General features: G+C 38.6%; 2 protein-coding genes across 2 annotated transcripts in view; both read left to right on the forward strand.

Moving 5' to 3' along the window:
- The first annotated feature begins 380 nt into the window (after nt 1-380).
- On the forward strand, nt 381-107,148 carry PLCH1 (phospholipase C eta 1). The gene is made up of 22 exons (XM_063306531.1): nt 381-493; nt 44,079-44,225; nt 45,051-45,294; nt 48,682-48,811; nt 51,558-51,728; nt 56,843-56,936; nt 61,121-61,324; nt 65,667-65,787; nt 67,249-67,420; nt 73,495-73,602; nt 76,911-77,072; nt 80,786-80,854; nt 83,529-83,623; nt 84,272-84,372; nt 88,584-88,763; nt 90,604-90,711; nt 91,226-91,350; nt 92,939-93,023; nt 96,321-96,467; nt 97,941-98,020; nt 101,162-101,528; nt 103,587-107,148. Exons 1-22 carry the CDS (start codon nt 412-414, stop codon nt 105,686-105,688), a joined length of 5,094 nt encoding a protein of 1,697 aa, XP_063162601.1. The 5' UTR covers nt 381-411; the 3' UTR covers nt 105,689-107,148.
- Nucleotides 107,149-136,251: 29,103 nt separating this feature from the next.
- The window catches only part of LOC134500441 (membrane primary amine oxidase-like), a 14,705-nt gene continuing 6,777 nt past the window's right edge, over nt 136,252-144,179 (forward strand). The window contains exon 1 of the mRNA XM_063307775.1: nt 136,252-137,827. Within this exon, the coding sequence (XP_063163845.1) occupies nt 136,252-137,827 (1,576 nt within the window). The remainder of the gene's footprint in view (nt 137,828-144,179) is intronic.

Here is a 144,179-nt window from a genome sequence, read left to right on the forward strand (position 1 = left end):
GCTATTGTTGCATTTTGCAGTGCATTGCAGATCCTCTATTTAGCAGTAGGTTAGACTAGGTGACCTCCAAGCTACTTTCCAACATAATGATTCTATGAAGTTATTCATCTACCTGATTAGAAATCAGTGTCTTACATATCATTCATTCAGAAGCTTTTCTCTCCCTGCTTTCCCTGGGGAGATGTAATAATATGTAAATTGCTTAGTAATTACTGATATGGCTGAGCCTGAAACAGTAATTGTGAAAATATTTAGAATGATATTAGACTTTATTTTGTACTGACCAAATTCCATTTCTTTATTTGAATTAATGTCACTAGAATGTCCTTCTTAATGATTGTCTTTATATTCCCAACACTTTTTCCTTCCTTTGCAGAAGAATTGCCTTTGATATTGAGAAGAAAGTTTCTGATGATGAATTATTGGAACTTGGACAAAAGAAGTTGTCTTCAGTACTGCAGACATTTTTTAGTGGACAATAGTGTTTTTCATGGTAAGATGTATGTTATCGCTTCTTTTTTTATGTTGTCTCCATTTACTTCTATTTAAGTACATCTGAAATTACATTGTGATGCCTCCTGAATCAATGGCTCTTATTTATTCTGTGGAGAGTCAAATAAAAGCTGGATTTAGTTTTGAAAGTGGATTACTTGCTCACTCGGCTGCATTTGTGTACTATAATGGCAACCAAGGAAACATAGTGAGGTAAAAAAGTGCAGACATATGTATGCATCTTGCTGAAATTGTCAAGCTATTTATTCAGGTCACAGTGCTTGTGTGTTTGTGTGTTAGTTGCACGTGTGTTTGCTGAAATCTATCTTTGTCAATTCCAAAATGAATTGGCTTGATCTGCATTTCTCAATTAGAGTGCAGGTCAGATTGTGCTGATTCCTATGACTTCACACTACTATCCTTTTATATTTTTTACTATCCTTCTTGGAAAAAATAAAACAAAACAAAATGGGATCAAAATGCATTTAAGAATATTTTTTGAGATCAAATAGGTTTACAAATGTGTCATTCTACCTATTTTAGGTGCTGTTTATATTTCTATTTTACTATTGTTCAGTCTGCTATTTCTGAATGCTTCTACTCTTTGGGTTTATTTAACCTTTGGGTTTTAAATAGACATTTAACAATATAACATGCTTCTTTAGAAACTTGCTGGACATATACTTGTGAAGTCAATAAAATGTGCAGTTAACCTGTCTGAGTACTCTGATGAAAACCTATGGTTTGATTCATATTTCAGAGCTGCCAATCCAAATTACAGATGTTCCTCAATTTTTATTTTTTTATACCATTAATTGCAACATAATAATAGACTGATCTTGACAGCAAACATGGGATGGGGGGAGATTCTTCCCACACTTTTTTTTTAATCATACGCACCCCCTTGGCCAGCTGAGTAGAAAAACAAACAACAATCCTTTAAGCTGCAGGATTTCTTTTTAAAGAACTGGGGACAAGAATTTGAATCTTTTCACCTTGCTCAGGGTTGTCCTGAACAGGAGCAGGTCAACATTCTATTGTAATTAAACATATACATCCAAAGTGGGGCACTATGATATCCGATTTATGGGAATGTGCTTCTCAAAGCCCATTTATTATACTTCTCCTTTAAAAACTATAACAATCTTTTAACTTTTTTTTAAAAAAAGGCAACATGGGAACCAGCCCTAAAATGGGCAGCTTGTATAAGTGTGATGGTCCTATAGGACATACTTGAGTAAATTCCTGTACCATAAAGCAAGATACATTAATGGATCCTGCTGAATGTTTGGATAAGTGTGGTCAAATTTTAAACTGTTTCCGGCAAGAATCAAGGACTTGCAAGCGCAAGCAATGACTGAATTTATTGCTTGAACTTAATCTACTGGAATAACTCACTAGAGGGCAGCATATGATTTAGAATGAACAATCTCATTTCCGAATATTGTCAGTTTACCATCTAGTAAAAAAACACATACAAATAGAATTCTCTGGTCTTGGGGCCTTATTATAAATTAATAATTTCTTTATTTAAAACAAAGATTTATTTATTTATTTATTTTTCAAATTTTGTTACCGCCCATCTCCCCCAAAAGAGGGATTCTGGGCAGTTAAATAATTTCAAAAAGGTGTAATGCTGATAAGTAGACAAAGAGAACGACTAAAGTTATACAATTAATGCTCAGTATAACATTAATAAAAGATTGACCATACCTGACAAAGTACATTGAATTATTTTTATCATATGAAAAAGAATATACAGTATATGTACTGTTAATTTCACCATTGCTGCACATTCTCCAAATGTAAGTTCCCAATCAGATATTGTCAGTACTCTATCTCTTTTCCAATGTTGTACAAAGTTTGTCCTCCCAGCTGTGAGCATATATCTTAAATTATGGTGTATTTTATTTTATTTATATTCATTAAACAAATTTATAAAGCTGCCCAACTCACACACAGTGACTCCAGGAAGCTTACAGAGTTAAAAACCATAATTGATGGTTTAATTAACATTATTGATATGTTCTGGGATTATATCTAGTAAGAAGAATTGTGGTTTCATTTTAAATTTGATTTTTAAGATTCTCTGAATGATGCTGTGTGTGTCTTGAGGCATTATTAAACATAACTAAAATTGGTGAGCAGCAGTTAAAAAGGTAAAGCATTGTACTTGGGCCTTGGATTGAAATGCAAATTATTTTTTTTACAATTCCTGTTTCAACTGGAGTTTTATTTTCCTGTATCAGTTGAATTTACCATGAGATACAGTGCTGGCTACCAGTTTGGCTGGCTTCCAGAAAGGGTTGGGCCAATTCATGGAGGCCATGGGAATCAATGGCTATTAGCCTTGATAGCTTTGTGACTGCCTCTGAAGGCCATCCACTTACCAGTGGAAGATCAGGTGGCTTCCTTGTGCAGTTGGTTGGCTGCTGTGAGAACAGACTACTGGACTAGATGGGGCAGGGATCTAATTCAGCAGGGCACTGCTAATGTTCTTATGGAGTAGCTCCAGCTTCTTTCAGGCCTTAAGTTTGACTCTAAGTGCAGACCTGGGACTGGAAGTTACTGTGATGCTGGAAATGGCTGCCTCTGTTGCAGTTTATTCTCAGTGGTTTTGTGCTAGCTATATAGTAAAACTGGTAATCAAAGTTCTGGCCAAAGACTGTTGATTCATTCAGAAATACTTACAAAAATGGCAAGCCTGAACTGCTAAGACTCAAAGTAACAAGAGAGAAGCTTCATCCCCTCTGCCATCTTACTAGAAATAGGGGTGCTGGTGTTGTTAGTGGAGAATAGATGCAATATACCCTCATTCACTTGTATCCTGCCATTATTAAAGTTGTAGTTCAAAGAAAGCTGGTGTAGAGAAGTCAGAAGAATTAAAGACAACAGCACTGTCAGCCCTTTGAGATAGTCGAGACAAGAAGCACAAACTGAGTGCTAACACTACCATTTATTGTTAGGTTACAGTGTTAGAATCTTGCAAGTCTGAAAGCATTTCTCCCCTCCTCTATGTTTACTTTCCAGAAAACTAGGAAGGGTCCCTTCTGAGAGGCTTCCCATGCTTCTTTTTCCTTCTGTGGGCTAAGATACCTTTCTCATGAAGGTTGTCTAGGTTGCAGCTCTTTCTCCTGTCTCCCAAGGTCATTCCCACAGACCATTACAAGCACTTTGATGCTGTTCTTCCTTTCCATCTCATGCTTGCTGCAAAACTTGGCTTCATTCTGTTTTCCTGTGCAGGAGGTATGCCGATGGCTTTTGGCAGTGATAGTTGAAACTTATGCTAATTGGCACTGTAGATCATGGTTTCTGAATAAAGCATAATTGAATGAGTTCATACAATGTACAGAAATTTAACTTGCGGACTCACACAACTTGGTGTGTTGTGTGAATCCAGCCAATTGTGATTTATTCAGTTAAGCAAACTATGGCTTAGCATTGTATGTGAACCACAAAGCATTTGTGCAAATTGGCTTCAGTTTGAAGTTGTTTGTGTCTCATTTTGATGTACAGAAATGTCCTTGGCAAATAGTGTATGTCCTTATTATAGAACTTTATTCAAGTCAGTTGAATGTTACATCTGTATATCTTCTATGCTGACTTGGCCCCATGATGTGACCCAGATAAATTTGGATCAGTATTCCCCAAGCTTATGCTCTTCAGATGTTGGGAATGAAATTGCCAGGTAGAACTGTATCCCCAACACAGGTGGGAGATACCAGATTGAAAAAAAATCTGCTTCAAACGTTTTTGTACATGGATGTAAGAACTTGTTTGCTTCCTGTTAACAATAATTGTGCCTTAATTCAATTGTAGTGTTTCCTTTGGGGCAAAAGGGACAGGTTATTTAAATTTTTTATTTCTGCCTGTCTGTTTTCTCTTTCATTTTTTTCAGCAGAAACCTGATTTAATGTTAATTTGGATGTGAATATGAAAAGGACTGAAAAACCAATATCCATGGCTGAAGCTAGAATTACAATTAGCAAGTATTAATTCAAATTCTTATCATCCTGGAAACATAATATTCACCAGGTTGATGGAAGAAGTTGAGAAGAATGCAGATATTAATGATTAGCATCTCATTTTTGTTTGATTGCATGAGAGTAAAATATGGAAAGTTTCTGAAGCAGCTAGGGTGGATTAAGGGAATTTTTAATTTTGAGTGGCCTGCCGGCTAGCTGAAACATTTTTGCGTATTTTCAGAATATAGTTGCTGCTCTCCAATGAGAGGTTGGTGTGTGTAGTGGTGGGGGAATTCAGGGGAGAAAAGTTAGAAGTTTTATTTTTTCTTAGAGTGAATCCTGGCTGAGGGCCCTTGCTAGAAGCAAGTATCTTAATAATACAGATTTCATGCATCTGGTCCAAGAAATCTAGGAGAATTGGAACCTATAAGGTAAAGCTGGCAGGGATTGTTGCTTTAGTTATGTGAGGAATTATTTATTTCTGGTCAGTGCTGCTTGTTCAATTCTGGGCAAATTATATTTGCTCCCATTCTGTGTCTCTCTACTTTTTGTCTGTGTGCTCACACATTAGTGAATGTTAGTTTTGGTTTGCAGATCTCAGCCTCATGTAACTTGCAGCAGTTAAACTATAGAATGATGTTTGGGGCTTTCATTAAAATAAAATCTTTCTGTTCTCGATTACTCTTGTGCTGAGTTTGAAATCTAGCAATACGCCCTCCAAAATAGCTTTGTCTTGGGAAATAGGAGAAAAATACAGCCATTGATTTTAAAACTTATTTCTGGGGAAGGGAGATTTTGTATTCTGCCCCATCCAGATTCCGTGAAAATGTCAACTCTTTAAAGAAGGCCAGGTCAGGAAACAGACTCCACAAAGAGTATTGGAACTCTACAGTATTGAGTTGAATCTTGAATCCCTGACAGAGTTTTAATCTCCTCACTCTTCTACCAAAGAGGATCAAGGGGCAGCAGTGTTGAGTTTCTCTCTCACCACCTACACTCTTTCAGGGCTAAGCTGATGTTTATATAACTGCCTTTGCATTTCTTCTTTAAGGTTATCTCTGTACTCCTCTACCATAAGGGAAGGAATCTTTCTATTCAATAACAGGTAGCCGCAGTATAACTACCTGCCTGGGTAGAACCCTTTCACCTGGGGAGGAGTAGCTACTTAATTATTATGCCATGCAGCCCACACTTAATTAGCTTGCTAATTAACATGTCATGCGTTACTTGTCAAATGCTTTTCTGAACTCAAGATATATTATGTCAACAGCATTCATACAACCCCGGTAGAGGGTGTATGAGGGTGGAGATCCCAGGGAGGGGTCTGTTAGGCTGGTGTGCATATAGAAGGCAGTCATCCATCTCACATCCTCCCTATTCCAGAATATATTTTATTCTGCCTTTTATTTTGCACCCCAAAGTGTGTATTTTTGTGTAAAAAAATGAAAGAATACTTTAGCAGTTGTATACTCAGATAGAAAGGGCAATACTCCTTCTGTGTAAAATTCATCTTGTTTTGTAAGTGCTTTCCAAATAGTGACAGGTGGCCTGAAATTGTAGAGCTGATATCAGGAAAGTAAAAGCTAAGAAAGAGCTGAGGTTAGTGAAGGATGCTAAGAATAATGAAGGGAGTTTTTTTGGATATATTCAGAATAAAAAAGAGAAAATAAATCAGTATATCAGCTACTCATTGAAGATGGCAAAATAGTAACAAGTCATGAGGCAGAGTTACTTCTATTTTGGTTCACACTTATCCAACAAAAACTATGTCCTGCCAGGAAATTCAGAAGAGCAAAATGAAGGGGTAGGATTGAAGCTTGAGATTAAGAGAAAATATCTTCAGGGAATACTTTTTATTTTGAATGTGTTAAAATCTCTAGAACCAGACAAATTGCATTCTAAGGTACTGAAGGAACTTGAAGAACTTGTGAGGTATCAAATGAGTGGAAGACAGCAAATACTGACAGCAATGTCTGGGAATATTTTAGAGCAGACCATAAAGATGAGTGAGGTGTAAGAATCTTGAAAATAATGTAATAATTACAAGATCAGCATGGATTTATCATTTTTGGATAATTTCCTTAATAAATTGTGGGAATGCTGTTGACATAATATATCTTGAGTTCAGAAAAGCATTTGACAAGTAACCCATGACATGTTAATTAGCAAGCTAGTTAAGTGTGGGTTGCATGGTATAGTAATTAAGTAGATTCATAGCTGGCTTGAAAATTGTACTCAGAGAATGCTCATCAGTAATTCCTCATAAACTGGAAAGACATATCAAATGGAGTACCTCAAGGATAAGTCCTAGGACCTCTACTCAATGGTTGATACTTCCCTCTGGAGAGAAGTATCAAAGTACCATAGGAATGATTCCTGGAATCCCTGCTCTTCAATATTCTCATTAATGATTTGGATGAAGAGGCAAAGGGCATGCTTATCAAAGTTGCAAATGATACAAAGGATGTAGAACAGATAATATTCTAGAATATAGAAATACCAAATGGGCTTGACTGAGTAGAAAATAGGCTGCTGGTAATAGAATGACATTTAATAAGACAGGTGCACAGTTCCTTCCTTAGGAATCAGAAATCTAAAGGATGAGGGATACCTGACTTAGTAATGATACTTGTGAGAATGTTCTTGTAGTAGTAAATTGCAAATGGGATATAAGCCTACAGGGTAGTGTGCCTTAAAAATAGGCAAATACAGTGTTAGGCTTCATCAACTGAAGTATAATTTTCAACTAGTGCCACATAGAAGATAAGCCCTGTTGTCTCCTTATAGATTACAGGTGGATTTAGGTAATAGGAAGGCAGATTCCAATTGAAGGTTTGAAAAAAAAAATCCTAAGTAAGAGCAGTTTGAGAGTGGAAGCTATTACTACCCAGAGAAGTAATGGGTTCCCCTTCATTGAATACACTCACGTAGAGGCTAGACACCCATCTGTCTGAGATGCTTTAATTTGGATTCCTTAGCAGAAAGATGGAGGCAATGGCCTGAATGCCTCAGCTCTGTGATTCTTTAATTCTACTAAGAATGACTTCTGAATCATACAATTAGAAACTCTTGAAAACTTATCATTGGGAGGGACCACTAATAATGCCTTTCTCCAGAATTAAATTTTGTAGTCCATAATCTTTTAAAGAGATGGTCTGTCATAGAGTTAGTTCTATAGGGACTTAGAATACATATGAACAACTTAGAATATGTATGGACTCACACTTCCCTTTTTGGTTCTCTGCTGATGGGAAGCTAGTGGCAAATCCCCTCCATACCAGAGTATGTTAATTATTTTAAAATCTGCTAACTGGTCATAGAGAACTGGTCCACTCTGGTAATACTATTCTTAATCATATAACAGGAATATTCAGCTCCCTGCTGTGAACAAAATTCTGGGCAATAATCTTACAGGCCCAGAATGTCTGGAGGATGCTAAGTTGCAGATGGCTGATATATTTGTTTGAGTATTAATTTATTTGGAATAATACATTTTAGAACCTAATGAATTTATAACATATTGAGTTGCAACTTGTTTTTATATGAGGCTAATGACACATGGTTCATTTATTTGTTCAGTCTTAGGAATGTGAGATCTATCTTAATGGAAAGAGGACACAATCAGGTTTTCTAAACAGCTTATTTTGTTTTATTGGTTCTGGGATTTTGGGGTGGTGGGTTGGAAAGATAATTCTTTACCATTTCTTTGATGCCTTCCCCAGTGGTGAACTTTTTTGTTGAAAAATAGATTTTACAGAATAGTCCTGAATTCACTTTGCTGAAGATGATTTTCCTCTTTTGATCCCTTCCTTGGATGTATCAGTATTGAGTGAACTGAGCAGTATTAGGATTCTGTCATATTAAATCAATCATGCTTAGACCTGTGGTTTTCTGGGTACTAGAATTAACTATATCACTGTAGTTGATTTAAAGTATCATTAGAATCTGTTGTAGATCCTGTTGTTTTATATGGTGGCTATCTTATGACACATGATCCAAATGATGAGTCACAACCCCTTGCCACCTCTAGGTAGCCTGAGCTTTGTGCTGCTTCTACTTCTTACAGGAAGATGATGCCTCCTGACAAGAGGCCAGCACAATTGGGCTGCCTGGAGTGGGCGTGAGGGCTGAGTGCAAGGACCCATCATGATGTGGCACAGGAAGAGTCACTGGTTTGAGATGAGTGGCTATATACATTGAATAAATAAATAATAATAAAAGCTGCCCTTGGAAGAGGAGGGGCAAGATGAGACTAGGAAAGAAAACCTCAGTCATGGCTGGATCACCTTGAGCAGCATCAAGAAGTGGGTTGGAGCTGTTGAAGGAGCCATTGCTATAAGCACAAAGGCTGCTGAAGGAGAATCCTGGCTCTAGGAGAGTAATGGTATGTGGGAATGACCTTGGGAGGCAGGAGGAAGAGCCGCAGATTAGACAAGTGACAGCTGAGTCCGCAGAAAGAATATGGGCATGGCAAATGTCTCAGAAGGGACCCTGCCTAGTTTCTTAGACTGTGAAGGTGAGGGAGAGGAGGAGATGTATTTTCAGACTTGCAAGGTTCTGTTAATGTAACTTTACAATAAAGTTAGAGCTAGTACTTCTGGGTGCGCTTCTTGTCTGGACTACCTTGCAGGGCTGACATCAACAACAAACAACAACTAAATCCAGGAAGAGGTGACTATGAGCTTAATGACCAGGAAGTTGTAAGAATACCTTCAGGAAACAGAAAGCATGTCTTAATGAGAAGAACAGAAATAAGTACAAACTCTGGCAGAAAAAGTGTAAAGTGATAATAAGGAGCATGAAGAAGGAGCAAGGGGAGGAGGGAATTTGAGGAGTGTATGGCAAAAATATATATGGGAACAATTAGAGCTTCTTTAAATATAGTCACAACAGAAAATGAGCCCGGTAGGTGAATCAACATTGTGATGTGCCTGCAAAAAGAAAAAAAGAAAGAAATAAAGGAAAATGTGATTTTGGGTTGCAGCAACAGAAATATATTTTCCAAGCCATGATAAGAAATTTGGTCTATTTTATTCGGTTTTTGTCAGACCTTGCCTCAAGTAGCATCCAGTTCTTGGCCTCTCCCTAAGAAAAATTCAGATGAACCAAAACAAGTTCAAAAAAGGGCAAAAGGGATAATCAGGAACTAGATACTAAGTCCAGTGAAGATTGATTGAAGGAAAAGGCATGCTTTGCTTTGGGAAGAGAAGGCTGGGGGTGAGGGGGATGTATGACAGCAAGTTTGAAATGCCACAAAGAATGTCACACAAAAGAAAGTCAAACCTTCTGTCTCAGGGGTATAATGGCATTAATTCACATGAAGGCAGATCCTTATTGAAAGTTGGAAGAATCTTCCTAATAGTAACAATACTTCAGTAGTGAAACCAGCTACCCCAAGATGAGGTGGGGCTCCCTTGATCAGTTGTGTTCAAGTAGGGGCTGGACAGCCTTTAGTTTTGGACAATTTAATTTGGATTCCTGCATGAAGCAGCCTGATGTCCAAATCTCCCTTTCCAAAGCTATGATTCCAGAAAAGTAGTTGAAAATTAATGTCTCCTACAAAGGAAAATAAACAAATCAGCAATAGTGCAAACTATTCTTATTTTGCTTACAATGCAACAATTACAAGTGGGAAACATCGGGAGGTTACTACAAGAACCCTATTTGTTACCCCTATTTTTTCACACGGCCCTGAATTATCCTCAGCTTCTCAAGAAAAGGTCTTCCCTGTTACTTGGTACTCAACCTTTTTAACTGGAAACGGCCAAGACAGAGCTCAAGACTGTAATTGTCTGCAATTCAGAGTGGCCCTTCTTTCCTGTATCTGCAGGTTGCAGGTAAAAATAAGTACAATTGGATATGTGCCTGCCAGAGCAGATTTACTGACTGGATGACACATTCTTTTCTGGAATGAGAGAATGCTTCTGAATATTACCAGCAGGGGCCAGCAAATATCTCAGGAAGAAGATAGTGTTACGGTACTCAAAAACCTGTTTGAGCACTAAATAAATACACAGTCTGTACTTGTTAAGCTCAAACCTTTCATCACTGAAAACTGCCTGAAGGTCCATTGTTATTCTCTAAAATTATTAGGAAAAAATGTTAATATCATTTGCATGATAGGAATATTCCAATCTGCTTAGGTTAACAAATTTCTAGTCATGGACATTATGACAGGCTGCCATAGTAGTTATCTGCTCCTCCAGGGAGATTCTGTCTGCCCCGATGGAAAAATAGATATCAACCAGAGAGAGAGCATGCAGAGTTCTGATCCAATAATTTTGTCACTATTTTCCTATCGGGGTTCTTCAGGATGGAAGTTTAAATACTGTGTACTCCATATGCTCCACACGTTGCGGTGCATGCAATAGATAAATTTAGGTGTGCCTCACTCCTTTTTAAAATTAATGCAAAATCAACTTTTGTGTGGAAATTGCCCTATGAAAGGTCCTTCTTGGCTGAAGCATGTAGTACTTGTTTTTAACAACTAGAATTTTTCATAGTTCATCTAAACTTTGGTTTTTATGTCTCTTCGTTTGCACCCTAAGCCTTCTGTGAGGTTTTCTTTTGTGTACGTTTAGTTTTTATTATTTCCAGTCCTCCAGTTTGAGAACATTCTTGTATTGATTCATCTATAGTAAATGTTTAGATTAACAGAATAGGGAAAATAAGAAGATCAAGGCTTCTGGAATTCTTTCCAACCCTTTAATGGCTGTGCTCTGAGTCACATGACTGGGAAGAAAGAGAAAGGCACATTCCCTATGTTCTCCCTACTTCCAACACAGACGTCATGGACATCAGTGCAGTTATTTCTCCTTCCTCCCTCCCTCCCTCCCTCCCTCCCTCTCTTTCTTTCTTTCTTTCTTTCTTTCTTTCTTTCTTTCTTTCTTTCTTTCTTTCTAAATTTTATTAAAGATTTTTACAAAAGAAGATAAAAAGCTAATACAAACTAATATAGAGTGAGAAAAAGAAAAGAAGAAAAAAATCAAAGAGAAAGCTAAAAGGGCAAGAAAGGGAAAAAAGAAAAAGAAAAATGGAAAAGAAAGAAAAAAGATTTGAAGAAGTAGCTTCCAATCTTCTTCACAGCAGTTATAAGTATAGTCATAAATTTACCTCTTACTCTATGGTTACAACATAGCTCTATGTTCTATGATCTATTCTGTCTAATCATCGAAACCATAAATCACAAGTTCATTTTTTTCTGTTTCATGGAAAAAGTCTATAAGGGGTTTCCAGTCAGCAATAAATGTAGATACTGTCTTTTCTCTGATCAAAGAAACCAATTTGTCCGTCTCTTTCAAGTTCCATCATCTTCACCAACTGTTCCTCCATTGTGGGTAGTGCCAAATCCTTCCATCTTTGTGGTTACAATAATCTTGCTGCAGTTATCATGTACAAAAACAAAGTTCCATGACTTTTTTCCAGCTGTTTGTCCATCAATCCCAAAAGAAAAACGGCTGGTTTCAATTGTGTATTAATCTTTAAAATCCTCTGAATCAGTTCATGAATTTCTATCCAAAACTTTCTAGCTTTTTTACTTGTCCACCAAACATGGTAAAATGTCCCTTCTTGTAGTTCACATTTCCAACATAAAGTTGAAGTGCCTTTATACATTCTAGACAATTTCTCTGGTGACATATATCAACGGTACATCATTTTATATAAAGTCTCTTTAAGATTATAACAATGTAAATTTCAATCCTTTCAGCCACATATTTTCCCATTTTCCATCTTTATATCATAACCAAAACTTTTAGCTCATTTTATCATACATTCTTTAGCCTGTACTTCTGTTTCAAATTTCAATAAAAGTTTATACATTTTAGCAATAACATGTTCATCATTTGTGTACAATTCTATTTCAGTTCAATCCCATAGATTCTTTTGTCTACTTTAAATCTTTCTAATAATTGTAAATAAGAGAACCATTGACAACTGTATTCCTTTATAGTTCCTCTCTTGATGTTATTTTGCATTCCCCTTGACAAAATTCTAGTATCTCACAGTATGTCAGCCATTTGTGTTTGCCTATTAATTCTGTCTGCAAAATGCTTCTTGTGCTGAGAGCCACAAAGGTATTTTCAGACAGAACCTGGGTTTGCATCTATTCCATATTCTTGGTATGGCACATCTAACATAATGATTTTCAAAAGCCACATTAACCTTGACTTTATCATACCACAAATATCCATGCCACCAAAATCTCAGGTCATGTCCTCCAAACTCCAAAAGCCTTCTATTTCTCAGCAACACCCACTCTTTCATCCAATCCAAATGAAACCAAACAGCAAGCTGCAAAATACAAGTTCAAGTCAGGTAAACCCAATCCTCTTCTTTCCTTTTCATCTTGTAACACCTTATATTTGACTTGTGGTTTTTTTCCCCTGCCATGCAAATTAGATACATCCTTCTGCCACTGTTTAAATAGTACATCAGGTACATCTGAAACAAAAATATCATACTAGGCAAGGCATTCATTTTTATCACAGAAATTCTCCCCAGCAATGACAGTTGTAGTTTCTCCAATCTTAACATATCTTTTTTAATTTCATTCCATGTCTTAACAAAATTATTTTGAAATAACATACAATTCATATTTGTCATAGTGATACCCAGATATTTTACCTTCTTCTCATTCTTAAAACCCGTTTTATTTATTCTGTTTAATCTTCTGTTTTCATGTTTTTTGTTAACATCTTCATCTTCTGTTTATTGATCTTAAAACCTGCCCATGCACCAAATTCTTTTATTTTGCCCATTAATATTTCAATTCCCATTCAAGGGTCTTCCAGAACCAACACCAAGTCATCTGCAAAAGCCCTTAACTTGTAAGTCTCTTTTTAAATCTTTGATCCCACAATCCTCTCATCTTGTCTTTTATCTCTATTCAATATTTCAAGAACCAAAATAAGAGCATCACTGTGTCGTCCCTTTTTGTACCTCATGAGTTTTGTTAGATCTCCATTAACAATTTGTGCTTTCTGTGATATACTGTATAAATTGATCTTAGCCATTTTATAAAATTCTCTCCATTTTCATATCTTCAAAAACCTTGAACAAGAAAGCCCAGTTCAAATTGTCAAAGGCCTTCTCTGCATCTAAGGAAATCAATGTGGCTTGTTTTTCATTATGTTGCTCCAAATATTCCAAAACGTCCAACACATTTCTAGCATTGTCCTTTAACTGTCTTTTAGGTAAAAACCCACATTGGTCCTCATAACTAAATCCTTAAAAATTATTTTCAGTCTATTACCTAAAATGGTTGAGAACAACTTGTAGTCATTATTCAGTAATGATATTGGCCTATAGTTTCTTGTCCCTCTTTAGGCATAGAGCTATATTGGGCTCTTTCCAAGTCTCTGGCATTTTTCCTCCCAGTAGGATAGAATCCATCATGTTTCGTAAAGGTTGTAAAAGTTCATCCTCAAAACATTTGTAATAAGAACCTGATAATCCATCTGGTCCAGGCACCTTTTCTAGTTTAATCTTTTTTATAGCTTTAGAAACTTCCCTTATTGTTATAGGTCCATTCCTAATCTGTCTTGGTTCCTCTGTGATCCTCAGTAAATTTTGTTTCTTTAGATATTCATCTGTTTTCTCTAGCCAGATAATGCTTCCTTTATATAAAGTGGAATAATATTGATGGAATACTTTTTGTATGGCTGCATTGTCCATAAATACGGTATCTCCCTCTTGTAATTTCAATATCATTTCCTTTTTCTTTTCATATTTTATGTGCTAGCCACTTCCCTGGCTTATTTGTAAACTCAAAATTTTTTTGCTTTACATAATTCATTTCTATTTCCATTTCACTTACTGTTAACATAGATAATGTTCATTGTAAAAGCTTAATTTGTTGAGAAATACTTATCTTCTCTGGAAATCTCTTTAATTCTTCTTCTTTATTTCATCCAAAGTAGCTTGTGTTTTCTCTTGACTCTTCTTTTTAAGTTCACTATTATGTTGCATGAAATAACCTCTAATAAAAGCTTTACTTGTATCCTAAACCATTCTTAAATCAGTGCCTTTACCTACATTATTTTAAAAGAATTCTGTCCTCTTGCATGCTATAATAGGGCTTCCTGTACATCCAGGTGCAATGATTAATCTTCACCGAGTTGCAGAAAATGCGTCCCACTCAAACAATTGCCTTTAGAAAATCCAGGCTAAAAACAGAAATGATAACTACATTTCCTAAGAAATTCTCCACATCTAAATTCACGATGATAAGACAAATGTGATCATTTTTAGAGGAGGAGATTATTAATGCATTGTAATGGCAGAATATTGAACAGCTAATCTTTATTCAAACTTAGCTGTACTAAGGTGAAAGTCCTCTGAGTGATCTTGCACTAAGCAGTAAATCATGATTTATAAGCCACAATACTTAATTCAACCATTGCTATGCCCAAGACAAACCAGGCTCTAACTACTAAGTAAATGGCCATCAAATCCAATTGTGGAGGGGATGGAATAGAGATTTCCTGTCCATCCATATATGAAGAAATTGACAGGTGCATCTGTGGTGCTATTGTAGGAGGATCTAGACTTGACCTTTACAGGATGCTAGTATCTGGAACAAGTCAATTGTGTTGCACTCACTTAACTATATCCAATAATACAGATTCCCCCGCTTCCATGAACTGAAGTGAGAACTACAAAGAACTAAGCTGGACTCTATTTCCTCTGGGTTTTGTTAAAATACTCTGCATATATTAATCTGCCAATTTATGGTGCTCATAGTTGTCTGTCTCTATTCTATTGTAAATATGTCTCTGCATGTTGTTAATTCTTGGGCTTAGTTTTGTCAGGAACACCATGCATATCATGGACAGATGCACATTTCAAACCTATACATCATATTTATTTTTAGTAATATATCTCTTGATATGCATTAGTGAAAAGGAACCCAACTTTGTGGCTTATTATTCCTCTTAACAACTACCATTCCCTCTTTATGCATCTTTCTTTTTTAAGGCTGATTATGGATATAGCCATATCTTCTGGATTGGATAAAACAGCAGCTGTCCTGCCCTGGTTTTTCTTTCCTATCCCTGAGTTTTCCTAAAATATTTGTAATGCTCCAAAATGTATATCTTAATTTAGTATTTATTTTATATTTTATATTTAATATATTATAGAATCTAGTGTAGCATATTGCATGCTCCACTTTTCCTACTTCTTTCCAATTGTTATTTGTAGATGGGAAAGAGCTTCTGGTGCTATGCTTGTAGTTACATCACCTTTTGTTTTAAATTGTATTATTCAGTTATCCAGTTTAGATATTAAGTGCTCAAACAGTATTGTTCCTCATTTATTGAAGAAGAACTAAGTTCTGCTCTCCATTGCTTACCCTCTTTGTCAAAAATTAACTGTTGATTGAAGCATTGGGGGAAGGGTATGATTTTTATTACATTAAATAAGCAGAAATTAAAATTATTTAACTAGGACCAGCCTCATTCTCATTCTCTCTCTTTCTCTCTCTCAGATAAATGAGGTATTTGTAAAGGAAAGGGTATAGTTTGATATTTTGTATATTCAGATAACCGAATTGAGTTCAAGACATTCTTGTGACTCCTTGGGTGGCTATTTGGGCAATGGGTTCACCAGCCATTTCGGTATGGGCAGAGCAATAAATCCTCTGCCCAGTGCTGGACAGAGAAAAAGGCAGTGGTGCCATCAATTCTGACTCTTTTGTGGAAGAAGGTTTTTTATGAGGAAGGAGGAGTCCACACTAAGGTAAGGGGCTCAGAAATTTAAATGGAGCAGCTTCAAGAAAAATCATGTATCTTTGGTCCATATGCTAACTGGCATACGGCCTTTGCTCTGAATATTTTTATTGCTAGTGAGGCATAATTCAAGCCATTACAATTGGTAAAGTGCAGAATAGCATTTGTGGATTTGCAGGCCCATGTGATGATAACCATTTATTGTTCTTTCCAGTTCTCCAAGGCTTGAATATTCTGGCAACAGATAACAAGAGAAAACATTTAATTTTATTATAGTTGTAGACTAGTTTTTTCCTCCCTAAGTCAAGGCTCAGAGGCTCCATCTTAGGCCCACTCACATTGTAGAGAAGATAACTGCATCATCAGCATATAGCATACTAAAATAGGTTTATGGGGAATGAAACTCAGATTTTGCCAGGGCTTGCACCAGATAATATAATGAGAACCAGTTTGGTCTAGTGGTTAAGGCAATGGGCTAGAAACCAGGAGACTGAGAGTTCTAGTCCCACCTTAGGCATGAAAACCGGCTGGGTGACCTTGGGCCAGTCACTCCCTCAGCCCAACTCATCTCAGAGGGTTGCTGTTGTGGGGAAAATAGGAGGAGGAAGGAGTATTAGATATGTTGGCCGCCTTGAGTTATTTATAAAAATAATAAAGGCAGGATAGAAAATAAATAAATAAATAAATAAAATAATGCAGAAGTTAAAAGATGATAGGAACCAAGATGCCTCCTTGCTTGACCCGGTTGTGAACAGAACTGAGGCCCTGTGGAATTACTTTCATGGCATCATCAATGAATAGAAGCAGCTGTTAATTTTTCCCCATAGACCAGTTTCAGTGGGGAGGGGGGATGTTGAACCAAAAGCTGCTTTTAAGTCAACAAAGGCAGCCTAAAAATAGTCCTACAATCTTCAATATGTTTTTCTACTTGGTGATGTTGGACAAGATATTGGCTGAGCATTGGTGCCCCATTCCTCAATCTGGCTTGCTTTTCTGCCATGCTGCTGTCCTGCACCAATATTCAGCTACTTTTCCATGAGGTTTCTTGACATAAAATCTCCTGGACATGCTTAACAGGTCATTTAATATGAAGATTTGCTGAGCTCCTCTTACTTCCTTTTTTATGTATTGGAATTATAATGGTGTTGCCTTGATTCTCTGAAATTTGGAAAAAGTTGCCTATCTGATTAAAATGAAGGTGCCAGAACTGGGTCCACCAGTCCACAGCTGCCTTTAGTAATTTGGCCAAGATCATGTCTTCCTGGATGATTTGCTGTTTTTTAGGTGTAAAATGAGTTTAGGACTGTTAGGAGGGAAGTGGTTTTGGGGAAATGCTATGTAAGAGTTAGGGCACTTGGAGCTTCACCAAAAAGTCATGAAAATACTAGCCCCACACTTAAGGAGATTAGAGTAGTTTGGCTCAGTCGATGCTTTGGGGAATGCAGGAGTTAAAAAGCACCAACTTTCACCAAGCTATCTTGGTGAACTTGTACACCATATGACCTCTATCTTTGTCCTCAACAGTGCTTGATCCACCAATGAAAAAGAAATTATATAATTTCTTTACAGATGATGTACATTAGCATATCTAGCTTGATGGTTTTATGACCATCTGTCTGGGTAGCACCTAGTCTTAAGGAGGGCATGTCCATGGATGTCTCAGTGTAACAATATCAGAGAAATTGGATTTAATCTCCACTGGCTGCAGATGTAAAAGTAGATGGCCACAAATTGTTAGGTTCCATCACAGGAAAGTGTCAAGCTAAGGACATCTTGGATAATATAGAGGAATTTATTTCAGAGTTAACTTGACTGTACTCATAATGGCTGGGGGACCTCAGTGTAACGTTTGGTGTGAATTATGAAAAACTATTTAGCACTTTTATAGTGTTTCTCCTCCATGTAATGGTCTACTTCCCCATCCAACCACATTGTATCAAACATACGAGAATCAATCACTGGAGATGGAGGTTGTCCCAAAAGACAACCAATTTGATTTGGCCATTTTAAATGGAAATTATGAAGGAGGGATGCTAACATGATCATTATCTACAAATTTAGCTTATAACATCATCTTTTATGAACTGATAGCTATTGGGGAATTAGCTATTAAAGGACAAGTTCATCAGCAAGATTCAAAATACTCAGCTAACACATACATTGAAAAGAATTCAAATATCAGGTGATTAAAGGATGGGGCAGGCCATCTTCGGAGAAGATGCCCCCGGTGTTTGATACCTGTGGCATGTTCCGGCCCTCTGCGCTCAGACCCAGGTCCTGGACAGCAGACCTGTGGGGGCCCTGGCCTCCGGCTGTTGCTTCTTAACATCAGGTCGGTTAACAACAAGGCCCCCCTCAAATGTGATCTGATCACTGAGGAGGAGGCAGACCTGGCATGTATTACCGAGACCTGGCTGGGTCCTGAAGCTGGGGGTGCCCCTTTCGGAGATGTGCCCAGCTGGGTTTATGGTATGGCACCAGCCGAGACCCCAGGGTAGGGGAGGAGGAGTAGCTGTTGTCATCTGGGAATCTCTATTAGCCTTCAGGGGCACTGTTCCACAAGTGGCGAGTTGTGAGACCCTGTTTTTTAAGTTGGGCTCCCAAGAACAGTTGGGATTGTTGCTATTGTACCAGCCTCCCTGCTGCAAAGCAACCTCCCTGCCTGAGCTACTGGAGGCCGTCTCGGGGTTGGCAGTGGAATTCCCCAGACACATGATTCTAGGGGACTTCAATCTGCCGTCCCTGGGGCGTCACTTGGAGGCAGCTCGGGAGTTCATGGCAGCCATGGGCCTGTCCCAGATTATTCAGGACAATGGCCTCACTCTGGACATAGTTTTCTTGTCAGAGCAGAGGCAATGTGAGCTGAAGGGAGAGTTACATCTGCCCCCTCTGTCATGGTCAGATCACACCCTGGTGGCCTTGAGTTTTTCCTATGCTGCCCCCCTCTGCAGGGAGGCAGACCGTTTGATTGGTCTGCCCCCGGTGACTGATGGACCCAGTTGGGTTCCAAAGGGAGCTGGGGGCTATACCCAAGGATCTGCTGCATGGTCCAGCGGAGGCCCTGGCTGCCACCTGGAATAAGGAGGCAACCGGGGCCTTGGACAGGATCGTGCCTGTGTGACCTCTTGCCCCATCGAACCCGATACTCACCGTGGTTTACGGAGGAGCTGAGGGTTCTGAAGAGGATTAAGAGATGTCTAGAGCGCTGCTGGAGGAAAACAAGGACTGAACCCGACCGAACACAAGCTAGAGCTGCTATTAAGGCCTACCTTGTGGCGGTAAGAGTGATGAAACATTAACATTTCTCTGCTCTTATTGCATCCACAGAATGCCACACAGCAGCCCTATTTAAGGTCACTCAGTCCCTTTTGGGAAAAGTGGGCCCAGTGACCCATCTTCAGGGCTGCGCAGAGGAGTTTTCTGGGCATCTGCAGGATAAAATTGCTCGGATCTGTTCCAAGTTGGATTCCAAGTGTGAGGCATGGTCTGTGGAGGTGCCTGGGGAATGTACTTACCTGGTTATCTGGGAACAGTTCAATCCTGTTGGGCCCAAGGAAGTGGACAGGGTCCCCCGGACTGTAAATGCCACCACTTGTCAATGAGATCCATGCCCCTCCTGGCTGGTGAAGACAGCTTGGGAGGTGATGTGTGGTTGGGTCCAGGCAATGGTGAATTGAGAGTGGGTATTTCTGGCTGCCTTTAAGGAGGTGCTGGTGCACCCTCTCCTCAAGAAACCGTTGCTGGACCCTACCTTGCTAGACAATTTCCATCTGGCCTCCCACCTCCCATTTTAGGGAAGGTGGTTGAGAAAATGGTGGCGTTGCAACTCCAGAGGATTCTGGATGAAACAGATTATCTAGACCCCTTCCAATCAGGTTTCAGACCCGGATATGGGACGGAAACTGCATTGGTTGCACTTATGGATGATCTCTGGCAGGAGCAGGATGGGGGCAGTGCATCCATCCTTGCTTTTCTTGACTTCTCAGTGGCTTTCGATACCATCGACCATGGTATCCTTTTGGGTCGGCTCAGGGAGTTGGGGGTGGGTGGCATGGTTCTGCGCTGGTTCACCTCCTTCCTCCAGGGCCGGTCCCAATTGGTGTTGATAGGGAGTGAGAGCTCCAGCCCACGGCCCCTCCTTTGTGGGGTGCTGCAGGGTTCAGTAACTCTCCCCATTCCTTTTTAACATCTACATGAAACCACTGGGTGAGATCATCCGTCACCATGGGAAGAAATATCATCAATATGTTGATGATACCCAACTCTACATCTCCATCCCGGGTGATGTAAGTGATGCTATGATCTCTTGGTGCCTGGAGGCTGTGGGGGTCTGGATGGGGAACAACAGGCTTCAGCTGAACCCTGGTAAGACGAAGTGGCTGTGGGCTGTGGGCTCCTCTGTATCCAGGAACTTACCATCTGGATGGAGTTGCACTGCCCCAGACAGACCCAGTGTGGAATCTGGGGGTCCTTCTGGACTCATGATTCCTGCTTGAAGACCAGGTGGCAGTTGTGGCCAGGAGGGTCTTTGCTGAACTTCATGTTATGTGCCAGTTTCACACTTTCCTGGATCGTGAGGCCCTCCAGTCATTCACTCATGCCCTAGTCATCTCTCATATAGACTACTGCAATGCGCTCTACATGGGGCTACCCTTGAAAAGTATATGGAAGCTACAGCTGGTTCAGACTGCAGCCACATGGGCAGTCTTGGGTGCCCAAAGGACAGCACACATAATACCTTTGCTGTGAAAGCTACATTGAGTGCCAGTTTGCTTCTGGGTCCAATTCAAGGTTTTGGTTATCACCTTTAAAGCCCTACCTGGCATGGGTCCAGGTTACCTGAGGGACTGTCTCATCCCCATTACATCGACCCATCCCACCCAGTCATGCAGAGAGGGTGTGTTACGGACCCTGTCCATGAGAGAATGTCCATTGCTGGGGTCTAGGAAGCAGGGCTTCTCTGCCGTGGCCCCTTCCCTTTGAAATACTCTTCCCCCAGAGGTGAGACAAGCCCCCTCTCCCCTGGCCTTCCAGAAAAAGTTAAAGAGCTGGCTCTGCCATCTCACTTGGGGCAGGAAAGGGGGTAGTCAATCCTGGGAGTAGCTAGCTCCTTAAAATGGTCTCTGTGTATTTATGAATCTGATTGCCATCTTGGATGCTATTTTATACTTTACATATTATCTAATATATCTTGTTTTTATTGTATTTTAATCTTTTTAGCTTTTTTGTAAAGTGCTCAGAGTCCCTCTTTTGGAGGAGATGAGCGGTGACAAAATTTGATAGATAGAGAGATAGAGAGATAGATAGAGAGATAGATAGAGAGATAGATAGATAGATAGATGTGGCCATTTCATGTTTTCTTGGCTCAGCCATAGCCCTGCTACTGCCTCATTCTATTTGGGCAGAGTCCTCATTATGGACATTTTGCATAACTTCAAACTCTTTAGTAATGAATATCTAGGAGGTCCTTATGGGCCAAACTCCACCCAAGAAGTATAGAGCAAAGCCTAATTCTCAGCCTTGGTTTGATTGCAGAAGCACTGAAGCAAGTGATGAATTAATAGAAAGATGCTTAATACATAAATATCAGAGGAGCAGAACAAGATGATTGTTTAGGGATGGGCAACTAATGTGTGAAGGAGTGTTAAAGACTTTATTTGGGGATGGGGAAGCAAATAGCTATTAATAAGCTTTTGTAAAATGACTGTGGTTTTTGTGTTTCTAAGTTTATACATGCTTTGCCAGTTTTTACTTTAATAAATGTGAGTGATTCAAGACTGTCAAGGTCATTTATGCAAATCCTCTGGATCTTTTAACCACATGTCATTTTCAGGCTGTTTTATGCTTGTTCTCATTTGTTACCACATTGATGATTGTGCTGTTATGTACATATTTATTCTTTTTGGGGGGAGGGTGGGATTATTTTTCACGTCAGAATGTTTGGGCTAGTTAGGGGATTTTATTCTCTAGTAGACTGATAACAATAGAATCTTTTTGATTTAGCGTTCAATTTCTTATAGAAGTCATATATGTTTATGTCCTTTACCTTATGATAGCTAATAGAAATAGGCTGTGTATCACTGTTTCATTGGATCTTAATCTATTATGCATTCAGAGTAAATTGAGTTGCCAAGGAAGAAGCGGGGTTGATCTCCAAGACCTCCAAGACTCCTTCCAACCCTGTGTTTCTATCCATTTCCTTTAACATGGTTCTGCATGAAGCCCTTAGGTCAGCTCTCCCTAAGGTGCTGCTGTCTAAGTATGTTGACTACAGCAGCCATAATTTACTGTACTGCTAACATAGATGTAACTGTGGAGGAGGATAGGTATTGCTATCCCAAGACTGTATGTGTGTGTGGTGGGCATTATGCATCCGCTTGGAGTACCTTGTAGTTTATTTTCTTCACAGGTTAGTAAGATTTTGAAGGGAAAGGAAGAAAACCAGAAAGCTGAGAAAGCTTAAATGCAAGGTACACATAAGCCAGTCTGTGTGTGTTTGGACAAGTACTGCCTGCCCCAAAAGACCATTGTTTCCCTCTCTTTCTAAACAACCTTATTATAATCATAGAAGCTTTCTTCATAGGTGCAGTTGCTTCATAATGATTTTGATTGACAGTCCTAGGGATTTGTCATAAATCTTCTATGTTGACTCTTAGCTGTTATGTTGATGACACCGTATTTTTATAAGTAATTTCACATATGTAAGACTTTTATTCTCCCCCTCCCCCCCTCGTTTTTGGGAACATATATTTTTTTCTGATTTAACAGTGACTAAGGGGTAACCCTCACTTTTCTGATAGTATCTGAAGCACTGATAGATGTGCAGATTTAGATGCCCATTTCCCTTGTGAAAAGTGGTTAATAAAGGGGCAATAAGCTACAGAATGGGTTGTCTGGTATCTGACAGTGAAAATGCAGACCTTCCAATTATATGACGATGGCATTGCTTGAGCCCCCAAATTAATATAAAATCCACCATATTGTCAACTTGGATCGTGAATCTGGGTTCAGTATATCATTTGTTAGTTGTTTATGGAATACTCTCCATAATGCCTTGACCATGCTGGCATTTCATAAACAAGCCAAAACAATTTAGTTTCAGCGTAAGTTTGGAGCTTAGCTTTGCTTAAAGGGAGACTGTGATGTTTATTGATGTTTTTTGATATTATTTTAATTGCTTATTTTTAATTTCCATTTTTGTTTTGACTCTGTTGTACCCTACCCCAAGTCAATTAAGGATTGGAGCAAGTTATAAATATTGTAAACTAATTAATTTAGACATGTCCAGAATGTTTTAAAACTTCTTTTAAATGTTTATATATCCTGATGGAAAGACCTATATTAATTCGTCTACAGTATGGCTCTGTTTATTTTTAAAATTGACTGCCATACACCTCGGAAGTTCCCAGTATTTTAGAAAAGTTTTTGATATAAGAATAGAAAGCTGTTTCTCTCAGTACATTAATCTGTGCTGTGCATATATTAATGGACTTTGTTAGCCAATTAAGCAACTGTGGCGGGATGGGATTGGAAGTATGGAGTTAATTATTCTGAAGAGGTCATCTGCTGTTTTTAACATTCCACATATATTTTACAAATTCAGGATTATGCTTTGTGATATTCATCCCTCTTAATAAAGTAAGACAGTCTTGACTTGAAGAGGGAAAAGGAATTGTGTGCTAGTTCTTTTCTAAGGAAGAGGTTAAGTTAAACTGAAAATTGCACAGAGCACATTGTGTCTTGATATAACAAATGAAAGCTAACATTTGAATGCTAAATATTAGGTTTTGAATGCTAAATATTAAAAAGCTGTGTGAAGTAATAGGTGTCTCATAATGTGTAATTGAGTAGAATCTGATTATCTCTAGATCGCAAAAGTGAGTGGATTTATCTAATCATTCATTGTAGCTCTTCTAGTGTCAGATGCATGAAAGAGCAAAAGGACTGAATAAAAACTTGAAAGTTACCTTGTTTATTTCAGTTTCGGACTAAAGTACAAGTTGACCATCTGCTCCATTTCTATCCAGGATGTTTCCTGGTGTCTCAGAGCTACCTTTCTCAACCATAGACTCTATTTATTGGGGCCCAATTTCCATCATCCCCAAACAGTGTGGTCAGTGGACAGGGATATTTGTAATCGCTCCCTAGGTGGAGACCCGCATAGGAAAAGGCTGCTGCATAATCTGAGAAAGCCATCCAGAAAAAAATTTACTGCTTAATTTTTGCTGATGTATGTAAACTTCAGAGAGATGTGGGCCAGCTCACTGTACCTGTTGGCTCCACCCTAGCTCGAATGCAGTTTTTCTTGGAATCATGTGACCACTGCACACATGAGCCCTGGAACTGCTGTGGCTTCTGTAGGGAAGCACCAAGATGTGCTGCAAGAGCCTCCAGGCCCTTCTTGTGGCATTCTCACAAATAGTTGCCTTGGAGATGAGATGCTTCCTTTCTCATAAAATATCTGCCATAGTGAGCATGACCAGTCGCACACAATTTATATACCAGAAAGCAAAGTCATGAGGCTATTCTCCTTAATCTCTCCAACAACCTAGTATGTTTCAATACTGGCCTGGGGTTTTTTTTGGCGGGGGGAGGTGATGAATAAACTTTAAACCTGGGTTGCATCCACCTACCATTCTTGCCTTGTAAGAATGCCTTGAGGCTCACGTGGGACCCAGATACAATAAAGTGCAATAAAGTTGGTGCTAGAGGCTGATGCTTTATTTTGTAGCTTGCCACTTTCTATGTATACATTTTTTCTAATTGAGAAAATCTCTCTCCTCACAAATAACTAAATAAATAAACTGAAGTTGGGTCAGAAAGGGAGCCTAGCTGGTGTTCTCAGCATATTTGAAATCAAAGTTTCTATGTTGCCCTTTCTTAACATAGTTTTTGATGGACCACAATCTACCAGCAGATCCATGGAGAAATATCCTGAGAGAGGAGCATATGTACACCATGGTTAGGTGGGTGAAAGTAAGAACTGTACAGAGTCAGGTCAAAAAGTAATCAATAGTGTAAAACATGTACAGACCAGATTGGAAAGGAATGGACAAAAGTCCTATAGGACACCAGCCTCTATAAAGTCATTGTATAGAAAACTGGTATGGGAAGAATGTCACTATTCTGGTTTGTATAGGGAAGGACCAAAGGACCATCTATTAAAACCTGCTTTGACAAATAGTAACTTTTAAGTAGAACAATTAGAGTGATTTCCTATAATCAGAGATATAGAGAAACCTGTGGTTAAACCTTGATCCTTCTACTGTGTAGCATTTTTTATTCCACTAAGCTATAACTTTATCTTTTTTGGTTTAATGAAGCTCTAGTCCTACAAAGTCATGGTTATACTATGATTTGTAAAATATATCCCTCTATGGATAAATACGATTATGGTCACAATCAGTGGCTTATATTAAAGAAAAAGGACTATGAGTTGTCAGGATGAATTCTATTCAAATGAAGTTGAATAGATCTTTGTAATTAAGATGGCCAAACAACTGAAGAAGAAACCATCTCACTATAAGTAAGTAGAAAAGAAATGAAGCAGCAGTGAGAAATTAAGGAACAAAAATCCACAAGGAGAGAGTTAATGTGTGTGTGTTTTAGGCAAGAACTGGAAGATGGTTTGGAAGCACTTCTTGTTGATCAGGATCCTGAATAGGTTATATGTGTAAAAGGATAAGAAAAATGGAGAAGCTCAATATAAATTAGTCATGAAAAATGACTAGCACAGAATGTTTTGCAGTGGCAAAAAAGATGCTCATTACTGCAAAGTTTTCTAGTTCAAGGTGAGTAAATTTAGTGCTGTCCAGAGAAAATAACTGAAAGAAATTATCTGAATTGGGGAGGAGGTCCTCTTCTATTCACTTCTAAGTATAGAAGTGTTTGTTAAAAACAAAATAATTAGTATTTGATGCAAATGGGTGCAAAGACTGCTATTGATGGATGCCTTTGAAGATTTGCTTGAAAATCAGATGCGGCTAGGGAAGGCTGTTTGCCTAGTCAGTTGAACTCTTTTTATAATGCCAACCAGGGTATGTTTCTTCCCTTCACCATCCAGTTACCTCTTCATGTCATTTCCATCTTCTCCCTGCTTCCTTTTTTCTTCTTTATATTATGTGATTCCCCATCTGCATCCTTTTTTCTCTTTCTTTTTTGATGCTTCTTCTGGAAGGAGGGAATAAGTGTCCATGTGCTTCTGTATGTATTTTCTTGTCCTGCCTCTGAATTTGTGTGTGTGTGTGGCATGCATGCATGCACGCACGCGTGCGCACACACACACACACACACACACACTTATACTAGGAGTGTCATATGCATGTATTTATAGGGCAGGACTGATGGGATTACTAGGATTGGTTTAGCTGAAATTGGAAACATTAGGCTGAAAAAATGAGGAAGTTGGCCATTTCACAGGATCATTGTCTGTGTTCAGATTCCTCCCCCCCACATCCTGTCTGCTCTTCCTTGGAGGGAGGAGGTCATTTGAAATTCAGGTCATCTTCCTTTCAGGCAAATAGAGAATATATCAGCCTGATAAAACTGGATACTTCAGAGAGAATGATAATGTTACTAATCTTTGCCTCCATTATTTTAAGGAATTAGAATGGTATAAGGATGTAGGACAATAGCTTTCCCAATTCTAGCGGTCTCCAGAGGTATCTAACATTACCCACTAACCACTACCATCTTCTCAGCTTGGCTATGGAAGATGGGGTTGAAGGAGGTCCTTTAATACATCTAATGTGAACACCTTGAAATAGCAGAGACAAGGACTAGGAGTATCTTGAATCAGTGAAGTATCTTGATCTGGCCACAGAATTTTATCGAGAATATGTGTTGCTAGAGTCTGATCTAACACGGCATATTTATTATTATTTTTAAAGAGCTTGACTCTTGTATTTTGAATTGATATCCTGTTTAAATGCAAATGATCACGAATTGGTATGGTAATAGACTGTCTTCTGCTGCTGCTTTCACACAGCATCTTTTTCCAAATCCAGAAATGAAAAAAAAAAACATTCAGGGATGGCAGGTTATGCACTTCAAAACGTTGCATTTAAGGAGGACAATGTATTCCATGTGTGCCTTTGGGGAGTCAAAGAGCTGAATCAGTGCAATTCTCTGTCAAGATGTTGCCTGTATGGTGGGCATAAATTCAACATGTTCACATTTTTCCAACATGGATAATGAAACCTGTTGAATTTTCGCCTTCTTCATTCAGGGATCCTATCCTCTGACAAAAAGATGGTGCACTTAACGATGCCCTTGCAATTCCAATTCATTTAGAGTTCAAAGCAGAATGATGTGCTGCCTAATTACAAACAATATTAAAATTAATTGTTACTCATCATATATTCCCAGTATGGCTCTCAGTGCATCCAGTGCTCACCTCTTTGCTGTAAATAAAACTCTTGGAGTGACAGTCTCTGTTTCCATCCACTTTATGAATTCCCTCAGCCACAGATGCTGAGATTGATGGGGGTGGGAAATGGATTCGGCTTTCTTTTCATCTTCAGCAATCATCCTGCGTCACTCTCCCCCCCACCCCAACCCCTTTGAATAACCAGAAGGTGATTGTGGTTTCTTCTTTCTGGTGTACCATGGATTTGCTCTTGACGTTCAAAGACCAGCTTCCCCACAATGTTTCCTGCACATTTGGTGCCTTGAGGATTTTAATCACTGCACTGTGCATGCATGTCTCATACCAAAAGTGGTCCTGCATTTCCACAATAGCAGCTGCAGAAAGCAGAGCCTTCCAGGTTCCAGGATCAGACTGGGAATTCGTTCTCTTTTTTCCACTGTGGGTTGGAGCAAAGTTGTTCAGGATCACCTTGTGGATTTCTCTAATCATCCCGAATCCATGCTGTGGATAACATGATTACATTATGTTTCATAATGGGGAGGATTGTCAAAGTTCTTCAATACTTGTAAGGATTGCATTGCAAATGTATTAACCCTGGAGATATGAGTGACTCTGGGCTTTGCTTCAGGAATAATTCTGATTCTATTTATCCATAATGACAATCAGTAAAAAAATTAATGGCAGACCTTGAAGTGTATAAAAACCTAAGCCCAGAAAAAGGTAAGGATTCTAAAAATCTTGTAAAGGGTGTGATGAAAGGTATTACACATATCTATAAATCTTTGGAATAGGGAGCATACATGCTTGCTTAAAACTTGATCTTCATTATGTGTTTTTAAGTTGCAGTCTAACATTTGTCATCTTAATGAATGTTGTGGTCCAATGCATGTATATCTGACCATGGCAGTGAACTATGAAATTATTGTCAGTATGGTTTAATACTTTAAGGACTGGGTATCTTCAGATATTTTTTTTGTTTGATGTAGGAATAAATCTACCACGTGCAAATAACAGACACTTCTGTTCACGCATAAAGGAGTCAACAGTTTTTTTTCTTTCCCTGCAAGATGCGGCATTCTCTTCCTCTCGACAAACCTCTTTAGAGGATCAAGGGAATCTCTGGTGTGCTGTAGAGAGTGGCATTTAAGCTGTAGCCTTAGGTAAAGGCAGGGAATTTTCCCCAAAGCCAGAGAAAAGCATCTTTCAGGCTCCACTAAATGTAGTGGTACGTAGTCTTAGATAAGTGTGTGTAAGGTTCCAGCTTCACTCATGCTGTACCTTATTTGTTCATTCTTATTTATGGTCAACTTTTTATAATTGTTAGTATATCCATCTACAGTAAAGGTTATCTCTTTCCCCAAAATGCACTTTTGGGTGAATTAATTAGCTGGACATTTTTAGCATTGTTTTATGGTGGAAAAATGGGTAATTTAATTTTAAAAGTGATAAGCTGCTAATATTTATTATATCTGATTCTATTTATTATCCATAATATAGAGTCCATTACTGTTTCTTGGTAAAGACAAGGTGTGGAGCTTTAGGCTATAGGAAATCACCCTTGCACAAGTGGAATCTGAGATAAGTTCTTCCTCATTAAAGGAATCTACAAGTCTCTTTGGCAGCAGGGGAAACAGACTTCTGGTGTAAAATGAACATGGCATTGCGAGAATTGTTGAAAATACAACTTTTCAAATGTTTTATTTCTCCCTTGGCTTTCTGTTTCATCTTCCATTGCACTGTTTTTTCTTAAAAACAAAATCAAACCCAAAGTTCTGTCCAAATACAAAGGGTGGATAATATATCATGTGCTATGGGGAAAATGGTTCATTTTTTTTTTTTGCAGTGTTGCCATAATAAGCTTGCACAGGGTTGTTGTTGTGAAAATAGGAGGTGGAAACATTAGGTATGTATGTTGCCTTGAGTTGATGAAAAATAAAGGGAATAATAACAACAACAATAATAATAGTGGGTCAGGTTCATTTTACTATTCAGTGGAGGAAAACAACTCCCTTCATAACATGTGAATAATCCATGTAGTTGGATGTTACTACTGTGCAGTAGTATGCAGTGTGTTTTGTGACAGATTTCTTTAGATACAGGTCCTTGGGTATCAGGGAGTAAGATTTAATATTTTTTTTTTATCCTGCCTTTATTATTTTTATAAATAAATAAAGGTGGCGAACATACCTAAGACTCCTTCCTCCTCTTCTTTTCCTCACGACAACAACCCTGTGAGGTGAGTTGGGCTGAGAGAGAGTGACTGACCCAAGGTCATCCAGCTGACTTTCATGCCTAAGGTGGGACTAGAACTCACAGACTCCTGGTTTCTAGCCTAGCACCTTGAGAAAGGCCCAGGTAGAATGGCCACTTATTCTTCAACCTCCACCCCCTGTCCCCAAAATGTTGAAGGAAGATTTTGGGTCACCTTAAAGTGCTAATTATTATTCATAAGACACCAATTTAGAAATAAGGGCAAACATAATGCACTTTACACTTGTGGAGGAAACTGGCCAGGTGATCTCTGTATCTGCTCATCCTATCATCCAGGTGCTAATGGTTGGTGAGAACAACTTTGAGACTTCTGTTTCTTTCTTCTTTTTCTTTATTTTTACTTTATTACTGACTGACTTCGATGCTACTCCAATCATTCAGCATCCTCTGAATGACTTACATTCCCTTCTAGACTTGAACTATTTGAGGGTTATTCCTCAAATAGATAGGGCCAGCAGAGTGGGTCGGTAGTTTGATTCAACTTGACTTTTACTTTGTAATCAACATTCTCTTTTCCATCGTGACATTCTGATGCTGGTGACTAGTGCTTTGCTTTACAATGTGCCAAATTTGTTTGTTTGCTTGTTTATTTATTTATTTACACACAAACACATATGAATGAAGGGTGGGGCTGGAAGCCTAATGAATGTCACTGGTTACACTGGTACCTAGTTTTATGCAATAACTGGACTGAGGAACCTAAATTATAACTGTTAACTGATGCTACAGATTTGTTGATAACCATTTACTTGGTTATTACAGGTGAGTAATCATTGTTTCTAGGACCCAAGGAAGAGCATTTGACCAACACTGGTTTGCTTTCCTTACCACACTATGCCTTAACGTAGTTCGGTTTTGACAGTGTGATATACAAATTCCACCCCCCTGGCAATATTTTATTTTTTATTTTATTTTATTTTATTTTATTTTATTTTATTTTATTTTATTTTATTTTATTTTATTTTATTTTATTTTATTTTATTTTATTTTATTTTATTTTATTTTATTTATTTTATTTATTTTATTATTTCCCACTTTCATCCAGGAGCTCAAGGTAGCTGACAGGTATCTCTCTTCATTTTATCTCCATAATAACAACTGTGTGAAGTGGGCTGGACTGAGAGACAGTGGTTGGTCAAAGTCATTAAGGGGCTCTTTGTAGCTGAGGATGGACCTGAATCCTGATTTTCCCTGTTCTAATCTATCACTTTAGCAATTATACTATATTCCACATTACATGTGTGGACTAAGATCGCACAGTTCACTCAACAAAGCGTTATTAAAAGTATTCCCATAAGAATGTTATGTGTACCTTCAACAAAAAATGTTTTCTTTTCTCTAAACCGCTAATATTGGTACACAGTTTTTTTATTATTGTTGTTAGTAATGACTTTAAAGGACTTCTATTTTCTAGATTATGCAGTCGCTTTTAGTTAGCCAAGATGAAGAGGGCAATTACAAAAGAGAGCCTTTGAAGGAAAAAGTTAGTTGGATTAAATTACTATATAAAAATACTTTCAGATTTCAGAAACTCTGAGAAAGTGCTTCCGAAAATCATATTCCCTGCATGATATGTAGAGAATAGGGCATATGCACAGGAGTACTGCATATGGATAATGGTTATAGAAGTTAAAGTTTAATAAACAGGCAGGGTTAAGCTTTGTAATGATCAGTTTTGCTGAAGTTTTTAAAGTAGTAGAGAATGATTATGTAGTTGAGACATAGGTACTATGATATAACAGATTTTTTTAAGAACTTCAAAATGTATGCTTTCTAATAAGGAAGAATACATACTGGGTAACCCCATGTTGCCAAAAAACAAAACAAAACTATAGTTTCCTTGGTTTAAGCTTACAATGCTACTAGGAATTGTAAAACCATGATTTCCGGCCAGCTGTGGCTTAATCAAACTGTGGTTAAGCAAAGCATGGCTTTGTGTGAACGTGTCTTTGCTGTAGCTGTTTTTCACCTGACAATATAATCTCAAATGCCTGACTGTATTTGCCCTATTACCTATATCTTCTTTAAGATAGAGATGTATTAATAATCAGAAGACATTTCTCTCTTTATTAGTGAAAGAGCAAGGGAGTGTTTGAGTGATGCCCTATGTTGTGGCCTGCCAGAGACCAGTCTCTTGGTGGTTTCATTTTTTTTCATGTAACCTACATTACAATTTAATTGAGATGAAAAGAAAAGGGTTCTTTGCTCAACTGCCTCATTGTACTGCAAACATGTAGAATCTAGAAACTGATCATGTCATAAATTACAGAGCAGAGATGTCTCTCAGTTGGATGAAAACAGCTGAATCAATCATCCATTTGTCTTATTTGATTTTTCATCTTTTAAAATAAATGAACTCTCTAGTCCTCATGATTGAAAGAAAATCATCAAAAAGGAACAGAGTGTTGTTTCCTTGAGCAGTGAATTGAGAAAGTCAGATCGGAAGACAGCAATTTTAGAATTCTTAGCTAATTCCTTGTTTCTCTCTCTGACATTTTAACAATTGATAAAAGATGTTCCACACTTTATCTTCCCGTTTTCTCTGCAAGCCTAGTAATGCTTCAGAAGCTCACTCATGGTGTTTGGTGAGTGGGAAGTCTTCAGGTGCTATGCAAATGCATTTTCACTATGAGTATTTTGATAACATTTAACCTTAGCTGGCTGGGTATTGTCACTCCCAGCCATTTTTTCACAGCCTGCAGTGTGTTTCCCTCTCATTGTCTCTTCTAAGGTTGCTTTTTTTACTTTATAATCTCATTGGGAACAAAGATCTGTTTCTTTTTGCCTGATGCAGTTGGCCAAACCAATGGCCAAAGTTCCCAAGCTGGTGAATATTTATGACTGAATTTCTCTTACCTCTAAAATGCATTTTAAAAAGAGCACCAAAAGAAGCTTCAGTTAGTTTTTCCAGTGAAAAATACACCAGTCTGATTGGCTTGAGCATCTCCTTAATTAGTTAAATAGCATGTTGGGGACAGGAAAGAAAGGATTGAGTTTAGAGTAAGGGACCAAAGAATATTCTATAGATTGATTGATTATGTGCCATCAAGTCATTGTCAACTCCTAGTGACCACATAGAAAGATTTTCTCCGTGACAGTCTATCCTTAACCTGTTCTTTCAAGTCTCCCAACTGTGCGCTCATTGCCGCTGTAACTGTGTCCATCCACCTTGCTGCTGGTCATCTCTTTTTTTTCTCCCCTTCCACCTTTCCCAGCATTATAGCAGAGCAAAATCAAGGCCAAAAAGAAGGACCCAACCCGGATAAATGCAGTCACAATTCTCTTGGTCTAAAGGCAAATAATGTTTCCAAAGTTTTACTTAATACTGTAGGTGCCATCCATGTTTCAAGAAGGGTACTTCTGATGTTGGGCTGAAAATTGTCCTGCATTTTTCTGTGACCATTCTCATTCACTCTGATAGAACAAAGGTGGCTTTTCTTTTCTTTCCTAAGAAATTAACATTCTGATGAAATTCTTGGGTGTGGAGTGTTTTTTTCTTTATTTGAATGTAAAATCAAAGTCTGTTACTCTGCAGTCTTCCTAGCTCCCCACATTTAAAATAAACCCAAGGTCAATAATAGAGGCAAACTCTTCCTGCAGTACTTTTTCAGATCAGGAAGCAAGGTCAGCTAGGGTGGCTATAGAAGAATGGACAATTGTGCAGCGGAGAACCCACCAGCACTGTCTGTACCTTGCAGTAATATCATCTCAAAACATTAAGCAAAAGAAATTCTAAAGAGCCTGAAGAATAAAGTGGAAAAACAGAAGCCCACGCCCCTTATTTTCTCCCTTTTTCTTATTTTTTTCTCTGCACTTTTACTTTTTATATTCTTCCTAGTTTGTATTAGATTTTTATAATTGTATTTGTAAACTTTAATAAAATTATTGTTTAAAAATCATGAGAGGACAATCATAGAAGCTAGGGTAAAGTGCAGTGAGTCTGGGAACATTTAACTATTGGAGTGATTGAAAGAAAAGCTGTTTTTTTTGACCTCCTGAGATGGATAATGGAAAAAGTCCAGCTGTTGTTAGTCTAACAGAATGAAAAAAAAATTAATTCTGCAAATAAAGGTATTATGTATACACTGATATACATAATATGTGTATTATTTCCTTGCTAGTTTTATTTTCATATAGGTCATTTGTATGACCTAGCTTTTATCACAACTGGGGAACTCATCTTGGATTTATGCTATAACACTAGTATGCTTGGGGTGTCATCTGTAAAATCTATTAGTTCCTTTTGTGTGAACTGCCTTTTAATAGAGTCTCCAGCTGGTCCAAAACAAGGCAGTTACACTCTTGTCAGGGATTTGCCTATACAATCAGATGATGCCAGTGCCTTGTAATTTTCACTAATTTTTAATCCATTTCCAGACCCAATTCAAGAGATGGTAAACCTTTAAAGACTGAAATGATTTGGGATCAGGTAATCTGAATTGTCTTGACTCTGAAATCTGCCTGGACACTAAGCTCACATCTAGAGGTCCTTCTCTGCGAATATATGCCAAAGGTCATGAGACAGGGGCTACTGATAGGAAAAACATTTACAGTGAGATTATCTGCATTTGGATTCTACTTTCCAGATATTCAATTTATTTTCATTTGGTGTTTGAACACAAACAAACAAACAAACAAAAGGTTGTGGGAAGGATTAGTCTTTTTGGTCCCAAACATATTATGTTTAAGGCCAAGGGTTGGCAACACAATGTTTGGGATGTCCTCACACAGACATGACCACTAGGTGCTGCTCACTGTCACTCATGCCTTAATCTCCTTCAGATTAGATTACTGTAATGCACTCTACATGGGGCTGCCCTTCAAGAGTATCCAGAAGCTTCAGCTTCATGGTACAAAATGCCTCAGCAAAGGCAGTTTTGTGTGCCCCTAGAATGATACACGTTACACCTCTTGCCGTGAGCTGCATTAGTTGCCAGTTTGCTTCCGGGCCCAATTCAAGGTGCTGGTTTTAATCTTTACAGCCCTTCATGGCATGGGGCTGGGCTATCTGAGGGACCACCTCTCCCCCATTATATCTGCCTGTCCCATCAGATCCGGCAGAGAAGGCATGCTGTGGGTCTCAACTGTCAGGGAGCTACCCTGTGGCGCCCACCTTATGGAATCTTCTCCCCCTGGAAGTGAGGTTAGCTCCATCCCTCTTAACATTCCACAAGTCCCTCAAGACCTGGCTATGCCTTCAGGCCTGGGGGTCCCAGGGAACCGGGGAGATCTTGTATGGCTCCCTTACTGCAGCTAACATCATCCTCTCTTGTTCGTGTGCAGTTTTTACAATGAATGTTTTTATTGGTTTTTTAATTAAGTGTTGTATGCTGCCCAGAATAACTGTTTTGTGAGATGGGCAGCCATACAAGTTTGATAAATGAAATAAAATAAAATGAAATAAGATCTTTTGTTTTTTTAAAAATAACAATTTTTTAGTTCTTGTGGCTGAATCTTCTAAATTCTCTGTGTTCTCTCATGGTACTTTCTGACAAAGAAGCATATTTGTGAGTGTTTGTGTGTATGTATGTGTGTGTCAAAATCTGCAAGATGGCAGTCATGTCATCATGATCTAAGCCCTTCTTCTTCAGTGTGTGGATGTGTCATGATCCTAAGGGGCAGAGCTCGGATCACAGTGCCATGACCACCATCTTGATGATTTTCTTTCCCCTGAACCTGACATGTCCAAATATGTGGAAGGAGTGGAGGCAGCAGCACAGTTTTAATGTCTCTTCCCCTGCCCCCTTCGTGTCCCATCCCATTGTAGGGCTGGGGCTGTACAGGTCTGATATAGCATTAATGCACTAATGTGCAGATTTTTTTATATGGGTAACTATTTTTTCAGGGCTGCTATGAGATAGCTGGATTTTAATGTCAGGATACAAAGGTCAGCGCTTAAATGAGGCAAATAACTGCCTGCTTGAGCTGTCAGTGCCCTGAATAAAATCCAAAAAGCATAATGGCCATAGGAGCTTTGAAGCATGGTTACTTTCACTGACTATAAATGGGGTTGTGACTATGAATAGAGTGCTCTGAATAGGTCTATGACTTTCCTTACTTCAACAATTCGGAAGCTTGTGGCCCTTGTTCCTACTGTACAAAGTTAGTGAATTCACAACAGCAGCAAAAAGGTGGATGTTAAGAAAAAATGCTACAAACCAATTATACATGATGGAAAAATAATTTGACGCTAAAAATTGTTATGCAAAACTGCATTTCCTAGGAGAAACGTCCTGGAAAAAGTGTAAGTTTTTTGCACTGGTTTGTTCAGTTCATAAACTGACGAGGCAATCGTCTGAAAGAAGTACCGGTACAAATTAATATGGAAGTAAAATAAAATACATGTGATTGATGATGCTGTATCTAGGAACAGCCTCCTCACTAATTAATAATTGGGGTCATTTCCAAGGTATATCAGTTTCAAAAATATCGTTTTCTGACTTCCATGTCTATAGGTGGCTGCTGTTTTCATTCAGTATTCTTCTTGCCCTTTTCCATTTAAAGAGATAGAATGCAGTCCATATTAATTAAAACTAAGCATGTATATATGCAGGATGTGATGTGCTTTGGATAGGGAGCCAACAGTGTGCATTTCGTGCATTGTACTGAGTGTGGCTGCTTTGCTAACCCCTCCTTACCTCAAATATGTATGTTCCTTAGATGCAAGCCCAGGAAAAGATTCAGCTTCTTTCAGGAGGTGCCAACAAGTGTGACATCACACCCATTTCATAGCATTTTTCTGGCTTCAGATTGAAAGCACAGTTCAGTCCTAATATATAGATACATATCCATCTCTATTCCTTTTTGGTGTAAGCAACATTATGCAGACAGAATTAAAAGTCCCTTCTAATACTTTTTCATACAGGAGCCATCTTTTCTCTTCAGAAGAGGAGAATTTCATTCTAGTTCGACTTTCACCCTAGTTTCTTTTACCTTTTTTTCCCCCTACCCCCAAGATGTACTCTTGACACCATTAAACAGTGGTCTGTTCCCTTTTCAGAACATCTCATTACCCTTGTATCCTTCATAATTCTCTCAATCTTTCATGATTTCTATGAAATCAATCGTGCTTTTAGGTTATATTCATTCCTTTGCCACATGTGTATGGATAGTTTTATGCTTAAACCACATATTCAAAAGAAACAGTCCTTTTTCTCACCAGTCATCCCTCTCTTCATTCTCAAGTCTCCTAATGAGACAGTCCCTTTTTCTGTACTCTCTCATCTCAGTTCCACCCATTCATGTCACCTTGCAGAATAATTTATTCCTTTGGATTGCATTTTTCAGAAGGCTACACAATATTCCCCAAACTCAGCAGAGTGCAGCATGCCATCTTCACCAGAACTATGGACTCCTACTTGTGAATGCAGCCACAACAGTATAGACTTTTAAATGTTATATTTATGTATTAAATTGTCACACTTCCACAGTTGTAAGACTAGGTATCACAATGGATGAAACAGTTGAACTGTATGTCAGTTCATACTTGCTTACTTGTCAGTTCATGGCAGTAACAAAAGGATGGGAAAAAACTAAAAAGCATCAGAAACTGGATGATGCAATGATACTTGTGTTTCTTTCTAATGTAACTCCATTCTTTATTCCTTGATCTTCCATTCCATTCCAAAATGATACGGGAAGAATTGCATTGCTGTGCTGAAGTATAACTTGAACCAGAAAATATAAAGATGGAAGTAGCTTAATCCAAGGTTATAACAAGCTGAAGTATAATTATCAACTGTCAGCAGAGACTTTAACAATAATGCATAAATCAATGAGTTGAATTTGCTTAGGGGTATTGAAGTAAGTGAATCAAGTAGTTTACTAGGACGAAAGCTTGACTATAAACACACAGGATTCTTGTTTCTAGAATATACGGCAACATTTTCATATTTATATAATGAACTGTTGGGGGGGGATGTGGACATAATATATGCAAAGATCTGCAGCTCTCCCCAATAACTTGCTGCATTCTGGCTGGATTTCCTGCTTACACAGTATTCTCTCAGAGCCTGCATAATTGGGAGGTAGAACTGACCTTATTTGAATTGATTTAATTCTTGATTTAGTGGCCGGCATGGAACCTTGTAATTAGGCAAGTAGATACATTTCTCTTTTTTTGGTTGTACAAAAGTGAGAATTCTGTGTTGGATAAATCAAGAAAAGCCTTTAATAGTTCAGAATCCTTGCACTCTTGAATTAACCTGCATGAATGATAGAGACTAATTCAGAATAAGACAATATTTATTTTCTTGGTTTTGGAATTAAATCTTTGGGAAAGGTGGAAGGGAAATTGTTTCTGAGAGGGAAAGAAATTTTGCCTGATGCAGAAACTGCATGAAGAATTTGCAGAAGTACTGGAGAATTAAAAAATTATGGACTATAAGATAGAGAAAACAACTAAAGTGGAAAAAGAAATGACAAGCCAAGAAATTGATCTGGATAAGGACTTTTTGTTGTTGTTTATTCGTTTAGTCGCTTCCGACTCTTCGTGACTTCATGGACCAGCCCACGCCAGAGCTTCCTGTCAGTCGTCAACATCCCCAGCTCCCCCAGGGACGAGTCTGTCACCTCTAGAATATCATCCATCCACCTTGCCCTTGGTCGGCCCCTCTTCCTTTTGCCCTCCACTCTCCCTAGCATCAGCATCTTCTCCAGGGTGTCCTGTCTTCTCATTATGTGACCAAAGTATTTCAGTTTTGCCTTTAATATCATTCCCTCAAGTGAGCAGACTGGCTTTATTTCCTGGAGTATGGACTGGTTTGATCTTCTTGCAGTCCAAGGCACTCTCAGAATTTTCCTCCAACACCACAGTTCCAAAGCATCTATCTTCCTTCTCTCAGCCTTCCAGCTCTCGCAGCCATATGTTACTACTTTTTACTGGACTAAAAAAAAAAAAAGTTGGTTAAAGCCCTGAAGAAAACTTGGAGATGGCAAAAAGAAAAATGAAGAGAGATCAAATAGATCAAATCCTATGACAGCATCTGAATGAACTAAAGATTAAGATTGTTAGAAGCAAAAAGAAGGAGTACAAAGTTTGTTTCATCAAGGTTAAAATAAGACATGTTTGTATAAATCTGGGATCCCTTTATGGACTTTTTGCTGACACTAGGACTGAAATGTTAATGATTTATGGATTTGTGTATGGAGAAGGGATGGGTTATGGAAGAAGAGATACTTGCATGTAATGTTATAGGGGGTGATGAATTATTAAGTTTGCACTTTTGATGAAGATTGGAAGCTACTTCTTTAAATATTTCTTTTTTCTTTCTCTTATTCTTTTTCTTTCTTTTTCCCATGTACAGCTTTTATTCTCATTTTTCTTTTCTTTCCCTTCTTTCTGAGTTTAGTTTGTCTTTTCTTTTACCACTGTTATTAAAACTTTCAATAAAAATTATTTTTTTTAAAAAAAGGATCCTGTCCAAATCCTCAGAGTAAACAAAACTGGCAGATGAACTCACAAGATGTTTTCCCAGTTATCTGCTCTGATACTGTCATTGTAGTACAGTGTAAAGTCCCTTGCAAACTCCTCACACCATTCCAAAGGAAGATCTGCTGACCTGCCCTGGCCCAAAAAGATGTGTGTCACCTTATACAAGGCTGTTGAATGGTTTTCCATTGATGCCATAGGAGCATAAGGCAGGACTAGAACTCACAGTCTCCCAGTTTCTAGCCTGGTGGCCTTAACCACTACACCAAGCTGGCTCTTACAACCTCCATATTGCAGAACCTAACTAGGCTCATGGACAAATTGCCCGCTCTATCGCTGGAAAACTCCCAAAGTGCCTTTTGGAATCCAAGCGGATATAAAAGGTATCTGGAAAGAAAATTAATATTCAGCTGAAACCAGAACTTTTCTTTCTGGAACTAATGGACAGACAACTAGAAAAGACTTCTGGACGATTGTTTTTGTACATGGTAACGGCAGCGAGATCATTATATGCAGAAAGATGGAAAGGCTCTGAAATACCCACAATGGAGAAGGTTTGGTGAAGATGACAGAATTTCCAGAGATGGCAAAATTGACTTGTTTGATTAGGAAGAAGACAATAACTACATTTGTTAGTGACTGGAAACCCTTTCTGGACTTTTTGTTGAAAACAGAAAAAAATGAACTTGTGATTTATGGGTTTGATGATTAGAAAACGTAGAATATGGAAAGAAGGGAGCCATGATGTAACCTTAGGTAAAGGTAAAGGTTTCCCTTGACATTAAGTCCAGTAGTGTCCGACTCTAGGGGGCAGTGCTAATCTCCATTTCAAAGCCGAAGAGCCGGCGTTTGTCTGTAGACACATCCGTGGTCATGTGGCCGGCATGACTAAACGGAATGCTGTTACCTGTCCACCGAAGCGGTACCTATTAATCTACTCACATTTGCATGTTTTCGAACTGCTAGATTGGCAGGAGCTGGGACTAACAACAGGAGCTCACCCTGTCACACGCATTCGAACCGCCGACCTTCCGATCGGCAAGCTCAGCAGCTCCACGGTTTAACCCGCAGCGCCACCGTGTCCCTGATGTAACCTTAGAGAGTATAAAATATAAATGCATTTATAACTGCTGTAAAGAAGATCGAAGCCACTCCTTTATAACTCTTTTCTTTTTCTCTTTCTTTTTATTTTTTTCTTTCATTTCTTTCCTATTTACTTTCACTTTTTTCTTTTCTTTCTTTTTTCTTTAAATTTGCATTGTTTTTACTTTGTAAAAAACTTGTTTAATATAAATTATTTTTTTAAAATAAGACATCTGAAGATGACTATATTAATTGGTCTGTCTTCTGTAACCACATAGTGTCAGGTTCAACCTATAAACATAGCTGTCTAGCATTTAAGGAAAACAACTTTGAAGGTCTCTTTATCCCTATCTCTGTCATCTCTATCTCTATCTCAAAGTGCAGCTTCTGAATTTACTAAATTGCTCATGGGCACATACAATCACAGGCTATGTTTGCTCCAGATTCAACCTTGGATGCTTTCAGAAACACAGTACAGTAGTACCACACTGAAGTCAACCTACTTATTGTAAGAGTAATGAATATACATAACTGGATCTAGAAATGATTCTGGAAAATACACATACAGTAGTAGTATCTGGGGTGGGAATGGCGCTGTAGATAACATCTGTTGAGACATGGTAGGATTGTACTTTAAAAATACTGTGTTTGAAAATGAATTTTCTGGGTTTGTGTACTTTTTGAATCTTCGTCAAACTGCATGGAGCTCATCTTTGAGGGGATCATTATTAGTACACTGTCTCCCTGGTACACTTAAATAAAATGCAAGTGTGCCTATTTTTAAATGCTTCAGGCTAGGCATGATTCAGAGAGAAGCATAAACTGCTTAAAAGCAAGCTTTATGCTGGAAATGGTCTATGAAATTCATAATACCAAGTGCCTTACCAAGGCAATGGCAGGTTAAAGACTTTGTTTTACATAGGGATAAATGACAAATGAAAGATGGCATTAGCACAGATTAGGGTGCTTTTTGAAAATATGCCATGTGTGTCCTACTGCTCAGGCTTGCAGCTTAGCAATCCCAGTCCAACAGCTTTTGATTTTCTCTGTACTAAAGCACTGCTTATCAGGTGGGATAAAGATTGTCTGCCTCTCGCAAAGCTTTCAAGCATCATCTGGACTGCCCTTCCTCTGATGGCTTCCATTCTAGCGTCGGAGATGTATCATGTAGTGGGAAGTGTAGCAACTTCACAAGGATGCTGCTTGACCCAAATGGGTTGGTATCTTTTTTAGAGTTTCAGTCTGAAGGTCTTGGCTTCTGAACAGAGATCCCCAAAATGCCTTGGGGGAGTGGGGTGACATTTGGGAATAAGGGCTGCAACATTGATTCTGAACTAGATATTTCTGCTGGTGTTGCTGGCATTCGGATCGGTTTTGTTTTTAAGAAATTATTTGAAATGCTTTTTTGATTAACTCAGGTATGCTGTCAAACTGATATCATTTAAATGGCAAATAGTGTTTTATTGCAGTTACTTTTATGTGATTTGTGTTTAGACAGTGAAATTTAAGTACTGTACAAAATCTTTTCTGATGGCAAGGGCTATGGAGAGACTTTGAATAAAGTTCTTTGTGACATGCAGCAATGTGTACAAACCACCGCTATTCAAATCATGTCATGCAGTTGCTTGAGGAACACTTCTGGCTGTCTCTGCGTGTGAGTTCACGCACAGCCACTCAGCTGTGAAAAATTGTTGCAAAGCATGTTTTTCAAAGGGTTTATACAGTCATACATAAAGAAACTTAAGAACCCAATCTTATATATTGTATGTTTACTTGAAGATAAGTCACTCCTTTGGTGAACATTTCAACCAAAATGAAAGAAATCCAGTTGCCATGACTCAACCTACAGACAGTGTCTTCTGGAATCTGGCAGCTCTCTATATGTTAGTACATGTTAGTGCTGTTTGAAAGTATGCATAATTTGTGTGCTTGTGTAATGTTGGGTTAGTGATTAAAATATAAAGGTGCTTGATATAAAATGCATATATGTTATATATGTCCATATGCTGAGCTTTATAGCTCATATATGTAGTCTCTGCACTGTATTGCTTTGAATAAGTGTTGTTTTGCAGAATTTATATACTTATTCAGAGGCTATTTTTGTAGGTACAAATATACACATTTTATGTCCTCATGAGTGTGCAGAGAATGTTGGAATTGGATGGTTTATAAATATTGCTAACAACAACAACAATAAAAATATTAAATGCTATGTCAGTCTCTGAAATATTAATTGATAGTACCAGTTGATCTCTTTGTCTCAGGTTATTTATTCATTAGGATAGTATAGTCCAAGACGGTACATTCCTTGTTATATTCTTGACCCTTAGCATCACTGACCAACAGTGATACATAATTCCAAGCTGTTGTTTGAACCCAAAAGTAAAGCAAACCCATCTGATCAATACACCACTGAGTTTATCACTGAATGTATTTATTTTTTTCCCTTTCTGCTTCTGAATTCCTCCTCATGATTTGATTTGTTTCTCTCCTGTATCCTGTTATAGTCTTTGGTTTATTTATATTTGTGGATTTGTTGTTTATTCATTTAGTCGCTTCTGACTCTTTGTGACTTCATGGACCAGCCCACGCCAGAGCTTCCTGTCGGTCGTCAACACCCCCAGCTCCCCCAGGGACGAGTCCGTCACCTCTAGAATATCATCCATCCACCTTGCCCTTGGTCGGCCCCTCTTCCTTTTGCCCTCCACTCTCCCTAGCATCAGCATCTTCTCCAGGGTGTCCTGTCTTCTCATTATGTGGCCAAAGTATTTCAGTTTTGCCTTTAATATCATTCCCTCAAGTGAGCAGTCTGGCTTTATTTCCTGGAGGATGGACTGGTTTGATCTTCTTGCAGTCTGTATACTACTGTATACATATTTATGGATATGTATCCTAATTTGCCAATGAAAGGATGTATGAATAAGCTTCTCTACTGTTAGCAAGACTTTGAGTGAATCAAAGAGAAATTCTGAATGACACTGATGATTTCTTTTATGGGCTATCAGTGTTCTCTCATAAGATCTTACAAAATCTCAGCAATGAAACTGTGGAACTCCTGTGTGTTTTAGTATATGTTTTTGGTCATTTGAAAACTTTAAGGCTTTATTTAAATGCCCATGATGGTGCTGACCTCCTGGGAATGTAACTGACTGTAGTCTATAGCTTACCATACAAGAAGGCATGAAAGAATTCGGCCCAGTTCTGATAAAATCATTGATCAGTGGAACCATGGAAAATGGGTCAAAAGAAACTAAGCAATGAGAGAGATTGAACTACATAGAACTACACAGAAAGAAGCAAGGGAAAGAATGACTCCACTCTTCTCTTGGGTTTCATGTATGTTCATGTACTCTTCATGTGTGTGTGTGCCAATTTCACTTGCGAACTGAAAATGATGCACTGTGGGGTTTCTTTCCAGATTCTTCTTCCCCACTGATCTTGAAGTACAGGGAAAATGTAATATTTGTATGGTGATCAGATGCTTATGAGAATAAAAGTTATGTATTAGAAAAAAAAGTTGCTTATAAACTGTCTTGTCTTTTATGCTCAGTTAAAAAAGATCCACAAAAATCTAGTAATTCCAGCATTACATGTGTTTATAATTATTTGCCTATTTTTTAATGTAAGGTAAAGATTAAAAGATTTATGTTGTAGCTATTTTATAGATAATTATTGCAGTAATTATCCAGCAGAATAAATTAGGGTGCTAGTTAAAATTGTTGCAATTCTTCATTCTTTAGTTGAAAGATGTATGAGTGTAATGCAGTCTGGGACTCAGATGATTAAATTGAAGAATGGAGCCAAAGGTCTAGTGCGTCTTTTTTATCTTGATGAGCATAGGACGTGCATCAGATGGAGGCCATCCAGGAAAAGTGAAAAAGCAAAAAGTAAGTTCCTTTGAAGATATTACTTAGTTTGTAGATCTTTTGATGTTCTTTGCTTTTAATTTCCAGGTTCATGTGTAATCTTACAAGCTTATTAAAAATGGCTGTCAGTTCTTCCCCTGAGCATAAGTCTGTCACAAGGAATAATCATGATTAAACTTGGTGCCAATATTAAATTAAGACTGGCAGGCACAGGAAAGGCAACACTTGATCCCCAGTCCTGTTCTGATTCTTTATTCATAGGTTAAGAAAGTGAACACATAAGATGTACATGAGATCATAATGTAAAACACATTCTATATTTTCATCTGTATGTCAAAGGGAGTCATGCTTTACACATTTTTTTTACATAGTTTTGGTGAATAACGCAGAGTTCCTTTTGTGTATGGGTACGTGTCCCCTGTTAGCTCTTATGTCTCTGGAGTTATTTAATAAGAAGTCTTCTATAATTCCTGCTACAATTTTTTACAGCTTGTTTCTTCCATAGATGTTGTTTTTAAAAAATTTAGGGTACAAAAAGTGCAGACCTCCTACATGGTGAGGTCAAATATTTCATTTCCCTTTTTTTTTTTTTTTTTTGCATTTTTGGGAGTTACTGGATTTTGTGGGACAAGAATGAGTTCAGGCTTAAGGCCACTTTTGAAATGCAACCCTTGACATGACATGAAAAGCCACATATGGTTCTTAGGTTGACAGAAGTTGTGCATTTTTGTATTAATTCATTAACATGGATAAATTAATTCCTGGATTAATTATTAATGTAAAACAGAATATTGCAATAAACTATACGATAAACTAAAACATGCAGTTTTATTATTGTTTTTACAGTCATAATCGATTCTATCTACAAAGTCACTGAAGGCCGGCAATCGGAAATATTCCATCGCCATGCAGAGGGCAACTTTGATCCAAGCTGCTGCTTTACAATTTACCATGGCAGCCATATGGAATCCCTGGATCTGATAACTTCTAACTCAGAGGAAGCACGGACCTGGATCACTGGGCTGAAATATTTGATGGCTGGGATAAGTGATGAGGACTCTCTTGCTAAAAGACAGAGAACGCATGATCAATATCCTTTCAAAGCATTCTGTTCTAGGACTCAATATAGTGATTCTGGTTGATCTGTCTTTATTGCACATACAGGGTCTACTTTCAATGGCAATTCTCATTATAGACATTTGTAGGGTGACAACATGGTCCAACCCTTCCAAGTCCATCAACCATTACAACATAGCCAAATGGGCTCCAATTACAATAATTGGTCCCACCCAAGGGAATACTACTGTATACATGCTTCAAAAATAATATGGAAGAATTGCTTTAGATCTTTCATGAGCACAGCACTTCTTCTGCTGTATATTAAACAAGTATGTATGTATTTATTTTCAAGTTTTTGTGTAAGCCTAAAAAATGATGCAGCTCATAAAGCAACCGTCAGGGTTTTTTTCCTAGATTGTAGCAGAAACCTGAAAAAAATGGAGTACTTCAGTGAATAACAGAGAGGTGCTGATCAATTGTCCTAACTGGCTACCATTTGCTTGTTATTAAATGTAGGCTTTAATGAATCTTTAGAAAGAAGCAGCAATTGAGTTCCTAAACTGGTGAGCCTGGTAATCTGCATTCATATGAAAGTATGACCTGTCTTTTAATTTGTATTGATTGACTCCTTTGGAGGAAACCTGTAATTCCTATCCTGTCATATCATTTCTATTTATTTATTTGGCTGGCTTTATTTGCCTTCACAGCATGCAGGGTGAGGGCAATCATCTTGGTGATTCTGTTTTGCTATTTTCTGTTAATCATGGCAAGAATATAAAACAGAAACATGGGAAGATAGTGAATACCCAGTTCTTCTCAAGGTCCTCCTCAGCGGAAGTGACTTAGTATTTTAATCACATCACATCTTTAGGCATTATGTAGCATCTACTCAGATGGCTTTACAAGAGAGTAACCGCCCAGAGGCCTCCCGACGGGAGGAGATGGGCGGGGATAAATTAGATAGATAGATAGATAGATAGATAGATAGATAGATAGATAGATAGATAGATAGTAAAATGCCAGTTAGTGTGTGTTAGGTTATTATTCATTAAGGTTTTTGTATTTTCCTCAAATATTACAATGTATTTGTCCATTTCCACAAATAACCAAACACTTGAAAAAACAACAACAATCGCAATTGATTTTAGAAAAAAGGGGTAGCAATCATGGAACCAGGATTACAAATATCAGAATTTCTCTCAGAGACAAAGCACTATATGTATGAGAGAGAAAGAAAGAGGGAATACAAGGTAACTTTGGGCACCCTATTTATTTAAAAATCACATAAATGCTAAACTAAGGGCAAATCTCTTTTAAAGTACAACATTTAGAAGCAAAGATATTTTACTCTGAAAAGATTATACTCTGGGAAAGCACATTGGGTTTTTTTCCCCCCTGTGAGGATATTGGATCATGGAGTGGTTTGATTTGTCCCAAGTTGCCAAGCTAAAGGAAAAAATGCCAAATATTCTCATTTCTGAATTTCAGCTCTTGTTATCATAAGGCAGAGAAACACTTGCCATCATTTTATGGCAAATTACTCCATAAATTACTTACGTAATTTCTATATTTCTTTCTGACTTTTGGAGGCTTCACATGGCTGCCATGCATTTGGTTATATAGAAATATTTCTTCAAGCCTTGTTTGCATGATTAGTTCTGGCAGATGGATGGCTGCATGGAAGAATGACCCGTGTAACAGCTCCAGCTGGAGTGAGAACATAATGCAAGTCACTAAAGGGTATGGATTCATAAGGAAGATGCCTCTGTTCCCATGTGTCAAGAAATAAACAGGGACCAACTTAAAGAAAAATTCACTGGAATTAATGGGTTATTAAATTGTGGAAGAAGAACCAAACCAGATGCAATGTTTGTCACAGAATTAGCCCATGGAGAGCTCTTTAATATAAATGACTGGCACAGGGGAAGAAGCTAAATTGGGTCAATAGTATGAGAGAGGAAGTTTAAGGACTCCATCTTATGGTCCAGATCAGAATAATTCCCTGTGCATTTATTTGCAATTGAAAGAACATCCCCATTGGTCATAGGGATATTCCCAGTGTAACTTCCTTTTATTGTGAACAGAAAAGCTCTGTGTGAGGGGAGCGGAATTCAGATTTGGATAATAGTGGAGCCAAAGGATTTCTTCCAGCATTGTGAAAAGGTGGTGGTGGGGGAAACAGTTGCATAAAGTTGAGCCATAATACTCAATGTGGCAATGTTGTTCTACTAACAGTACTGTTTCCATTAGTGGAATTAAGAAAAGTATCATCCTTGTAGCCCCTCATCTGTCTGCTCTAGAAGGACTGAAGAGGATGAAAAATCCCTTTGCTTGGGCCAATATCTGTTTACATGTCACTGAATTTAATATGTGGTCCTTAGGCTAAAAGGAATAGGGTTGGTTGTGGTAATTTGTTTTGGTACAACATATTATGTCAGCATAGTAATTATGCTTTGTGAACTTCAGCTGAGTATTTTCTGTGAACACAGCCACTCAGGAAGAAATCTACCTGCTCTGTTCAGAAGACACTGGAAACTGTTATTTCTGATTGAAGTACTGTATCTTCCTTGTGTTACAGCTAAAGTGGCTGCAGCTTCTTAGTTTAGAAAGAACAACAAATGAAGCAAGGTGATAACGGTATGCATGAATAAATGGAATTTAAGAATTAGCCGGCTAATCTAATATGACACAAAGGGAAAACACCAGTGATGAGCTAGCACATTATATTATATCTTTCTAATCAAATATCCAGATCTGAGGAGCTTCTATGGACCTGTGGTTGATTCTTGATGGGGTTTGAGTGTTAATCTAGGAAGGTAGTTTTTATGAATTGAAGAGGCCATTATAACAAAGGTAGTATCTCTATAGAACATAGACTTGTTAGTGTTATATCATCAACTACAGTATTGTATCTCTAGGGGGTTATTTTGAATGGGCATCATTTCAAGTTTATCTTAAGATAATGGACATCTTATTTCCAAAACTGGACTGCCACAAGCAGAGGTCCAACCAATATGTAGATTTTAATTTAACTTTGGTTTTAGTCATTGTTCAGTAAAACAATGCAGCCTTCTCCCCAACCCTCCCAGATCCTGGGTAGGAATTCTGAAAACTGTAATTTTAAAATTTTTGTAGGATACTCGGTTGGGAACTGGTTTAGTAATACATATATTCCATTGCATAATATTGGAAAATAACACTAATAGTGGCTTCATACCCTCCTTGTTTCCCATTCATGTGTATTTGTGCATATTTTCCCCTTTTAAAAAACAATTCTGCCTTCTATGCTCTGTTCTTATAATTATGCACTGGATTTGCATAACCTTTCCTTAAACTATTGCTCTTTTCTCAATAACGTAAAAATGTATCCAAGAGATTTTGATATAGGCAGTTTACCCTTTCCTTAATTTATCTCCACTTGGGTGAAGCAGACTTTTCAGGAAGCTGATAAGAATGGTGATGGTTTGCTGAACATTGAAGAGATTCACCAGTTGATGCATAAACTGAATGTCAACCTGCCCAGAAGAAAAGTAAGACAAATGTTTCAGGTGAGTTTTCTTTCTCTATTTATAGATAAAAATATTAGTCTCTCAAAAGAGAAATCTAAAGTTATCAATTAAGATAAATGGACAATTAGTCCAATGTAATTGATTGTTCATGGAGGAAAGACCATGGGGAAAGGCTTATCAAGGTGTGTCATGTTGGCATCTGGCTCTTCTTGGATTGGTGACATATCTCACAGTAGCTCACCCTCAAGGATTTATAATACTGAGATAATTGCAGACTGTACACTTATTTATTAAGCATATTAAGAGACTAGTGATTAATCATGGTCCCAATTTTGCTAGCTTGTGTTAAGTGACATCTTTATTCATGAATCTCCTTCCAACAACTTCATTGGTGAAGGTGAAAGGTCTCCTATGCAAGCATCGAGCTTCATTAGGTCACCTCAAATGCTGGGATTATGAGAGGACAAGAAAAAAACCCTCATATATTATCTCTGCATTCTTATATACATTTTTTCAAGTTTCCTAAAGTTTCTTTCCCCCCTAAATTAAATTTTCAAGTGTCATAATGTTTCTTTGTAGGAGTGTTGCTCCAGATGCTTAAGCATTGTACCGTGGTTTCTTTTTTAATGCATTTTCCAGCTTTTACAATTTGAGGGATGCTAATCACAATGTACACAAAATTCCAAATTTTGTTGCAGAATAGATTTGTGGAAAGGCATTAAGATACTGGAAGTGTAATTTTACTGATGCCCTTCCTGATGATTTCCAAGGTGGAGTTTACCCTTTTCAGAATAGCTGCACACAGAGTAAGCTTTGATTATTCATTATAATCCCAACTGGTCAGTCATTTCCAGCTTGAAACCATCAGTTTAAGTGAAATCAGAATTTCACATTCATGATTGGATGCCTGTCTCCTGAAAGAGATGCTGCGGTATTTTGGCTCTGTTTCTTGGCAACTGCATTATGGGTCCTACAGAGTTCAAATTCATCCAGTGTGTTGACATTTATATGTGACCAGGAGGGTAGCTTCTCTGGAAATGAAGGGTGAGGTGTCATCGTGTATTAATGACATGAATCTTTGCCTCTCCTTTTAAGCCATTCATTTGAAACTCTAGATGACCCAAAAGACCAGGGCAATGGACTGACTCAAAGCAAATAAATTGAAGCTGAGTCCAGATAAGACAGAAGTATGGTTAGTTTCTGCATTCTTGCCCAGTTGAAAGTTGTCTGATCTGTTATATGGGGAATGTACCATATGTAAGACGTTCTGGTATGCCGTACTAAGATCCATCATAGTCACTGGATGTACAATTAACTTCAGCATATTAAAGCATCTTTTATTAGTTCAGAATGATTTACAAGCTTCAGCCCTATTTGGACAGGAATTGTGAAGCATCTTCTAGCCATGTTCTTGTAGTCTCCCAACTGCACTGATGCAATGCATTTTGTATAGTGCCACCTTTGAAAAGAGTTCAAAAGCTTTAGCCAATCTGAAACAGAGCTGATAGCTCCAATTGCACTTGCTGATATGACCATAAGATTCCAGGACTTTGGCATTTGCTCTAGCTGCCAATCCATTTCTGGAATCATTTCAAAGTGTTGATGCTTTTCATCTTCAAAGCTTGGGCCCAGCATATAGAAACAGCTGAAAGATACACTTGACTTTTGTGTGTTGTGCCAAGGGTGGTAAACAGAAACAAATGTTTTAATTAAGTTTAAATAAAAATCAATGCTATGCACAATCACATTAAAATTGGCAGGGTTTGGGTGGCCTGTGGGAGTCACACCCCAGGCACATGCAGTTGTGGGACTGGAGGTTGGTCATCCCAGATCTAAAGGTTGGTCATCTCTTCCTCTTCCTCCTCCCAAACTCTCTACAACAGATTAAATATTACTTGACCGAACAGATGAATGAAGTTCAAACTGGGAAGGTGGCTTAAAATGTGTTTGTTTGTTTGTTTTATTTCATTAAACATGTTTCTATGCCATATCAATCACAATGACTTTTAGTGTCTCATGTAGAAAAAAATGCGATATAAAATATATCCAATGAGGGAGCCTTCTTAGTTGTGGCCAATAATATTCTTTTCCACCTCATCATAGAGTTTTAGAGAAAAAAAGTATGATATATATTTTAAGTCATTCTGCTCTTCATTTCGTGCTGGTGTAGCTGTACTGCTTAGGTCTGCTGAGAAGTGCTGCTTCCTTGCAAACGTTTAATGCAACTAAGCTGAAACGCTGAAACATTCTTCCCTATTAAATTATATGTTGACACATGGAATGGCTGTTTCCCAAGGCAGATTATAAAGTAGGAATGGCAGAGATCGTGAAGAGCGATGCTTTGAGGTAATGGGTTGAACTGGACATCTTACTATAAACCAAGGTTGTTTCTAACTTGATGAGCCATGCAGAGTTATGATTAGGGTTAGGGGCTCAGTTACGGTTTTCTGTGCTGAGAAGTGGTACACTGTAACACAGAACCTGACTGATACGAAGTGATGAAACTGAGTGTTGATACGATAGACATAAAAATGAAGTCTTTTGACGATTGTATGTGTTGAAAGGAAGCTCAAATCACAGTTAAAACAAACTCAGAGAGGTTGGAATGCAACTTTCCAAGTTCCTAGGCAGTGTGGGCAAAAACTGGTATTCCGAGGATTACAGTTCCAGATTGGGGGAAAGTTAGTGAATCTAAATTAAGCAATTTGGGATTTCACAAGTATATTTTCCTTCCATTAATACTGTATCTAGCTACCACATATACTTGGTTATGGTTTTTCCTCAGGAGGCTGACACAGATGAGAACCAGGGAACTTTAAACTTCGAAGAGTTTTCTGTGTTTTACAAGATGATGTCTCTGCGGCGTGACCTGTACTTGCTGCTTTTGAGCTACAGTGATAAGAAAGACCACCTCACTGTTGAAGATTTTGCTCAGTTTTTGAAGGTAGAACAGAAGGTAAGAAGCAAAACAAAAATGATTAACATAATTTGTAACAAAATGTCCCCATTTTCTTTTTGCATAAAAGTACCCTGTTGCTTTATCTTGAAAACATTTATCAAAAAATAATTATCTAATACTTGGATCCTTGAAAGTATCGACATCTATACTTGTGAACAGTGAGAGCAGAAAATGTTTATGAATCAGAGCTGTACATGTCTTATTTCATTTATTTTGGGGACTATTTTATTTCTCCATTTTCTATATACACTTATGTAACTATCATATCAATACACATTTCCAAAATAGAAAGATTTTGTTTGAGGCTGGGAGTATAAACAATTCAAGAGAACTTCTTTCCAGAGAACTTCTACCTGCTGGAACTCACCTTCTTCCCATTCAGGCAAATATGTTGGCAAATCTCTTCTGTTTGTCTGTCTCTAAACATAAAGTTAAGATTTGATTGCCTCACACAGTGATGCGTTGCCCAGAATGAGCCAATGCATTAGTTCCTAATGTTTTATGGCAGAAGCAATCCAGGTTTGATGCTCAGTGACCGTGTCCCTACCAAGAACAGGAAGTTTCTGCTCCTGTTGAGCTGGGAGTGCAGCTCAAGCTGTTTATAGTATCTCCTCAAACTATAACTCATGAAAATCAGAATATGATTTCCAAAGCAACTACTGCTTCAGGCCCTCTGATGCCATATATTCATTGTACTATATCCACCTGTCCAATAACTTCACTTGGAGACCTTGCTCTGGATCCTCTATCATCTGCAGTTAGGGTGGGTGTTGACTAGAATGACAGTTCTTGGACACAGCATATGGATACTTTGCCAGAAAAACACACCTTGTCTCAGTGCTTTTTGGCACCAGGGAATGCCTTTTTTAATTTATCTGAGCATTTAAAAAGTGTTTATAGTTGCTTTGTTGTGTATTTATGGCTCCCACTGGGTTTGTTAGATTGATTGGCTTTGGCTGCCACTTCTATGATATCTATTAATGTGTAGGTAGTGTTTTATTGTATTGCTTTTTAATTGCAGCCTCCTTTGCTTTATAAGGGACTTTATACATTTAGTAAATAAGCAAATGGAGAGAAGTTTATTTTCCCATTATGTTAAGATAATCTGTATTAGATTCATAATACAGATTTAGAAGAAACAACATGTGTTTGGATTTTTTTCTCCCTTCCTTCCTTCCTTCCTTCCTTCCTTCCTTCCTTCCTTCCTTCCTTCCTTCCTTCCTTCCTTCCTTCCTTTTTTGCATTTCCATCATATCATTAGTCTCATTTTCATAGTTTGGAGGGAGAAAAGCTTTAAAATATTATCAATTTTGAAGGGGTCCAGTAAGACAGATTATAGGCTTTGGGTATAGCTCAAGGCCAAAGCCAATATATATATTGACACCTGTTATAAATAATTGGCATTTTGTTTCATTGGTGTGTCAGCTTTTGTTGGTCACCTGTTATTCATAATGCATTTGTCAGCTGTAATATGCCCAGCTTCTCTATCCCTGTCTCTATTCATAGGGCTTATCGAGTATATTCGTGCAAGACAGTTATATTGTGTCCATTACTTCACCCTGGATCGATGACTTTAAGAAACACCTGCTGTCCATTCAAAAGATTGCAAACATGCTCAGCATTATGATTTCCTTTCAGGAGACAAGTTGAGCTTTGAAGTTCAAATGAGTAATAAAAATATATATGAGACACGTGGAATGGCAGTGAACTTAAGCTCTTCAGTAACAGAAGTCAGTGGTACCTATTGACTGGCACAAGTTAGTCCTATAAAGGTTACTGTATAAGGCCAGTATAGATGAACTTCAGGTTTGGATGATGTACTTAATTTTTTTTGCCTGTGTTCTAGATTCTACTGTTATTGCCAATCACACTTTGGTGGCTTAGAACCACAAGCAACTATCTGTTCGTTTTTCAGATAGTTGAAATGGTGCCTTTTTTTTTTTTGCATGTGCTTAGAAGTCATTTGCTGGTGAACACCATCCACCCATTATCATGTCAGCACAGATCAAGCTAACATAATCTATACTGTGACTATGTCACAAGACATGAACTTAGTGTGCATGGAGTACAGATGCACAGGATGAACAGTGAAAGAGAATTCCACTGTTGATATTAGACTGAGGCTGGAAATACTGTAAATAAATTCTGTATTTTGTGCTGAACAGTAGACTCCACAATGTATTCAGGAGTCTAAAATCCATCATTCTTATTTTGCTCTGTAATAGGATGGCATCATTTCTAGGATTTCAGGCAAACTAGGAAGGATAAATATAGATCCTCATTCATGAAATGATTGAGGGGAAGGAGGAAAGAGTTGTTACCTCCAATTCCCTAGGAAATCACCATTCCTTAAACAAGCTTCTCAGATTGGCTTGGAAAATGAATTGAACTCAGACTAGAAAACTCCTTTCAGAGAACAAAGATATATGTTTTGAGTATATTAGACTATCTAGCCCAACACCAAACCTATCCGTCAGGCTGATTTCATGAAGAATGGAGAAATAATAAGAGTTATTAAATCTGTTGAGTTCTGCACAGGTGTTTGCTAGGAATAACATTACAGTTCAACAGAAGCCCTTCACTCAAGCTGAAATAATCTGTTTTCACTGGTGAAGATTTCTATTTCTAACATTTTCAGTGATGCCAAAATATGTCTTCACTTAAAGTTATTTTTAAAAACGTAGTAAGCTGCAAATTGAAACTGAGTTTCCTATTCTGTACTTTTCATTGAATTTATGAATAATAGAAATGATATTTTAGTGAATGATTATAGAATTCATTAACACAAAGTTTCAAATCAGGAATCAGAAGAATACAGTCATTTTCTTTTCTCATATTGCTAAATTTACTCCCAGAGTTTGTCAAGCAGAATGTGATCCTTCTTTCATCTTCAACTTTCCACTGCAGTAATACCACTTTTGGTGGTGGTGGTGGTGGGGGGACGTACACTGATCCGCAGCAACCTCACTTTAACTCTTTGGGTCTTCTGAAAATTATTAGAGAATAATAAATTTGAGGCATATTTTGCACAGGTGTTGTCTATTTTGCACAATGCATAGGGCATCTATATTTATTTATTTCCTTATTTATTCATTCATTCATAAAACTCAATTTCAGTGTTTCCCAAATCATCTGGGAAAACCTAAGAAAAACTTGTAATAGCTATGGGAAATGGGAGAATTATATTTAGGAATTGACCTAAATTGACCTGTTAGATGAAAAGAACTTTTATTTGGTGGTTATTTCTTGGTCTCTCATTCAGTCAGTCACTAGTCTCGAGGTGCCTCACCATTTTACTGTGGTTTGATGGTCCTGGAACTAAATGCTAGATAGGTTCATAATGAAATCTCCTCATCCATGACTTAATTGTAGATGAGGATTGAGGGAACTGAAATCTTGGATAGGGGATTAGAGGGAATTAGGCTCTCCTTGCTATTTGCTCCTAGATGTTTTTTTTTCCCCATTCACTTTTTTATTGCATTTTATTTCAATTCTAAATTTTAATTTTGATTTGTTTTATTCTGTATACTGCCCAAGGAGCCACAGTTATAATGTGGCTTATAAACTGAATGAATTAATAGATAATTCTGAGAGTTGGCATGACTGCTGGGCTTAAATAATATTCTTTGTAAAGATTCCCAGTTCAGTCATATCATAACTTCATAACTTTTGTCTCTACATGGATAATTCTAAACCTTCCAGAAATCTTGAGTGTTTTGCACTTTTTGTCATGAATAAAACTGATAAAGAATTTTATTTTATTCTTGGGTGTCTCACATTTTGCCAGCTCATCTAAGAGGGTTTAACTTTAATATCTATGTAGTGCTAACATTATTTCACAGTGATTGCACTATCAGTGTGTGATGAAGGCGGGAAGTTGCTTTCTTAGTTCTTTTCTTTTTCTCTTTTTCTTGTTTTCTTTCTTGCACCTTTTATTCTCTCAATTTGTCTTTTTTCTTTTTAGTTAGTATTATCTTTGACTATTGTGGTTAAAACTTTTAATAAAAGAAAGGAGTAATTGATATTAATCTTATGAGGTGAGACAAAAAGTGATAAGCACAGTGTCACTAAGCTGGGACAATTGCGTCTAGAGAAATGGCTCTAATATTAGTTATCTTCTAGCGAGTAACATTTGGGTTTCTCTGATTTCCACAGGAGAATGTTCAATTTACATCTGACTTTCTATTGCTGTCAGTAGAATTAATTGAATAAATTTTTGTAAACACACTAAAATTACCTTCTTTATTTGAGTGTCCACCTGTTTATCAAAGTATGCAATGAATCATTGCATTATTAAACCCATCTTTGTATCTGCATAGTTTGGATGTAAGATTACTTTGGTGAATAAAGTTGACTGTATGATTTCATAATCGAGTAGTAAACCTATGAAATCCCGAGTTACGTTTTCACTATTGGTCTCAGTACAGTGCATGTACTTATCAAGTGGCGCATTTCAGAGAGCATTTTTATTCTCTGTTGAAAAGTACAATCATGCACTGCACGTTCTGATAGCTGTGAAGTGCAGCATATCACAGCTAAGCTGTGTGTTAAAAAGCTGAATCCTAAAATGTTGAGGGGGAGGGATCAGGAGGAGGAGGACCTATGAAGCATTAAAGGAAGATGGAAGGTTGAAGACAAGTTCTTTGGTTTTTCCATAGATTTCAGTGAAAAAATGTCTATGGAAAACTGATCATGTCTATACTGTGCGCGACAAGCTACGTAGTTCTTCCCCTTGCTATAATATATGCGTGTGGTAACATCTGTTGCAGACTGAAATTTTATTTTTTGCTTGTAGGTTTTTTCCTACCATAAATCCTGTGGAAAGAAGTATGATTTGGACCAGAGAGATGCATAGTTTTAGTTGTGATCACTGTTTATCTGTAGTGTTTAAAAGATAGTTGTGATGTTTACAGAAACAAACAAAAACAAGTTCTAACATACACAACTCACTAAAAGGTCAGTGAAAAAATTCTGACAGTTGTAGTCATAGTTGACTGCACACCAAATACGACCATGGGATTTTAAACAAGAGGTTGGACCTGAATTAAACTTTGCCATGTTGGTCACATTCTCTAAGGAAAAAAATTGTATCCATTTTGTCTTTGGTGCAGATGAATAATGTGACAGCAGAGTATTGCTTAGACATCATAAGAAAATTCGAGGTTTCAGAAGAAAACAAGAATCAGAATGTTCTGGGCATAGAAGGTAATATATTTTAGCATTTCAGTTTCTTTGGGTGCCATTTTACATCACTGTAAATATTTTAGCAGCTCCTTCTTCATCATAGCTGACATTCTCTGGATCAGTTGGATTTCCGCTCCCATCATGCTGAGCAAGCTTGTCCATGCTAGTGGGTGACTACTGAGGTTGTAGTCCCAAAACATATGAAGGGTGCTGCCTTGGGAAAGGTTAGTTTAGTATGTCAATATGTAAATGTGAGAACAGTCAATTAGCATTTTAATTAATGGTAGAAAACATAAATGAGAATATTAATAATGCAGAATGTTATGCTGTTGTGAGAAAGTTTGTTTCTCACAAAAGCATTGTTGTTGAAATTCATTTCCAGTCTTATTCTCTAGAATGATATTTTAGATTTAATTAGAACCAAGGAGAGAAAACAATGTGACTACTGGTTGAAGTATTTAAGAGGAACAAAAAAGATTATAATTAATTTTCTCCATTTCAAAATTAACATTAAAAGAAGTTTGAACAGTGCCAGTGTCTGTCAGATGGTAAAAACAGGGTTTGTATAGTATCAGTTCTCTAGGTGCAAAGATTACTGCGGATGCTGACTGCAGTCAGGAAATCAGAAGACGCTTAATCCTTGGGAGAAGAGCAATGACAAATCTCGATAAAATAGTTAAGAGCAGAGACATCACACTGACAACAAAGGTCCGCATAGTTAAAGCAATGGTGTTCCCCGTAGTAACATATGGCTGCGAGAGCTGGACCATAAGGAAGGCTGAGAGAAGGAAGATCGATGCTTTTGAACTGTGATGTCGGAGGAAAATTCTGAGAGTGCCTTGAACTGCAAGAAGATCAAGCCAGTCCATCCTCCAGGAAATAAAGCCAGACTGCTCACTTGAGGGAATGATATTAAAGGCAAAACTGAAATACTTTGGCCACATAATGAGAAGTCAGGACACCCTGGAGAAGATGCTGATGCTAGGGAAAGTGGAAGGCAAAAGGAAGAGGAGCCGGCCAAGGGCAAGATGGATAGATGATATTCTAGAGGTGACGGACTCGTCCCTGGGGGAGCTGGGGGTGTTGATGACCAGCAGGAAGCTCTGGCATGGGCTGGTCCATGAAGTCATGAAGAGTCGGAAGCGACTGAATGAATAAACAACAAGAAGTATCAGTTCAAGTTAAGGTTGTGTCTTGAGCTCATTATTTATATCCTTGCAAAAGTCATTTTCTGTCACCTTCCACTTCCTAGCTGTTAAATGGGAATTATAACATCCAAGTGCTATAAAGGTTATTTTACACTGAAAGCTGAAAAGCGCACTACAAATTACAGATGTTGCAGTATATAATTTCACCTTGTTAAATAAATGGCCAGTAACAGTAATGATAGTTATTCGCACATTATTTAGTGAATATGCTTAGGAATTATACAGGGAATATGGCCTTGATGAATCTAGAAAAGGAAAAGTGGCTCCAATAAGTTGCAGAAACTACTTTGACAATTGTTCAGATTAGGGCTGGAAATCTGGAGTATAAGCATGTTATTACCTGTGTCTTGAAAAGACCCTGCCTCAAGTTCAACTTCCCAAAGGATTTAAATTGATAGGCTGGCATATGGATTTACCACACATCAGAAGTATTTTTCCCCACATTTGGAGCTGTAGTATTGATCCTAAAATAGAAAAATATTCTAGACTAAGAATAGGAGGTAGTCTTGAGTGTAAACCTGTTGAGCAGTGAACTTGCACCAATTGAGCCTTTAGAGAAGCAGACTGAAACATTTCTCAGGAAACATTTTCTTGAAGAGAGGAGGATGATCCAAGATAATTGTTCCTTGCAGAATCAGGACAGCTACTTTTCTGAATTATATGAGGAAATCACAGTGCTTGATCATAAGGCAATGTATTTTGTGAATTACACAAATTATTAGTTACACTGTAATCCAAAAAATTAACCCAGGCTAGAATATTGTGTGCTTTGAGGTATGTGCTTGGGAGATAGAGGGAATGCTGGTAGCATCAAAATACCTTAGGCTGACCAGCAGTGCCTGCAGCAAGTCACAAAGATACAGAAATGATGACATGACACAAATCCTATTCTTTCCTACTTGCATCACTGCATCTGGCATAAGAATGCAGGTCACAGATTTACATCATGATGCACATTCTATCCCACTTCTTCCCCTCTGTGTAGCTGACCCTGGGGGATATTGCCTTTTGAACACTATGTTTATGATAATTATTTAATTCTCTATTAATCCAATTCTGCTAAAGGCCAAGCATAAACAAAAGTGCATTTTCATGGGTGTGCCTGTCACCTGGCTGGAAAATTGCTTGGCTAAGTAGGCGCTGCATACACTTTAACTTCCTGATTCAAAAACCTTGATTATTATAGGTGAAATAGTGTAGATTGACTGTTTGGGTAGTATCTAGACTCAGTCCCTTTAAAGATCTCATTAGTGGATTTCACTTTGTTCTTGTGGTAAAGATGAGAATTATAGCTCAAAATTGTTTAAAGCAGCATTAGAAGCAGTCAACCAAGTTTCTTAAACTCCTAGATAAAAGATGAAAATTAATTTTAAGGAAGGTAGTTGAGTAAATTATCATAGTAAGGATGATGACCTGTTTCTGTGGAATGAATGAATGAATGAATAAAATATATGGATGGATAGATGGATGGATGGAATTAGACAGTGTGGGCCATCTTGCCTGAATCTGCACATCAAAACTGACAAAGCAAAGCTCTCCAGGGTCTCTGTGAGGCTTTTTTTTTTTTTTGTCACAGCTATCCTTTCTGGTATCTTGGAGAAAACAGAGTCTGAAAACAAGGTTAATAAACAAGCTTAAGCATTCTGGGACCTCTGTAGCCTTACTGAACTTTTCTTTTCTTGCTCTGCTTGAATCTCTCTGCTTGTATCCTTCTTACTTTCCATTAAAAAAGACCAAAAGTTAAGATTCCATTTGATTAGAGTCATTTCTATATACCCTTCTTGGTTTGAACTGGGAAACATTTTTTTAACCTGCCCAGTCTTTTGTTGCTGTTGTTGTTGTTGTTTTAAGTCAGTTTTGTCTGCCATCTGTGTGACATTACTGTGTTCATGATGAGCCAGGTTAAATTCTGGTGTTAAGGGACAAGGAAATTTGGGGAAAGAAATGTATTTATATCTCTTGGTTTGAAATGTCTACTTAAAATTTATTTCTTCCAAGAGCTTCATTAATCCTTGCAATTGAAGGGGGAATTTCATCATGTGACTCTTTGTGCATGGAGGGCTGTCCCACTTTGCTGAAATGAATGGGACGTGAATGGGAATAAAACACAAGTGAATAGTATTCAGATCGGAAGTGGGGTCCCTTTCTATATCTGTCAGCTGCTCCTGAAAGGAACTGTGCCATTTTTTGAGCTTGCATGGAAGCCATGTGGGCTCCGGAAGAGATGGATTTGATTACAGGAGGTGTTACCATGTTGGTGATGGTGCAGCCATGTAATACCACCCTGTCACCACCTCAGTGGCTGCTTAATTCAAATGTGTTATGTTTCTGAGCCTGCCCGGCTACAGTGTGAGCCCAGAAAAAGGCATATCCCTTTTAAGGAACCACCAACAGGTACAGAGAGCATGCCCTCTCTGGACCGGAAGCATTTTTGCCTGCATTGGATCAAAATATTGCCTGCTTTTAGAATGGAACAACCAACATGAGTATCAAATGAATGGTCAGAATGTATGACTCTTGGACCAATTCTTCTGTTTTCTGAATCCTTGAAATGCTGTCAAATAAATCCTAATTCTAAAATAGCTATAGCTTTTGCCTTGAAAAATTCAGGTCTGAACAGGCCATAGATAAGACAAAGGAAGTATTTCAGTGGCGAATGTGCTTTGGTCTCAGTTGAGTTGCTCAAATTTAGTTCAGCTTTGGATGAATTTGGATGCATATCTAAAATCTCAGTTTCTGTTTAGTGATGGAATGGAACTGATTAGTAACCTATGATTATTCATAAAAATGTATGAAGCATTAGAACAGATTATGTGTTGTCTCAATGGTAACCATTTTGGGGAATGCTAGAAAGACAGGGAAAACTGGGTTTCTGAGTGATGAAGTTTGAATACAGTTTCTATTTTACATTGTAACTTCTTCATGAAAGGCCTAAATTTGTGTGCTTAATATACAGTATAACTTTACCGTATTTTGCTATTTTCTCTCATTTTACAGGCTTTACCAATTTTATGTGCAGTCCGGCCTGTGATGTGTTCAATCCACTGCACAGCGAGGTACATCAGGATATGGATCAACCTCTCTGCAACTATTTTATTGCTTCTTCCCACAACACATATCTAACTGGAGACCAGCTTCTGTCTCAGTCTAAAGTAGAGATGTATGCCCGAGTCTTACAAGATGGCTGCCGATGTCTTGAAGGTGTATTCTTTATTTAGTTTGGTAGTATACTGCTGTGGAGTTTCCACTATTACACTGAATATGTAAGAGTAAATGCCTCCAGACAGGAATTCCATATGTCTGCATACATGTCCACCCACTCTGTCCTATGTGTGCTCTCATAGCATACAAAACATTGTATACAGTATGTCATAGAATATGGCCAAATACTAGTAATTTATACTTTTGTATAAATATATATTTGAAAATGTTATTTATTTCATCAGACTGTAAGGTGACTCTGAAGGCAAGAACATTTGTGTCTTTTTCAAAACTTTTTCAACTTCAAAACAGAAGCTGGTGACACAGAATACCAAATTTACTGAATTAAAGCCACATTCCTAGATGAAGTCACATTCAAAACAAACAAACAAACAGGCAGGAGCAGAATAGACTGATTCTTTCTGTCATTTTATATTTCATACACATTTGTTGTTCAGCTGTTAAGTTGTGTCCGACTCTTTGTGACCCCATGGACCATAGCACGCCAGGCCTTCCTGCCCTCCACTGTCTCCCGGAGTTTACTCAGATTCATGTTCATTGCATCGATGATGCTATCTAACCATCTCCTCCTCTGCTGTCCCCTTCTCCTTTTGCCTTGAGTCTTTCCTAGCATCAGGGTCTTTTCCAGTGAGTCCTCTCTTTGCATTAGGTGGCCAAAGTATTTGAGCTTCAGTTTCAGTATCTGTCCTTCCAATGAGCAGTCAGGGTTGATTTCCTGTAGGATTGACTGATTTGACCTCCTTGCAGTCCAAGGGACTTAAGATTCTTCTCCAGCACCACAGTTCAAAAGCATCAATTCTTCAGCACTCAGCCTTCCTTATGGTCCAACTCTCACAGCCATACATCACTACTGGGAAAACCATAGCTTTGATTATACAGACCTTTGTTGGCAAGGCGATGTCTGTGCTTTTTAATATGCTGTCTAGGTTTGCCGTAGCTTTCCTCCCAAGGAGCAAGTGTCTTTTAATTTCATGGCTGCAGTCACCATCTGCGGTGATCTTGGAGCCCAAGAAAATAAAATCTGTCACTGCTTCCATTTCTTCCCCTTCTATTTGCCAGGAAGTGATGGGACCAGATGCCATGATCTTAGTTTTTTTAATGTTGAGTTTCAAGCCAGCTTTTGCACTCTTCTTTTTCACCCTCATCAAGAGGCTCTTTAGTTCCTCTTCACTTTCTGTCATTAGGGTGATATCGTCCGCATATCTGAGGTTGTTGATATTTCTCCTGGCAATCTTAATTCCGGCTTGTGATTCATCCAGCCTGGCATTTCTCATAAAGTACTCTGCATATAAGTTAAATAAGCAGGGTGACAAAATACAGCCTTGTATTCCTTTCCCAATTTTGAACCAATCGGTTGTTCCATGTCCAGTTCTAGCTGTTGCTTCCTGACCTGCATACAGGTTTCTCAGGAGACAGGTAAGGTAGTCCGGTACTCCCATCTCTTTAAGAATTTGCCACAGTTTGTTGTGATCCACACAGTCAAAGGCTTTAGTGTAGTCAATGAAGCAGAAGTAGATGTTTTTCTGGAACTCTATTGCTTTCTCCATGATCCAGCAAATGTTGGCAATTTGATCTCTAGTTCCTCTGCCTCTTTGAAACCCAGCTTGAACTTCTGGTAGTTGTTAGTTCACATATTGCTGAAGCCTAGCTTGTAGGATTTTGAGCATAACCTTGCTAGCATGTGAAATGAGCGCAATTGTGCAGTAGTATGAACATTCTTTGGCATTGCCCTTCTTTGGAATTGGAACATAAACTGATGTTTTCCAATCCTGTGGCCACTGTTGAGTTTTCCAAATTTGTTGGCATATTTTGTGCAGCACTTTAAATAGCTTAGCTGGAATACTGTCACCTCTGCTAGCTTTGTTGTTAGTAATGCTTCCTAAGGCCCACTTGACTTCACTCTCTAGGATGTCTGGCTCAGGGTCAGTGACTACACCATCTTGGTTATCAGGGACATTAAGATCTTTCTTGTATAGTTCTTCTCTATATTCTTGCCACCTCTTCTTAATCTCTTCTGCTTCTGTTAGGTCCCTGCCTTTTTGTCCTTTATCATGCCCATCTTTGCACAAAACGTTCCCTTGATATCTCCAGTTTTCTTGGAGAATCTCTAGTCTTCCCCATTCTATTATTTTCCTGGATTTCTTTGCATTGTTCATCTAAGAAGGCGGTCTTATCTCTCCCTGCTATTCTCTGGAAATCTGCATTCAGTTGGTTATATCTTTCCCTTTCTCCCTTGTTTTTTGCTTTCCTTCTTTCCTCAGCTATTTGTAAAGCCTCATCAGACAGCCACTTTGCTTTCTTGCATTTCTTTTTCTTTGGGATGGTTTTAGTTGCTGCCTCCTGTACAACGTTACGAACCTCCGTCCATAGTTCTTCTGGCACTCTTACCAGATCTAGCACCTGGCACTCTTACCAGGTCCCTTAAATCTATTCATCACCTCCACTGTATATTCATAAGGGATATGATTTAGGTCATACCTGAATCGTCTAGTGGTTTTCCCTACGTTCTTCAATTTAAGCCTAAATTTTGCAAGAAGAAGCTCATGATCTGAGCCACAGTCAGCCCCAGGCCTTGTTTTTACTGACTGTATAGAGGTCCTTCATCTTTGGCTGCAAAGTGCGTAATCAATCTGATTTTGGTATTGACCATCTGGTGATGTCCACGTGTAGAGTCGTCTCTTGTGTTGTTGGAAAAGAGTGTTTGCTGTGACCAACGTGTTCTCTTGACAAAACTCTATTAGCCTTTCCCCTGCTTCATTTTGTACTCCAAGGCTGAACTTGCCTGTTATTCTGGTTATTTCTTGACTTCCTACTTTAGCGTTCCAATCCCCTATGATGAAAAGGACATATTTTTTTGGTGTTAGTTCTAGAAGGTGTTGTAAGTCTTCAGAGAACCGGTCAACTTCAGCTTCTTCGGCATCAGTGGTTGGGGCATAGACTTGGATTACTGTGATGTTGAATGGTTTGCCTTGGATTCAAACTGAGATCATTCTATCCTTTCTGAGGTTGTATCCCAGTACTGCTTTTCCCACTCTTTTATTGACTATGAGGGCTACTCCATTTCTTCTAAGGGATTCTTGCCCACAGTAGATATAATGGTCACCTGAATTAAATTCACCCATTCCCATCCATTGTAGTTCGCTGATTCCCAAGATGGTGATGTTCAATCTTGCCATCTTGTGTTTGACCACATCCAGCTTACCTTGATTCATAGATTTTACACTCCAGGTTCCTATGCAATATTGTTCTTTACAGCACTGGACTTTCCCTTCACTTCCACTTACAGACACATCCACAACTGAGCATCCTTTCGGCTTTGGCCCAGCCGCTTCACTCTTTCTGGAGCTACTGGTAATTGCTCTCTGCTCTTCCCCAGTAGTATATTGGACACCTTCTGACCTGAGGGGCTTATCTTCTGACGTCATATCTTTTAGCCTTTTGATACTGTCCATGGAGTTTTCTTGGCAAGGATACTGGAGTGGGTTGCCATTTCCTTCTCCAGTGGACACATACACATGTGGTGCTACTATTATTTGGGAAACACCTGATTACATTTCTGAAAACTGGATTTGAAAAAAATAATGTCATAGAACTGAATTCACTTACATAACATGTATCTGGAAATATCACTGCTAAAATTGATTTTGATATTCTGGAAATATCACTGCTAAAATGATCATATGCACATCATAAGTGTTGTACTTAAGTCTACCGCAAGTAATTATGTCTACTATTGAGGAGTAACTGAGAGCCAATTTAGGCCTGAAGGAAGGTCTTATTTAAATGTGTTTGAAAGTAGTTGATGGTTATTAAGACCATCTTTATTGATGGACCTTTTCTCTGCCTTAAAAAATACTGCTTTGAAGTATTCATATATGGTTGAGATTTGCTTGGGTCAGCCCATCATATGTTTCAGGGAGGCAGTGTGATTCGGCAGCTATTGACCAAGATATCTCCCAGCTGCTGTGCAGATGATGAAATATACATAACAAAAATTAATATTTTAATACATACAGCTCTAAGTAAAAGATTGGTTAGTATTCTTACTTGTACTTCTGATACAGTTTTCTTTACAGCAAAACTATTGCTATTATTGCATGATGGTAATAATACCTTGTCAGCTTTAATCATTTGCCAGCATGAGCTTTATAGATTATGAAAGATGAGACTTGATGCATGTAATAAGAGAATGTCCACTTGCTGAATAGCATTTTCAAATGCCAGATGTATGCTTGGGACATTGATCTCTTAGCCTGCTTACTAGGAAGGGGGAAAAATCAGCAAAATATTTATTTAATATATAATGTTCTTGTCTTGATAGTTGATTGTTGGGATGGTCCGGATGGAGAACCAGTTGTGCATCATGGCTACACCCTTACTTCCAAAATACTTTTTAAAGATGTAGTGGATGTAATAAACAAAAATGCCTTTGCTAAGAATGAGTAAGTATAGTACATTCTGTAATGTTATGTATTTTATGCAGTACTGTGTAAGTGTTGTAGGACTTGCAAAGCAACCGTGTGTATTTTTTTGCAGGAAATGTCTTTGTATTCAAAGGAATTTATTCTACAATAATAAAAGTCTTAAAAATTGCATCTGTAGGGTAGCATTTCTCAAATTGAGGGTCTCTTAATGTTTTGATTGCAGTTCTAGAAGCAGGGCAAGCTGTGTGGATTTTGGGGGCTTTTCCTCCAGTATCTCGTAACCATTCTCTGCCATAGATTTCTGCTAAGATGAAAGTAAAGAACCATCAAGTTTACATTGGCTCCTGTTGACTGCATGAACACAGCCATGCCATTTTCTTGGTAACAGTATAGAAGTGGCTTGCTTTGCTTTCTTCCAAGATGTTTTTCAACTTTCTAATCTAGCCTATAGCTCTGATATTTCTTGATGGTCTCTCTTCCAGATATGATCCTACTTAGATTTCAAGTTCAAACATTATCAACCACCTGCTGAAACAGTTCTGCTACTTAAGACATTTTTTCACTGTACTTCCTTCAGTGTCAGTTCAACAATAATAGAAAAGAAGGTGGATGGGGAATAATATGGAGCTATGTCCTATTTCCTTTCTTCCTACATTATCCATGATTATTATCAATACATGATTTTATACAAACATAAAATGGCTGAGCCAAACCTCTGCTCAATGCAAGGATCCAAATTCAAGTATCTCAGACAGCTGATGGTTTAGCCATTATTGAGCCTATTCAGTCAAGGGGAACTAACTACCTGTTATGGTAATTGGTTGCACTCTTACATTTAGGGAGTTTTTCTATCAGATTGGAATCTGCTTTAGTGAAATCCATTATTCCTTGTTCTGCACTAAGGAATGTAAAGAAGAGAAATCTTGACCTTCCATGGAACATTCTTTTAGAAATTTGACAAATCTGTAGTTCCCTGGATCCTCCACCTCTCCTTTTTTGAAGATGGGGACATTTGCCTTCCTCTAGTCATCTGGCACTATCAGTTCTCCAGAATTTCTCAGGGATAATACATAAAGGTTTTGGCAGTCCATTAGCAAAATTCCTTCAGTATCTTAAGATGCAACTCACTTCCCCCCTGAAATTTAAATTAATTCTAAATAAATATACATTATTTGACCATATGTCAGTCATGCTCAACTTGCAACCCTTCTCCTTCATCCTGCTCCTCATAATTATCTGTTGCAACATATACCTTCTTGTTGAAGAAGACTGAACTGAAATAGGAGTTGAATAATTCTGCCTTTTCTATCTTACCCTTTAGTATTTTTCTGTTTTCACTGAGCAACTGGTCGATTGATTGTTTTCTTTGGGAACTCCCAGGAGATGAACATAGTCATAAAAAGTTGAAAAAACAATATTGCACTGAAATGGTTTTGATATTTTCAAAACAAATATGTGTGATTTTCCCTCCATTTTTAGGTTCCCAATTATATTGTCTATTGAAAATCACTGTAGTGTTCAACAGCAAAAGAAAATTGCTCAGTACCTCAAGGAGATTTTCCGTGACAAGCTAGATTTGACCTCTGTGAACACCGGGGATCCCAGGCAGCTTCCAAGTCCTCAGAGTTTGAAAGGCAAAATCCTAGTCAAGGTAAATGATGACAAAAAGTGGCCTGTTGGAAAACTGTTATTTCAGTCTTATGCCCTAGTCTTTTTTCCCCCCTAGATTTCATCTACAGATGAGGTTTTTCCTTCATAATTATGTTGATTGTATAGGTGTGTGTGTGTGTAAAACTATAACAACAAAATAACTGAATGTTAACATGGAAGGGATCATGGGGTTCTTCTGTTAATCTGAAGACCAAACTAGTCTCTGTAAAGTGTGAAGGACCACATTCCAAAACTGGGGAGTGCCATGGTCTATTTTGGGGGGACATTTAAGGAGCAGAATTGTTGTCCTAAGCATATGCAAGTCTCCAGATATTCATTTATGAGGCTTCTAAATCTCCAGCCCCCATAATGCAAAAGAAAGAAAGGACTGACACTTTTGAACCTATTCCCTATTGGGAGAGCTCTGACTGGGCCACAGAAATGATGCTGAAGGGCTATGTATGGCCCCAGGCTGTACTTTTTACATCCACGATCAAGTCCAACATCCTTTCTCTGCTGCGCATAAGAAACAGGTATATGTATTCTGCTGAATATCTCCATTGAAGGAGATGCCATCACCACACAAAGCAGTATGTCTCCCTGTTGAAGATGTGGTATGACAAAATTTTTCCCTAAAATTTAGTGAAAATCTGTTTCCTTACAATTTCCTATTTCTGTTCTATTTCTGTTCTTCAAAGCATCACAAAACAGGTCTTTACTTTATTTTATGTAGACCAGCGTTTCTCAACCTTAGCAACTTTAAGAAGTGTGGACTTCAACTCCCAGAAATCCCCAGCCAGCTATGACTTAAGTAGACAGAAGATATTTGGAGCTAGCTGTTCATACTTCATTACTTCATTCTTGATACTTTATTAAGTCCTCTCATCTCCAAATTAATACTTTTATTTGGGTAAAGTCTAATTGCCAGTGCATCTAATCCCCAACATGAATGTTTTGGCAACATTTAATTATGACTCAAAACAAGAGAAAATTCTTCTTTTTTTGGGGGGGTATCATTTAATCCAGAATTTGGGATGCACAGAATGTATTGGTTATTATTTGCACCTGAATATACCTAATTCATATACAGTATGAAATCATGATTGACAGTGATGATTGTCAGTGCACATACACACTGCAAAGAGCCTGTAATATCTGTCCACTTTACTAGGCCATCTGTATTTCCTTGTTTGGCTCTTAGATTAGCCAAGTATCAACAGCTTCTGTAACAGCCTTCCCCAACCCTACAGATGTGTAGGCTTTAGCTCCCAGAATTTTCAGCAATGGACAAGCTCCTCTTGGAATTCTAGGCAAAAAACATTCCTTTTTCAGGGTACCCAACTGCTCCGATGGAAAGCAGAACCAGCAAATTGTGTCAACCTGTACTTGTAGTGGAACAGGGTTTTTGGCAGCTACTGCATATTTGTTTTGAATTCTGTCTCTCAGGAGTGTGGCATCTATATCTGGTGACCTCTTACACTAGAGATCTTTCCCATCCTGCTGCCCTTTGATACATCTAAAGAAGAGGCTTCATTAGCATGAAATGGAATACTATACACTCAGTGAATCTCAAGCCAGATCTGTGCTTCCTAAATGTGACTTTTCATTTCATGGGATTCTACTTAGTACAAGTGTTACTGCAGTTGTGATCAAAAGATTACAAAAAATGAAGGGACAGCGTCTTCTGTAGAACAGACTGTTTTTATTGGAGTTTGGAACTAATCAAAATTGAGTGAGTCAGGTCAGCCCACCTTGCAACAAGCACATTTAATTTCCTGATGATCCATCTCAGTCAGACTTTGTATTAATAAAACACTTTTCCAACCATCAGTTAATCTGCTCCTGCAAGTAAGACGCTGCCATCCTAAATAACAGTACTGAGTTTGCAAGCTACATCTACCAACTGCTTTTTAAAGTACCCATAACTGTTTCTCTGAGGGAAAAGGACACTTAAGCACATCATCAGGCAATTATGAAGACAAATGCTTGATACGCAAAGAATGAAATAAGTAAGAGTTCTGCTACATAATTTTCAGTTGGCCATTTATTTGTCTGAAATCATCCTGTGATGCAAATTATACATATGGAGATGCATAGGGTAATTTATTGTTTTTCCCTCACTGTTTTGTTTTATGTGATTGAGTGGTTTGTGATATTTTCATGTAGTATAATCCTTGTTGTTGTTTATTCGTTTAGTCGCTTCCGACTCTTCGTGACTTCATGGACCAGCCCACGCCAGAGCTTCCTGTCGGTCGTCAACACCCCCAGCTCCCCCAGGGACGAGTCCGTCACCTCTAGAATATCATCCATCCACCTTGCCCTTGGTCGGCCCCTCTTCCTTTTGCCTTCCACTCTCCCTAGCATCAGCATCTTCTCCAGGCTGTCCTGTCTTCTCATTATGTGGCCAAAGTATTTCAGTTTTGCCTTTAATATCATTCCCTCAAGTGAGCAGTCTGGCTTGATTTCCTGGAGGATGGACTGGTTGGATCTTCTTGCAGTCCAAGGCACTCTCAGAATTTTCCTCCAACACCACAGTTCAAAAGCATCGATCTTCCTTCGCTCAGCCTTCCTTATGGTCCAGCTCTCACAGCCATATGTTACTATAGGGAACACCATTGCTTTAACTATGCGAGCCTTTGTTGTCAGTGTGATGTCTCTGCTCTTAACTATTTTATCGAGATTTGTCATTGCTCTTCTCCCAAGGATTAAGCGTCTTCTGATTTCCTGACTGCAGTCAGCATCTGCAGTAATCTTTGCACCTAGGAATACAAAGTCTTTCACTGCTTCTACATTTTCTCCCTCTATTTGGCAGTTATCAATCAAGCTGGTTGCCATAATCTTGGTTTTTTTGAGGTTTAGCTGCAAGCCAGCTTTTGCACTTTCTTCTTTCACCTTCAATAATCCTTGTTAGACTTTCTAATTAGGATTCTTGGGGTAGCATATAAAAAGAACAATAAAAATAATGGTTGGGGCCATTTAGGCCATCAAATTCAACTCCCTGTTCAATACAGGAATTGAGAATAAGGTATTTCCAGTGAGTATAATTTAACCTCACAGCATACAGATACGCCTTAAAACTTTTAGTGTTCCAGAATGTCAGAAATCTCTCACAGTGACTACTCCTGGATAAATTGGGTTACAGTCTGAGGAGCCATTAGAAAATCTGGGAATAACCTTTTATCCTGGCACTGAAAAGGCTATAAACTAGGTGTTTCTAGGAGGCCATTCCACAAATGGTGTGCCCACCAGTGAAAATGCCACTCTTTCTATAACCACCTGATAAATCTCTCTCTGAAAAGGTATTCAGAAAGTGACTTTCCACAGTAATCTGAAGATCCAGATATGTATATATAAGAGCCTTTGGGGTCATGTTAAAATCTTAATCACTTTGAAATTGGCCTAGGAATAGATTGAAATTGTTGATAATATTTAGCCCATTCAATTCCACTTAACAGCTGTGGAGTTCTCTTTTGATGTAGAATTTTCTGCTGATTATATAATTCTTCTGCTCTGTTTCTGAACTGTGTCAGTAAGGTGGCAGTATCTGGCCTACCTTATCTTGCCTTGGCAGTTAAGCAGGGTCTTGAATAGGAGACCTCAGTGAATTCCACTGTTGCAGGGAAGTCGAACCATGCCAGCAGGAGGCGTTGGCAGAAAACTGTACTGTATGGTTGGATTCATGTAATCACCAGGAATTGAGCACAAGGGAACCTTTGCCTTTTATATCTGAACTGGATGGAATTGGGTTGTCTACATTCAGCCAAACTACTCATTACTCGCCCTGAGATATTACTTGCTTTGTGCATTCTGTCAATTTGCAAGCAGTAAGCCGAGTAGAGACTGATTGGAGCACACATCTCTAATGGGCAATGGTTTTGCTCATCCATGCTGTTAAAAGGATCATTTTCCTCCAGTTTTTAATTCAGACAAGCATGTCTCTCCAATTTCTAATCCTGATAAATATATTTTCAAGATCATATGTTTAGGAAGTTCTGAATTAGAAATTTTGAATGAAGGAGGCCAAAATTCATAACTGTGAGGTCTGGTTTCTGAAAGGATACTGTCTGGCTAATGTACCATTTGGAGCCATTTGGATGGACGGGCAGAATATACTTCTGCTAATAATGATTTCTTAGGTCACCTTTAAATCTCATAGTAAAATATGGTCCCAATCAGCAGTCTGTTACAGGGAGCTACATGGCCTTGCACCTTGCTAATGGACCTCTTTTTTCCTTGCCTATACGGGCTGTTACAGATCACCACTTGTTCTTATCTCTTCAATGGTTCCAATACAAAGGCTGCAACAGAATGTTAGCCTTAGCCTTCTCATAGCACAGAATGGAAGAGCCCAGCAGAGATGAGTAGGAAACAGCCACCAATCCTTTTACCTAAAGACAGGCTGATACAAAGTGTTGCTCAGGCAGGATCAGAGTGCGGGGGTGGAAGAGGGTTTTCTGAATAGCCAAGCTCTCCATAAATATCTTCTTAAACGCTTTCTTACTCTGCAGGCTGTTAAATCCTGAGATGTTTTTCTTTTTTCTTTTTCAATAACTCTTTCATACTGTGCATGAGAAATATGAGGACTCTGGAACTTTAAACCAAGGCGTTATTATAGGTTTATCATTATGCCCTTCAGATGTCCCCAGTACATGTGCCTTGATGTACCCTCATCAACCCAGTTTTCATGTGTTTCCAGTCTTTTATTAAATTAGTTCTACAAGTAACTAAATGAGTTCTGAGTTCTAAAATTAAGTACAACCATCTGATGGAGACTTAATACCTAACCATTTTTGTTGCCTTAACAACAAGTATTAAGAAACCATGATTGAGCTAGCCCCTGTCAAGAGGTGCTCATAGAGAGAGACCTACTTGTTGCAGAGATAGGGGAGAGGTGTCGAAATAGTCTGAATTACATTTTTTGAAGCCAATTCAACCACAGAGCAGTTTAGACCCTCTGGAAATTCTGTTTTATTGACTTAGCTTCCAGCCCAAGTTGGATTATGCTTTCCCAGGGTTTCAGATAGTTGTATTTTGTTTTTGTTTTTTATGGGACTGATTTATCACAGTTGAGTAGGGCTCTAGGCAGTGTACCATATCCAAATTAATAAATGCTACTAAATTAATATACTGATGTGTATAAACTATAATATGTGCCTAGAGATGTGTAAAACTATGTGCCTAAGTAATGAGAAAGGTATGCTTTTGTCCCTTTTTCAAATGTGTCAGCTTGTTCTTTAGTGAAAAAACAAGACCTTGGCCTTAATTAATTAATTAGAAAGTTTTAAAAATGGGATTAGATAAATTTGTGGAAGATAAAAGGTTATTTTTTCATGAATGGCTGTGTATTGAATTCAGACTATGAATACTAGTTACTGGGGAACATGTTATATTCATCTTTTGCTTGTAAACCTCCCAAGAGGCATCTGGCTGGAATACCCATTATTGGATCTGATCTATTTTTGGTCTGATCCAGAAAGCCTCCTGTTATAGTATGCTCTTAAGCATGCCAATATGTGATTTCCCATGCACAGTTAGAGGTCCTAGAAACAGCTGTTCTATATGCTACAGAGAATATGTAGCTTGGATTTAGACTGGAAAAGAGTCTGAGAAAGTGATTTAGAAACTAGCATGAACAAAAGATAGAATCATCCATCATTTAAAGTGATGCTTTGGTACAAAGAAGCTATTTTGAATTTACAGGACCATCCATTCCCAAGCAGGATTACTAGGAATGAATATCAGAAAAAGTGAAGGATCTGGTTATTTTAATCTAGATAACAGAGAGTGTAGGAGAACACTGACAGTTTCATTATTTAAAAGCTATTGGAATAAAAACTGGACGTTCATACCTATTGTCCTCTCATGATTTTCTAAGTAAGAATTTCTGGAATCTTCATATGATGCTACTCTATTGTATCATATGATACAATATCATACACATCATTGGATCTACTTAGATTCATAAGATACATTTATTGTAAACAGTTATTTTTGGCTGAACTTGTAAGATTGAGTTGAGTTGAATTTTATACCAGAATAGCAATTTTAAAAATGTATTGTTATTTTCGTTTTCAGGGTAAAAAGCTCCCATATAGTCTTGGTGCAGATGCTGAAGAAGGGGAGGTTTCTGATGAAGACAGTGCTGATGAAATTGAAGATGACTGCAAGTTAAAATTTTCTTATGTAAGTGCATATAGTACATCCAGTATGTTTTCTGATGATGGCATAAATCTACATTTTCCCACACTGCCTATTGTGACATAATGGTCCTCTTCTCCCTTACTGTAATAATAACTGCACTCCTGAGTTAAAATTCTGTATATCAAAGATGCAAAATGTATTTGAAGTTGATACCAGCACTTAGTCTTTGGCAAGTATGCCATAAACCACCTTACAAATAGTAGGTGGGGCCAGGACCAAAGTTCAGGGTAACTTAGTGAAGTGACCTTGAGGTTAGTGACTTCCTGGATAAGTTTGAGTTGTTTTCTTGGCAACAGGGTGGAAGTGGCCTGTCGCTGCTTTTCTGGAATGCTTTTTCAACTTCCCAATCTACAGGCGTAGGATTCCCTGTTGGTCTTTTATCCAAGTGGTGAGGTCTGATTTTGCTTGGTTCTTGTCAAGACTGTACAGTGATTAAGTTCTCCTTCCATTTCACAAACCCCCAAGCAGACTTATGAAGGTTAGATAAGCAGATTTATTTCAGAAAAATAGGAAGCCATACATAGAAAAAATTCTCTGTCTAGCAACACCAAGAAATCCTGCCATTTATATAGGATAACTCCAAGGTTTCAATCCTAGATTTGTGCTTCCTGCCTTTTTGAATCGGCAGCTATGTGGCTACACAGGAAGCCCTGTGTCCTTTGATGATAAAATAGTTTTTTCTGCTGTGAGAATCAGAGATGCCCACATCATCAGCTTCTGAACCCAGAGAAAAATAGCCAGGTGCTGCCACCATTTGAAACTCAGTTTAATTTAGTGCAATTTTAATATAATTAAATTGAAAAATACAGGAATTAAATGCCATTAATGTTATTGCTTCCCATTTGTGTAATAATGCTCTCATCATGAAAAAAAATGATTCAGCATCAGCATCTTTTTGTACGAGCTCCAGAGATGTGTAAAACTCTTATTTGAGAGCCAGAGAAATAATAATAATAATACATGAACTACCTAACATAAATATTATCAGAGTGCTGAATAATAAATATAAGCATAAATTACACCACTGGGTAACTTATTTTTTTCAGTAACATGCATTGTTTTCCCCATCAAAATTTAAATTGTAAACCTCTCGAGGGAGGGGCACACCTTTGATAGAGCTATGTAAAATGTGGACATTTGATTATGATGATCTTGTATACAGAATTTTAAACAACACCAGAAGAAGTGGGTATAAAACAATATTCATTTATTCTTCCTTCCCTCTCCTGAGCCTTGAAAAATTTGCTCTGGTTGGTTGAGAGGCTCAGCAGTCTGTGCTCCTTTGTGAGATCTCACACAACCTCAGTTCTTCCTACAAAAGAGGGAGCAAATGTTCATCAAGTTCAGTAATAACAGAAGACCCACTTTTTTCATTTATTTATTTTTTCTTAATTTCTGTGAAGTTCTGTATTTGCTTCTGTGCCTGTATTTGCCATGTGGCTTCCATGTCCAGCTCCCCATCTATTCTCTTCTGTTTTTGCTGTTTTCATTGGTTAATGCAATGCAGCGTGCCTGCTCCATCATGAACAGATGTTCTAATTATAGCCCAAAGGAAGTTAAACTTTACTAGTTTGCAACATTTCTAGGATATGTTTGTGTGTGTGTGCACACGTACATATGCATGCATGCATATTTGTGGAAGAAAATTCATTGTTGATTATCTCAGGAGTTGTCAAGAGCAAAGCTGAGTCCAGTGAATGTAAGCCAATATGGGATTGGGTGCCTTTAGTTTTTAACCATTCTACATTTCTCATTAGGGTGGTTGTGTTGTATGTGGCATATTATCAGAATGACTCCTGTGCTTTCCTGCTTCTTCATTTGCATCAGTTACTTACATGTAAATATCTTGCAGCCAAGCTTGGGAATTGCTATGATATATTAGATATTACAAGGTTCCCCTGCATTTAGTTTTGAGAAAGCAGGTGCTCATAGAATTTTCTGTTGAAAAATCTCTTGCTGCAGGGTTCTTCCTACCTTCAGGCACTTCCTATAGTAATCTGGAATTTTGCATAAAGGGGCCAAACTCCTCAAGACAAATAAGGACATCAATATTTACAAGAATAAAGGGACCCTGATTGATTTGTATTTTGGAAATTTAAGAATGTTCTTTTTCAAATTATTAACAAAACTACTATTCTAGCTTTTCTCTGGGAACTCAAGGTGACATATGTGAGGATCTTCACATATGTTGCACAACTGATTAATACTTTGCAAAGGTCATATGGAAAGAGATCAATTGATTGTTGATACTCAACACTCAAATTAAAAATGTATATTTACAGATCCAAGAAGTTAAATTATCCCTCAGGGCTCCACCTGCATGAGGACATTTTACTTTCTGTAGTGAAATGTCCTTCAGTCAATGAAGATTAGATGAAGATGGAAGCAGGCATGGACGTATAAACTCATGCTTTACTTGTCTGCATATGCATATGCATCTACATCCTATCCCAATTTCATAGTCAGTGTGAAAACAAATCTGTTTCTTGGACAGGGACTGAAGAGATTTCTCATTTATACTTCCAGATAAGATGCTACTGAATACTATACAAGTCTAAATGCTCACATTGCTGCATGTGTTTATTTCCTATGCCTTTATTGTAACTTTTTAGTTGAGCTATGTGTTTTCCATAAGTGGTTCTCAAATGTCATGTGTACATAAAGAAAGGCCTTAGTGAAGACAGGAGCACTGCTTCTGAGAAAGCCCAATGGGAGATGTTCTTTCATTAAGGCCTTTGGGGTTAAGGAGTGGGTGGGTTGATAGGAGGGATGGGGACCACTGGACAGGCATTTGTACAGAGAAAGGCAAAACAATTCATATTCATCCCTTGGTCACCTTACAACTAAAGAAGTGCAAGAACACCACACTCCACCCTAAGAATTTATCCAAAATTCTCTTTTCTTTGAAAGAATTTCAAATCCTCTTTCATCAAATTGAATGATAATTGGAGAAACATTAGTTTTTATTTGGCACTCATAAAAAGCCAGTTCTAATAGACTGCAGCATTTTTCATTGTCTCTGATTATATCCAAAGGAAATAAAGGAAATGGTCAAGGAGCTTTTCTATCTGTTATATCAGAAGTTGCTATCTCAGATATTCTCTATATGGAATAAAAATCTTAAAGAAATTATTTTCTTGCTCTAACTTACTTTTACTTCAAAAGAAAGGCAATAGAATACATAAGAAAGAATCTATTTAGATGGGTAGAAACATCTCCCAACTCTATTTGCCTTTTTTAAAAAAAAATCAGTTTAACAATTTTTATTGTTGCTTATTGATCTGTTTCAGAGTAATGGCACAACAGAGCATCAAATGGAGTCCTTTATAAGAAAAAAACTTGAATCCTTATTAAAAGAGTCTCAAATCAGAGACAAAGAAGATCCTGATAGCTTCACTGTGAGGGCACTTTTAAAAGCAACACATGAGGGTTTAAATGTAAATTTTAAACAGGTAAGAAGTTTTTCTTATTCTTCTGGGAATGTCTGTTGCTGACATTATGACATGTATTTATCATTTTTTGCAGAAGTCACGTAAAAAATATAGCTGTTCTTTTGTTCATACAAGGATGACATTTCCTTTAGAAAGGGAGAAGTGCTCATTATTTCCCCTGTTCCTCCCCATAAAGAGTTTTTGTGCAAAAGAAAAAAAGTCAAAAGAGGTTGGACATCATCTTGTTCATTACTTTTAACTTGGACTGTTTGAGCAGAGGGTTGGATTTGATGACTTAAATGGCTACTTCCAAATCAGTGATTCTGTTTTTTTTTATTCCCTGGAAACTAAGCTTGCTTTCTTTTTTCTTTTTTCTTTTTAAAAATAATACCTTATTCTTTTGAATACCAGAATAGTGTACAATAAATATGATCAAATTAATCATGCAATAATAAAATATAAAATAAAGTGAAGCAAGGTAATTGTAACTATTGAAAGACATTTATACAACAAGCTGGTGTATTTTAATATTGCACATTCAGTATTAGTTGTTCCACTTTTGCAGCTTTCTTCAACCAGGCACTCTCTAGGTAGTGATGGTGATCAAATAAGAATTCTTGAGTCTGTTGTTCTCATGCTTGTGTGTTTTCTATAGGGACATTGGAAAGACTCTCCACAAATAGCTGGTTGTGACACTAGTTAGATTATGTTGTAGGGATCAGATGGGACTGCTGTTACTCTACTAGTTTTCCTGCTACATAGAGGCCATCCTATCCAAGTTCCTTGAAGCCATGCCTGTAATGATGTTAAAATTACCCAAACTCAGAGTATGGGGGGATTTTAATCTGCCTTCTCTGGGCATGGATTGCAAGGTGGCTTGAAAGTTTGTGGCCACAATGAACCTGAGGCCATCTCACAGAAGTGGTCTTAGACCTGGTTTTTATCTCACATTCAGCATGATCTAGAATTAGGAGATATCAACTTTTTAGTGTCATCAACTATTAGAAGTCTCTTGGTTTTCTCACATTCGCTTTCTAGACTGTGTCTCCTCTTACCTTGTCCTACTCCTTGAAATATGCTCCCTGCTTCCTGAGAACCATCAGCACTACCAAAATCCATCACACCCATGACTTCAGGAAGCAGGTCATTCCATTGCTTAACAGCTCTCACATTTAGGAATTTCCTCCTTATTTCAAGTTTGTATCTGTCACTCTAAAGCTTCCACCTACTGGTTCATGTTTTACCTTTAGGTGCTCTGGAGAATAAATTCACACCCTCTTTCTTGCTCTTTCACTCACTCACCTGTAATATTGTATTTTAGTGTGAATGTATCCTTCAGTCACACATACATGTGCCTGGCTAGTGCTTTTCTACCTTATACTCGTACTTTTACATGCTCAGTGCCACTTTGGAGTTTCCGAAGTAGTGTTTGAAAAAGAATGCAGGTGACTCCATTGAGAACATGTATTAGTAAGGAGATCCCATTTTGTATAACCTGCATCCTTAACTGGAAATGAATGTCTGGAATTAATGGTTAGTGTATAAAGTTTGATTAAGTCCAAATGGGCAGGGGAAAATCATTCCTTATTCTTCACAAGGAAAAAGCGAATGGATAATACATTTCTGTCACAGGCCACATATTATATAATGGAACCGACCTGCACTGTGAATAGCTGAGGGAATGTATTTCAGTGCCTTTTTCAGCGCTCTCTGAATGCATGTTCTGACAGAAACACTGGGTCCTGTCACATATCATCAGGTTGATGACCTAAGGGAATCCCTTTTGTGTGAATCTCAGGAGGCCTAGAACTATGACTCCAGTTCTTTTTTCCCCCCCTTTCCTGTTTATCTGAGAATGTCGAAGCATATAGAGTTGGTTGATTTGTCCATTTGATAATGTTTGTTTGATGATTTCATTTAAGCATCTGAGTCCAAAACAATGTTTTGGAATAACTAGATTTCTGTTGGTATTTTATTTGCTGAATGTATCTTTGGCATGCAAATATTATAGCAAATTAAATAACACACACAGTCTTTATTTCTATGCATGGTAATATGGTATATATTTGTTTATGCAATAAAAATGAAGATGTGATTGTACCAGTTATGACTACTCCCATTGCTATGCTCAACCTGTTTTATTACATGGTTATTTCTTTGCCTTGGGACTGAAAAGTTTAATAATGCACAGTTTTGGACGGTTGAAATCCTAAGGTAATTTAATACCTGCTAAAAATTTATCTTAAAATTATAAAATCTCATTTGGAATAAATAATTTAGTTCATAATTTCTGGCTCTTCACTTTGGTCTAGTGGTTAAGGCTCCAGGCTAGAAACCAGGAAACTGAGTTCTAGTCCTACCTTAGGCACGAAGGCGAGTTGGGTGACTTTGGGCCAGTCACTCTCTCTCAGCCCCTGACATCAGGCTTGGGCGGTAAGCTGGTTGGTCAATTCCTGTCACAACCAATGGATCAACATTTGGTTGATCTGAAAAAAGCAGACCTTGCACATGTGGGAAAAACGTGAGGAAGAAAAAAAAAATTCTGGATCTTCATGCTTTCTCCTTTGTCCTACAACTGCATTGTAAGCCTTGGTTTAAGGGATATGTGATCTGATCTACAATACACAGCTAACGAATCCTATATGATATTTGAGAAGATAATGATAAAATGGAGATAAAATAGTTTGACTCCAGCTTGTGCCATCAGTGAGATGGCAGAATCAGAGACTGATCAGAAAAATCACAGAGACAGGAAGAGCACATCCTAAAGGAAAAGGAGCTGAAATTATTATCCGTATAAGAAGATTAGTGGGAAGAACTGTTGTTTGGGGACAGGAAACATAACAGGTGAGGCAAAGTAGAATGCAAATGAGATGTGATGGTTATGAGGCAAGAATGAAGCCTCTGTAAATCTTAAGATTATTCCTGTGAGCAAGCAAGAATCCCTTGCAATTAGAACCTGTTGTTTCGAATTGTGTCCAAGTCTTCGTGTTCTGTTAGTATAAGCCAGAGTGGAGATTAAGGTAGAAAGTTTGGCTTTAGGGGAGGAAGTTGGTGAATAATTCCATAGAAATACAAGGAAGGAAATCAGTTCTGCTCTGAAGTAGGTATTGGCACACTTCTAATAGCCCAGGCATGAGTGATCTCTCTACGACATTTATAGTATTCATAACCATCACTATCCAAATGTACTGTGTTCACAGTTCATACACACAAACAGATATACATACATGTGTATAGATATATATGGAAATAGCAGCATCAAATATTATCTTACTGGATCTTACCTACTTAGCCTAGCACCCTGTTTTTGCAGGGCAAATTAAATGCCCTAAGAGAGCCCACAAACAGGATGTGAGGCAATGTCTCTCTCTCTCTCTCTAATTTCCTTGCAGCTTTAATCCAAACCATCCTTAAGTGACTCTTAGTGTAGCTAAAGTCACAGTTGGGAAGAAGTGAGTTCCATTAGTTTAACTCTCATTGATTTCTGGATAAATGAAAACTCTCGATCTGGTGTCTAAACCCCATTCACTGGGCACAGGGTAACCAGCTATGTGGAAGGCGCTTGAAAGCGCTGCTGTAGATGACAATTTCTACCAACCGGCCTCTTGGAGTAGAAACTCGGCTTAATAATCATTTTACTAGATTGGCAAATTCATGCAGGAGCAAATGTGCTAACCAATAAAACTAGAAAATGATTTTTGTAAATTCATTATTTATTTTGTTTTTCACAGAATTTGGGTTTGAAGGACACTAGCAAAAAATCCCACAGTAAACTCATGGGCAGCTTTGGTAAACATAAGGTAAGCAGTGATAAGACTATGAATCCTTTTCCCCTAATACACACATCCCCTGCACTAACCATCTAAATAAAGGTGGGCCTAAAGAAAAGCTGCAACTTCCAAGAATATTTGCTTACGTTTGGGGAGTTAGGGTTAAATATTAGCCCACTGGTAGGATCCAAATCTGTCTGGTAATTCAAAATGTGAACTAGGTGAAATTGTTAGATTTGTCATTGTTATTCCGTAGTGGCTCTATGGTGTGATGGTTAATTTCAGCTCTGTCCCTTCCATTGGAAAGTGGAAGCAGCAGTAAGCTCAGAATGTCGTACACTAACCTATCTTGCAGAATTGCTGAGAGAATAAAATAGGGGTGAGAGCAGCCAAAAAAAAAAATGTATAGTTTCTTGAATTCCTTGTAGGAAAGTTGGGACTCAATGTAAGTAAATTAAGAAATGTCAATTCCAGTTTCCAGTGATCCTTTCAGAATTTAATAAATATCTGATTTCTCATCCCTAATGAAAAAAACAACATGTTGCAGATAAGACTTATAAATCTGCCTATTGCAGAAAAGTATTATGATGCAACTAAAGTAATGTGATACTATCCTGATTTTTCCATCAGTGACAACTGTGTTTTGAATGGAGGGGGTGAAAATAGGTTTGCAGTACATAAAGGCAGTTCAGATCCGGCCTGCAAGAGCAATATATTTGCTTCTGCATTTCAGTAGAACTGAGGTCAGTGTACAGGAAGTTGGAGAGATCGATTGCACACTAGGAAGAAATCTTTTCTAACATTGTTGGTACTTATATGGGTCCAGAATATTTTTGTACTCAACACTTGGTGAAATATTTGTTGCTTTTTAAAGCAATGGCACCTACTACTGGAAGCACTTGAATTTTAAAATCCCTTCATCCCAGCATGGTTGCTAATTGTACGTTTCTTGGAATGGGATGGAGAATTTTACCCAAATAATGCATGTAAATTACACACAGACATGGTTAGTATGGGGACTACTGATAATCTTTCAGCTTACCTGAGATTTCTTAATTAGTATGTATACAGTATGTGGGATTACTCTTCAGTAAATGATGGAGGGATGGATAATAATTGATATTCTTTATTACAGTCATTGAACAACAGACATAAAAGAGTAAAGGCACATGGGGTAGACAATAAAACAATGAGATGGAGTGGAGTGATATTCTGATAGTGAAAAAGTTGTGCATTAATCTTTCCTTCATGTATGCAAAGAGTTGAGCTCTATGTGCATAGTAGTATTCCATTTACCTGCTTATAAAATATGATTCATGCAGTTTAAAACCATGACCAAGAACCTGTAGCTTTGAAAGCTATATTCTGCGCATCATTATAAATTTAACAAAGAGCTCCATGGAATTGTAGGTGTTCTCGCATTGCATGGGATTTACTAAATTAGGACTGCAGAACAAGGAATATTTACCGTTCTGGTTTCTACATTCCTTTTGCATATAATAAAGCTACTCTAAAACAGACTTTTATTCTTTTAGCTTTAGCTTACAGACAAATGCTCCACGCACTGATCGTTCATGTAATATCCTTTCATTTCTGTTAATCTGTGAAGGAAAATTAATAAGTTTTGTTGTTCATTCAACCCATGGATGAATTCTGTAAATAAGTCTGATATTTGCAAATGGGCACCTTTAACAATTGAAATTCCCAGCACACTGTGAGAGAACAAATGTTCTGATTTGTTTCTGATAAGCATTACTTATCAGAAAAATATACCTCTGAAAACTGACTCAATTCTTTGAAAATGATAGACTATTTCAATAATGTAATAATATCAGCTAATTATACTTGCCTCATTTTCTTCATGCCTTTTTGAAAAATGAAACATTTTCTTTAATGACCTTAGAGAAAATGAAACAGTTTTAATGACAAGTTAAGGCTTAAATATTTAGATTTTATTACCTGCTAAAAAGGAACCTTCTTCAGTGATGTGCTGGAAATTGTAAGTGTACCCAGGTCTCCACTTCATTTAAAAAAAAAAATTGTCTTGAATGATTTTTCACAAAGTGGTAAAAGAACCGCTTTAGCCTGAAGGTGTTTCTTATAAAAATATCTGTATCTGTCCTCCAGATTGATTTTCAGCAGATGCCCTTTCAAACACTAGCATGAGTGAAATGTTACGTTTTTTCAGACTTTGCTAATGGCAGTCATTCTTACGTCACAATTTTCTTAATCCATATAGCTCCAGTGAAGCTTGAGAATAGGCAAGTAATTTATCCAGACCGCTGACAGGAGATGCACAGTGACTGGACAGAGGGAAGATGAGAAGAAACATATAGCTAGTTAAAGTCTGGGCTGCAAAGTGTTTTTTTTAAAATTTGTCTGGTTCTTTCTTTCTCTTAAAGTAGCTTTGTGCTACAATATCACAAAATTGCTGATAAAAATGTATCAGCAACCTCTCACAAAAATTAAAGGTCATGGAAAGTTGCGTAGGATTTACTGTATAGCAATGTTTCTCAATCTTGGCAACTTGAAGATGTGTGGACTTCATCTCCCAGAATTCCCCAGCCAGCCCCAACAACTTCAAGCTGCCAAGGTGAGAAACACTGCTGTATAGTGATAGTGCAGGATTATATTAAGGTAAATGGATCAACTCATTTTGTATAACTGAGGACATTGTTAAATCAGACTTTGACTTCTCAAACAGAAGGCAGCTAAATCAAAGTCCAAATCTCACAGCACATCTGATGATGAAGATTCTCAGCAAAATGCTTCTGGAAAAGAACCTGGACAATTATACAGGTTAGTAATGATCATCACATCCAGCTTTCTTACATTAAATAGAGCCATCCATTGAAGTGCATTTCTTCTGCAATATATGTAGCGATTGCCTTTTAAGAAATGAAGAAATACAGCAACATACTACAGGGACAGAATGTGGACACATTCAGTTGTAAATGAACAGAACCCACAAATAATGCTTCATGTCTTATTATGCTTATGGATTTAATAAAGTATAATTTGTTTCAAGTGTATCTTTGTTTTGAAGAAGCTTCTTATCTGTTTTGCCTTCACAAAATAAGGTAACTGATATATGTCCAGCTTTCTTTAATTTTACTCGATACAAGTAAATATAAGGCACGTATATGTAAAGGTCCAGGGCTGAAAGGAAGGGTTAAAAAATGAACTGGAATCCTTGAATCCTTCCATCTCTTAAGACCCTATTTTCTTAATTTTCCTCTACCCTTTTTCTTCCTCATCCCTTTTTGTCTTCCTTTTTGCATTCTTGCTGATCAAATAATAATGGTTCATGGTTTAAAGAAAGAATGATATGCTTGTCAGACTAATTTTTTGGACTTGATGGGGGAAAAAAACATGATAGAAAGAACAACTTATAATTCCATTTACCTTTTGAAAAATCCTTTCTCTTGTCTTTTTAATAATTTTCAGCAGGTTGGCTCGGCGAAGAAAAACGATGAAGCTATGCCGCGACCTTTCTGATTTAGTGGTGTACACAAATTCTGTGGCAGCTCAAGACATAGTTGATGATGGTAAGGCTGTGTGTGAGTATAAATTATATTTAGGCACATATAAGTATTATGTGCTTAAGTGTGCATGTGTATGTGTGTGCAAGTGCATGTTTATTACTGTATAAGGAAACCTGCAGAATGTGATGTGATGGCATTTAATGATTCTATCACATCAGTACCTTCAGTACTTTCATGCAAATGGAGGATGAATGGAGGTTTCCAGTGGTTGTCACCTAAAGGATGCAGTCCAAGAAGCATTTTGTATAATGTGACATTTCTACAGTCCTGTAGGTAATATTGCCTCAGCAGGTGGCAACATCTGGCTGATCATGTTTGGTCTTTGAAGAATTGGACCTTGTTAGTACTTGGATAGGATTCCTCCAGAGAATATCAGGGTTGTAGGCTAGATAGGAGGTTGGGGGAAAAAAAAGACATCGGTTTGCCCATTTCAGTATGGTTTAGAACATTGTACAACTTATCTCCAACCTTATAAAAATGTGAATGAAGATCATTGGGATGAAATATAAGATAATCTCATTTTATGAGACCTCCCAGGACAATGGGTAACTAATGTGGAAAGCTTTTTTAAAAATCATGCAGTATTCATGAGAACATTAAGAAAAAGAATCTTTTTAGCTTGAATTTAATAAAACTTTTTGACTCATTGTAAAGCAACCTGGGGGTGCCTTTATTGGCCAAAGATGACATAGAAGCTACATTATAATGCTATAATGTAGCAACAGGTATAGGTAGAATATAGACAGCTAATGAGAATGTTCATGACTTCTGCAATAAGTTAAATTAGTTTCAGATGTGTTGTACTCCAATTCCCATATATCCTAGCAAGTGTGGCTGATGGGAATTTTAATACAAGGCATTCTGAGGACAGCGTGTTAAGAAATGTTGATCTTAATTAATAAGAATGTCTAAGAAATTGTGACTCTTATTCTCAAGATGGCAGAATAGTAAGTGGGGCAAGTAGGTTCTCAACTGTGTTGTGGTTTGGATACATTATGGCTGATCTCAGCCTCCTCTGACATAACTTCTCATCCAACAGTGACCATCATTTCTCATGCATCAAGTTGACCTAAACAGTTGGCCTATAAAAATGTGAAATAAATAGTAGACAGTTTTAGAAAACATTCTAGTTTGCAACACATTCTGTGACTTATCATTCCTGCAATGATAAGGCATATCCTACTGGCATAACAGTAATAGAAGAATTTATAATCCCAGGGTTGGCATGGCAGAGGTGGAAAACAGAACAAGATACCACTGAAGCGCATGAAACTTCCCCCAAAACAAAGGCAAGATGGTCTTAAAAAGAGGGTTAACTAGGTGGGTTTATATATTGGCATCCACTGCTTCTGTGAAAAAACTGTCTGTGACTCAGTTTATACTTGCAGATTCTTGTTATTTGGTAATTCATCTCTGAGAATCTTTTACAGTGCTTGTTTCATAATTTGTTTTCCTTCCAGCATGTCTTCAGTATCGTCTTGCCTGCTTTTCTTAGACTTTAAAGTCCTATCTCACTTGCAGTCTCTCCAGGCTTCTACCCAGCTCCTCTGCTCAGCTTTTCTCACTTTCTGTAGATTAAATATTTGATGAACAATGTCAGTCATAGCTCTCAGCACCTATAGAAATGACATGTTTTCATTCAGCAGCCTTCAGCCCATTCAAGAGTCTGTTTTGGGTAGCTTTTTTAATTAGAATATGTATCCCTGTATAAGACTGATGGCATGCATAAGTAATTATACTTTAGCAGTCTTCTCTAAAGAGTTTGCTATCTGGATTTAGGCCTGCTGGGATACCAGATGAGATTGGAGTGAGATCATCATATTGTCCTTGATAAGCACCATTAGAACAGTAGTCAAAACCCAGATGAAAAAGTACTGGCAGCCTATCTTGTGGAACAGAGGTGGAGAGAATCTTGTAATGACACTTCTCATTCTGTCATGAGGCAAGTGTGTCTTCTGCAAATTCTGCACAAGCATGGCAAAACTGTCAAATCTGGACATTGCTAAAAAAGTCAGCATTCAGGGTTTTCATTCCCCTCAAACACTACCAGAGGAATATATTTGGATTCTTGTTACATCCCAATTTCAGTGAGAATGTTTAAACTATGCTTACTTATCTCGGTTGGCCCAAGTTTCAAGTTCTTATGATTGCAAAGAAAGAGTTGAAATTCTGTTTGTAGCACTTAGTACAATCTCAGAAGTATAGAAGTAAGGTTTCATTACTCTAATCTCTCCCCTCTGGTTTAACTTCAGCCAATTTACTTTATTACTTAAACCATTAAGAGGAGCCACAGCTGTTTATGGTGTGAAAAGTTAGTTGGTTTAAATTATGAAGCTTTTTAAAGTTCAGACTTCCCATACCTTTGGGATTAAAACCATCTGTCTTGCTGAATTGTCCTTGAGCAGTCTGATCACATCTACCTTTTGAATATTCTTCACAGTCTTATCCTGAAAGCCAGGTAGCCCTTTTAAATATATTGCTGTGCAAAGAACAACTCCTCATCTGAAATTCACTGAAATTCTTCATTTTGATAAATTTAAGGGAAGAAGTAGTAATTATGTCATGGTTTGAAAACGTCCACATAAATATCTATGTGTATGAAACTAAACTTATTTTGTAGTTTTGTTGCTATTGGGAACAGCCAAACAACAGTCTTGGCAGATCAGCATGGAATACTGAAATAGGAAATGTTGCTTGTGGCCTTGCCAAATGGGTTGAGGCATTCATTTTCCTCCTAATTTAGGGATGCACTACATTCATTTGCCCTAAATGGTGGCCCTGACTAGCCAATCTGATTGGTTGTCTGGCGTCATGTTGCCATTATATCCACAATGAGTTCCCTGAGATGACATCACAAAGCAGTTGTACGTTAAACGTATGTCACTAAGCAACAGATAGGAAGAAATGTAACAAGAAGATCTGGACACAAGAGATAGTCCTGTGGATGCACAGCCCAGTCCTATATCTGTATGAAGGCTTTCCTGAGCTTGAGAATTCTTACTACCAGGGGCAACATGGCACAGCTAGTATGTTAATGTTAAACAATCCATACGTTGCTAGAATAGGGCTATAGTTATAGAATCATTGGGTTGGAAGGGATCTAGTCCAGCCCACTGCCCAGTGTAGGAATCCTCATTTCATTAGATTCTGGATAAATGGCTGTCCAGTCTTTTCTTGAAAATCTCCAGTGATGGAGCACCTACAACTTCAGGAGGCAGGCTGTCCCATTGATTAATAGCTCTCACAGTCAGGAAATTCCTCCTGTCATGAGTAAGGATGGCGAGCAGGGGGCTCCCATCCAGACTGTTAAGCGCATGCGTAGCACTGAGGAATTGGGCAGCCATTCAAAGAGACACAGATTGGGACCACCTTAACCTTTGGGGTTTATATGGCTGGGTTTTTCCCACGCTTCTTCAGTTTGTTAGGATTCCTGTTATGTACTAGCAATAAAACATTAGAGACCAGTTCCTTGTCTCAGCGTGGTTCCTGGCTGTTAGGACATCAATCCTAACAAACTCCTACTCCCATCGAAAGAGGGAGGAACAAGAAATTTGGAAATGTCTTCAGAAAACCAAGAAATGCGGCTCGCCATCCTTACTCATGACACCTCCTTAGTTAAAGGTTGGATCGCTCACTGTAAAGCTTCCACCCATTGGTTCTTGTCTTACCCTCAGGTACTAGGGAGAATAAATCTACTCCCTCTTCCCTGTGATACCCCTTCATGTATTGGAAGACTGCTATCATGTCTCCCCTTAACTTCCTTTTCTTTAAGCTAAACATACCAAGTTCGTTTAACTGCTCTTTGTAGGGTTTAGCCTGCAAGCCACTTACTGTCTTCGTTGCTCTTCCCTGAACTCTTTCCAGTTTCTCAGCATCCTTTTTTGTACTGTGGCAACCAGAATGGGACACGGTATTCCAGGTGTGGTTTGACCAGTGCAGCACAGAGCAGCACTACTATCACTTTCCATGATCTTGACACTATATCTCTATTACGCAGCCTAAAATTGTATTGGCTTTGGGGATTTTTTTTTTTTCAGTGTCTGGAAGCCTATTTTCATTCCCTTGGTGAAAAGTCAGTGCGCTGCTAAATTTTAAGATGATTTTACATGTTTCTGTTCTGCACCAGAAAAAAATTGTGACTTACTTAGCATGTTTGTATTTCAATGTAACAATGACTTTTCTTTTGAAACCCATTGTTTTCTCTTAATGTGCAGGATCAGTGGGGAATGTGTTATCCTTCAGTGAGACAAGAGCTCACCAGGTGGTCCAGCAGAAGCCAGAGCAGTTCATCCTTTATAACCAGAAGCAGCTCACCAGGATCTATCCATCTGCCTACCGGATTGACTCTAGCAACTTCAACCCTTTGCCATATTGGAATGTTGGCTGCCAGCTTGGTGAGTGGTGCATGGTATTGTCTGTTATACAGGTGCCCCATCTTTTCTTTACCCCATGGACAAGTGCCTTTTAATTATCTATCTACATTCATTCCATGTTTCTTTGTTTGTTTACTTTTCTATCCTGCCTTTATTATTTTTATAAATAACTCAAGGCAGCAAACATACCAAATATTCCTTCCTCCTCCTATTTTCCCCACAACAATAACCATGTAAGGTGAGTTGGGCTGAGAGAGAGTGACTGGCCCAAGGTCACCCAGCTGGCTTTCATGCCTAAGGTGGGACTAGAACTCTCAGTCTCCCAGTTTCTAGCCCATTGCCTTAACCACTAGACCAAACTCTCTCTCTGTCTCTCTTTTGTAGTCTTCAACAGTTTATTAGAAATAATGTAGACATTAAAAAATCCCCACTGCTTTGAACACAAATTGAGGTTTTCAGGCTTATCATAAGCTGGTCAAAAAACAAAAGATCCAATAGTGTATTAACATTTTGTCACTTGCGTTCATACCAACAGTGCAAATACAATTTGGTCTAAATGTACAGATTGATAAGCAACAATGTACAGGCTCCCTTCTCCATAGTAAGAGATCCATGTAGGGTAGTTTGCATAGTACAAAAGGCGTAGACCTATGAAGATGCAAGTATTAGATTGCTAGCTCCACCCTGTAAAAAGGAGTTAGTGGCTGTGGATTAACAGAGCATCAAATCTATTACTGATCTTCTGTCTCCTTGGAACCATGGCACTCCGGAAATTCTGCAGTGGGCTGAATCAGCAATGGGAAGTTCTTTGATAAAATGTTTGTACATCTTTCCTCTCTACCTAGCTGCATGCAGTAAAGGGGTTTGCTAGGTAAAGCTGATGCAGATTGCCTGATGGCCATCCCTGTTCTTGGGTCAAGTCAGGCTTCCCTAGCCTGATGTCCTCTACTTCATTTGGGCTACAATTCCAGAATGGCCAGTCAGCTTGGCGAAAGGAATTCAATCCTGTCTGGAAGTTCTAGAAGGCGCCAAGTTGAAGAAGGCTGTAGGCCATTGACTAGCATATACTTATTATCTCCAACTGCTTGGAAGGTGTCTGACAATTTGACATTACTAAACATTTGCTCATATGCCAGGGAGGAGGGAGAGATAGCTCCACTTTCATTTTTACCTGAGGATAAACGTTTTACTATGAGAAGAACAAGAATTAATTTCCAATATGCATAACCACTTACTCTGGGAGCATGGACAACAGAAAATATATGCTTCTTTAAGATATGTACCCTTGGCCCCAGTATCCTGATTCCTTAATGATTAATTAAACTACTTCCTGTTTTTACTTCCACTACTCCACTTTTCTTCCTTATCCATACAAGACAATTATTGACAGTGCTCTTTGGGTTTCTGCTATGTCCTTTATCCATTTCTTTGTTTAGACTCAAGGGTCTTTAAAAAGGAGAGAAAGTGCATGAATTGGATCCAGGCTAAATGTATATAATATCCAGAAATAACACTGATTAGGACCAAAGGACCATCCATTCAAGCATTTCTGCTGCTCTCATGGTGGAAGTAACATGCATTAGCTGAGTGAAAGATCACCTCCTCATTATTTTTCCCATCACTGGAACTGTTACTGGAGATGATATATAGCTGTTACTGTTTGAATTTGATCTAAGATGCATGTTGAACTTCTTCAAATAAATGGAATTAATCATGCTTTAAATTTCATTGATAAAATTTCTGTAGGTACTAAATGAAACTAATTTAATCTGGATCTAACCCTATCAGTATAAAACCATAGAACAGTATGATTGTGGCTTGTGAACTTCATAAATAATACAAAAATCTGCTTATTCCACAGTGGCATTAAATTACCAGTCTGATGGGCGGGTGATGCAGTTAAACCAAGCCAAGTTCAAGGTGAATGGCAACTGTGGATACATCCTGAAACCTCAACAGATGTGCAAAGGTACAAGGCAATGCACTGAATACCTTAGTGTTTCTACACATCCATTTGTTAAAGACATATTAATTAATATTAAAATGTGATGTCTGTTTGGAGAAAACTGATAACATCAAATAGATTAGTTTGGAATCTTGATCAGGGACAGGAAATAATGAAATATCCAGATTTCAATGACAAGAGAAAGATAAATAAAACATGTAGCTAAGCTAGGCTTTTACAAACAAATGAAGCATTTAATACAGTTATTGATGTGGATCTGTGCTTTTATTTCATGTCTGATTAATTGTATCTGTTAGTACCTGCTGTCATTTTGATTGGCAACAAAGCATCCAAATACCTTGAGGTTATTTATTTATTTATGTCTGGGAATAAATATGATTACATACTTAAATTCTAATGTTAGCTCAGCTTTATTCTTTCTTTTATTCTTCACTGTAGGCTTTTCTCAAAGGTGCATAAAACAAGTTGTATTTTTTATTTTGAGATAATACATTTCCACATTCTTTATATCCTGTAGGCGCTTTTAATCCATATTCTGGAGATCCTCTTCCTGCTCTCCCTAAGAAGCAACTTATACTCAAAATCATCAGTGGCCAACAACTACCAAAACCTCCAGATTCCATGTTAGGAGACAGAGGAGAGGTAAAACATATTGGTGACAGGGTTAAGAGTGAGTTCACTTATGGCAGAAGGGATTCACTGATGACCTGAACAAGGATGTATACATTTCTAATCTGCATATGAAAGACAGACAGAGAGACAGACAGATTCTTTATCACAATCAAATATCAGTACATAAAGCTCGTTGCATACATAAAGCTAATATTAATTAATTAATTAGATAATCATGTCAATTTATGTATTTTAATAATATGTATGACACACATCTGAATTTATGTCATTTAAAGCTGTTACCCTTAGTTTAGAGTAAATTTCGTGTTAATGAATTCTTGCATAGAAACTTGAATTTTAAAATACACTTTGCATTCCATATTAATAATCTAGGTGCACACATACCATGAAAAATTTTGGCTTGGGTGTTGGCAAGATTTGATTTGTGATTTTTATGGTTGAATAATTTTCTGAATGCAAAGGTAAATGGTTGTTTTAAGTACAAGAAATGCCATTCCTCTACAGAATTATTGAAAATGGAAGATTACTTTGGTTTTTAACATGTTCATGGGCTTGTAACTATGTTTCTTTTCATTCTTCCTGCTGGTTTAAATAGTAGTAACTTGAAGAAATGGAAATCTTAATTAATAAGATGTGCTTTCTTGACAGCAATCCTTTATTCAGAAATATATGGGAGACATATATAGGATTTAAATAAAGATTTTAAAAATGTGATAATAAAAACACACTATCAGACAATCAGAAAAAAAATTACCACAGAAGATGTCTGGGAGAGCTTTTTTAAAAAGCAAAGCTTAGATTATGATCCAACAGAGATATTATTTGAAGCAGTGCTAGACTGAAATAAAAAGCTTTAGTGAATTTGTTGGTACAATTGACACTGATGTTCTAGTTGTTCCATGTTTCTAGAATCACAGATTTTATTAATAAATCTTTCTAACTACTTATGCATAATCAACTAATAATGCCAATTTTTTTGTATATTTGCATCTGCAAAAAAATCCTTATATTAAATCAAATATTGACTGTTTCAGCATGGCAGTTGCTTTGCAAGTTCTCTAATTTTTTTTTCCAGACAAATCTAATCTCAGGTTTTTTAATTGGTCATATCAGAAATGTAAAGCAGGGGCAAGAGAATGCAACTACAACTCCCATCATCACTGATTTTAATCATGTTGACTAAAGCTGATTATACTCCAGCAACATATAAGGGCTGTAGGTTTCCCACAATTAAAGTTTGTAGTTCTATAGAACTACAGCTGCAGTTCTCTCAATATTGTAAACTTATATCTGTGTGAATAAAATCCCTGCTTGCTTCAAGAAACCTGTTTTACTTCCATTCCTTTCTATAAAAGACATCTAGTTAGCAAAATTCTAGCAGATGGTCCTCATTTCAACATAAAACTAAATTCAAATCTCAACATTTAGTTTGAGTGTTCAAGCTGTGATATAATCGTAATATCACTATAATCTAATGCAAGATTTACTCCATTTATTAAACCTTTATGTGCAATATAAGAAAGATGGGAAGTTTACTTCAGATATTTCCAAACATGTCTCAAGCAGATTTTGTTTTTTCTAAAAATGTCTCAAGCAGATAATTGATCCGTTCGTTGAAGTTGAAATTATTGGGTTACCAGCTGATTGTTGCAAAGACCAGACCAGAGTTATAGATGATAATGGTAAGAGATACATCTCACAGCAAGAGTATGTTAGTATGTGACTAAAGATATAGAAAATCATTTACAGTTTGAATCCATGATACATTTTTGGTATCTTCTAGATTTGACTGACAGTGTGATAGAAACTCAAAATGAGAGCAGCCTATACAAGATGGTTAATATCTCTTTGCCAAGGGATGTGAAGCTAGAAATATAGAGATAATATTAATATAGAGATATTTTGGGAGCAGAACACTCAATGCAAAATGATTTCATGTAGTGTCCTGAATGATGTATTTGTGTAGTCAGCTACAACATGTAGGCTCTGTGGTCATCAGATAAAGCTGTAGGCTCCTACTCAAATGATGCCAATCACCTAGTAATGGATGGAATCTCTATACAGAAGCTTTAAGCTTCCCAGATTTGCACATCAATTCTTGTGCAAATCCTTTTCTGGGGAGAATTGCATGAAGTTGTCTTCAAATTACATGAATTTGATAAAGTAGTATTACAGTCAGTGGGCTTAATATATTATTGGCAGAAATTAAATAACTGAATAGTATTTTGAATGTTTTAAGTTTAGGGAAAAAAGCTTCTATTGCTTTCTGTCTTTTGGGGGGAGGGGTACCTTCAAGTCAGCCTTGACTCCTGACAACTGCCTGGACTAGTCCCTAGTCCTTGCCAGTTTTCTTGGCAAAACTTTCAGAAGTGGTTTGCCATTGCCTCCTTCCTAGGACTGGCCCAAAGTTACCCAGCTGGCTTTGTGCCTAAGGCAGAATCAGAATTCTCAGTCTTCTAGCCTGGTGTCATAACCACTATACCAGACTGGCTCTTTTCTGCTTATATAGTTGCCTAAAATTCATTAAAATTTCATATTATAGCCAAACATCCTGATTAGATAGTTCTGTTTAGATCTTTCTTACCAGTTTTGTGGAATTATTTTTCAGTTGAAGCTCTGGGCATATTTATGAATATCATCTTCATCGAGCAGCATTATACTGTATGGCTGTTCATTAATACTGAACAATGAAATGTGATATTTGGTAGAGATTCCACAAGGCCCTATGCAGAAGTGACTCAACTGTAAGTCCCTCCTAAGCATGCCACCAGAGGAGACCATGGATATTAATTGGTCCAGCCTACTCCTCAATGCAAGATCTGCAGTAGAATGTAACAATATCATCCATGCCAATAAATAATAAATAAATCCCTTATTTAGATCTCTTCATTGAAGGAGGCTTACTATCAACCAGAGTTGTTTATTTCATTAATGAAATTATCATTAAGGTTATTGTTATCTTATAATGATAAGGTGATGATGATGATGAAGTTTCTCCTAAAGCCTAGCTGAAATATTTTTCCTTCTCCAATAAGCATAACTTGCTTTATGTTTAAAATGAGAGCTCTTCAGATACTGTATTCGAATGGATTATGTAACAGAACCTGACTAAGCAGATAAGATCAATGCAATTGACTTAAATCATAGTCATTGCAAAAGAAATGCAGATTCTATAAATTGAGGAGAGCAGGTGTTGATGCAAGCATTTTGTCCTTAAGGATTATGAAGACAAGTCTTGTTAGCTTCTGTTACAAGAGTTACAAAATGAAGTCATATAACATTTTGATTAGGTATTAAGGTATTCAGAAGTATGACCAACAACCTGGAAAGGCTAAGAAAAAGTATTATTTGTCAAATGGCTATTGATTTTCTACCATCACCAATGTCAGGTTAAAAAAAAATATTGCTTGTCCTTCTGCTTTATTCAGCTTTGGCAATATATTCTGGTAGATGACATTGTTTTTACTCTTGACTTTAATATTCTGCTTTCTGGATAAGGCATTTTGGAATTACACACTTCAAAATGCCTACTTTGTCCTTTTTTATTCATTTGAGCAACATGCAACAAACAGGACAGGGAAGAAGTATATAGTATATTGTTTATTTAACGTAGTTAAATTAAGATTCCCAGAATGGAATCCATGACATTTTAAAATGCATCGGCAACATTTTTCAACCTAAGATTGCCATTTATCCTCTGGAGGGTCGGTAGGTCATGGGAAGCATATGCCACTTCAGAGGGTGGAACCAATCATTTTTGGCTCATTCTGGGGGTACTTATGAGTTTGGGAAAACTTGGGGGGGGGATATTTCATCTCCCAGAGCCCTTGCTCTTATATTCCTACTCTTATTTTTCAGTTTTTCACCGAAAATGGTGCCACCAAAATTCAGCCATTTTGCTTCTCAATTTTGATGTCATGATCTCTTGGCCCATTGAGATCTGTAAATGGGGGAGGGGGCTGGGGCTGCATGAGGGCCATAAGTTGCCCACCCATGTTTTAAAACAAAAGGTAGAACAGGAAGAGGAGAGAAGAGGGAGCATTTAAATATTAGTTCTCCAAGCAGGATACAGTTGACAGAGAAGAAACACTGGATGAAAATGGTCTTTCAGCTGGGATGATGGAATGGCCTTGTTTCCCAGTGCAATGGAATGTGAGGATGACCTTGGGGAACAGAGGGAAGAGATGCTGCCTAGGGAACAATCAGATAAAAGGGAAGGGAGTCCAAGAGAGGGTAACAGTTTAAAGAAGCTTAGGAAAGACCCACCCTGAACATTCAAGCAATAAATTGGGAGGGCAGGAGATTTGTACTTTCGGACTTGAAAGATTCTGTTAATGTAGCCTTACAATAAAGTAGAATTAGTTCATCTAGTCGTGTTTCCTGTTTGGTTTACCTGGAAGGGCTGACACCCAGCCTAGCTCCCTCTTCTGTTGCCATCTGTTTTGGGACTGGAGCTCCAGAGATCCTGACTTGGAAGTCTCAGGTTCTGGAAACCTTGATCTTTATGGATCAGGCTATAGCTTAGGCCTGGCCATAATATGGGAGGTCAGGTGTTATTAGACAAATGTATGGAACAGTCAGTCAAAATCCAGCCTGTGGGGTAACGGAGATGCTCAGATAACGCATTTGACTTGCCACTCCTTCTTGGAGTCGAAATCAAGGCAGGAATGTGTTTGGTTGCACACAGCCGAGGATCATGCTTGGGGTGTTTTCATGTTAAGATGAAATTATGATAAACAATTATATATAAGTTTAGTTTTCCTGGACCTTTGCAAGTGATTGAAATTAATTTAAAATAACCCAAAGCAGGGATATTTTTATTGGATGCCATAATGTTTTTCCATTTGTATAACCAGTACTTCATTAAATAAAATTAGATTAGATTTGGCATGTAGGCAGACATTGGTCTGTTAATCTCATATGCAGTTCTCTCTTATTGATGCTACCCTAACATTTGCGGTATATTTTGCTTCTGACAGGATTCAACCCTGTTTGGGAAGAAACTCTGACTTTCACTATCCACATGCCTGAGATAGCATTGGTTCGATTTCTAGTTTGGGATCATGACCCCATTGGCCGAGATTTTGTGGGACAAAGAACTGTGGCTTTCAGCAGCCTGATGCCTGGCGAGTACATCTGCTTTTCTCTCTTTTCTTTAGCTGCTTCACTAGCAGGTGGAATGAATAACTATCTGTCTCTCTGCACTCTTCAAAATCTGTGGTGTGGGAGAGGCCGCATTATGTTCTTCATATGTCTTAAGTACTTTAGAGGAAGAAAGGTATGTAGAGCAAACAAAGGGAAGCCACTACCCTGGCTGAGATTGAAAAACATAAGGAGGACTGCAGGACTGACTTTTGTGAGTTGGTTGGAGTGGAGAGAGTTACCACTAATGTGGTGCAGTCTCTTACAGTCACTTAAGGTTGGGATTGCAGATCTGTTGCTAATGTTCTTTAGTCAAGTCCACTCTTTGGATGAATGTTGTGCAATGTATTTCTTAGGAATAAAAATAATCTTAACTGGGTTTTGTGGCATATTTGTAAAATCAGCACGGAACCCTTTCCAGCCAGAATTCCTATTTCCAGTTGTACAGTCCAGTCCAGGCAATTGTGGTGTAATGATTAGAGTACTGAACTAGAAGCAGCGTGATCCAGGTTCTAGTCCACCCTCACATGTGGAAGCTCACTAGATGACTTTGGGCACTCAGTCTTAAGTGAACCAACCTCACAGGGTTGTTGTTGTAGGGGAAAAATAGGAAAGAACTCCATGTATGCTGCCTTGTGCTCCCATACAAAAGGTGGGGTATAAACCTAACCAATAAATAAAACAAATATTTAAGCTTAACCTCTAGCTTTTGCATTTATTCCCTTGCCATGTACTATTAGATATGCTGTCTGGTGTTCCTGGAGGTTGTTGTACAGTAATGTCTAGAAAATAGCAGAACCACATACCAGTTTACAGGAATAAGCTGTATCAAACTGCAGGCTTTCAAACACTTTCATTTGAGAATGAAAACATTTACTTCCTCTATAGAACAAATAGTTCTGCACTGTATCCAGATTTGGAGAGCTAAGGCTCATTAACTCAGATTAAGTTAACCAGAAAGAATTAGTGGTTTAAACTCTTGATTGTTAACCAACTTTAGCCAGAACAAACTTTTCCAAATATCAGAATTGTATAGCTTGTTCTAGAAAAAAAAAAGCAGAAGTTTTCACACTCTTCCCACATGGGAGGGGTGAATCTGAAGCTTTTCCTGGTTCATTTCCTTTAATCACCTAATCATCCTTCTGTGTCCTTCATTAGTATGTCATAGCTGGATTCCACACCATGCTAAACCCGAAACACATTTGCTTTGTTCACATAACATGTGATGCCAAAACCAAATAAACCATATCATGACTTCATGTGATGCACTGGCTTCATACTAAATGCCAAGACAGTGGCTGAACTCCCATAGCAACACTGAATCACAAAGTACCCCACCTTCTTTTCATCTAGCCTGGTGTCTTGTGTGAACCCATTCCATGTATAGCATTGTGGGATAACATCTTAATATATTATGCACGTTGTTTAATGATGCTGATGATGTTCACTTTCACCAGGCTATCGTCATGTTTATTTAGAAGGACTGACGGAAGCTTCAATTTTTGTTCATATAACCATCAATGAAATTTATGGAAAGGTAAGATATGAGCATCCCATTCCACACATTGAACAGTTAGGACTGGCATTAGCCTTTGGTAATGAAAGAGCAGCTGCTGGTTAGCCACAGATTTAAGCTACAACGTCAGTTTCCTGGTTTCAAAGTGCAAATGTCTGAAGTATGTTCAAGTCTTGACTGAGTTTTTAATATTTAAAATACAATAGCTTTCTCCAGTGCTATACTTCCAGACATACTGGCTCTCCCAGTATTTCTGGAGGGCATCAGAATCACAGTTTCAAAACCACAAATTGTGATTTGTGCTCATAAGAATAGCATGGAAATAAGTGACATTAATTGTATCTTAATATATGATAGCTTTTCTTAGATATGAAAGTTATTATTTTGGTGCTGTGCAAATTATAGTGCCCAAACACTGTACCTATAAGAACTTTTTCTTCCTACCTAATCTTTCTCATCCCACCCATCTCTTTATTTAAAAAGTTAAATCCCCCCCCCCCCCATTTGGGGAACAATGTGCAAAATGGGGCAGCCTTGGGCAGTTACTGGGATTATTTAGCACTCATTTCTCATTGAACTGCAAAAATACTTCTTCACTAGAATTTGTATTTGTTTCTTTTAAAGGTGATTGCTTTGTGCTTAGTGCTTAGTTTGAATCTATTTTAAAGCAAAGCTGCTGCTGTTCCCTTGTGTTTCAGAACATGGAAAATTTTTAAACTTAGTTTAAGTTTTAAAATGGCAAAAAAGTTATTTCTGCAAAACTGCTTTTTTCTGTTTAGAAAGAATATTTTATTTGCTAAGGGGCTGTAGCTCAACAGTCAAGCTCATGTTTTGTATGCAGACAGCCTTATGTTCATTCTTTGGCATTTCTAAGTGGGCTACACAAGATTCCCATCTGAAACACTAGTCAGTTGAAGATATTGGCTTGCAAACAAGGAACTGAAATGGTTTTGACATTTTCCTCTGTCCCCCAGCAACAACATTTAAAATAGCTCCACCTGGGGATGGCTGGCTCCACCTAAGATAGCTCCACCTGGGGATGGCTGGTGCCACAGCACCTCTTAGTGATTGTGTTCCATCTCCACTTGGATTTTACATTTGTTTTTATGTATATTTTAATGGTAATTTTTAGGTGGTTATGTTTTTAGTGTTATTTTATTGTAAACTGCCCAGAGTCCCCCACTGGGGGAGATGGGCGGTGATATAAATTTAATAAATAATAATAATAATAACAACAACAACAACATTTAAGGTACTTGAGTTGCTATCATTGTAAAGCAGTTGCAAGGAAGTACCTTTATGTAAAAGAGTATAAACCACTGTCTGTCTGTGCTGACTACATTCAGCTGTATTAATGAACTCTGATTCTTTGTTAGAGATACAAGCCTAGCTACATCTCAGGCTAGAGGTTCACTTAGGCTGTAACAGTAAATCACAGTGAACTTCAAGATTGCATGTCACATTTCCTTTGGTGCAGCCACAAGAAGATCTTTTGGTTTATTATTTATTAAATGCATTCAGCTGATCCTAGCTATGGTTAATAAGGGTATCATTGCATCTGAATTCAACCATGAGTTGGAAATAACTGACTTTTTCCATTTAGCTTCATGATCTGGACTCCTAAATATGCAGTTCTAATTGTTACGAGCAGCTTTATTTTTAGTGATTCAAAAGGGAAGAAGAACCAGAGATTCTCTAGTCCATAGTGGCAATATTTGTACCATTTTCCAGCCAATATCAGTTTCACAAACAACAGAAAATACTTTCCAGTGTTGTGATGTGCAAAATAGGCCCTCTCCAATTTGATGAAACCAGATTTTGCCCAGTACATTTTCTACGATGCACTCATCCCTTTTACATCATGGGAATCCTTGCTTCATTGAACAGCATGGTTTACTGAATTAACTCAGTGCTTATGTTGGCGATCATTACCCTCATTTCCTTGTTTCTCTCTTGTCTGCTTAAAAATTGGAGTTATAGCTTTTGGTTTCTTGTTTTGAGAAGCTTCCCTTCCTTTTGCTTGGTGCACCTCCCTGTATTATTGCTCCATGGATCTAGAACTCTGATTCTTGACTTGGATCATTATTAAAAGAAGTACAAAATAGATGGGTATTTCAAAGCCTAAGGAAGTGTTATGAAATCTTCTCCCCTGAAGTCTCTTATTCTCTGTTCTTTAGAATGCTCTGGATACAGAGATTAGCCAGACAACTTTGTGAGGCTTTTGATTGCTCCAACACATTAACCACCCTGAGCATTGCTAGGGATGTAGCCACTTGGCAAAGGAATATCTGACATGGTGCTTTGTTAGTTGTTGTCTCCACTTTCTGGCAGTGATTGACAGATGGGAGAGAGAAAGAGAGTGATCACATTTCTTATCTGTTGCTTTAAAGCAAATTTCCACCTGGAAGTGGAAATCTTAACAGGAAGATGTTACTTTTTACTCAGGATCCGTGGACTTCTCCACATGAAGGAAGCAATGGAATGCCAAAAGCAGCCCTATGTTTTATCGATAACAATAATTTACTACAACATATGCATTTTCTTGTGATCCAGATAAAGAAATTGAGTTCGACATTTCTGCTTTTTTTGCCTTTCAGTGGAGTCCTTTAATCCTCAATCCCAGTTATACTATCATGCATTTTCTAGGAGCCACAAAGGTAGCCTTTATTTAGCATGCCCTTCTGCGCTGGCTGGGTGCCTATTTTTTTTCTTTTTCTTTCTGAATCGCATGGTCTCTTACTGCTATGCCGCTTTCTTTCCCATCAAGCATTTGAAACTTTTTGCTGCTTCCCACAAGTTCTCATGTGATAAAAATACACGCTTTTGGGCCATGCTAGCTTCTCACCTGAGGATATGCCTTGCAAGTTTGTCATGTGCAATTAGGAAGTGTCTTGTAAAACCCCTTTTGCCTCAAGGCAGGCTGCCTCTCTAATGAATTCTTTTTTCTTATACATGCATGAACTCATAGTGAGCTCCACCTGTTTTGATCAGCTAGGTGTGGACTTGCTGCATTCAGTGGCTTTCCTTGATTTGCTTGGGATTTTCTTACCAGTCATTGTTCAGATAATGTGTGCGAATACAGCAATTTAGAAGCGCCTTTATGTAAAACAGGCCACATTTTCAAAAATCTGTAGTATCTTCTCTCATTTTCTCTTTTTTCAGAACAAGCAACTAATAGGACTCCGAGGGCTTTTTAATAAGAACCCCAAACATAATTCAGTGGAAAACGGTGCTCCTTATATTAGAAAAAGGTCACTTGGGGACCGAATTCTCCGACGTACAGCCAGCGCTCCAGCGAAGGGCAGGAAAAAAAGCAAAATGGGCTTTCAGGAAACCACTGACCTTAAGGAAAGTGTATCTGAGACATTGGACTTGAAAGAGAAGGAAGGAATTTTCAGGCAAACAAGCAGAAGTTTACAATTGCGTCCTATCTCCATGCCAGTTGATAAATATCTTCTGGTGGGCTTGCCACCACCAGATCAGGATGCTACCAGAGTTGCTGAAGTTTCCAAAAGTGAAAGTACATCTGGTGAGTTCCTACTAAGAGGCTGTCAAGATAATAATTTGAGAAATTTGGAGTTTTTGATGAGGTCAGCTCTGTGCATATTGCTTGGAAATTAGTCCAGTAGGATGTACAAACATTTATAGATACATGCTATACATACTTCTCCTTCCTCTTACTATTTACTCTTCTGTATATTTGTTTTGCAGTGTGATCCCCATTCATTTTCTCTACATGACCAAACCACCTTATTGCACTTCTTTCATACTAGTCCTTCATTTTTCTATTCAAACCACATCCATTCACCACCTATTCATTCTTCTCATTCTTTGCCATCCACTTAAGAATGCCATTCCCACTGCATTCAACTTGTTCTTATATCCCTCCTGACATAGCTAACTCTCACTTCCATATAACATAATGGACAGAAGCATGCTTTTAACACATAGCCATTATTGCTTCTTTTCTTTTTACAACAGACCATATACCACCCATTACCTTTTTACCAGCATTTGCATGTCTTAAAATGTTTCCATCCATTTCCCCATTCTCCCAAAGTATACAAATGTATCTACTTGCTCTAATTTTTCTCCTTCATGTATAACTTGCAGTTGTTACTCCGTGTTACCTGTCAAACATAGCTATGTTGATCTACATTTTCAGATCCATATTTCCTGTTCTATTATATATTCAAAGTGTCGGCCAACAACATGGCATCATCTGCATATGCATTTGCAGCTCCATGCAATACTCCTCTATTTTCACCAGAAGCATCAGGTTTCCCATGTGTTTTGGTCAGACTTTCAATAGAAGAAGCAGCTTGGGTAACCATGAGCATTCATTATGCATTAATCCATCAATATTTTAAACAGCCAAGGAACACCATAAATTCTTGTCTTATTCTCTGCTCAATGTTGAACCATTTGCTAAGGGTTCCTTTTATTCTCACACATGTTTTACTTCTATCATATACTGCTCTTATCACAATCAGCAGCCAACTTTCAACTCCATATTAATGGAAAGCATTTTGTAATTAAGGCCTATGCACTAAATCATGTGTTTTTCCTAAACTGACAAATATATAATACACTTGCTTTTTTCACATTCACTCAGACTTTGGAAGGTTTTGTTGGGTAGGTGGTTGGTGGGGTGTGTGTGTGGAAAGAAGTGAGTGGGGCAGGGAATGAAATGACAGAGAACAGATAGTAATGCAATGGCTGCCATGTACATTTGCTGAAGAGTCCAGTTCGACTAACAAGATTTACTCTACTGAGAAATATGCATGGCATAGCAGATAACTGGCTTGTCCATTTATATTTCTAAGATTCTGATTGTAAGAAATTAAAAGAATAAAGATAGTACGGTGGTTATAAAGAGTGGTCTGCTTCATAGCCTTGAAAGTCTAGAATACATTTTAATTCCTAGAATTGTAGATATGTAGGTATAAAAGGATTCAAAATGTAGCAACACTTAGACAGACAGACAGACACAGTATATATATATATATATATATATATATATATATATATATATAGATAGATAGATAGATAGATAGATAGATAGAAAGAAAGAAAAAAGAAAAGCGTATTTGTATGTTATTAGAAATACAGGAAATTTTCTGAGTTCATGCTGCATGGAATGCAAGTGTTGGGTGTATAATTCAAGAGTCCTGATAAGTATGCCTCTTGTTTGCAGATGGTGTTTTAACAGAGCTATTTTGTTCTGTCTTTGTTTGTCATGCTCCTTTTTAGTACAAATCTGAATAGGAATACATCTGAAGGTAATTCCATATGTCTAGACTATGATACCTCATTGACTTTCTTTATACAAATATTACATCATTACTGCAGTGATGTAATAAAGCATTGATGAAAAGCTTCAGTGAAATGCCTCCCACTATATATTTTCCCATTTTTTTCACATCACATAGGTAATTTGTAGTAAATATACAATCACATAATTAATTTTTTTCCCACAATTGTGACTGGTTTTACATTCTCCATTTCTATGTGGCTAAAAGAATCATAAGAAAGTAAGATATTATTTATAACCATTTTTTTTTGTTTTCTGTTTGAATTGATATAGCAGAAAGTAGAAACAATGCAAGTGAGGATTGTACAGATGTGAAGAAAACCATCTCCTCCTCTGAAAAAAAATCATCTTTTACAGAGTTTTCATACCTGCTTAAGAAAGATATACCCAAGTCTGGTAGATGTGATACTTTTTGTCCATATGAAAAAGGAGAAAGCCTAAACTTTGCAATTGGGATAGCTGAAACCTATTTCTCCACTGAGTATTGGAAAAGTAATCTTTCCAATGAGTTTGTTCATGTAAAGGAAGACCTTGAAAGAAAAAAACATGAAGACATAAGTTGCATGGATCAAAAGACACTGGAGATAACTGCACTTTGCAAAGAAAAGAAGAAAATAGCAGGAAATTCTCTTCCTCCAGGAGATGAAATAGCGAATATTGAATCTCCCCCGATATTAAATACAGCTATAACCAATTTGTCATCAACTGAACCATCATCTTCTATTTGTTACGATGTGTCCAGTTTTAATGATACCCCAGCCATCCCTGATAGTGACATTTCTCATCTGATTAGTGAGGTCTCGGTAGCTGATGAGAGAGAGAGGAATAATTCTATCTCAGTGCTGATAGAACAAGTTGATGTCACAAGTGACCAAACTACCTTAGCTGTTGTTTCAAGTCCTTCTGTAATTAATAAACAGAACAATAATCTGAAGTCCATACATCTACCATCTGCATCACTGCATGATCAGAACATCATTTTGGATCGTAAGTCTCTAAACTTAAAACCAGCTGGATCAGCAACTGGTTCAACAGCAGAAAATACTATGATATCCACCCCGAAGACAACAGGGTGTTCTCTGTACACAATTATCCACGAGGCCTCTCTTTCTCCAGTTTCTCAGCCTGAATCAATGAATGCATTTGTTTGCAAAGATGCAACCCAGGATGCAAAAGACAGTTGCATAAATGAGGGTGCCAAAGACACTTGCTGCATTTTACCTGTCACCATGCAGAAAGCAAACCCTAAAAGAAAGTGTGTGACAAGCTGGGAATTTCTCAGCAATAGCAACTCCTACACTTCTGGCAGCTCAGACATACAGAATTCTATAGTTGTCCCAGTCACTTGTGCAAATTCTACGAGTAGCAGCCTAATGGAAGCTGATGCGGAGTTACAAGACCTCTTGATAACTGCTTTTGAACATAAGATGCAAGATATGAGCCAAGTTGCTTCTCCTTTGAAGCTTAAGCATGGTCAGGATACACTATACTATAACAAAACCATATGTGAACACCTAAAGAGCATGGACTTTCACAGTGAAAACCTAGTTGAGGATTTAAAGTTTAAGAATGGTAAGAATCAGCATCTTCCATACCCATGTCACCAGAGCTCTGATCTTTTGTACAATAATTGTACACAAATTTCAGATACACAGAAGGAATTGCTAAACATTCCTCAAATAGCCAGCATCAATGCTGCTCTTAAGCCTAAGAATGCTCTGCCTTCACCTTTTCCTGGAACTCAGAAGCAACCGAGCCCTTGTAAATCGAAAAGTCTTGGTGACTTAACCTCAGAAGATATCTCATGCAATTTTGAGAGCAAGTACAAATATATTAGTAGAGGTTTTATTACATCCGGTATGAGAGACAACATGGTGGCCACTCTGAAGGCCAAGAAACCACCGACTACAGACACCTTGACTGAACAGCTGCGAAAACTCGTGTCTTTTGATCAGGAAGAGAGTTGCCAGTCATTTTGTTCTAAGCAAAATGATGATTGCCCAAAAATGCTGGTCAGAAAACTGTCATCCAGAAGTCAGAGCAGAGTGAGAAATATTGCTAGCCGTGCCAAGGAGCGACAAGAAGCCAACAGACAAAAACTTTCTAGTGTTAGCAGTAATGTAACAGACATAGTCCTTCGAAATAAGTCCCCAGTACTGCCTCATATCATCAATAGGCATTCCACTGGATCTTATATAGCAAGCTATCTAGACAACTTCAACACAGATGACCTGGAATGCAGAGGGGTCCCAGAAGGTGCATGTTCATCTTTGCGTTTGGGATACAGTGACCAGTTTTGTACAGATGACTCTCTTTTAGAGACCAAACCAAGTGAAGAAGACAAACCAGAAATCTATTTTCTCCTAAGACTGTAAATTGTATAAATGCATATCTTCATTGTTTACAGGCTCTCTCACTGAATGAAGGATTTATCAGTAAGCAGTGCATCCATTAGCATTTAAATTACTCCGATTTTTTGTTTTGTTACTGCTTGAATCTTGTAATTAATTAGTATGTCCATTTTGATAAAGGTTTGTGTAGATAGATGTGGTGAAACTTCATGTATGTTTTTTTCAGTTTTAGAATCTCTACACTTGTTGCTTTCTGTATGAAGTGAATCCTGCTGTCCTGTCTTTGCAAACCACATACAACAGAATTTGGTACAGTTGTTGGTCAGCATGTAATGCTGTGTTTACTGCACTTTTTAACTTCTAAAGATTTTTAGAGTAATTATAATTCATCATATAATTCTCTCCCTGAAGAAGTAATTACATTATTTTTAATCTAATGCCTTTTCCAGATTAAAAACTGTCCTAAATTTAAATTTCATACCTCCATCCATATTTAATAGATAATAATAAATTCCCTACACTGAGGCAAACAGAACATTCATTCACAAACTGCAGAAACATTCATTGTTTGCAAAAAGTTCTGTAGTGCTTATTTTAGTTTGTCAGATTATATATCCCATTTCTTCTTCTGTGGCTGCTGCTCTAATTATTTCAACTAGACTTCCAAGAAATCCAGTTCTTCCCCTAATTGTTGCTTTGCAGCAATACAAGTGTGATTTAGTGCGACTAAATACTCATGTAAATTTGTTTGCTGGATCTCCATTTCATGGTAGAGATTTGTTTGTTTTGACATCAGCATGTTGGAGCACAGTAAATAGTGGATATTCCCCCAAAGAATATCCTCTGAAGTGATGTAAAGATTCATGCTTCTTTCATTGGCTGCTTGGCTGTTTGAATTACATGTCACTGTGATGTCAAAGAGCTCAAGAGTTCAATTGTTTTCTGTTGCTGATAATGAATAAAGACAAGATCGGGCCAAGCAGTTGACAAAGTTGCTTTGCAGGACTGTGTCCATGCAAATCATTAAAGCAGCTGCGTCCTCTAGCAGCCTCACACAGTTACTTGGAAGACAGTTTCCAGCTGTCTGCACACAGCAGCCTGAGTTGAAATGTCACTGCTGCATTTGCCCCTTCAAACAACTGGTTAGTGAGCATTCCAGAGGATGTGGCTCCTTTAATCCTTTAAGCAGGAATTCATGCTAATACACTTGCACAGCTCTGTTAAAGACTAGTGATTTCTTAGAAGTATCTCCTTGTTCTTAAAGGACGTGTCCATACTTTACAACTATATTAAGGTATGGCCACAACTGCGACCCACAGAAACCCACCGCTGCAATTTCAGTTTAAGGAAGAACACTAGCAAACTATATGTATTTGCTTTCTCATCTACAGTAGAACCTCATTTTTAAAACATGCAGGTATCTTCACGCTAGTTAAGCGGTGTGTTCACAGAGGTCAGTGCAGATGTAATACTACATAATTTCCTAGTGACGGCATATACAAACTTCTATCTGTATACTGTCCTTACCTTTGACCAAGATACAGTGTTCCAAGTGAGGTAGCTGTGTTTAACATGAACCAGGATTATTTATGTCCCCTATAACCAATTGCTGAAAAAGGAATTTGATAATGAGTTTTCTAGTTCCTGGTTTCTAAAGAGTCTGGCTGCTTTTAGTAGTTTCTTAATGATGGTGCCTGTGTGTGTGTGTATGAGGAAGGGTCTGAAAGAATTAATGTTATGTCTTCCCAACCTTTTCTGTGAACTGTTTCTATTTCCTTGGGGCCTGCCTTTAAGGACATAAAGGTGAGGTTGAAGAAATCTTGCTTTTCATGAATGTTCTGTATTTGGCTATGAATGTATTTGAAATGCAGTAGCAAAGTGGTATGCAATAAAGAATACAGCTCCACACACAACAGGAGAAACAAAAAGCTTTACCATGCTGTGGATTTCAGACAAGGGCTTTTTCTAGTTAAGGCTAAGGGTGGAAGGAGAGTCATCGTGAAATCACCCCAATATTATGTAGTGACCATGTAGCAATATCCTTGGAGATTCATCTGCATTGTGTAATGACAGATCTTGTTCTGTGTAAAAGGTATGTACTAAAAATACACACCTCTTTTGTAATATAGGATATTATTTGTATTCATGAAAGGGAAACCTTAAATAAATTTGTAATACCCAAATATATGTTTCTGAGATATGAATTAGAGTGATGCTGTCATGTAAATGGGAAGTTTGTAATGGGGGCGGGGTTGGAAGTTGTCATTTACAGTCATTTATCTTCAAGGAAAAGACCATTTCCAATTCACAAAATGGGCAGTCAATTAATGCGACTCTTTGCAGTCTAACCAACTGATTTTTCTTTGTGTGTGTGTGTGTGAGTGTGTTTTAATTGAAATTGTAATTGATACTTGGAAGTACCTAGCATTGCAATAAACCTGCATATAAATATGATTTATATTTCTTAGCATGCTTTTGCAGCAGAATTCATTTGTCAAACTTAGTTTTAAACTTTGCTGGGTGGGTGATTTACATCCAATACTAGTTACTTGAACAACAAGCAGTATTAATTTATTTTGCACCGGCACACACAGACTATTCTTTCAGAATAGTTTTAAAGATGGAAAACAAATGGCACAAATTTCTCTTCTGCTCATTCAGGTTTTGTATCAAAACATCCGTTCTTTGCACTAGAAAAGTAAGCTGCGTTGTCTGTGTATAGTGTGTGTGTGTGTGTGCGTGTGTATGTAAGAGAGAGAATAAAAACCTGGATCTTTCCCACCATACAGAAAGAAATGGGTACACAAATTAGTTACATTATTTGATGGAATAATTTATAAGAATCATCTCCATTGTGGTAACCATAGGAAACAGACATATCCTAAAATCTGAAAATTAATTGTGACTAGATTCATGGGAAATGACATGAATACCATAATTTCATGTTATATAATACCTGGAGGTGGCTCTGGGCATTGCTTGATAAAACTGATAGCTGTTTATTGTTTTGAATAAGATCCATGTGATAAGAACCATCATTTGACATTGTTCAATATCTTAATTTTGAAAGGATGATGCCTTCAAAAACTGTTACTCTTTACGTATACTATCTTCTGATTTTAATACAGAAAAGAAGATAGCTAGAAATATTTTTAAAACCTCAACCCTGGAGTTACTGATGATGTCAGAAAATAGCCTTTCCCATTCTGATGTTCCCTAAATGTGTTCAGTTTCAGATCCCATTATACAGGCATTTGAAGGATGCTATGTTTGGGAAGCTTATTTATTTCAGTGTACAAGTAGTTCTTGCTTAACGACCATTTGTTTAGCAACTGTCCTGAGGTGTGGCAGTGCTGAAGAAACTGACTTGTAACAATTCCTCGCACTTAGACCGCTGCAGTGTCCTCATGGTCAGGTGATCATGATTTGGGTGCTTGGCAGCTGTCGCACATTTACAGTGGTTGAGGCATCCTGCGGTCATGTGATCGCCATTTTCAACCTTCCTAGCTGGCTTCCAATAAGCAGAATCAATATGGAGCCGTGTGATTCGCTTAACAAGTGCCACAAAACATGGTTGTAACGTCATGTCTGGATTCACTGCCTCTCTTAGCGACCTAAATTCCAGTCCCAATATTGGTCATTAAGCAAGGACTACCTGTATGCTATTTGAATTAAACTTGGAAAAATAAAGTTATTCTATATTTATTTAGTTAAAAATTACTGGGCTATCTTGTCAATAGAACTAGTACTTGTCATATTCAAAAAGAATATTTTCGCTGAGGTAGCAGCTCTGTGACAGTCACAGTCTGGGAAAACTTGTATGATAGGCAAATAGGCATCTATTTTATTCTTATTTTTTGGTTTGTTTATACAGTAATTTATATTTTTATGGTTTTAATTGCTGATTTTATTGTAAACCGCCCAGAATCCCCCTTTTGGGGGGAGATGGGCAGTGATAGAAATTTGAAAAATAAATGAACAAATAAACTGCTCAATTAACAGAGAGCAAACCAACAGAAAGGCCAACTCTGAAACATTTGATTTTTATGAGGAGGGAATTAATTCTGATGGAAGAACATTTAGGGCTGTTTGTGGCCAACTACAATTTAAAATGGAATATTCAGGCCTGCAAAGCTGTAATTGAGCAGGTGGAGTATCATTTTAATGTGGTTATTAACTTGCTTCCATCTTTTTACTTGAATAGATTCTTATTTTAAAACAAATCACCTCTACCTCCCTAGGGTAAATGCAACTTTGTTTTAGAGAATTGCAATTCATCATTGCTGATTGCTGTTTGTTTATTTTCTGTATAACGTTACTGTACCATTTTTATCATTAAAAAAAATACAACAGTGGGGTTCAGTTTGTGAAAAAAATACTTTGCAATGAGTTAAAGCAAAACTGTTCAGTAAGACTTCAAAAACATGCGACAAGAAGACCACACCAGATCCAGGAAGGCACAGCAACACTGGTTTAAGTGCAGTTCTTAGGGTAAAATGTCTACCAGAACTTACAGAGCAGCTGCATTTTTGCTTTACAATCAAAAAAGTAAAAGATTTACACTTGGGGAAGAAAGATAAAATAGAGAGTAAATGCGAGGGAGCATCCACTGGGGACTTACATGGTGTGAATAATATATAAATCTGTCAAAACAGGCCAGTGAAGGTTTCCTTCCTTTGTCCAGCACAGAATGGATGGCTTCCAACTGAAGAGACCAAAAGAGAAAAGACCAGGACAGCTGATGAAAATGCTTTTTTCCACCTTCTGTCTGGAGATAAAAAGGGACATAAAGTTTGAAAGCAAATCTAATTTTGAGAGGAGCAGAGTGCAACAAAACCAATCCTAAGCAGAAAACCTGGAAGCAATATAATTAAATAAATAAAATAAAATCTGGAAGCAATGTAATTCGCCCTAGTGAAACCAAGATAGGAAACTGAACACTAGCAATTAAAGAGGAAAACTCTGAAGTAGTACAGAAAACGTATTTTATTCACTAGCATACCATATACTAAAGAAATTATGCAGATAACAAGATGCTAAACTGGGCAAAACCCAGGGAAGTAGAGTTGATTAACTATTTGGTCTGATTTTTACCTATATTGGTTTTCTACAGCTTGGTGCAAACAGAACTGTATAGTATTTATTTTTTCATCAATTGTGGATCCTTTTTGACAACTGTAATTAAAATGATAGCACTTATTCTCTTTATTATCTGGGGAAAGGGCATGGGCCTTTTTCTCTTTCCTATCCTCTCTGGATAAGGATAAAGCACATGCAGTTAGAATTATCTGACAATAATAGATTATGGCAAAAGCAATCAAAATTATACAACCACAGACTAAATCATATCTCAGAGCATGGCAATGCATTTGCCTATAACAAGACCAGGATATGAAACTGAGTCACTGTTTAGAGGAAAAATGATTAGAAAGCCACTATAGAGAATATGTATATCATTTGGACCTCTATCACAGACTGAAAATGATGTGATGCACATCACAACTTCTAAATACCCTATTTCGATGGGATATAGTATGCATCCAGAAAAGACTGGGAGAATAGATTTTGTTTGAAATAGAATGACAGGTTCGGTTATGGCTTGAGTCCTTGTTACCTGCAGGCCTGTCTGATTCAGGTAGAATCTGCCTTCCTTTTTGTGGTGGTCAAGAGGGTGAAGATTCTTCACCACCACCACCCTGCCATGTTGTTTGGAAAAAATCCTCACTGGCAGCTCCCTCATTCTGGAATAGCCTCCCCCAAGTTTAGGCTGCCCCCCCCATTATGCTAATGTCCCAGGATGACTGTCCTTTTCCAAATTTCCAACAAGCCTTTAGAACAGAAGGTCCAGCTTAATTGGAGGCAACTGCACAGAGGGCATATGGATTTAGTTTGGCTATAGGATGCTTTCAATTTTTGTATTTGTTTTACTTGGTTTATGGCTTGTTTTGTTCTATGACCCACCTAGGCGTTTTAGAATAGGCAACACATAAATTCATGTCTAAGTTTTTTTTTTTTGCTTTAAAAAAAGCTTTAAAATGTTCTAGTGAGGATTTTTAAAAATTTTATGTTACTATTTGAAAATAAGTCAATTGACCAGACTTGCAAGATTATGTTGTTATAGCCAATCTCAATAAAGGTAGTTTTAGGTTTCCTGTGGACTTGATTTCCTGGTCTACCAAGTAGGGCCAACATCAGTCTTGGAAGTCTGATTGCGCTGTACCTCCTCTTCTTTTTTATACTCCAGTGAATCAGGTGGCATCTGAGCTGCTTCTGAATGTCATTTCTCTGGACTTAAAAAATGGTTCAGCCTCTGTTCTTGCATATTCCATCAAGGTTATCTACATTACTTTCTACAGTTCTTTAGCAGATCGGCAGTAGGAACTGAGGGGAAAGGTGGTGCTGTTAAAATAGTTTATTTCTAGGGGAGTCTAACTTAAAGAACAGAATTATTAATCTGGGTGTTTCCATGTTTTTTCCTGCTAAGCTGGTTAATAAAATATGTAATATTTCCAGTAGTGTCATTTTGTCTTATAAAGGGTTAGGTTTAGAACTTTTTGATGTATTTTTAAAAGATTATATTTACCTGTTACTGTACAAGAATGAAACACTTTTGTGAGATCAAGGGGCAAATAGACTGACTGTGATACAGCAGATTTTGGGCCTTCTGGATTCTTCACTCTCTGTACCTTTCAGAGTCTTAGCTACCCTGCTGAAGCAAACAAAACAGACTGAAATGCAATTCCCTTAAGGGTCTTTCTATCCTGGAAGAAAAACAGCGTGCTGCCAAAGCTTCCCGTCTTATTTTTGACAATACTCATAGACTGAGAAAGTCATGTATTGAATGTTCTTCTAATAGCAATAAAATAGGAGCTTATTCATCCATGGTGATTAGTCACACCTTAGTTACTTTCCTTCCTAAGGTTACATTGCCAACAACAACAAGCCATGGCCCTCCAGATGTTGCTAAACTTCAATTCCCAAGAGTCTCAGCTAATACACTCAATGGTAAGGAATGCTAAAAGATGGTAAACAACTTCTGAATGTCCATAGCTTCCATTCCATGTTGTAAGAAAGACCTTACTGGAAGGCCTCTGGTTTTGTCACTAATTTTGCAAGGAACATTTGCAAGTCAGATGGATAGAGAATGCCCCAAAATGGGTTGGTCCTGTTTCTCATTTAATGTATACATTTCTTGAAATCAAAGTATAGAATAACCAAATAACCTCAGGAATAGCAGTGCCAGATAAAATTCTCTGAGTTAATTTTAACTTTTTGAAGGAATACATTCTAGGGCTATGTAGAGATCTGAATTTGAAGAGCAGTATATGATTTTCAGCATACATGGGTGCATACATAGTACCTGCCTGGAACATTGTAAGCCAAATAGACAAATTTCTGTGCCTGAATAGTTTGATCACTATAAAGTCATGTAATTACTGAAAAAGTCTACTTATGCTGTATGTGGAACAAGAGAGAAATCTCTTAATTTTTCTCCTTTGTTTACTTACATAAGCCAAATACAAGTTTAGCCATCTAGTTTTTGTCCTTTTTGTGTTCTTACGTTTCTGTGTGGTCACTGTCTTTATTGTCATGATTTATTTTAGTTTATTTGTTTATTTGACCTTAGTGGGGTAGAAGTAAAATAAACAGATCTTTTCCTGAGATCTTCTTTCTATAGGTCATTGCTGCTCAGTCCTGGGAAAAGACATAGGTACTATGTGCACAGCAACTTACATGCCTAATCACATTTTGCTCTTTGCATCAGGATCTCTGTCCAGCCCTCATATATACATTTGTGACAGGGGAAGCACCACTCCCACAATTAAATTTAAATACTATTAGTGAATAAAATATAATATTTCTGCAGAAAATCTCTTGGTCATACAGAATAAATGAATGGTAGAATTTCTGGGAAAAGAGCAACATGCATGTTTACTGGGGTGTCCAAATCATAAAATATAAAAAGTAATGGAAAGTTCTAAAAGAGACTGCAGAGATATTTCAGATACAGAAGTATGATTTTATCTATATAAATTTACTCCAGGAATGTATGCATTGATAAAGATGGTTGCCAGGGGAATATGATTTTGGAGAATATAAGGTGTTATCTCAGATTATTTACTCATAAATGCTGTCATTCCCAAGAACCAGCATAGGTCTTTTGTGAACAAATAATGTTGGACTAATCTCAGCTGTCTTTAATGATAACAGTAACTAGTTTGGTAGACAAACATAATGTGTTGGATTTAGCATTAAAAAAAGTGTTTGACAAGCCTATCATGAGTAGTCTGGTTAGTAGGCAGCATACTTTTAATTAATAAATAATATCCTTGGGAACATGGTGGATGAATGTAGGCCAGAGAATACTCCATTCACATGGATTTGCAATTGGTAAAACACCCACACTCCAAGGGTGTTTTTAAAGGGGCCTGCATTGACCCAGAAGGAAGTATTGGGTGGGGTTCTCAGGTCTCTCTTTTTAGCTCTTGAGACATTAAATGTCATAAATGACATAGAGGATGGGATGGAATGGAAGGGATGCTTATCTGATTTCACCAAGCTAGGGGAATTGGCTAGCATCTTAGAAGACAAAAATGCAAATCAAAATGACCTTGATAGGCTTAACACTGGGCCAAATTCAACTATGACAATAGTGATGAACAATGATAAGTGTAATGTTCTGCATCTGGATAGAAAAAAAAAGTCAGATAATATAGGTAGAGGATTGGGCAGACTTGACATGGCAGCAGTGCACATGAGAAGGACCTTGGTGTCTTAACATACTCCCAACTGAACTAAAGCAAGCAGTGTTGAAAGGCCAATTTAATTTTGAGCTGTGTTGATAGATGCATTGCACCTATCATGAGAAAGAAGTTTCATTGTACTGTGAGCTGGTAATTACCTATAGAATCACACAGTTGGAAAGGGCCATTTCAATCATTGAATCCAACTCCATATTCACAGTAAGAACCCAAATTAAAGTGTCCCAGACAGATGGCTCTCTGGCCACTGGTTGAACAAATCCAGTTAAGGGAAACCAATTAGCCTCTTAGAAACTGGTTCTATTGTCAAACTACTTTTAGTAAAGGTAAAGGTTTCCCTTGACGTAAAGTCCAGTCGAGTCCGACTCTAGGGGGCGGTGCTCATCTCCGTTTCAAAGCCTTGGAGCCGGCGTTGTCCATAGGACACTTCCGGGTCATGTGGCCAGCATGACGACTCGGAACGCCGTTACCTTCCCGCCGAAGCGGTACCAATTAATCTACTCACATTTGCATGTTTTCGAACTGCTTGGTGTGCAGGAGCTGGGACGAGCAACGGGAGCTCACCCCGCCGCGCGGTTTCGAACCGCCGACCTTCCGATCGACAGCTCAGCGGTTTAACCCGCAGCGCCACTTTTACTACTAGATTTTTTTTAAAAAAAACATTCCATTGGAATATGTCTTTCTTCAACTTATATAATGGTGAACACATTCCTGGTGCTGCACTGATGATCTCAGAGAATAGCTGAACCAAGTAGGTTGAACCTATTTATTTCTCAGAATTTATATGTTACACAAATCATAGACTCTGGGCATCTCACAGTCATAAAATGGGGGGAAATATAAAACTTTAAAACTCAAGCATAGATAATATTACAAAACAAATGGCTAAATAAAAATCTATAGCATCCCCCATGTCTTATGCTCCAAAAACTCATTGGAAGAGGATCGTCTTGACTTCTTTTCTGAAAATTAACAGAGAGGACTAGCCTGGCTGTTAAGGGCACTATTCTACAGGGCTCAGACAGCCATTAGAAAGGCTATTTCTGGATGGGTGGAAATCTAGCATATCTTTCTGGATTGCACACAAGGGACAGACTCTACCTGAAGTAGACAATTTCATAGATAGCAATGACTTAAGCCATAAAGGGCTTTCTAAATCACCACCCACACTTTGAAATATACTCAGAAAGCTATTGACAACCAATACAGCACCCACAAAATAAATGGCTCTCAGCCTCAACTTGAATTGATGATTTCATATAGATGTTAAATAAGATGCAGAAGAGAGCTAACCCTGCAGGACCCAAACAGGACTCCCATGGATTCATCCTTTCACCCTCAGCACTCCTAAATGGAACTGCCCACTCTAAAAGGAGTGGAGCTGCTGCAGCATTTTGCCCCCAGAAGCTTAGGAATTTTATCAGCAATCCTACCAGCCTGTTAAACCAGCAGATACTTACATTCTCTCAGGCAATCTGAAAATATACCATAACTGATGATACGGAATACGGCTGGAAGGCTCTGACTTGATTTAGCTTGTTAACCTGTCATAGATCGATGTTTCAGTAAAAAGAAAAGAGATACACCTTCCAAATCAGAGTGTGATTTAAACAAAATACTGTATTGCCTCAGCAGGTGGTGGCATCTAATAAGCCTAGGCCTAAGCAGGATCAGTCCTAGTTAACAGGAGGCTGGGAAATCATTGGGTAATTCCAAGGCTGTAGCCTAGGCTGGGAAATGAACCAAACATCCAAGAAGAACATAAGAAAACCATTTTCATAACAGTGCCAAGAAAACTGATGGATGCAGGAATCCAGACTTCAGACTTGGCCTCTCATTCATTCCTTTCCTTCACCTTTTTCTCCCCTTATATTGGGAGACCTCTCAATATTTCTTATCCTACAGTTGCAGATGTGTACATCTCTTAAGCTTCCACTACAAAATATTAGGGCGCTGTTCTATATGAAGAACAGCATCTTTGATGCAATTTTGTGTGCAATTTAAATGTGGATCCACTTTTTTAATTAAGAAGCTTAATGTGCTGATAACATACATGTTAGGAAATACCACTTGGTCTTCATTATGGGTATGTATGGGAACTGATTCTACTGATTACTATTATGCTCCAGTATGAAAAAGCTAGAAGCCAAGGAAAAAAAGTTGTTTATGGGATTATCCTTTATGTCCTTTTTCTGATGAAGAAATGAATTGAAGTCAGTGACTCAATAACTTATTGAGTAAAAAGGATTTCTTTCAGTATTTCAGAACAACCCTAGTCAAGTTTGACACATATGCCCATGATCAGAGTATATCTGTGCTGAGGCCAGAAAGCACTGAAAACTGGAAACATTAATGACTTTGAACACAGACATAATCTTACTTGGAACAGAATCACAGAAATCAATAGGACTTAAGAATAATGAAATATGATTTGGGGGTTTTTCTTGACATATTTACATGATATCTGCTGAAAGGAATGAAAAGATTATTTCACTTTCATTCCATTTATTTTATCCACTTTTTTCTCTTTAAAGAAAAAGCAGCTAGTACATACAGAAAACAGCTGAACCAAAGATAAACAATTTGGAAAATGACATAAAATTATTAATAAAGAAGTAATCACGCACAACTTTAGACAAATATATATTCATTTATATACCTCTTCTAGTACGCAATATATTAATCACTTGGAGATACAGAAGTTTGTATCTGTGACGGACTCATCCCTGGGGGAGCTGGGGGTGTTGACGACCGACAGGAAGCTCTGGTGTGGGCTGGTCCATGAAGTCACGAAGAGTCGGAAGCGACTAAACGAATAAACAACAAGTCTTCTTCTATATTGTATGGCCTCATATGAAATTATTCATGCTTGCATCTCTTCTTCTGCTGGGTTTTAATGTTTTGTTTTATGAAGGGTTCTAATTTCATTAAACTCTTTACTGTTTAATGAAACATATAAATGGGAGGGGGGAGTTCTTAGTTCTCTAAAGGCAGAAGATGGAGCGGAGAACTCCACTTGCTCAGCAACTTTTAGGTGATGTACTCTACTTGGTTGGCTTTTATTTTAAGGAAGCATCAGGAAAGGAACATGGGTTATATCTCAGAATGTATAATTTAAAAAGGAATCAAAGGGGTACCCTAATGGGACAATGACTAGTGAAGGGGTAATACACAAAGAATGCAGGACAAATAAGCTAGCTTTATTCTCAGCCTTGTGAGTTTAGATCTGATTGGTTTTAAAATCCTTCTTTTTATCCACTCTGCCTACTAAATACAAAAAGGGCAATTAAATTCAGTGATCCATTTGCTACTGGTGGGTAGCACAACTGAAACTGAATGTAGAAGAGGTTTGGTTCTGCAAATACAGTAGATATCCATGTAAAGCTCTTAAAACTAAATATCCATTTCTCCTCCAACCAATGGGAAACCACCTCCATTTAACTCTTCTCACATGAATCCATTTGTGCATCCATCTTTTTAAAGCAGATATCCATGCACATTCTTCCTAGGAGGAAATGAATCAGGTTATCAAAATAAACATCATAGAAAGGTGTTTATGGAACCTGCAAGGAAATCAGAATCAAGGGCCGGCAGAAGGGGAAGTTGTTTGTTCCAAACAGTAAAGATGGAAGAAACAAAATTCTGAGTTTGGGAAAGGTATAAAAAGCTGGGGAGCTGAGGTACAAGACTCAGATATAGGCAGATGCATGCACTCATGTTGGGGAGAAGAGTCTTAGCTTGAGAGGATGGCTAGTATAAGAAAGAAGGAAAGGAAATGGTTAGCTTAGCAGGAGGCAGCTGGGTGAAATAAAGGGGCTATGGATCAATGCTCTCCAAGTAAGAGAAAGAGAGAAAGGCTACTCATGAATAAGTGGTCAAAAGAAAAAAAACATGTGGCTTTTCTACCTGTACCACTATGTACCCAGCTGGTATTCCACTCCTTGCAGTTAACAAGGGGGTTGGGCAGCTTGCAAGGTGTCAGGGAGCTGAATCTGTTGGTCATCTGGCCAAGGGGGATAGGAAGACTGACTAGGGTCACCAGCTAGGAGGGCCTAGTTGGCTTGGCTGGGGAAAGAGAACCAGAATGGATTTAGAATAGCCAGGAGGAGGGAGATCCAAGAGGGGTTAAGAAGCAACCAAAGGGAGAGTGAAACAAAGGCAGCTGTGACTCTAAGCATCCTGAGCAAAGGAGCAGGGAGAGATGGTTTGTTTTACCATGTACTGTGCTTTTGAAATGTATGGTCTCTTTAAGGAGGCTGCTCAGCCTCTGTGCAGGAAGTGCTCGCTCTGAGCACATACAGCAAGCTTCTCAGGACCTGCTGACAGGATTCATTCCCATGGAATTACTATTGTTTAAAGTTATTCTTGAACCTATGTAATGCTGCCCTTATATCTGTATGGTTATTGTTTTTATAATTCAAGTAATAAAGTTATCTGTTTAAAAATCTCTGTGTATTTTACATACAACACTAAGACAGACAGACAGACCTACACACACACACACACACACACACACCCCTGGTGGCAGGGCGGAAATTGTTTAAGAAGTGTATCAGTTTATTGCTTTAAGTATAAGATCATGGTTGCATAAATATAGTGAGCAATGTACAGCACAATACTGGATAATTTAAGCCTCTGACTGAGATGGCTTTTGTACTGAGTAAATCCATTCAGGCAATCTTTCCCAATTTTGTGTCATCCAGATGTACTGAACTAATTCCAAAAATGTAAGACTAAAGTATCTGAAGGCCATCAAGTTTTTCATATAGGCTTCCTATATGGCTTATTTATTTATTTTAAATATTTATACGGCCATCCATCTTAAAACCAAAACTCTGGGTGGCTCACAACCAAAGGATAAAAGGTAAAAACGGAAAACAATGAAACCAGAAGCAGTAAAACCTGGCACCACAACCAAACTTCCCTGATGCAACCCACAACACTCTCTTCCAGCTCCGACCCTACCCTATCCCAACCCTTTGGGGAAAAGCCAGCTCTTCAGTGTTTTTCAGAAGGTTAAAGGGATTGGGGCCTTGGACCTTTGGTTGGCTTGGACCTCAGCTAGTTTAACCTTGCTGTTCACCAAAGAAGTTAATATCCTTCCTGAGTATATGGTTTATAGCCACCAGAAGATCTCCTGAAATGTAACAGGTAAAACTTCCAAATTGATCCATGGCACTCACAGTTCAATTGAGTTTATTAGAACATGCCCATAAATAGGCAAGCAAAAGATTTCAAACTTGGCACATCTGATGATCAATAAGACCAAGACAGTGGGAATCCAGACACTCCTTTTTAAGCACTAACATTTCAGGAAAGGGACTGATAAATATCTCGGAGGGACAGCTTCCAACCCCCAGTCCTGATAGCTATGGCCTTGTGATGTCATGATGTACATGTTTTCCCTATATTGGTCTTTCTCCAAAATGCCCTAGGCATTTTTGATACAAAATAAAGTTTTATGGGTATCCTTCTGGGATGTTTATTTCTTCACAACATGCTTGGAGGATCTCCATTTTTCTCAGAATGATCTCTTGCTTATACAAGCCACCCCCTAATGAATACCATGAGGTTCTGATAATTGAGCTCCTGCTTTCCTCACAAAGCTAATCTCCTGAGTGCGTAATCAGCCCTAGACAAGCTGCCAAAATTACTAAACAAGTGGCTAGGATAACAGTAGCCAGGTTTACAAGATTTCCACTAATAATTCTGCCATTTGGTGTGAAATAATATGCTCTAGCTGTCAAATCCATCTGTTCAGTCATACAACACTTGCATACAAATCAGTCAGTCTCACACATACATAAAGGTTGCATTCAGACAAAGACAGCTACCCAAAGATACCTTTCCAAATCAGCAAGTGACAAGCTTATTTTAAATTGTTGTTGCACTTTCATTACTGTGTGTTACCCTGGAATCTCTAATGCTCAATAACGAGCTACAATTTTGTGAAAATAAGTAAATGGACATGTTTCAAGACACAGAGGTCAACATTAGCATCTGAAAACCCATGTAATTTTTAAAGAGGAAAAGATCTATGTGTCATTTGCTCCTCTTTTAAATGTAGTCCTTTGTTTGTTTGGTATGAATTAAATAGTTTAATCTGTTTTTTCAGAACTGCTCTTTTCAGTTTTAAAAACATTTTGCATGTGCTGATAAGCCATAGAACAATTTACTAAGGTTCATCGGTATTATTTCACCAAATTGTGGAAGCTGAAGTAAGCTGTTCAATGTTGCTCAGTGACCACATTCTTACACTACTCTTACCCATGCTTTTATTAATAAACCAAAGTAAATGGGTTTATACAAAATACTAAACCAAACCCAAAGAAACCACATTATTGCTTTGCAAGTCCATGCAAAGTCCAACCAGTGGCAGATACAGGATTCAGGCCAAGCTTTATACAGTAACACTATAGCACACCAGGAAATTATTGTACCTGCTGGGAAATGTGATCTCTTTTCTCAGTCTAGTCCATAAACACAGGGAGAGATTCATCATCTGTGCATCAGAATCCACTGTCCTCAGCATCATCTTGGAACCAGCTCTGTGCTTACTCTACACATGTAGGATTCTTGTCATGTGGATTCTGGGGACAGGAAAATCATGCTTTACAGGGGAGAGAAAGAGGAAGACAAGGCCCTTCTTGCTCATCATCATCTGATTAGGCTGAATTGCGGAGATGTGCCTGGTATGTGTTTATGCTTTCCATTGAAATACATTCTACAGAAAACTAAATGGCCAATGACAAAATGTTTATGGCCAGATGTTTCTCAAATTTCTTTTTCAATAAGTAAAGAAACCATAACCCAGACAGTATTTTGCCTCCCACTCCCCCATACTGTGGGTATGCTTGACTTTTGTATGCTTGACTTTTGAGATATTTTGGATGCCAGGATTTTAGGCAATGAGCCATTTAATAGTTAATGGGCCCTTTAAACAACTTTAATTGTCTAGCACTAGACACTCTGAGCTCTATTCATGCCTTCACTGTATATCAGTACTAAAATGCTAAAGATTTGATATCTTCCTCCTTACTTCCATTTATCTGAATCCTTTTTTCTTGCAGTGTTTATGCAGAAAATAGTTAGTCAATGCCTACTATCATCTTGGATTGTTTTAGAACTCACCTTAAAGAACATTTCTGTGATTTTTGAAGCTGTCTTCCTCTGTGTACAATAAGCATTTGAAATAAATGGTTGGTCCCTCTGATCACTTTAACATTCTTGCTCAGAAAGTCAGATGCTCTCCTTTTAAAATTCAGTACATATTTTATTTTTTATAGGAGATGATAGTTTTCATTACAGGCTGCTGCTCTGACATATCAGCTTCAGGCATTAAGAATCTAATAGGTATAAGGAAGCCAAAAGATAGTTTAGAGGACTGAGGAGTAGATTGGACTGCTTCTGATTTTATAGTAATCGGAAGAAAGCCACATTGTGGCAATGGGCAAGAGTTTAATTATTTCAGGTTGGTTTGCCAGCTGTGGCCTGACTAGAAAGAACCAAACGTATTTATGTGCCAGTCACCTCCAGGGTAATGGGCTTTATGGATCTGCATCTGCCTGCAAAAATGGTTCAGAAGCTGGTAAGGACCTAGAAATGTGAATGTTGTACCAGTATTCATGCCCAACTGAAATGGCTTTTATTAACATTCAACTCCCAAGCCAATCTTATCAAACCTGATGTCCTTCAAGCTTCTGATTGAGAATTATGGACACTGAAGTTGAATACCTCTGTAGAACACTAGTTGAGAAAGCTGCCCTAAAAGGTTTGGGACAAGGTTATATTATATTCACCCATATAATCCTATTTGTAATGTGAGACATTACAAGAAGAGATCAAGAAAAGGTGGCAAGAATATACGCAAGACCTGTATAGGAAGGATAACAATATCGGGGATAGCTTTGACGGTGTGGTCAGTGAGCTAGAGCCAGACATCCTGAAGAGTGAGGTTGAATGGGCCTTAAGAAGCAGTGCTAATAACAAGGCAGCAGGAGACGACGGCATCCCAGCTGAACTGTTCAAAATCTTGCAAGATGATGCTGTCAAGGTAATGCACGCTCTATGCCAGCAAATTTGGAAAACACAAGAATGGCCATCAGACTGGAAAAAATCAACTTATATCCCCATACCAAAAAAGGGAAACACTAAAGAATGTTCAAACTATCGAACAGTGGCACTCATTTCACATGCCAGTAAGGTAATGCTCAAGATCCTGCAAGGTAGACTTCAGCAATTCATGGAGAGAGAATTGCCAGATGTACAAGCTGGGTTTAGAAAAGGCAGAGGAACTAGGGACCAAATTGCCAATATCTGCTGGATAATGGAAAAAGCCAGGGAGTTTCAGAAAAACATCTATTTCTGTTTTATTGACTATTCTAAAGCCTTTGACTGTGTGGACCATAACAAATTGTGGCAAGTTCTTAGTGGTATGGGGATACCAAGTCATCTTGTCTGCCTCCTGAAGAATCTATATAACGACCAAGTAGCAACAGTAAGAACAGACCACGGAACAACAGACTGGTTTAAGATTGGGAAAGGAGTACGGCAGGGCTGTATACTCTCACCCTACCTATTCAACTTGTATGCAGAACACATCATGTGACATGCTGGGCTTGAGGAATCCAAGGCTGGAGTTAAAATCGCTGGAAGAAACATTAACAATCTCAGATATGCAGATGATACCACTTTGTTGGCTGAAAGTGAAGAGGAACTGAGGACACTTATGATGAAGGTGAAAGAAGAAAGTGCAAAAGCTGGCTTGCAGCTAAACCTCAAAAAAACCAAGATTATGGCAACCAGCTTGATTGACAACTGGCAAATAGAGGGAGAAAATGTAGAAGCAGTGAAAGACTTTGTATTTCTAGGTGCGAAGATTACTGCAGATGCTGACTGCAGTCAGGAAATCAGAAGACGCTTAATCCTTGGGAGAAGAGCAATGACAAATCTCAGTAAAATAGTTAAGAGCAGAGACATCACACTGACAACAAAGGTCCGCATAGTTAAAGCAATGGTGTTCCCCGTAGTAACATATGGCTGCGAGAGCTGGACCATAAGGAAGGCTGAGAGAAGGAAGATCGATGCTTTTGAACTGTGGTGTTGGAGGAAAATTCTGAGAGTGCCTTGGACTACAAGAAGATCAAACCAGTCCATCCTCCAGGAAATAAAGCCAGACTGTTCACTTGAGGGAATGATATTAAAGGCAAAACTGAAATACTTTGGCCACATAATGAGAAGACAGGACACCCTGGAGAAGATGCTGATGCTGGGGAGAGTGGAAGGCAAAAGGAAGAGGGGCTGACCAAGGGCAAGGTGGATGGATGATATTCTAGAGGTGATGGATTCGTCCCTGGGGGAGCTGGGGGTGTTGACGACTGACAGGAAGCTCTGGCATGGGCTGGTCCATGAAGTCACGAAGAGTCAGAAGCGACTAAACGAATAAACAACAACAATGTGAGACATACTTTGGAGATCCTACTGGAGTGATCACATGCAATATTAGGTGAATAAGGGACCAGGCATATTCTACAATAGCTTTATTCTTCCTTGCTACAGTGAATTCCTCTGGCACTATTCACTTACATGAATGAGCATTACAATCCTTTAAACTTAGGGCTGCTTTTAAATAATCTGCAAATGGATTATTGCCCTATATACTAAGAATTATCTATATAAGCTGATATACAATATATATATAATGTACCACTAAGTGGGCATGGTCCTAAAAGTGGCTAACAGAGCCTCCAAATAAATAGGAAGAAAGGAAGATCATTCTACTTCTCTAGTCATTGGCTGTATTACTGAACTAAGGCTGTCCTCAAAATTTTTTCCTATTGTTCAACCAAAGCTACCCTCCTAGAATTTAAGATTTAGTTCTGTTACCAAGAGCAGCTGAGAAGAGGTCTTCACTTGTTTCTAAGTGACAGTCTCCCATGTATTTGAAGAGTATTATCATGGTCCCTTCTGGGCATTTTTTTCTCTCCAAGCTGAACATACCTGGTTTGTTTTACCTTTTCTTGTAGCATTTATTCTTCATATCCTCAACAGACTTTAGTTCCCTTTTCTGAACTCATTTCTGTTTATCCAGATTAGTCTTCCCCAGACAAATGCCCTCCAGATACATTGCATTTCAATGCCCATAATTTTTGTCAGGGTAACTTTGCTCCCTGCTGTTGCCTTTACATACAAGTCTCTCAAAGCATCCCAAAGTTGCTTGTCAGACTGCATGCCTCTCACGTGCACTAGCTGATTGTCCTCAACTCCCAGGATAATGGTGGCTCTAGCCCACTCATCCTGTCTAAGCCATTCAGCACTGGGATTTGTGCGGGTGGGGTTTGCTCACCAATTGGCAGCCAAAGATTCTCTCTGCAAAGATACATCTCCATCTTAAGGGCCCAATTCAAATAGTTGACTCTGATAGATGCTCCAGAGGCATCACTGAGGGCTGGGAGGTAGCCATGGCTTCTTCCTTCTTTTGCAAGTCACCTCAGCTGGCTTCTTTGTCCTGTAGACCGGCAGTGGCTGGAAAAAAACAGGCTGCTAGATCCTGGAACCAAAAATGTTGACTTTTGACAAGTCTTTGACAAGCAAGGTATGCAATGACCATCACTGATGATTTCTCAAGATACACATTTATCTACATCTTAAAACATAAATATGAGGCATTTGAGAAATTTAAAGGTTTTGTGACATGGGCAAATGGAAAATTCCCTAGGCCTGTATCTGCACTCCAATGTGATAGAGGAGGAGAGTACCTTTCTCACAAATTCAAAAGGTTCCTAGCAGAAAAGGGGATAGAACAAATTCTTTCTAACCCTTACAACCCTCAGCAAAATGGTGTTGCTGAAAGAAAGGGCAGAACTTTGCAAAATGCGATGGAATGCATGCTTAAAGATTCCAGGTTATCATTCAGATTTTGGGCAGAATCAATATCTACTGCCTGTTATGTACAAAACAGACTGTATAACTCTGATTCAGGACACTCCATTCCATTTGTTTTATGGTGTGAAACCAAAGGTAAACCATCTTAGAGTGTTTGGTAGCACTGCATGGGTTCACATTCCAAAACAGCAGAGAAGGAAAGGAGGCCCCACAACAAAGAAAGCCATCTTTGTTGGCTATGAACAAAGCCAGAGGAGCTACAGGTTCATAATGGGAGAGAAATTAATAATTAGCAAAAGCGCTTCTTTTGCTGAACAAAACTGGGGGAGATTAAATCCTAGCTCTCCAGTTGAACTGACCACCACAAGAGAACAGCAAGGACTTGCTGATGGTGATCTTTTGCCTGATGAGGACATTAAACCAGAAAAGCAAACTGAAGATCTGTCTGATGAGATAGATGCTTCTCAGGAAAGTGATAGGAGTCAAAATTTAAGCCCTGTATTACCTCACAGATCTCAGAGGAGTAATAAAGGCGTTCCTCCATCACGTTTTCAGGCTGAAACAGTAAAGGCTTTTCATACATTCACAGAACCTGAGTCCTTAGAACAAGTGAATGCTTTACCACCTGAGATTGCACAAAATTGGCATTCTGCCATGCAACAGGAGTTAACATCCTTGAAAGGAAATAAAACATGGAAACTTGTAAATCTACCTCCCAATGAAAGCTGTTTAGGTTGTAGGTGGGTTTTCAAACTGAAAAGGGATGCTGATGGTAAAAATCCAAAAATATAAAGCAAGGTTAGTTGCAAAAGGGTTCACTCAAAGGAAAGATTTAGACTTTGACAAGACTTTTGCACCAGTTACTAAAGGTGAATCAATTAGATTACTGTTAAAAATTGCTGCACTCAAAGGAATCTCAGTTTATCACTATGACATTCAAACTGCATTTCTCTATGGTGATTTAGACCACAAATTATACATGCAGCAACCCCCTGGCTATGAAAAAGGGGAAAATCTAGTCTGTGAACTGCAGAAGTCAATCTATGGGTTAAAACAGGCTGCTAGATCCTGGAACCAAAAATTAGATGAAAAACTGCAGAATTTTGGTTTTGTAAAAGGAAAAGCCTTCAGCAAAGGATTGTTACCTTGTCGTGGTGCTGGAGCTTGAGCACCTCAATGATGCCATGAGCTAAACCGTGAAGGGCCACCCAAGACGGGAAGGTCATGACAGAGAGGTCAGACTAAATGCGATCCCTGGGGAAGGTAATGGCAACCCACCCCAGTATTCTTGCCGTGAAAACTAAATGGATCAGTACAACCAGAGATATGTCGGTATACCATCGGAAGATGAGACCCCCAGGTCGGAAGATGGTCAAAATGCTACTGGGGAGGAACAGAGGATGAGCTCAACTAGCCCCAGACGTGATGACGCAGCTAGCTCAAAGCCGAAAGGACGGCTAGCGGCCGACGGTGCTGGTGGTGAACGGCGAATCCGATGTTCTAAGGATCAACACACCATTGGAACCTGGAATGTAAGATCTATGAGCCAGGGCAAATTGGATGTGGTTATTGGTGAGATGTCAAGATTAAAGATAGACATTTTGGGTGTCAGTGAACTGAAATGGACTGGAATGGGCCACTTCACATCAAATGACCACCAGATCTACTACTGTGGACAAGAGGACCACAGAAGAAATGGAGTAGCCTTCATAATTAATAGTAAAGTGGCTAAAGCAGTGCTTGGATACAACCCAAAAAACGACAGAATGATCTCAATTCAAATTCAGGGCAAGCCATCTAACATCACAGTGATCCAAATATACGCCCCAACCACAAATGCTGAAGAAGCTGAAGTAGAGCAGTTCTATGAGGATCTGCAGCACCTACTGGACAACACGCCTAAAAGAGATGTTATTTTCATCACAGGAGACTGGAATGCTAAGGTGGGCAGTCAAATGACACCTCGAATTACAGGTAAGTATGGCCTGGGAGAACAAAATGAAGCAGGACATAGGATGATAGAATTTTGCCAAGACAACTCACTCTGCATAACAAACACTCTCTTCCAACAACCTAAGAGACGGCTTTATACATGGACTTCACCAGATGGACAACACCGAAATCAGATTGATTACATCCTTTGCAGCCAAAGGTGGCGGACATCTGTACAGTCAGTAAAAACAAGGCCTGGAGCTGACTGTAGTTCAGATCACGAACTTCTTCTTGCACAATTTAGGATCAGACTAAAGAGATTAGGGAAGACCCACAGATCAGCTAGATATGAGCTCACGAATATTCCTAAGGAATATGCAGTGGAGGTGAAGAATCGATTTAAGGGACTGGACTTAGTAGATAGGGTCCCGGAAGAACTCTGGACAGAAGTTGGCAGCATTGTTCAGGAGGCGGCAACAAAATACATCCCAAAGAAAGAGAAAACCAAGAAGGCAAAATGGCTGTCTGCTGAGACACTAGAAGTAGCCCAAGAAAGAAGGCAAGCAAAAGGCAACAGTGACAGGGGGAGATATGCCCAATTAAATGCAAAATTCCAGAGGTTAGCCAGAAGAGACAAGGAATTATTTTTAAACAAGCAATGCACGGAAGTGGAAGAAGACAATAGAATAGGAAGGACAAGAGACCTCTTCCAGAAAATTAGAAACATTGGAGGTAAATTCCAGGCCAAAATGGGTATGATCAAAAACAAAGATGGCAAGGACCTAACAGAAGCAGATGAGATCAAGAAAAGGTGGCAAGAATATACAGAAGACCTGTATAGGAAGGATAACAATATCGGGGATAGCTTTTACAGTGTGGTCAGTGAGCTAGAGCCAGACATCCTGAAGAGTGAGGTTGAGTGGGCCTTAAGAAGCATTGCTAATAACAAGGCAGCAGGAGATGACGGCATCCCAGCTGAACTGTTCAAAATCTTGCAAGATGATGCTGTCAAGGTAATGCATGCTATATGCCAGCAAATTTGGAAAACACAAGAATGGCCATCAGATTGGAAAAAATCAACTTATATCCCCATACCAAAAAAGGGAAACACTAAAGAATGTTCAAACTATCGAACAGTGGCACTCATTTCACATGCCAGTAAGGTAATGCTCAAGATCCTGCAAGGTAGACTTCAGCAGTTCATGGAGCGAGAATTGCCAGATGTACAAGCTGGGTTTAGAAAAGGCAGAGGAACTAGAGACCAAATTGCCAATATCCGCTGGATAATGGAAAAAGCCAGGGAGTTTCAGAAAAACATCTATTTCTGTTTTATTGACTATTCTAAAGCCTTTGACTGTGTGGACCATAACAAATTGTGGCAAGTTCTTAGTGGTATGGGGATACCAAGTCATCTTGTCTGCCTCCTGAAGAATCTGTATAACGACCAAGTAGCAACAGTAAGAACAGACCACGGAACAACGGACTGGTTTAAGATTGGGAAAGGAGTACGGCAGGGCTGTATACTCTCGCCCTACCTATTCAACTTGTATGCAGAACACATCATGCGACAAGCTGGGCTTGAGGAATCCAAGGCTGGAGTTAAAATCTCTGGAAGAAACATTAACAATCTCAGATATGCAGATGATACCACTTTGATGGCTGAAAGGGAAGAGGAACTGAGGAGCCTTATGATGAAGGTGAAAGAAGAAAGTGCAAAAGCTGGTTTGCAGCTAAACCTCAAAAAAACCAAGATTATGGCAACCAGCTTGATTGATAACTGGCAAATAGAGGGAGAAAATGTAGAAGCAGTGAAAGACTTTGTATTCCTAGGTGCAAAGATTACTGCAGATGCTGACTGCAGTCAGGAAATCAGAAGACGCTTAATCCTTGGGAGAAGAGCAATGACAAATCTCGATAAAATAGTTAAGAGCAGAGACATCACACTGACAACAAAGGCCCGCATAGTTAAAACAATGGTGTTCCCTGTAGTAACATACGGCTGCGAGAGCTGGACCATAAGGAAGGCTGAGCGAAGGAAGATCGATGCTTTTGAACTGTGGTGTTGGAGGAAAATTCTGAGAGTGCCTTGGACTGCAAGAAGATCCAACCAGTCCATCCTCCAGGAAATAAAGCCAGACTGCTCACTTGAGGGAATGATATTAAAGGCAAAACTGAAATACTTTGGCCACATAATGAGAAGACAAGACAGCCTGGAGAAGATGCTGATGCTAGGGAGAGTGGAAGGCAAAAGGAAGAGGGGCCGACCAAGGGCAAGATGGATGGATGATATTCTAGAGGTGACGGACTCGTCCCTGGGGGAGCTGGGGGTGTTGACGACCGACAGGAAGCTCTGGCGTGGGCTGGTCCATGAAGTCACGAAGAGTCGGAAGCGACTAAACGAATAAACAAACAAAAGGAAAAGCAGATCCATGTGTATATGTGAAGAAAGACAAACAAGACTGTATGTATCTGTGCATTTATGTTGATGATTTGCTGCTGTTCACATCAACAGAAAAACAAAGGCTTGATTTTGAAGCCTGCATGAAAAGCCATTTCACATTAAAAAGCCTTGGAACAGTAACAAATTACCTATGCTTGGTAATACACAGGGAGAAGGATGGTAGCTTTCTGTTAAGCCAACGTAGTAAAATTCAAAAGCTCCTAGAGGATTTTAACATGCAAGACTGTAAACCAGTCTCTACTCCTATGATAACAGATTTTCAGAAAGATATAGGAGAAACTCAATTAACTGAGGCAGAGAGATATAGATCTGCAATTGGAAGTTTACTGTACATTGCAAATCACTCTCGCCCAGATATCTCAAATTCTGTGGCCATTTTAAGTAGACAGGTAGAGAAGCCTACATCAACTGGAAAAGCAGCATTGAAGAGGTTAATAAGGTATTTGCAAGGAACAAAGAATTATTGCCCGAAGCTAAATGCCTGTGGAACAGAGAAATTGCAGGCTTTTGCCGATTCTGACTGGGGAGCAGATGTCAGTGATAGGAAATCCACTTCTGGGATTTGAATTCAATTTGTTGGGTCAAGCTTAGGCTGGCATTCTAGAAAGCAAACACTTGTTGCTCTTTCCACTGCAGAAGCAGAGTTTTATTCTCTAGCACAAACCTGTAATGAGGTTATATGGTTTAAACAGTTGTTAAAAGACATAGGCATGGAAGTGAACCAGCCTTTAACTGTTTATGAGGATAATCAAGCTTGCATTGCTATGGCAAAATCTGAAGCCTGCAAGAATAGGACAAAACATGTAGATATTAGATATCACTATATCAAAGACATGATAGCCAAAGGGAAAATAATGTTAAATATTGTGAATCAAAAGACATGATTGCTGATATTTTAACCAAACCTCTTGCTCTACCAAGACATACAGACTTGACAAAGAAAATTGGTTTGTGTCTTACTCGTTAGCATAAAAAAAGGGGGAGTGTTGGCATTTTTTTTCTGCTCTTGGCTACCATAGTAATTAAGTACTTCCTTAAGCATCAGCCGGGTGACGAGGTCGAATTTAATTGTCCTCAGTTTAGGTGTTCATAGTTGCATTGCTGAGGGGAAGGCAGCTTGCAGGACTTTTGTTTCGTTTTTTAGCCTTGCAGCCGAGTAAGCAGCTTGCTCTTCTCTGAGAGCGTGTGTGAATGCACAAGCCTGTAAATATGTTTTTGTGCTTTCTGTAAATAAATTTATTTTTATAGAAATGCCTGGTGTGTGATTTTTCTGATCTCTCTGGGCCAAATGCTTTCCAGCACTCTGCAAGACCAGGGACCCCAAAATAAGCAAAAAGGCAGGACTTCAAGATGTTGTTCTTCAAGCTAGAGTCTTGTAAGACAGGAAACCCTCTTGTATCTCTCAATAATATAGGATGGTCCAACATGAGACCTAACTTAATGAAGTCAGATAAAGCAAGCAAGCAAGCAAGCAAACATATATTTTTATTATTATTTATAATATCTCCCTCCATCAGGGTGCAGTCCAGCCACAATAAAAATCAACAAATAGTAACTATTCAGCCGCTAAAATCATACAGGAGAAATACATTCAACACATGCCATATTAGATGTATAATCACAATGCAACTAACACTATACAATTATAAAAGCTAAAGTTAACTACCATCTAACTTTACTGATAAGATTTATAGTAACCAAAAGATCTACTACCATTCTCAGCATATGCTCACAACTACTTCCTCCAATCAGTCTTTTTGACTGAATAAACAGGTTTTCCAATCCTTCTTAAAGGCATTTGCGGTTGTGTGACCCAGAAAGAGGGTTTTTTTCCTTTTACAAAATTCATTTTTCCCCACTATGGAGTGGCAAAGTCACTTGGAACTCAAAATACCAATGGATTTCATAAGTATTTGTCACACATGTATCTAGATGACTTTCTGAAGCAGTAAACAAAGCAACCCGAAAAAGTTAGATTCATGAAGCCAATGGGCATTTATGAATAAACAAGGATAGAACAGGCCTTAAATTACATAAATATGAATGTGTTGAGAAGTTATTCTCAGCTATAACCAGTGGATGTGAGTTAGGAGAGAAGGAGGGGAGGTGTGGTTCTTCCAGTGGGGGCGTGGCTATAGCTAGCTATAGACCCACACCTCTTTCCTGAAAGCACTGCATTTGTGGAGTCATGAGATGACCCCTTGGGTTTTCGATGAATGACATCCCAAGCTGTGCTACAGCATTTGTAATTTAAGGCACCTGTGCAACAGGAAGGGAAGAGGTAAGCAGCAGAGACAGTAAAGACCATTTATTGGTGATTTGTAACTAGTGAAGTCTTACACGGCAGCTTTTATGAATGGGCTATTCTTCTCCAACAGCTTTTTTGCCTCTTAAGCATGTTCTCAAAGTCCCAGATGTAATTACCAGCTGCAAAAGCCGTTGCTTCTGGTTTGGCATGTTCTGCAAGCAGAGTCAATGAACTATCTAAGCTTTTAAATCTGACCATCAGATTGCTCAGAAAACTTATTTTAATGAAGAGAATGCTTGCACAACTTTGCTTGTAAACTGTCATTATACATGTATATTTCTTCATACACAGATGTTTTTTGTTTTCCCTTGTTGAGTTGTACATGACAGAAACCTGTTTGCTTCCAGTTTTGAGTCATTATTAGCTTCCCTGCCTGTACATGATAAACTATATCATTTTTTTAAAAAAATTAGAATCAGTACTGTGATAGAGGTTCATTTCTGGCTGAGCTTAATTATTTCCCAAAGTTTAAAAGAGGCGGTGCCGCCACTGAGACGGCATGACTCTGGGGACCCACAAGGTGACACTGTTTAATGGGAGGGACCTGGAGCATGACCTCTGTTCTAGATCTGGTGGGGTGGGCAGGACCAATAAGAGAAAGGTGGTCCCGCAAGCACCCTGGCCCTGTGCCATGGAGGGCTTTATAGGTGATCACCAGCATCATGAATTGCACCCAGACGCCTACCAAGAGCCAGCACAGCTCATGGAGCAGTGGTGTTATATTGGCGTAATGAAGAAGCCCCCAAAGTGCCGGCATTACAGTAATGCAAACAGAAGGTGCTAAGGTTTGAGGAACCATGATAGAGGCCTCCTGGTCCAGGAATGGGTGCAATTGGTACTCAAGATGATCCTGTGCAAAAGCCCCCTGGCCACAGCTGCCACCTGCTCATTGAGCAGGAGCCAAGAGTCCAGGAGGACCCGCAGATTGTGCACCATGTTTAGCCTAAAGAAGAGAAGTGGTATGATAGCCATTTTCCAAGGTTTGAGGGGCTGTTACAGAAAGGAGGATGTGGATTTACTATTCTGAAGACAGGAGAAGGACCAATGGGTAGAAACTTTACCGAGAGGGATCCAAACTCAAAATAAGGGAGAATTTCCTCAATGGGAGATCTATTAAGGAGAGGAGCAGCCCTCTTCCTGGAATCATCAGTGCTGCATCCCTGCAGGTTTGCAAGCCAAGGTTGGACAGTCCATTGTCCGGGCAGGGCGTTAGACTGGAAGACCTCCAAGGCACCTTCCAACCCGATGAGTCTATGATTCTGTAAAGCAGGTACCCTGACAGTTCTTTAACTCCCATGATTTTGTCTTGCTCAGCCACAGCTGAGGGTTCAAAGCTTACCATATGTTAATAACACTTTGGAAAGAAATATAATAAAATAGCCAGTGTGATCTTAAATTCTACTCCTTAAATCTGGCATTTGTTATTTTAGCTCTATCAAGCCTAGGGCTCAGCAAAAAGAAGAATCTTACATAACTGCCAAGAAATTTAGCATCGAGATACTAAGGAATGGGTTTGGGATATGATTATATAACTTATTTTTGAAAAGTCTTTATGCTCAAGAAAATTACTCAGCCAAGAGAATCTTTAATATTGATGTATTGTATATACAGCAATACTGTTCAGTCTTGGCTACCAAATTAATAAAGAAAAAGGTCCAATGTTGGTATGGAATTTGACAGAGAATGAAAAGCAATGTGTTTCTCAAGCAACAGCCTTTAACATTTCCAAGAAGATAGTCAAATATTTAGGATATTTTTGGACAAAAATAATAAAGATTTGTTGAAGAATAATTATTTGACAACTTGGAAAAATCTATCAACACACAATTTTAGTTGGAAAAAGTTAAATCAGTTTTGGTTATGCAGATTTGCAGCTGTCAGCATGAATGTCCTAAAATTAAGCTTTCTTCTTTAAATGAGTCCAGTATTTATAGAGAATAAGGTATTTGATGTTTGGCCCAGACAAATAATGAATTGTCTATGGTCCAACAAAAAACCAAGGATAAAATTCAAAAATTCAAGAGAATGAGGTGGCTTTGTGACTCCAAATTTTAGACTGTATTATCATGCTAGAGGCTTAACATGGATTTCATAATGGATGAAATCTTATGGTTCTGTCCATTATGCATAGGGGGACTGAACAGATATATCTGGATTGACAGACAGAAATAAACAATAAGAAATCATGCAGTACACAGTAACCTACTGAATGTTTGGGAAAAATATAGGAAAATAGTAAGTCTGGGCTTTTCCCTTTTTGCTACATTATTAAATTTTTATTGTTATAAAGATGAAGGATCCAAGAAATTTGCTCAGAAGGGAGATAATAATTTGTTCGGATTACAAGATATGATTGATAACAGGACAAAAATAAAATGTCTCAAGTCTCAGTGCTCTTCTACACTTGATTAGTTTCAGTATCTTCAAATAAGCCATTTGGCAGTAAAAGTACTGCTGAAAGAAGGGGGAAAATTGAGATGTTTGACTGAATTTGACAATCTTATAGCATGTACTACTGACCATTTGCTAGGCATAGTTTATAAATTATTAGTGAAGTATGACTCAGAATCCAAACAAGTTATAGACTGTGTAGTTGAATGGGTGTAGAATATGGTTATAGAGATGCAACTGTGGGTATTTCAGAGGAAGAAAAATATTAAATTTACTTTGAACATTATACTCAGAGATAATTAGTATAATATGTTTTATCATTGGTATATTACTCTAGTCTTGATTGCTAAAATGAATAATTCTTCTCCTAAAAAACATTTGAAATGCAGGGAGCAGATTGGATTTTTCCTTTTCCATGCAGTGGCAACGCTGTACAGCCCAACCATATTGGAAAATGATTCACTGTAGAAGGGAACAAATTTTGAATTTTGCAAACCCATTGCAACCTGGGATAGTTCATTAAATTTTAACAAACCATACATCTCTTCAAAACATACTGAATTGGCATTGTATATATTAATGGCTGCAAGGAGTTTATATGTCTTTTACAGGAAAAGACCTTTCATTCCCTCTTTGGAATAATAACTAACTGAATTGTGGGAGTATGCCTTGATGTCTTCAATAACCTTGGTTTTAAAATGTGTAAATCTGGCACAGTATTCAATTCAAATTGTAAATCATTCTTGGATTACAACCTCACACATGGGACTGAGCAGCACCCAACATTTCATTTCTAGCACTCATATTTTAACCTATTGTGTAATTTATAGTATTGGTAGAATGCATTATTTACTCCTCAGACTGTAATAAGATAATGCAATATGTTTCCATATGGTTTAGACTTGAAGATAAATTTATGGAATGAATTAATTCTATATTGATATAGATAGATATTATATGGATTTCGTTTCTTTTTCTTAGTTTTTTCCCCATTTAGTTCATTTTAATCACTAAAGATGTAAGTTCTATTCTCACTGCATACTCAATACTGTATTTTTTTCCCCTATTGGTGTAGTTGTTTGTATTCCACTATTAAAAATAGTTTGAACAATAGACTAAATGCCAACAAAACAATGGTCCTTAAAAGACAGGTTCATTTTAAAAAATGGTCAGAGGCAATTGAAGTCAGAGTCTGGTTCTGGAACTTACCTTATCCTTCAAAGACTTGGGTGAAGAGACATACATTTCGCTGTGTATATAATTCTAGGTCAACTATTCTTCAGTTGGGAGAAATGTATATATCTTTAATGCTGACAGCTCAAACAATTATTAAAGTTGCTGACAACTTGAAAAAATTAAAAGTTGGCACAAAAGCTTTCAGAACTCTCTGGATTGCATGTCTTCAAAAGAGAAGGTTAGAGTTTCAAGCCACATTTGCATACCAGGTTTCCTCCCTTTTAAATGCTGTATAATTTCCTGATACAACCAGCAGATTGTGGGTGCATTGTAAGAGATTGTCAACCTACTTTAAGAAAAGTAAAATCTCATTTGAATTGAGCTCAACTCCTAGTCAGTTTAGAAGTGTTCAGCCATTGCCTTCTTCTGACATCCTGGTGTTAGCTAATGAAAAAAGAAGTATCCTGACTAGATGGTAAGATTATTGGAGATGTGAACGTATCACCACTATCTTTGCACAATTTCTGGAGTTTTTTTAATTGCACGGAATTTATACTTCTGAAACTTACCTGCTCAACAAGTGTTTTTAATATTTGTGTTCAGGACAAAAAATGTATAACTTTAGGATTTAACAAGCTCTTTTCTCTATGTATCTGTCTATAGGTTTGGGAAAATGAATTCGAAACTGATTTATTCTCTCATAGCAATATGCATCACCGTCATTGTCATCTTAGTCTTGGTTTTCCAAAATAGAGGAGAAAAACCCATGGCTTGTGAGAGCCATTCCCAGGACATGGGGCACGAGGAAGGTGGTCAGGATACCAGCAGCCAGGTATTTCAAGATTTAACTCCAGAAGAGATAATGCAAGTCAAGAGGTATTTACGATCCAACCTGGGAGTGAAGCTGGTAGAGACGCCTCAAGCCAAGCCATCAGACAACTGCATCTATTCCATCACCTTGCAGCTTCCTCCCAAAGCAGAAGTATTAGAATTCCTGGACCATCAAGGATCTAGGCCAGCACGGGAAGCTCTGGCTGTGGTCCATTTTGGAAATCAGCCATACCCGAATGTCACTGAATTTGTGGTCGGTCCTCTTCCAAAGCCAAGGTATCATCAAGATATTACATTGCAGAAGTATGGAAGGATGCTGCCTTACTCCCAAAGGTTTCCTTTGATGAATGATGTGGTGGAAATATATAAAATATTGCTGCTGAAGGAATATCCCAAGGCTCCAAATTTCATGAGAAAGGTGCTTAATTATCCAGGAAAAATTTTCATGTTCACTTTTGCAATGCCACCAGGGCTAAAATCAGGGGACCGCACTATCTGGCTGAATCACTTACAAAGTGTTTCTGGCAGCTATTTGCATCCAGTTGGATTTGAGATCCAACTGAATTTTAGCAGCCTGGATTGTTTTCAGTGGAAGGTGATAAAAACATTTTATAATGGACAATATTTTGAAGGCATGAAAGATATTGAAAAACAATTCAATATGGGAAAGGTTAAAGTAAACAAGGTTAAAGAAGCCCCTCTTGATGGGGGATACTCATCACTGAAGCAGAGGGTACTGCCAAAAGGACCAGGCCCTTTGCATTATGAACCTCGTGGACCACGTTATAGAATTCAGAATAACCATGTTACCTTCATGGATTGGAGTTTGGCTTTTGGAATTGAGATAAACAGGGGGCCACGAATGTTTGATGTCAGATTTAGAGGAGAGAGAATAATCTATGAGTTAAGCTTACAAGATGCAAGTATCATCTATGGCTCTAATAGTCCTACAATGATGTCAGTCAGATCCATGGACATGAGTTTTGGATTTGGGTCTAGAATGTACTCACTCACACAGGGGGTGGATTGTCCCTATCTAGCTACATACTTGGATGTGCACACTTTTCTTGATACTTCATTTCCTACTAGCCATAAAAAGGCCATGTGCATCTTTGAACAGAATGCTGAGTTGCCTCTGAGACGTCATTATGAAAGCATCCAGTCTCCATTTTACGGCGGGTTGGCTGACTCAAGTCTGGTTATCAGATTCATATCTGTACTTGGTAACTATAACTATATCTGGAACTTTGCTTTTCATCAAAATGGAGCTGTTGGTGTCCATGTTCTTGCCAGTGGATACATTCAAACTGCTTTTTACTTTGGGGATGCCAAAGACTTTGGCAACAGAGTCCAAGAGTGGGTGTCAGGAGCAATTCACACCCACAATATTCAATTTAAAGTGGATATGGACATCGGTGGTGAGTGGCAACCTCATTTGTGACATTTTAAAAACTCCAATGACTTCTCTGCCTGACTGTACAGTTCTTCTTTGGAAATGTTTGCATCCCTTCTTTTGGGTGGCTATAGTTTTGATTTTAAGGATGTGACAGAAGTCTAATGCTTTAGTTTGAATTGACAACACTATCTGTATCTAGCCCTCTTTTTAAGACTTGGAGAGTTTGTGAGGCAGAATGTTTCACACATTTTTCTACCTCTCTAGGGGTTATGTTCTAATTGATTAACTTTATTTTCTTGAATGAAAAGTATCTGCCCAGATGGCAATTTAAGTATTAAACCATACAGTATGTATAATCCAGAGCAATTGCTTCTACTGCCCCTAAGAGGGAAAAGAAGAATATACATTCTGGCTGGCATCTATTAGAAACTGAGCCTGCTTGGCTTTTAGGTCCTTGCTAAGCAGATGCTATTGTCCCACTTTTTGGTTGGTTTCCTTGAAGAACTACATGGAAACAACATTTTTATTGCTTTTCAGATGCAGCCCTGCCACACTAATATGAGCATGGTTGATTTGGGCTTGTGTCACAAGCTGCTTCTTTATTGTGGCTGATATTAGATGTAACGGTTGCCTAATCCCAAATACTCAGTCTCACAAGCTCGGGCTTAAAGATAACTGATTTATTAAAGGAATAGTATGCGAATACAGAGAAAGCTGAGAATGAGCAAAAGCGCGCCAAATACAAACTTAAAAGCCTTGCCTGTAAGCAAGTTCTGCCCCATCCCTCGTCAGGGCGCTCCCCCTCCCAGGTGCTAGGAGCCGTTAGACGCGCCTGGGAAAGTAACCTTGAGCAGGAGCGCAAACCCAAACATACATTCCAAGCCCTCAAAACAACGGAGGGCGAGGGAATGGAAAAATCCGGGTGAAGGAACACGGAACAGAAGATGACATGTGAAACGTTACAATGTTAACAGCACATTGAAATGGGTAACATGACATATTGCCCCCCCAAATGAAGGCTATGGAGCAGGTTTGTCAGGATAGGCAGAGTGAAATTGGGCTACCAAACGAGGGGAAAGCACGTCTGGAGCAGCAACCCATTCAGGATGAGGGAAATGTTTCCAGCGGACGAGGTATTGCAAAGTGGAGCGCTGGCGTCGGGAGTCCAGGATGGATGTCACCTCGAAGTGTTGTTGGTTGTCAATCATGAGCGGAGGTGGCGGAATGGGTTGGGGATGCCAGCGGTCCGACGGCAGGTAGAGCTTGAGTAAACTACAATGGAAAACAGGATGTAAACGTTTAAGGTTGTGAGGCAAAGCAAGTTTAAACGTAACAGGGTTAATTTGGGCGATAATTGGAAAAGGTCCCACGAACTTAGGGCCAAGTTTCTTGGAGGGCTGTGGGGATTTGAGAAACTTAGTTGATAGGTAGACTTTATCTCCGACAGTAAAAGATGGCTCTGGGGAACGCTTTGCATCGGCATGGCGTTTATAAGTAGCCTGGGCATGGAGGAGAGCTTGTTGAATATTAAGCCATGAGTGCTTGAGAGAGTCAGCCCAGTCAGTAAGGGAAGCTGGCAGCGGTTGTGGATGGGGAAGTTCAGGAATAGGAACAAAATCTTGCCCAAAAACTGTTTTAAAAGGAACTTGACCAGTGCTTTGATGAACGGCATTGTTGTAGGCGACCTCTGCAAATGGGAGTAGGTCGACCCAATTGTCCTGTTGGTAGTTAACAAAAGCCCTGAGATATTGTTCCAGTGTAGAGTTAACCGCCTCTGTAGATCCGTCCGTTTCCGGATGCCACGCGGTGGAAAGTGACTGTTTGGTGCCCAGAAGTTTCAAAAATGCCCGCCAGAATTGTGACGTAAATTGTGTGCCTCTGTCACTCACCAAACGGGCGGGGATACCGTGGAGGCGGTACATGTGGATGAGGAAGAGGCGGGCCAGCTGTTGTGCGGTGGGGATAGAAGCGCATGGGATGAAGTGAGCTTGCTTGGAGAAAAAGTCTTTAACCACCCAAATGACAGTTTTGCGTTGACTAGGGGGTAGATCAACGATAAAGTCCATGGAAATGTCCTGCCAGGGGACAGATGGGGTGGCGACGGGTTGAAGGAGACCTTGAGGTTTGCCTGTTTTGCGCTTTGTTGCTGCACACACAGGGCAAGCAGTAACATATGCTTTTAGGTCTTTGAGTAAGGTTGGCCACCAGAATTGTCGGCGAACAAGGTGAAGAGTTTTTAAATAGCCAAAATGTCCAGCCAGCTTGTCATCGTGGCAGCGCTGGAGTATGGTTTTTCGCATAGCATCGGGTACATAAAGGCGATCGTTGTGCCAGGCGAGATCGTTAGTGAAAGTTAGATTGTCTCTATTGGTTTGTAACCAAGTATCTGTTTTAAGGTGGGAAAGCAACTGTTGTTGCAAATCAGATGGAATTGACAAGCGCGGCAAGTGGCTGGAAGGCAGAGCGGCTGGAGGATGCGTTGATTGCGCTCGGGTCTGGCTGCGAGTCACCGCTGCCAAACTTAATTGTTTATCGGTCCAGACGGTGCCTTGGACCGTTGGCCCTGGGCCAGCATCTTGGGGTCTGCGGGAGAGTGCATCAGCCAAAAAGTTTTTCTTGCCTGGTATGAATTTAAGGGTGAAGTCAAAGCGGCTGAAAAACTCAGCCCAGCGCAGCTGTTTGGGACTGAGTTTTCGACTGGTGCTTAGAGCTTCCAGGTTTTTATGATCAGTCCAGACTTCAAAAGGGTTGGAAGTGCCCTCCAATAGGTGTCGCCACGTTTCCAAAGCCGTTTTTACAGCAAAAGCCTCTTTTTCCCAAACGTGCCATCTCCTCTCAGTTTCAGTGAATTTGCAAGAGAGGTAAGCACAGGGTTTTAAGGCGCCAGAGTGGTCAGATTGTAACAAGATTGCTCCTATGGAGAAATCAGAAGCATCTACTTGTACAACGAAGGGTTTAGAGGGGTCTGGATGCTGTAAAATTGGCTCTGTGGTAAAGATTTGTTTGAGCGCTTCGAACGCCTGCTGACAGGCTGGAGTCCATTTAAGGAGCACGCCTGGGTTCCTTGAACGTCACGTATCCCCCTGTCCTTTGGTTTTTAACAGTTCAGTAAGGGGGAGGGCAATTTCAGCAAAATTTTGGGTGAATGCCCGATAAAAATTAGCGAACCCAAGGAAACTTTGTAATTGTCTCCTGGTACGGGGAGGCTCCCATGCCACAATAGCTTCTACTTTTGCAGGGTCCATTTCAATGCCCTTAGCTGAAATTCGATAGCCTAGGTAATCAATTTGTGACTGATGAAAGGCACATTTTGACAGTTTAGCGTACAACTCTGCTTTTTTCAATTTTGCCAGTACCTGACGCACCAAGTGGATATGTTCTGACATGGTTTCAGTATAAATCAATACATCATCCAAATATACCAGTACCCCCTTAAATAGGTGGTCATGCAAGACCTCATTGATTAGTTGCATAAAAACCCCAGGTGCTCCGGATAAACCAAATGGTAAGACTTTGTATTGGAAAGCCCCAAGAGGACAGTTAAATGCTGTTTTCCACTCATCCCCTTCCCTTATGCGAATACGAAAATAAGCTTCTCTCAAATCCAGTTTTGAGAAGATTTTGCCTCTGGCCAGATGTGATAACATATCTTTGATCAGGGGCAAAGGATATTTATTTAATATTGAGACCGCATTGAGCCCGCGGAAATCGGTACAAAGCCGTAATGACCCATCCTTTTTTGGCCTGAATAGGACAGGGGCTCCTACCGGGGAATTAGCAGGCTCAATGAAACCCCTAGCCAGGTTTTTGTCAATGAACTCCCTTAGCGTAGTGAGCTCTTTGGGAGACATGGGGTATATTTTTGGGTGAGGTAATTTTACGTTTGGTAAGAATTCAATGGCACAGTCCATTTTTCGGTGGGGTGGCAAGCGATCTGCTTCCTTTTCCCCAAATACCTCAGCAAAATCCTGATACTGATTGGGTAATCCCTCAAGAGGTTGAAGCGTTTGCACAGTAGTATACGCTACCCCTCCACCCTCCATGTCTTCCAGTAGGTCCTTTTCGGGTACTTTGTAAAATCCATCCGCAAAAGTCACAGTTCTATGTAGCCAGTTGATAAAAGGGTTTTGTTGCACAAACCAGGGCATCCCCAAGATAACCAGAGGACCCCCCACTGGAGCTACAACAAATGGCAGCTTTTCCTGATGGGAGCCCATCTGCAAGGCTACCAGTCCCGTGGAATGATTGACTGCTTTCCCTCCCGCCATAGTTCCATCCAATTGGGTGAAGATCATAGGTCTTGGCAAAGGAAACGTGGGCAGTTCCAGAGCCGCTACGACATCAGGGTGCATAAGGGAATGGGAGCAGCCCAAGTCTAGCATGGCCCAAACTTCCACAGTTTTGGTTTTTGAGCCCAGTTTAACTTTAACAGTCAGTGTGGGGAAATTTCCACTCACCGAATTGTGGTTACGCCCGGTTTCTTCCACCTGCCCTAGGGCGCCCTTCAGGGCAGGTGGTAGGCTTTTCCTGCCGGCTGCTCGAATTGCAACTCTTCTTCCTCTTCTCCGAAGGGTAGTTCTGGGGGGTCCAGTTCCGCGACGGCCGCTTTCATTTTCCGCGGTAGAGTAGGCGCAGGCGACTTTATTGCAGGTTTTGTCTGTCGTTCCTCTGGATGACGTCTGGGGCACGACGTGGCTCGATGTCCTTCTTTCCCACATCTCAGGCACTGACCTTTGGAGAATCGTCGTTCCCTTTCTTCTTCCCAGGTCTTCGGTTTGGGGCGGCTGGCAAGCCCAGATGTGCGCGCTCCTCTAGCAAGACGAGATTGTCTAAGCTCTTTGGTATGAGCATAGGTTTGCAGGGCATTTTCTGCGCTGCCCGCCAACTGAATCCACCCGTACAGCGTTTTAGGATCATCTCTTCCTAGTGCCCAGCGAAGGATTTCTGGTTCTAGCCCCTGCTTAAACATTTCAATTAAAGTTGGCTCAGACCAGTCTTCTACTTTCCCTGACAAAGCTTTAAATTCCAGCACATAATTGGCAACTGAGAGGGACCCTTGATAGAGTTTCCTCAGGGCGTTTTTAGCTGTTTCTTGGGCTAGAGGGTCTTCGAAATGCTGTTTAAGTGCCCACAAAAAGTCATTGAAGTCCTCTAACTCAGTTGCCTCAGCCTGGCACAGTTGTACATACCAATCAGCTGCCCTTCCTCTCAGTTTGTTGGCAATGAAATTGATTTTGCCATGTTCTGACCGAAAGTTCCGGCCCCAATCTTCCATATAATGCTTAGCATTAGTGATAAAGAAGGAGAGCGTAGTAGGATCCCCATCGAACTTCACCCCAAATGGTGGGAAGTTTCTTGCCGGCTCAGCTGGCTGTGGCGGTTCCGCGAATGTCAGCGTACGCCGAGCCCCCATGGGTGGCCGATCCCTAGGAGGTCTTGCCTCTTGCCCCCCCGCCTGACGGGCTGATCGAGTCTTGCTTCTCCCCCTGGATGGCAGGGTGCTATGCCTGGGGTACTGTGACGGCTCTTCCTCCCAATCCTCCGGGGTGGGCTCTGCATCTCTGGGGAGATCCTTAAGGATTGTCACTATTAGATCCATTTTGTCCTCCAACGCCCTCATACGAGCAGGAGTGGCCGGTTCTTCCAGGGGTTGGTTGGTTACCACCACCCTCGGTGACAGGGGAATTTCGGGCTCCCAGGATAGTTGTGGAGACCCCCTCCCCGGTGCTCTTTCCATTACAATTTTATGTTCACTCCTGAGGCTCTCCTGCATGGATATCAGCAATTCATCTAATTGGGCATCCCGCATCTCCCGACGTGCTGCTCTTTGTGCTCTCGAGGTTAGAGCTGGCCGGATCCTTGCCGCCTCCCGCTCTTCCTCGCTCCCATCACTTGCGCGAAGCTGATGTTCGGTCATCGCTAGCGTTCCCTCTTATCCAGCGATTGGATGGGGCTAGCGGAAAATGGTTGAAATGATTCTCAGCTTTATGTAACGGTTGCCTAATCCCAAATACTCAGTCTCACAAGCTCGGGCTTAAAGATAACTGATTTATTAAAGGAATAGTATGCAAATACAGAGAAAGCTGAGAATGAGCAAAAGCGCGCCAAATACAAACTTAAAAGCCTTGCCTGTAAGCAAGTTCCGCCCCATCCCTTGTCAGGGCGCTCCCCCTCCCAGGTGCTAGGAGCCGTTAGATGCGCCTGGGAAAGTAACCTTGAGCAGGAGCGCAAACCCAAACATACATTCCAAGCCCTCAAAACAACGGAGGGCGAGGGAATGGAAAAATCCGGGTGAAGGAACACGGAACAGAAGATGACATGTGAAACGTTACAATGTTAACAGCACATTGAAATGGGTAACATGACATTAGAGT

This window comes from Candoia aspera, chromosome 6 (genome assembly GCF_035149785.1).
Source record: "Candoia aspera isolate rCanAsp1 chromosome 6, rCanAsp1.hap2, whole genome shotgun sequence".
NCBI lineage: Eukaryota > Metazoa > Chordata > Lepidosauria > Squamata > Boidae > Candoia > Candoia aspera.

Coding starts and splice junctions, on each gene's coding strand:
- PLCH1 (XM_063306531.1), top strand. CDS start 412: ATGATGAATTATTGGAACTTGGACAAAAGAAGTTGTCTTCAGTACTGC. Junction 44,226..45,050: donor GAAAAGTGAAAAAGCAAAAA/GTAAGTTCCTTT, acceptor TTGTTTTTACAG/TCATAATCGATTCTATCTAC. Junction 84,373..88,583: donor TCAAGACATAGTTGATGATG/GTAAGGCTGTGT, acceptor CTTAATGTGCAG/GATCAGTGGGGAATGTGTTA.